Source organism: Hylobates moloch, unplaced genomic scaffold (genome assembly GCF_009828535.3).
Source record: "Hylobates moloch isolate HMO894 unplaced genomic scaffold, HMol_V3 SCAFFOLD_1, whole genome shotgun sequence".
In the NCBI taxonomy this organism is placed as follows: domain Eukaryota; kingdom Metazoa; phylum Chordata; class Mammalia; order Primates; family Hylobatidae; genus Hylobates; species Hylobates moloch.
The window spans coordinates 20,917,456-21,061,634 of NW_026652276.1; the positions used below are offsets into that span (position 1 = coordinate 20,917,456).

At 38.1% G+C, this 144,179-nt stretch overlaps 1 long non-coding RNA gene across 1 annotated transcript in view; it reads right to left on the reverse strand.

The window, feature by feature from the left end:
* Window positions 1-140,435: 140,435 nt before the first annotated feature.
* LOC116809456 (uncharacterized) overlaps window positions 140,436-144,179 on the reverse strand; it is a 5,416-nt gene continuing 1,672 nt past the window's right edge. The window contains exons 3-4 of the long non-coding RNA XR_004369851.2: window positions 144,148-144,179; window positions 140,436-140,531 (exon numbers count right to left, since the gene is read on the reverse strand). The exon at window positions 144,148-144,179 is cut by the window's right edge and continues 48 nt beyond it. This is a non-coding gene — a long non-coding RNA (uncharacterized LOC116809456). The remainder of the gene's footprint in view (window positions 140,532-144,147) is intronic.

Sequence of the window (144,179 nt, forward strand, 5' to 3'; positions counted from 1 at the left end):
TCAAAAATGTTATATGGTTTTGTAATTATTAGTAAGTTTCAATTTGATTTGGGGTCCTTTGGAACTGTTTTATTGTGTACTATTTGAGATCAGATGTCTTGCTGGGTTGTATTTCTAAATTATTAAAGTTGATTGTTATGCTTAGAGATAATTTGATTATGTGTGCAGTAAGAGAAACATCTAGTTATTGGTCCTGTGTCTACACAGGAGCCAGCAGTCTTCTGGGCAGAGAGTGACCTATGGAGAAATTTGCAAGTGAAACCATGAGGATGTGGGAATCATTTCTAGGCTTTTTGGTTCCTAGTCTTTATTTTCACCTTTGCATAACAAAACAAAACTTCTTCAACTGAAAATAAATCTCTGCAGGTGGTGTCTGGAAGCATAGTTTAAGGTCGGTATTTTCACCTTTCAGCCAAATTAATTTTTTTCTAAAATCATGCGTCAGAAATTTTCACATTTTTCTTAGTCTATAAAACTTAAAGATCTCTAAAACTATTGGTCTGCTCACTTACTGTTGCACTGCAATATTAACCAGGCCTTTGATAGGTAAAAAATAATAGAAATTTGACTACTTCAGGCCAGTTGGTACAAATGAAACTCAATTCCAGAACTTTATGTTTGAGCAAAATTTCTTTCACTGCTTTCTAGGGCCACTTCTTCTGCTGGGCTTGGTGTTGAAATGGTTTGCTCAGACCCTCCCTAAATGTCTGCAGAACCTGGGCTAGCAATGCAAATGGAGACATATACTTTAGACATATTTTAAAGTTACACCTGAACATAATAAGTGATTAAATAAAACATGTACTAGTTTTCTATCTTGACATAGCCATACCTTCATAATGCTAAAATTTTTAAAATAGGCTTAATTCTGCTATTTTTATAGGACTAGAAATGAAGAAAATATTACTTGTTATTCTTAATGATCTAAAAAGGTTGAGGATAATACATAACTATAACCAAAGTATATCATATCTGCGTGTATCTTAATAAAAAGTATAAATTAAAATTGAAATTTAACAAAGTTAATTTTATTGTGATTTTCACATTTTTTCTAAAATATTCAAAATATCTAAGAAAATTAAAATATAAATTGTAATTAACTTTTGTACAGTTTTAAATAAAAGTACTTAAAGTTAACTTTTATCTTATTTTTTGAAACCTATTTAAATCTTATCAAACCTTTCATAGAAATAAAACTATTACTATCCTAGCATTCAGTGTCCATCCAGCGATCCTTGTAAAGAATTTGTATCCTACTTCATTTATGTTCTATCTGAACCTAAATATGTACAAATTTAAGAAAAATTGAATTGTTTAATATTGCAAAATATTTCTCAGCCACTGTATCCAACTATTGTAAGAATTGTGTTAAGTCATGTGTTCTTCCAGAATTATGGATGCAAATAGAAACAGAAGCAATAACATGAGCAGGCAGCACCACCTGAGAAGGATATCTCATTATGGGAGAAGTCCTCTATTCCTGCTTTCTGAAAAGATTTGACAAGTTGATGAATTTGTCTTCCTTCCTACCTAAGTGCATCTGCTGCTCAAATAGCCCCTGACTACAAAGCAGTGCCCACGTCTTGGGTCAGCAGCCTAACAAGCCACATACCTAACAGCCTTTGGAAGCAACTGATCATTGTCTTGGGGTAATAGAGGGAAGCATTTCCCTGGGGCCTGAAGAGGCTTAGTCACAAGAGATGTTTAGGTCATAGATTGCATTGTGCCAGAGCTCAGCTCAGAACTATAAGTGAGGAAGTACCCCGGTGTCTTTAGCAAAGTTGAGCTTCTTGCGTTTGTAATATTTGGGCCCACAGAAGCACACAGGTGCAGGACTGAAGCCCAAATTTGCTTGGCTCTAAGGCATGTATTGAATGTGAGCCTGGAGTTATTGGGAATCACTATGTGGGGCTTGATGATGAAGACAACACAGTGCAAGGCAGAGAACGTTGATAGCAAGAAACTGATTCATGATGAAAATGTGTGAATTCCAAATCCCAAGACCAGCCATTCCCTTGAGATTTTAATTTGATGAGATAATATATTACTTTTCTTTTCTTAAGCCATTTTCAGATGAGATTCTTTCATTGCAACAGTAGCAGTCACCACCGATGTAGCAAGAAATCATTCTCTTTCCAAAGCATTAACCACCAGGAAGTGTCTTGCTAGCTTTGGCCTCAGTTAGTAGGATGTGGATAGGAATTAGAGAGAAACCACTGGGCTTGTCTTTTAGCCTCAAATTCGGGGTCACATATGGGGTGGCATCTCTTCTTGCCAATATTACCCAACCACCCCATCCCTACTTTTGCCTTCTGGTTTTGATTTTCCTTTCTCTAGATATCAATGCCACTCTCAATGACTAGAAGGGACTCTATTAAGAGGACTGTGAAGAAGTTTGACTATGCAAAGATGTCTTGAAAGAGTTCTTCGAAAAAGCATCATAACTGCCCCACTGACATATTTATTCATTACATGTGGAATTTGTTAAAAGGGATAAATACCTAATTTCATTTACCACTCTAGAAGACAGTATGGCATTTCTCAAGTCTAAACAAATACCCATTAATGCTTAATTCTCATGATTTGAAAATCTTTTCTAATCTCATTTTTCTTTCTGCCTCCAGCCCAGTGACTTTTTTCCCTATATATTTAATCATTAACATAGCATTGGTGTTGTAGGTAAGATAATCCTACCAAGAAGCCTGCCTGTACTCTAATAGCTTAGTTGGAGGCCATACATTCCTAATGATTATGCATTCATTTAAAGCTTTCATTGCACAGTAGCAAGGTCGACTTAAAGTAAATCATAAACTTCATTTTAGTCAGTATATCACATATCAAGTTTTGTATAAGTACATGTTGACTTTTTGGTAAAGACCCAAGTCCCTAATCAGTCTTCCAAGAAAGAAAAAAGAAAAGAAAAACTCACAAAAATACAGTGGGTGGAATCATGCCCTACACTAATAATCTATTTCAAAGAATACCTTCTTTCAGACTACACACAAATATAGTGCTTACATTTTTACAAACCCACAGTTTATGTAGAAATTATTTTATGTTTAGATATCACTCACCAGTAACTGGTATTGAGCCAGCCTGAGAGCTTACATAAACACCAGATTTTACATATTACAAAGCTCACACAACATTTTGCTCTAAGCTGGTTAGTTACTTATAAATCTACGTGAAGTTTAAGGTCTAACCCCACCCTGATAAATCCCTTGCTCCCACCATTTTTTTTTCCAAGAAAAGCAACAGGGAGATTGTTTTTTATACACCAAAAGGAATCATATTATACACGTGCACTTCTGTAAACTAGGAATTCCTGTTACTGTTACTGTAAATCACTACCAGATGTCAAATAGCAAAATGTTCATTACTCCCCCAAATCATTGAGTTGATTAATGAAGCACATTTACATTGTGGAATCTTGGTCTCTGTCATAACTAGACAGACTTTTAAGAAGTTTTTAAGAAAGACATGCAGATGGGGAAATAACTAACTATCATGCTTCAAAGGCAGAGTATGTATTAGGCATCTTGAGTCAGGATTTGGTCATCTAAGGGGTAATAACTTCCAAATGAAACTAGTCTTTATTCTTAAAGAAAAGAAATGGTAGCTGTGTCATAAGAGACAGTAAGGTAGATATGTTTCCAGTCAGTCGATGGCTCATAACCACTCAGTATAGAATACATACTGTGGGGGAATTTGGGTGCTATACACAAACTTTTAAAGGCAACTTTATTGCTCTGCTCTAGTTATTCAAATAATCAACTCATGATAATTCTATTTGTGCAAAAGTATTATTCTAAGGAAAATCAGTTTTTTTCTAACAGATAGTCTTCATTTGAAAAAGAACATCTACTTTAATGAAGTCACCAGATTGCAAACAAAGTCAGTTGCCACCTGCGAGCAACTTGTTCAAGGAGACATGCTTCACATTCTGCCCACCACTACAAGAGGAGGCTGGTTCTCAAGAATGGTGGATATTTGCAAAATGTATTAGACATCTTTCACACCTCTGTATTTGTGTTCCATTGCAGGTAGCAGGGAAAAAAATAAGGAAGAAAACTTGATATTGGGAGCTAATTTGACTCTGATATGGTTTGACTGTGTCCCCACCCAAATCCCATCTTGAATTGTAGCTCCCATAATCCCCATGCGTCCTGAGAGGGAACTGGTGGGAGGTAATTGAATCATGGGGGCAGGTTTTTCCCATGCTGTTTTCATGATAGTGAATAAGTCTTATGAGATCTGATGGCTTTAAAAAGGGCAGTTTGCCTGCACACTCCCTCTTGCCTGCCACCATGTAAGACATGCCTTTGCTCCTCCTTTGCCTTCTGCCATGATGTGAGGCTTCCCCAGCTGATATGGTTTGGCTGTGTCCCCAGGCAAATCTCATCTTGAATTCCCACCTGTTGTGGGAGGCACCCGGTGGGAGGGAACTGAATCATGGGGGCAGGTCTTTTCCATGCTGTTCTTGTGATAGTGAATAAGTCTCACAAGATCTGATGATTTAAAAAAATGGGAGTTTCCCTGCACAAGCTTGCTTCTCTTGTCTTCTGCCATGTGAGGTGTGCCTTTCACCTTCTGCCGTCATTCTGAGGCCTCGCCAGCCACATGGAACTGTAAGTCCAATAAACCTCTTTATTTTGTAAATTGTCCAGTCTCTGGTATTTCTTTATCAGCAGTGTGAAAATGGACTAATACAGTAAATTGGTACCAATAGAGTGCAGTGCTGCTGAAAAGACACCCAAAAATTTAGAAGTGACTTTGGAACTGGGTAAAAGGCAGAGATTGGAACAGTTTGGAGGGCTCAGAAAAAGAGAGAAAAATGTGGGAAAGTTTGGAACTCCCCAGAGACTTATTGAATGGCTTTGGCCAAAATGCTGATAATGATATGGACAATGAAATCCAGGCTGAGGTGGTCTCAGATGGAGATAAGGAACTTGTTGAGAACTGGAGCAAAGATGACTCTTGTTATGTTTAGCAAAGAGACTGGTAGCATTTTGCCCCTGCCCTAGAGATTTGTAGAACTTTGAACTTAAGAGAGATGATTTAAGGCATCTGAATAAATTTATAAGCAGCAAAGCATTCAAGAGGTTACTTGGGTAATGTTAAAGGCATTCAGTTGTATAAGGAAAGCAGAGCATAAAAGTTTGGAAAATTTACAGCCTGACAATGTGATAGAAATGAAAATCTCATTTTCTGAGGAGAAATTCAAGCTGGCTGCAGAAATTTACATAAGTAATGAGGAGCTGAATGTTAATCCTTAAGACAATGGGGTATTTCTCCAGGGTTTGTCAGAGGTATTCATGGAAGCCTCTCCCATCACGGACCTAAAGGCTTAGAAGGAAAAAGTGGTTTCATTGGCCAAGCAGGGTCCCCATGCTGTGATGCTGTGTGCAGCCTAAGTATTTGGTGCCCTGAATCCCAGCTGCTCCAGTTGTGGCTGAAAGGGGCCAACATAGAGCTCGGGCCATGGCTTCAGAGGGTGCAAGTCCCAAGTCTTGGCAGATTCCATGTGGTGTTGAGCCTGCGAGTGCACAGAAGTCAAGAATTAGGATTTGGGAACCTCTGCCTAGATTTCAGAAGATGTATGGAAATGCCTGGAGGCCTAGGCAGAAGTTTGCTGCAGGGGTGGGGCCTTCATGAAGAACATTCATGAAGAACCTCTGCTAGGGCAGTGCAGAAGGGAAATGTGGGGTTGGTGCCCCCACACAGAGTCCCTACTAGGGCACTGACTCGTGGAGCTGTGAGAAGAGGGCCACCATCCTCCGGACCCCAGAATAGTAAATCCACCTACAGCTTGCACTATGCACCTGGAAAAACTGCAGACACTGAACACCTGCCTGTGAAAGCAGCCAGGAAGGGGACTATACCCTGTGAAGCCACAGGGGTGGAGCTGCCTAAGGCCATGGGAGCTCACTTCTTGCATCAGCTTGACCTGGATGTGAGACAGAGTCAAAGGACATCATTTTGGAGCTTTAAGATTTGACTGCACTGCTGGATTTTTGGACTTGCATGGGGCCTATAGCCCTTTTGTTTTGGCCAATGTCTCCCATTTGGAATGGCTGTATTTACCCAACGCCTGTACCATCATTTTATCTAGAAAGTAACTAACTTGCTTTTGACCTTACAGGCTGATAGGTGAAAGGGACTTAACGTGTCTCAGATGAGACTTTGGACTGTGGCCTTTTGAGTTAATGCTGAAATGAGTTAAGACTTTGGGTACTGTCAGGAAAGCATAATTGGTTTTGAAATGTGAAGACATGAGATTTGGGAGGGGCCAAGGTTGGAATAATATGATTTGGCTGTGTCCCCACCAAAATCTCATCTTGAATTCCCATGTGTTGTGGGAGGAACCTGATGGGAGGTAATTGAATCATGGGGCCAGGCCTTTCCCATGCTGTCCTCATGATAGTGAAGAAGTCTCACAAGATCTGATGGTTTTAAAAATGGGAGTCTCCCTGCACAAGCTCTCTTCTCTTGTCAGCTGCCATGTGAGATGCGCCTTTTACCTTCTGCCATGATTGTGAGGCCTCCCCAGCCACATGGAACCATAAGTCCAATAAACCTCTTTCTTCTGTTACTTGCCCAGTCTCAGTTATGTGTTTATAAGCAGCATGAAAATGGACTAATACACCAGCCATGTGAAACTGTGAGTTTATTAAACCTCTTTTTCATTATAAATGACCCAGTCTTAGGTATGTCTTTATTAGAAGTGTGAGAATGAACTAAAACAGTAAATTGGTACCACAGAGAGTGGGGCACTGCTGTAAAGATACCCAAAAATGTGTAGGCGACTTTGGAACTGGGTGACAGGCAGAGATTAGAACAGTTTGGAGGGCTTAGAAGAAGACGGGAAAATGTGGAAAAGTTTGGAACTTCCTAGAGATTCGAAGAGCTCAGAAGACAGGAAGATGTGGGACAGTTTGGAAATTCCTAGAGACTTTTTGAATAGCTTTGACCAAAATGCTGATAATGATATGGACAATAAAGCCCAGGCTGAGGTGGTCTCAGATGTAGATGAGGAACTTGTTGGGAACTGCCACAAAGGTGACACTTGTTATGCAAAGAGACTGGCAGCATTTTGCCCCCACCCTAGAGATCTGTGGAACTTTGAACTTAAGAGAGATCATTTAGGGTATCTGGCAGAATAAATTTCTCAGTGGCAAAGCATTTGAGAGGAAGCAGAACATAAAAGTAGGGAAAACTTGCAGGCTGATGATGCAATAGAGTAGAAAAACCCATTTTCTGGGGAGAAATTCAAGCCTGCTGCAGAAAACTGTGTAAGTAACAAGGAGCTGAATGTTAGTCACCAAGACAATGGGGATGATGTCTCCAGGAGATGTCAGAGACCTTCATGGCAGCCCCTCTCATAACAGGCCCAGAGGACTAAGAGGACAAAATGGTTTTGTGGGCCAGGCCCAGGGCCCTCTTGCTGTGTGCAGCCTAAGTACCTGATGTGATATGTCCCAGCCACTCCAGCTGTGGCTAAAAGGGGCCAAAGTACAGCTCAGGTAGTGAGTTCAGAGGGTGCAAGCCCCAAGCCTTGGCAGTTTCCATGTGGTGTTGAGCCTGCAGTTGCACAGAAGTCAAAAATTGAGGTTTGCAAACCTCCACCTAGATTTCAGAGGATGTATGGAAATGCCTGGGTGTCTAGGTAAAATTTTGCTGCAGGGGTGGTGCCCTCATGGAGAATCTCTGCTAGGGCAGTGCAGAAGGGAAATGTGGGATTGGAGTCCCCACACAGAGTCCCCACTGGGGCACTGCCTAGTCGATCTGTGAGAAGAGGCCCATCGTCCTTTAGACCCCAGAATGGTAGATCCACTGACAGTTTGCACTGTGTGCCTGGAAAAGCTGAAGACACTCAATGCCAGGCCATGAAAGCAGCAAGGAAAAGGGCTGTACCCCAGAGAGCCACAAGGGTGGAACTGCCCAAGGCCGTGGGAGCCAACCTCTTGCATCAGCATGAACCAGATGTGAGACATGGAGTCAATGGAGATCTTCTTGGATCTTTAAGGTTTAATGACAGCCTTATTGGGTTTCAGACTTGCATTGAGCCTGTAACCCCTTTTTTTCCACCAATTTCTCCCATTTGGAATGAGTGTATTTACCCAATGCCTGTTCCCCCATTGTATCCGGGAAGTAACTAACTTGCTCTTGATATTACAGGCTCATCGGTGGAAGGGAGCCTGTCTCAGATGAGACTTTGGACTGTGGACTTTTAAGTTAATGCTGAAATGAGTTATGACTTTGGGGGACTGTTGGGAAGGCATGGTTGGTTTTGAAATTTGAAGACATGAGATTTGGGAGGGGCCAGGGGCAGCATAATATGGTCTGGCTGTATCCCCACTCAAATCTCATCTTGAATTGTAACTTACATAATCCCCACGTGTCATGGGAGGGACCCAATAGGAGGTAATTACATCATGGGAATGGGTTTTTCCCATGCTGTTCTCATGATAGTGAATAAGTCTTATGAGATCTGATGGTTTTATAAAGGGCAGTTCCTCTGCACATGCTCTCTTGCCTGCCACCATGCAAGACACGCCTTTCCTTTTTCTTTGCCTTCTGCCATGATTGTGAGGCCTCCCCAGCCATGTGGAACTCTGAGTCCATTAAACTTCTTTCTCTTTAAAAATTACCCAGTATCTGGTATGTCTTTATTACCAGCATGAGAACAGACTAATACAGACTCATTGGCACCTGGAGGGGAGGGTTAGGTTCATACAACTTTGTTTAGACCCTTTAAAACCAGTACAGACCAGGTCATCCACAGGAACATATGAATGTCACCTGCATTCATATATGCAACCCATTTCTCAAGTAAGCATTTATTTACTTCTATGCAGACACATTTTCTGGAGTACATATATGTGTATGTATGTGTGTGTATACATGTGCATTTGTGTGTGCCTTTCAATTTCTAAGTAGGCAGTGGTAGGTAATCATAAAGAATATTGACTTTAGAATCAGTCACACATAAGTTTGAACCCTAAATCCATCACTCATTGTCTGTGTGGTTTTTAACAAGTAATCTAAATTTTCTGAGCTTCTGTTTCCCCCATACAATGGGAATATTAACAGGCACATTGGAGAGTTATCTAAAGAGTTAAATGAGATAAAGTGTATGAAATCCTTAACATTGTGTTTCACACAGAGTTAAAAGGCAATGCCCTGTCCCCAGTTAATATTAATAATAGTCTTCCAACCAAAAGACCTTTCTGCATCCTGGTACATTCAGCTCAGATTCCCAGATTTTCTGTTTATTACCCCATCTGGAGTGACATGAATCAAACCAAGGACCAGGAGCACACCAAGGATTTAGCCGCAATGGAAGTAGTTAGTATTAATAATTTAAAAGTGAAATATGATCAGTATTTGAAATAATTTGAAACTTCAATACCTAAAATTTATTTATTTATTTTTTGAGAAAAGGTCTACTCTGTTTCCCAGGCTGGAGTGCAGTGGCAAAATCACTGCTCACTGCAGCCTCAACCTCTCAGGCTTCAGTGATCCTCCCACCTTAGCCTCCTGGCTAGCTGGGACTACAGTCATGCAACACTATGCCCAGTTAATTTTTTTGATTTTTGTTTTAAATGGAGACAGGATCTCACCATGACACCCAGGCCAGTCTTGAACTCCTGGACCCAAGTGATCCTCCTGCTAATACTCCCAAAGTGTTGGGATTACAGGCATGAACCACCACACCTGGCCAATACACACAATTTAAATTATGCTCTGCCATCAGTTCCAAAGAATCACAAAGCGCTAGAAGGGAGTTTTGGATCATTAGGACAAATGCCTTTATTTTCCAACTAATGAAGCTAACATCTGGAGAGAAAAAGTTACTTTCTCCTTTAAATTTCCCAAGAAGTCGTGCCAGGCTTACACCTAGGCTTATTCCCAGAACCTGCTCTGCTGCTCCTCTTTGAGTTCACAACTAGAGCCAAACACCAGCTTTTCTGAAAACACCAAACTAAGAAAAATGGATCAAGTAGAACCTGGGCCAGTCCTGTAATTGAAAGCCTGAAAACTCTGTAAGGGTGCAAATCATAGAGCATTACCTAATTAGTAGCTTATAAGGTATTGTAAGAATAAAAATGAGATAACGTACGTGAAAGTAAGTCATAAGAAAGAAAGTTTTATGTAATAATGAGGATTAATATTATGCATTTCTCTTATAACCAATTGCATTCTTGTTAAATTGAATCAGATAGTAATTTGCTGAGAATACCTGGTGTTACATGGCTTCCATTCTATAGTGGAAGAAAATTTCCATTATGAAGAGGAGAGAGTGTGAAGTAAAGAGCCATGTCTCAAGAGCTCTTAACACAAAATTAATTACTATGCCCCCACCTTATAAGTAATTTCTAGTCTAAAGTATCCTAGCATCTGGAGAAGGCTAGGTTAAACCTTTGTTATTAACGAAATAACTGAAGCCTCAGGTGACAAAGTGATTGATTTAGAACACACACTGAGTCCAGGTAAAAGTAAAACCCAAACTTAATGCTGCTGAGCGGAATTCAGTTAGGGGAGAAGAATATATTAACAGCAGAATGTTAAACAGTGAAGATAATTCATAAAAAGGAGATGTGGCATGGCTAAGCATTTGTGTTTTGCTCTCTAGATACAATTATGACATTTAATTGAATTAATGTTTTAAAAAGGAAATTCAAACCAAAAACTTTCCATATTTCTACCTATAGAGAGAACTTTCGATTCACATGTCTGACATCATTCACTCATTCTTCCATTCACCTAATTTTTAAAATGTTCTGATAGAAATTTAATCTTTCATTCAATAGACCCAAGAGCCCTTAGATAAGAGACAAAGAATCATTCCAGCAAAAACTCTTTGGTCTTCTCAAAGAAAGAATAAAAATGGGCTCAGATTTCAAGGCCAATTGCCAGGGTCCCCAGGAGATGCCCTTCTTCCCTTTTTGGTCCCCTCCTCTGCAAAAAAATAAAAAAATTGGAAACCTCTGAGTGGCCTGGCAATGGTCTCAGTTGGCCTCTACATTTTTGAGGCTGACACTTCATGCAAACTTTTGAAAGCCATCTCTAAGAAACTTGTTCAGTATGGACAAAGGAGACACAGAAAGAGGGTAGTTCTTCAGGAGTATAGTTGACCAAAGCCCAAGGATAAGAACAAGATGGCATCTCTCATTGTCCTATGGTATTTGGGAGTCCTTGGAGTCCTCACTGTAGCTCACTTTCTTAGTTATCTTATCATCCAACTTTTTGGGTAGATTCAAGGACTCAACTGACCTGCTGGGATGCAACTTTGAGTATCTAAACACTGCAGATGTTGGACCACTGGCATTTTGCCATCCTCTCTGTCCATCTATCTATCCTCCAAACTATTTTTTGAGTTAATTAAGGCACCCAGTTGTTAGAGTGTTTTGTTTTGCTTTGTTTATAATAGTCATTGATAGTCAATAGTGGCATTCTGCAAGGGGAGAATTAGAAGTTAGGTGCTGCCAGTTGAATGAATCATTCTATGTATATGTGCCAGGACAACATGTGTGAAATAAAAAGACAAAGGGGCATCCATGCTGTCCATTTTTGCCTCTTTACAATGAATATTGATCACTATACATCAGTACAGCTGGAGCAATTACTGGTAATCATGGAAATAGCCAAAATGAATTGATTGACTGTTATTTTGTCCGGTTTCCCAGCTGTGTAACCAGCTGCATAGCCACAGCCCAAGATAAATTCTGCTAATGGGGTCCTAAAGCTTTAGGATCCTGAGACCACTTGGGGAAGCTTGTTAAAAGGGTACTTGAGGATTCTGTAACAGAGCACCTTTGAGAATGGCTAACTCATGGAGGAAGTAACTGTTCATCCACCAAGATCCCATCCAATGGCATTCCCACTACTTGATACTCACCAAGTGACAGGGTTTGGATTTGTCTCCCCACCCAAATCTCATGTCAAATGGTAATCCTCGGTGTTGGTTGTGGGTCCTGATGGGAGGTGATTGGATCATGAAGTTGGTCCTTCCTGAATGGTTTAGCACCATCTCCTTGGTGCTGTTCTCATGATGGTGAACAAGTGAGTTATCATGAGATCTTGTTGTATAAAAGTGTGTAGCACCTTCCCCCACCCTCTTGCTCCTATTCCAAACATGTGATTTGTGTGTTTCTCCTTCACCTTCTGCCACAATTGTAAATGACATGAGGCCTTTCCAGAAGCCAAGCAGATGCCAGCATCATGCTTTCTGTACAGCCTGTGGAATCATGAGCCAATTAAACCTCTTTTCTTTATAAATGATCCAGTCTCAGGTATTTCTTTATAGCAATGTGAGAATGGACTAATATATCAAGGTGAAGACAAATTTAACACATCTGGAAAATACTCCAAATCAAGTAAGCATTTGAACTCTAGTATTGTTTATTTCCCCCTGTGTTGTCTGGTGAATTTTAAAAATGAATTCATTTAGGAGCCAGGCATGGTGATTCATACCTATAATTCTAACGACTTGGGAGGCTGAGGTGGGAGAATCATTTGAGGCCAGGAGTTTGAGGCTGTAGTGAATTATGATGATGATAGCCACTACACTCCAGCTTGGCCAACCTAGAATGAGACCTTGCTTCTAAAATTAATAATTTAAGTGCTTTACTTACAGTAACTTTATACTCAGTTTTTAAATGGATTAAAGATAGAGACATGCACATACACACTTACATAGACACACACATATATTAAGAAAAACAGATGCCACCATTTTTCTCATCTACTAATATTGCTTATGACATGTGGGTGGCTAAACAGTATTTAAAGTCATGTGAACTGCCAGATAAGACTTTTACCACTGACAAGTTCTGTTATTTATTAAGGAAGTTTCGTTAGTTTAGCATTAGTTCTGCATGAACAATAGTTTTATATTTTCCTAGTCATCTTTTTTGCTTACATGAAAATAGGACAACCTTAGCCCAATGGCAACTAACTCTGACCTCTCTTATGCTTTCCAGCTGCATGACAGTCATCAAACCATAGAGTTTGGAATCTGCAATCTTTGTATGCAATTTAACTACAAAAGTGGGGAATGGGGCATGGAAGCACTAATACGCCTCTCCTAGAGCACCCAAGTGGCTTCTAGCACCATCCCAGGGATTTGGGTCTATGAAAGACCAAAGTCAGCCTGACAACTTATCTTTAGACAAGGACAAGCTTTGGTTTGAAAATGGGTCTGCGTCTGCCGCTCTTACCCTGTGGAATCTTGAGTCGCTGAGGTTGTTATAGTGTGAAATAGAGGTCTCATATTTCTCCCACAATGGATTGGAATGTTCAGGTTGTCCTCCTCACTGTCTTTGGAGCAGTATTAGAGCTTTGGGATAAACTCTGGCTTGAGTGGACTTCCGAGATGGGAGAATGGGAATGATGATCTATTATCCAAACAAGTTAACTGGGAGCTTAGTGAATATTTTCCTTAAAAAAAATTGTAAACATTCGTGGAACACATGGCCTAATAACAGGACAGGATATTGGCAATCAGGACTGCCCTGGAAGTCAGAACTCTTCTTGAAAATCCAAAACACATGGCTTCAATAGTAATAATCCAAATTGATTTCCAAATGGTGCCATGGTAATTGCAAAATATTTACAATTCTAACACCTGAAAAGGTTAGATAAAATCAATTGTTTAGGCCAATAAATATTTATATTACTATGTTTAAAATTTTTTTGGTATATTTATGTATGACTGCTTTTTTAAAGCATTTGGATTTAGATGTGCAAAACGAGTATCTACATTCCTTTTCTGGTGAAATGTAATTGTGGTTTTCTATAATTTCTACTTTTCAACAAGTTAACATTTGAGTGTGGTCTTTATTACAAAAGACAGAAAGAATTTATTATGACATGTGATGTTCTCCCATAAGCTAATTTTATCATTAGTCCTTAATCATTAGTGTTAATGAGGAGAAACAGTCCAAAAATAATCCTAAAATAGTAGGTAATCCAAAAGGCATGTAAACTTGAGTTTAAAATGTTTTGTATTTATTTTTGGATATGAGTATGTCTGACATTATTGGCATTCTTATTACTTTAGATAGTATAATCAAGTTATATTACAAAGAAATACCTCAGAATGAGCAATATAATATTTTGGAAACTATTTTATTGGGAACATAGTGCATCATCATGAATCTAGGCAATGCTAGTACCGTTCTGAGAAATATTGGCACAAGACTTTTACAATCAGCCCCTCTCCTTGCTTTAGGGTCAATCCTCTAATTCCATTCACACCTTTGTTGTTTACTTAAATTTTAAATCCCCAACACTAATGATTCACTCAGCTCTGTCCGATTTGATAAACACACCCATCTAATTAATAAATAGCCTGTGTCATACTCACAATTTGATTTGAATGAGCAAGAAGACTAAAAATAAATGTTAAAAACCGTGGTTTCTACATCCAGGATCTTATAGTTGAAAAAGCCAAGATTTGACTTTAGAACCCCTGAGTGAAAGTCTTAGTTTTGGTGACCACTGTCTGTGAGATGTTAAAAGAATCAACTCTTTTGGATCATAGATTCCTCACTAGTAAAATGAATGGGTTGAAACAGATTTGTGCTTTCCTAAGGGGTCGTGAATAGCCTTAAACTGAAAGACAGTCCTTGAGAAAAGAGGATGAGAAAGTCAAAACCAAATAGGTAGGGTCCCAAGTCCTTTCTCCTTGCTTCAGAAAAAGTAATTATAGGCTTACTTGTTGATATATTGGTTACATTGATGTTCCATGTAACATTGTGTCTAGGGGGTAAAAGGCTTGACAGGTGGGATGTATACTTGAAGACTGGATAACTCCCTTCATTTCAAACATGCTTAAGGTATAATCTGGTTAATTGAACTATCCATTAAACCCTTGAGAGTGTTTACAAAGCTATATAGGGTAGGTTAGACACCTCATAACAATTATGATTGAAGATGTAAGGTTGAGTAATGTCAGACTTTTTGGACTCAGGGTTGGGAGAACTTGGTTAAACTGAAAACTTTGAAAGCTACAAATAGAGAAACACATAGATAGATACAAGAGAGAACTTTTATGAACACAATTTTAAAATAAAGAATATTAAGAAAAATCAATGACATTATTTACATCTTAAATGAGCATTAAATATAACAATTGATTTTCACAGATTTTTGCCTTGAGACAATGAGGGTCCCTTGCTGCTTTCAGTGGTGACATGTAGTGAAGACAAGGAGGAGAGATTGTTACAGATAACAAGAAGCTTCTGACCTCTCCCTCTTCTAGCCCATGGGTTTTCACACTTTCTGAGACACTCAAATTTGATAATAAAATCGCAGGGCTATTGACCATATTCGAATGATCCACTCTCTTCCAAAGAAGATTTTTCTGTCCTTTTAAAAAGAACATAATGTATAAACTGACTAGAGATGTTTGGAATGTCCATTCCAGCCTCTTTATATATTTTCCACAAATCATTTTTCCCCTTTCTAAAGGGATCCATTTCCATCTCTTTACCAGCATATTCAAAAAAATAGAGTAAGAAATGGTTCAAGGATTAAGAGACAGCTTAGTTTTTGGTCTTAAATTCTTCTGTTTCTCTTCATCATCACAGAATGATCACAAGGTCTTCTGATAGAATATGAGAGTGAAAATCAAGATATTAGGCAATCACTTTACTCAATGTGTTTGAATATCTCTGGAACCAAATGTTTTAGAAATGCTTCATGTAAAAAATATATTTGTGTGTTTGTATGCTGGGGAGAAAGGATAAGAGAGTGCAAAACAACTCAAAGCTGGAAAAGAAGCTTTCATTGGAGAATATGGGTGGAATGCTTTCTTTTCTTTCTCTACCAATACATTCTTTTCTTAAGGACTCAAGCTCTCTTTCTCTCAGTTCCTTTTGGCGATAGCTTCCTTGGAGATTCAAAAAGTCAAAGGATGCTCACTTTTTTGCAAAAATCACTGGTTGAACAGAGGTGGAAAAAACAAACAAGATTGTGTTGTTTTCATTAAAAGAAGAAAACAAGGGCCTGGGCGTGGTGGCTTACTCCTGTAATCCCAGCACTTTGGGAGGCCAAGGGAGGTGGGTCATGAGGTCAGGAGATCGAGACCATCCTGGCTAACACGGTGAAACCCCGTCTTTACTAAAAATACAAAAAATTAGCAGGGCGTGGTGGCAGGCCCCTGTCGTCCCAGCTACCCAGGAGGCTGAGGCAGGAGAATTGCGTGAACCTGGGAGGCGGAGCTTGCAGTAAGTCGAGATCATGCCACTGCACTCCAGCCTAGGTGACAGAGCAAGACTCTGTCAAAAAAAAAAAAAAAAAGAAAAGAAAAAAGAAAACAACCCCCAGAAATCTTTCTCTTTACCTACCACAGATACTCTTCCCTTCTTTCATTTTATGCCCCTTCCATACAATGCCCTGCTAATATATATATATATAATATATATAAATATATGTAATAAATACATTATATATAAATATATATATTATATAACCATATATATTTTATATATCTGTGTAGACAATGAGGAGAGTTGTCCATTGGGAAAAGAAAACAATTAAAAATAAAACTTTAATTGAAGTAACTTTATAAATCTTCTGCTTAAACCCCTGCATTAGTCTGTTCTCACATAGCTATAAGGAAAAGGAAATACCTGAGACTGGATAATTTATAAAAAAAGAAGTTTAATTGACTCACAGTTCCGCATGGCTGGGCGGCTTCAGGAAACTTACAATCATAGCAGAAAGCACCTCTTCGCACAGTGGCAGGAGAGAGAATGAGTGCCAGCAGGGGAAATGCCAGACGCTTATAAAACCATCAGATCTCATGAGACTCACTCACTATCATGAGAACAGCACAGGGGAAACCACCCCCATGATCCAATTACCTCCACCTGGTCCCACCCTTGACACGTGAGGATTACGAGGATTACAATTAGAAGTGAGATTTGGGCCAGGTGCTGAGGCTCACGCCTGTAATCCCAGCACTTTGGGAGGCTGAGGCTGGTGGATCATGAGGTCAAGAGATCGAGACCATCCTGGCCAATATGGTGAGACCCCATCTCTACTAAAAATACAAAAATTAGCTGGGTGTGGTGGCACACACCTATAATCCCAGCTACTCGGGAGGCTGAGGCAGGAGAATCCTTGAACCCGGGAGGTGGAGATTGCAGTGAGCTGAGATCGCACCACTGCACTCCAGCCTGGTGACAGAGCAAGACTCCATCTCAAAAAATAAAAATAAAAAACCAACCAAACAAAAACCAGTGAGATTTGGGTGGGGACACAGAGCCAAATCCTATCAACCCCTAATGACTCAAGATCATTGTTTCAGTCAAGTCCCAGCTTCTTAACACACCTTTATCAATCCCCTCATGATCTATCCTTTCTTTGTGTATCCAGTCTTAGCTCCTTAACAGGCTTCCTTCCAGGTACCACCTGCAGCCTTGCCGAATATGCCCATTTTGGGATTGCCAATCTCTTTGTCACTTCTTGAACTGAACAAAAGGGACACTCTCCACCTGGATCACCTGCCCCTTGTCTCCCCCTAGTCTTGTTTGGTTTCAGCAAAGTTATATCTCCCCTGAAGACTTCTTTTATTCTGCATTTGAACTTCCTACTCTATCCCCAGTTAAGGTCTTACTCCACCCTCTTGTGATTATATGGGTAGTAGCTGTAATCTTTTCACAATTTACAAACTCAGGTAACAACAGTAATTTAAAAATATATTTCTATTATGCACCTTAATTTCTACTTCAGATCCCCATTTCTACCCAAGAACAAAACAAACAAACAAAAAATGCCATTTCTTCCTTTCTAAGTAAAGTCAGTCAAAGTCACATTATTTTGTGATTCAGTGTTCTAATCTCAGTCAGTGATCTACTCTGCTCAGGTCTCTGTCCCTCCCCAGCCCTAGGGATTGTCTAAATGTATAGGGTAATTTGCAATAATAGGCCAATTAGAATAGCTAACTCTTAACAGACCCTATTAAAAGCTTTTACATATTTGTTCAGTCTTCACAATAGCAGAGGAGGAAGTACCATCATTTGCACAGCTAATAGGAGACTCAGCCTCGATTTGAACCTTGCCACTCTGGGTCAAGAGTCTTACTATTCTATAAGATCTCCATGAAGCTGGATTCCCAAATCAGCTGCACAAGAATCTCTCCTTCCCATTATGTATAGCAAATTATCAATCAATATCAAATAAGTAGAAAGAACAATAGACATAAAAAACATGAAAAAGGAGACAGTAAAAAAGCCAGCAAGGTGCTATGAGAAGGGAACAGAATTGCCTGTCCCCTTCCTAAATGCGTCTTCCATGGCTTTCTACTGGAGCAATCTGCACACTCAGCGCAGAACAACAGTCAATCATTAGCTACAGGTTCCTGCTTGCTGAGAAGATACAGGGGTATAAATCTGTGTATGTTCAATGTCTGCATTTTTGAAAGGAATTATGTTGTCACTGAGTTCATAAATTCTTAGGTCTGGGATGGTTGGCAGAGGTAAAAACAGAGGCAGAGAGTGGAGTGGGTGTGACCCAGAGGCCTACCTACCGGAGATTTTCTGACTCAGATCTGGGAAGTGGAGAGAGGATACTCGGAAAGCAGCCAAATAAAGAGACAGCTGGAGTGTTCAGGGTAGCTGGTGATTGCAATGCACCATGGGGGATACTGGAAAGTGAGGGAGTTTCTACTTGCTGCAACTTCAACACTAACTTAAGTGTGATCTTGAGCAACTCGTTGAGTCTGTTTTTTTCTTACCTAAGACGGAGGCCATGATGTGAGGCTTTGTGCTCCATGCAGCCTTGATTCTCTAGGCACCCACTCCCCTTGCATAGGGGTGACTCCTCTTGTCACCCACAGCTATTGCTGAATGTTTTTTCCATTCTCTTCCAGAAAAATGTACTGCTCAGGAAGTAGAGAGGATAAACCTTCCACAGCACTTGCATTTGCTCCTCCCAGATTACTTCTCGGATTTCCTAATCCTAGAAAGAATAATTTCCACACATTCCATTGGCTGTTCTACGTTGTTGGGCATTCTCTTTAAGAGCCATTTTCAGGCCTGAATGCTCAGTGGCTAATTCCAAGATATCGAGAAATGTGGCAACTATAAGAATATTCTAGTTGTTTCTATGGTATTGATATTTCAATTAATAAAAGCAAACTGAACAATCGAAGTAGGATGTTTTTCCCCCCTCTTTTGCATTAAGCTATACTCAAGAAATTGTTTAAAAAAAGCTGAAGTAAAAAAGAAAATAATGGCCGGGCGCGGTGGCTCACGCTTGTAATCCCAGCATGGATCACAGGTCCGGAGATCGAGACCACGGGAACCCCGCTCTATTAAAAAACAAAAATTACCGGGCTGGTGGCGGGCCTGTATCCCACTACTCGGAGAGGTGAGGCAAGAAGGCTGAACCCGGAGGACTTGCATGACCGAGATCCCACTGCACTCACCTGCAGAGACAAACCCACCTCAAAAAAAAAAAAAAAAAAAAATCTCTTTTTTTTTTTGATTTTTTAAAAAGACACATCAAAGATTCCATAATTAAAATGCAAAAATAAAACATATTTATTCTATTCAAATATTCATCTCACTGGGTATCACTGGGTATTTGGAATTTGTACTAAAGTATCTCATAAAATATGTTTTTAAAAATGGAAGTCACTGGTTAATACTGATGCTATTGGCCGGGCAAGGTGGCTCATGCCTGTAATCCTAGCACTGATTGTCTGAGCTCAGGAGTTCGACACCAGTTTGGGCAACAGGGTGAAACCCCATCTCTACTAAAAAAAAAAAAAAAATACAAAAAATTAGCCAGCCTTAGTGGCACATGCCTGTAGTCCCAGTTACCCAGGAGGCTGAGGCAGGAGAATTGCTAGAACCCAGGAGGTGGAGGTTGCTGTGAGCAGAGATTTCACCACTCCACTCCAGTCTGGGTGACAGAGCGAGACTCTGTCTCTAAAAAAAAACAAAAATAAATAAAAAACAAATAAAATTGATGCTATCAATGTGAGGCTTAAGTGGTAGATTATTGTCCTCAACAATAATCTTTAATAAGCCTGAACAAGAACACACTCTGAAGTCAAACAAGGTGGGAAACAAGTTGTTCTACGTGATAGCCTATATAGATACGAGGTGGTAAGCCACTTTCCCTTTATTTCTCTTGACCACCAAGCTACATGCAGCCATTTCTGGTATGTTTATTATATTCAGCATGATAGAGCAATATTTTGTCACATGTACTTTGTGGTAGGCAGCCTCTAGAAGACCCCCACAATATTCCTTATCTCCTAGTATTCATGCCCTGTGTAATCCCCTCCCCTTGCATGTCAGCTACACTACTGTCTCTTTCTGAGATATGAAATATGGGAGAAATGGTGAAAAGCCACTTCTGAGATTAGGTTACAAAAAAAAAAATAGACTGTGACTTCCATCTTGAGCATTTGAAGTTTCTCTCTCTCTCCCTCTCTCTGGATTACTCATGCTGGGTGAAGGAAAGCTGTCAGGTGGAGGAATCCTCACAGCATGATGAGGAACAAGGGCCCCAAATCCAACTATAACCTGCTAATATCACATGAGTGAGCTTGAAGGCAGATCCTTCAGGCCCATTTGAGCCTTGAGATGACTGTAGCCCCTGAAGACAGTGTAATTGCAACATCATCAGAGACCTTCCACCAGAGGTAGCTAGCTAAAAGTACACCCAGTCTCCTGACCCACTGAAAGTGTGAGTTACTATTTGCTGTTTTGAGCTGCTAAGTTTTGGGATAATTTGTTATGCAGCAATAGATCATGAATATACAGAGACTGTAATTTATATGATCACTCATTCAACAGATATTAAGTTGCTCATTCAACAGCATTTGCTATGTGCTACTGTAAGGAGGAATATGGATCCTGCCTCTTCTTAATAACCTGTCTTTATATCTTCTTCATAACCTGTCTTTATATCTAAGAATGAACATTTTTGGCATGCAGAACATTCTCACTATAATTATTTTGGAAAAAAGAAAAAATGGCTTTCCTCAGATATACAGCAGAAGGGACCCACGATTAGAACTCTCGCTAATCTCTGTGTTTGATAACTCTGTAATATGGCCAGTTTAACAAAGTATAACTAATGGTAGTCCCTATACCTTTGCACTGAATGAATTTTGGTGAAACTCTCAGAGCTCTGCAGGAATATGTTGGCACAGAAAGCCAGGCTAAAAGCGGCTAGAGAAACACAGTCCTCCATGCATGCTTCAACAGTTACAATCTACTAGAATAAATAAGACAGATGCATAAATAACCATGAAATAACATGCATTAGAGGAGGTTGTAGGAGAGAAGGATTCCTTTGCCAAAGAATACAAAGGCCTTGAAAATTTCAGAATCTGAAAAAGAAATATGGGAGACGTTAAGGGAATTTCAGAAAGCAGAAATACCTTAGTCTAAGGTACAGTTTTGTTTGTTTAATTTAATATTAGTGATATTGAGTTGCATATTACCATCAGTAAGCACTGATTTTTGTGAAGCACTGATCTTTGACTGCACATATGTGAGATCAGCTGTGTGTAGAGGTGACTTTCCTTCTCTTGTCACCTTAATTACATTTTTGGCAATGGTGGCTCCACATGCAGTTAAATTTTCACTAAAGATTAAAATTCAATTTTTCAAGTAAAATTTATTTTTAACATTATAATAGAATGTGGAGCCAAAATGAAAATGCATTGTCTATGGAGCAGGTTACCTGCAACTAAAAACAATAGAAATCGCCAAAACTCTTGGAAATAATCATCAAATGTTCAAAGGTAGGAGAACTTAATATTTATCTGTTCTTGAATTCTGAAAGCTTAAGGGAGATGAACATCTGTCAATATCTTCTGACTGACATTTAAGAGACCTTGTAGAACTTCTAAAAGTAGGTAATCGATGGAGAACAAAAAATGTAACACTGTAATATAGTTAACCAAATAGAAATGCAGATTATATATCTTAGTATTTTTTGTATATCCTGAAATACTATCAATCTTAAAAGTACTAAAGACATGAAGGTGGAGAACATGGGTTTAGGGGAAAAAAGTTATTTTGAAGCCCTACATAATGACAAACATTAAAATGATTCAACAAATATTAATCTTTTGGTTATAAAAATAATTAGACTCAAACTGCAATACAGAAGAAAATAGGTTGTATAATTATAGGGACATATATTTATTTTATTATTAGTAAATTCAAAAGTGGATACTTAAAAGTTTCTTTTTTTGAGAAAAATCCTGTTATTAAAGTAATGGTTCATTTTAGAGCTGAAAACAAATTCCAGCACAAGTGAAGAAATATTAAAAGGAAAAAGATAGAAAACATCCTAACCAAAATATAGGCAGCAAGAAATTATTTCAAGGATATTGCTCTTCTGTCATATTGTTTGCTTTGATACTCCAGAATTGTTTCACAATCAGTGTTAATGCATTGATTTTTTTACATAAATTATCTTTTATTATCTGTCATATATTAGTTAGATATACCTATTAGTAACCAAATCTAAGTGTTTTTGATTTCTTTTATGAAAGGCTATAATGAAAAATTGTTAAAATGAATGTAATTATCTTTGCTTGATTTATCTTATGTAGGGCAGAGTTTTATTAATCTTTTTTTTGCCATTTTTAATTTAGCTTTGTTTATTCACAAACATAAAACAGCAACAACTAAAGTTGTTGCTTTCTTAAGGATAATCTGTGTAAAACTGGAAACTAACAATTGTGTTTTATTGTTTTTATTTTCTTTTTTTAAAATTATTATTATACTTTCAGTTTTAGGATACATGTGCACAACATGCAGGTTTGTTACATATGTATACATGTGCCATGTTGGTGTGCTGCACCCATTAACTCGTCATTTAGCATTAGGTATATCTCCTAATGCTATCCCTCCCCCTGCCCCAACAGTCCCCGGTGTGTGATGTTCCCCTTCCTGTATCCATGTGTTCTCGTTGTTCAATTCCCACCTATGAGTGAGTTTTATTAATCTTTATTTTGTAAGGACATTAAGCAAATTCTTAAACTCAAATTTAAAAAATTTAGGCTTCCAGCAGATCTAAGACTACCCATTGCAGCACTAGAGAGCATTTATAATGCCAATGTGTAATAGTCAGGTAATGACCTCAGACCTAAGATTGAATTCAGCATCAATGAACTGAATGCAATTACAGTCATTCTTCATTACCCACACAAATGAAGGAGAACCAAAATATGGATAACGCAAAAGCTTATACAGGTATAGCATAGGGTAGTTATGGCCAATTTTTCTCTTACTGTCTCTGAGTTTCATCCCATATTATAGTTTGTGAAGTATAGTGTTAGCGTTAATGCATATCAACCAAACACTAAGATCTGATGGCAAGAAGATAGTTTTTTTCCATGCAGGCAGCGAGTAATTCCAGTTGCGGGGGGTAAAAACAGCAATAAAATTTGACTTACCAAGTAACATTTGAAGTCTACTTTACATAGTAAGATATTATACTGACAGGTGACATAAAAATTGTATTTCTAAGAAGAAAATTACATTTTAGATGTATTTAAGACCTATGTAAGTGAACTCTTTTGCAGAACACTACTTTTGTATTCCATTATGCACTGCTTTGCTTTTTCTCTCTCTCTCTTTTTATTCTTTGGTTTTTAACATGGCCATTCATAATGAAATAGAGAAATAAGTTATCAACTTTGGGCTGGGTGTGGTGGCTCACACCTGTAATTCCAGAACTTTGGGAGGCTGGAGCAGGAGAATTGCTTGAGCCCAGGAGTTTGAACCAGCCTTGGCAATATAGTGAGACTGCTGTCTCTGCAAAAAAATAGAAATAAAATTTAAAAATTGGGAACTTTGAAGTGTGTTCCCTTCACAAGTGTGTTCCCTTGTGTTGTATTTGGAAAATCTTTCAGGGCAAAAACAGCAATATGGGGCTCTGGGTTGTTATTCCAAATATTTAGAAAAGAGTTCTAGAAAATTATATTTTCATTTCTAAAGTAATGATTCCTCTTTTGTGAGACCTACTCTACCTTATTACCGAGTAATTAAATGGGATATTTTGTAAAGTCTCAACCATGTCCTCCCTACACACTCCCATAAGCAGCAAGGTCTATAAAAGATGCATTTATAGGCATTTTCATGAGCCAATGGATTGGACCAGTCTGTTTCTTAGTTATGTCCCAGGAAGTCATGGTCAGGGTGCTGGGACTTAATATGAAGAACCCTGCTCCAGCTGGTTAAAATGACCATTATATACACTACTTGAAAGTTACTATTTTTACATAAAAGACCCGAAAGTAGCAGGCATCTATAATGTGAAATTATTCTTAGCACATGGAGGTAGCTTTATGGCAAGGTTTTGAAAGAATTACATTCCCTTCATTTCTTCAGCATCTTTTTTATCCGCTTTTAAGATATTCTCTGCCTGATCTTCCTCACAAAGGAAAAGTCACCCAATGTCTCTGGAAAATTAGGGTAAGGTCATATAGGACCATCTAAAGATTTGCTTTAGACAAAGCTCTTTTCATAGCTGTCTAAAAGCCATAGACCATTGAAAATGGACAGAGAACAGGACCACTCAAATCCACGTTGCTTAAAGAGAAGTATTTTAGGTGACCTTTACCCCTTCCTTATCAATGAACCCTCTGAAGGTTTGGAGATCACTAGTGCAGACATGTCACCTACGAATACACCTTTTCATACAGAATTTTTGATCTTATATTTTCAGAACTTACCTAAATTCTCAAGAGTCATGTTAAATAGTTATTGAAAATCATATTGATTACCCCAGAGCCAGCACTGTGTCTGTAATTATCAAATAACTCCCAGTAACATCTCTGGCAGTTAGGCTGCAAGAAAAGTCTTTGATATTTCCCCCACTTTTTTTTTCTAAAATATAAAGACCTTAGGACTTCAGAATCTGCTAAATAAACTTCTCAGTGATGAGAGCTGTTGTCATTATGATTTCCACCCATCTAGATATGTCAGTGGAAAATAATGGTTTATAATAATAATAATACATTTCCATACAACAGTGGTTTTCTTTTTAAAATAATTAATTTAACTTTTTAAATTGACAATAGTTGTACATATTCATGGGACAGATTGTGATGTTTCCATTCATATAATGTATGGTGAGTGATCACAGCAGGGTAACTAGCACATTCATTACCTCAAACAATTGTCATTTTGTGTGTGTGTGTGTTGGAAACATTTAATATCCTCCTTCTAGCAAGTTTTTCTTAAAATGAAGTCTTAAAGGCAAAGTCGTTTGTTTGATCAGGTGGTTCATCAAACCATATTCTAGAGACTGCAGAATTCTAGAGGAATTCTGTCAAAGTAATTTACAAGTATTTGCTAGCACAGGTAATAAATTCTATTTAAGAATGCATCTTCTATTTTTCTATTTTTCCGTGTACATTAAAATAAAATTCAAATGTGGAGGGCTGCTTGCACCTAGAAGCTGCATAAGTTTGCACATATTATTATACCTGTGTGTGCCTTGGTTTTCCCATCTACACAATGGGGATAATAATAGTATGTATCTCATGGGGATTGGGGGAGGATTACATCAGTTCATTTATGCACCCTCAGTGAAGTCACCTCTTACTAATTGCTTTCTCCAAGTGTTTCTCATCAGTACATTCACACATCTGGCCTTCTTTCAGATTCCCCTTCCTTTGAAGTTCGTTTTTTGAACTAAAAGTGCACTTAGATCTTTCATTTAATTAAGATTTAAATTATTTATAACTTGCTTAAATTATTTCTCCTTTCAAATATATTCACATTTAAAGATACACTTAAAACCCTAGATTCATGTATATTAAAAACCTAGGTTCTGGAGTTAGGCAGGTCTCTCTTCTGTGACTGACTGATTGTCTTGGACTAGTGAGTTAACTCAGTTTTCTCCTCTGAGTCTCAGATATTTAATTTGTTAAATGAAGATAATCATATTTAACTTACAGATTATTCTGAGAAAATTAACTGGAACTTATGAAATAAAGATGTATTAGTCAATATACTTCTAGTTGCAAGAGACAGAAACTCTAACTTAACATGGCTTAGCCAACAAAGGGATTTACCAACTTACCCGAAAAGTCCATGGAAGAACTGGCCTTCGGCACACTTGGAGCCATCTCTCAACTTATAAACTCGGACTGGCTTCTCTCCATTCTTTAACTGGGCTTTCCAATGGGTAAGCTCCATTCTTGGGTGGCCTCCTCTGCAGTCCCAGATGCATGCAATAGACACGGATCTTCATAGCTTCAAGTCTAATGATGCAAGTGTCTTCTCTTCCCAAAGGTTCTAATGCAAGCCTGTACCACAGCTCATGGCCCTGGTGTGGTTCACATGTCCATCCAAGACCAAATAACTGCTGACAGTGGTGGCCAAGTGACCTGCTTATCCATGCCTGGCTTCTGTGCCCACTGCTGCCTTGGCTTACGAAGGAGGGGATGGGGTTAACTGGCTTAAGCTGCAAGTGTGTTCCCCAAGGAAAATTCCAATGGTTTTATCTCAAGGATGAGTAATGTGCACTGGCTGGGCAACCACCACCAATGTCCTTTATGAAATATTGTTCTCTTTCAAAAATAGTATATTGATACACATCAGGGAACAAATTTCAAGGACACAGGGCTTTTTAAATCTCTTTAATATATGGCATGAGCAAGTCAAATTGGAAATTTGAGCCTCATTCAATTTCCTCAATAATTAAAATTATTGTAACTATTTTATATATGTGTGTATATATACATACATACACACATCATAAATAGTGAAATATGTTGTGTATGTTATATATATATAAATATTTGTGGTATATAATGAATATATGTGTGCTGCATGTGGTATGTATTATACAACTTTTTCTTAAACGTCTTGTTTTAAAGAAAGATGCCACCTTTGTACATTGGTATTTGAGAGTAGTAATAGTGGATGGTAAAGTAGAGGGAAAGTTTTACAGGCTAATTTTACATCTGGCACTACTGGTTTATTGGAGTAAATACAAAACTCATATGAATGTGGTTAATACGGGGTATTGCATTTGGTAATGCATATTGTTCATTTTATGCCCCCTTTAAAGTGCATATCTGTGCATGTCACTTTCAAACTAGCACCGTGGGCTTTATAAACATTATAGTACCACTATACAAAGCTGCCAAATGAGTATTTTGAAATTTAACTACAATACAGCTGGCCACAGATCTAGAAGTGGAAAAAAAAAAAAAAAAGAAAGAAAAAAGAAAAAGAAACAACAGGTCTGGCATCTTTATTAGTGGGGCCAGGTAGAAACATTTGTTCAGAGGGCTTTATCTGATGATCAGCAATTGTTCCTTGAGTTTTTCCTTTGGTTCTGTACCACAGAGCATATTAAAACCCACAGCCTTTTTCTAGGGTGTCGTGTGGAAACTTGAGATCACAAAGTTTCTTGTCTAAAGAAGACCAGAAGGTTCTCATTAGAAAATCATTCCTCAACCACCCTAAAGGAGAAAACAAAAGACCCCTGGTCTTCCTATACAATAAGACTCTTGATGATGCTCAGATGCTCAGCACCTAGTAGGGATGCCTAAGTAATCAACAGCCCATCCACGCGGGAGGCCAGCTTTTCATGATGAAAACATGATTTAGACTTAAGTGTTTGCAAGGAATAGATCAGTAAGGCAAGTGCTCCAAAGCCACTTTTATTACTTTTAATAATATTATTTCTGTTCTAACTCCCCTTTTTTAAAAAATACTCTTTTGCCCTCTGCAATTTGACACTGAAATGTGGTTTTGTCATTATCAGATTGCAGATATATTGTTTCAGGTTTTTCTCTCTCTTTTTTAAATCTATATTTCCCAGAAAGAAGAAAACTGTTAGCTATTCCCTTACAACCCAGATTCAGAGAAATTGCCCTTGGCCCTCACAGACTGCCACCTGAAGCCTGGTAATGAGCTGGCTGAGCCGTATTTGTTCGACTATTCGCCTGGCAGCATTAGGCACCCCTTAGGTCCCTGGTGAAATCCCATCATACCCTCCTGATTGTTTTCCGTGGTAGCTCTTGCATGTGGACCTCTTTGATCCTCTGATGTGCTGATTCAAAGGGAAGGGGAGAGCAGAGAAGGCATAGAGTTCACCGGGAAAGCACCAGGCTTTGTGGAAGCCAGAAGAGTGGCTGGATCCAAACTTCAGTGAAACCAGCCTCTAGGCCTGGCCAGAGATGACCCTGATAGCTGGCAGGAACTTCTTTACAACCTAAATTTTCTCAGGATCTTGCTTTCAGGCAACATTGAGGCATTAACTTACCCCCAAACAGATAAGCCTTTCATTATAGGGCTTCCATGGAAAGCAAGTTTGACAAGTTTGATATTTATACCAGGACCCGTGAAGTTTACTGGCAAGTTCAAAGGCATAATCCATTACTTCGAGCAGCTGCAAGTGGAAAGATGTTTAGCTGTATTTTCACATGAGTGATGGAAACACTCAAGAAGGCATGATTTTTCCAAGGAAAAGGCCGAGGTTAGGTATGCAATATTTGGGTTATAACAACTGCTATAATATTGTGCACAATTGCAAATAGGGAAATGTGTATTCAGTGCTTTGGGCTTCCCCTTATTTTATGCTATATTTGTCTTACCTAATGCATTTCTACTGCAAAACTCAGAAATCTAGACTCACATTTACATTTACACACGTGCACAGCACACACACATACACACATTCTTAAGAAAGCTATGTTCACTCCCAGACCACTATTAAATTCTGTTTCTCCCTTTTCCTGTGAAAATACTCAAGAAAATAATTAGACATATTAATTATACATGACTTTTAAAAATATGTCAGTCTTATATCGTCTTATATCTTTATTGGAATTATTTGCATGTAAACCTTAACAGAATCTAAAAATAAAAAATGACCTTCCTGGGATTTACGATGTAACAAGGGAGACTGAGCAAAAATAATACAAGTGAAGGCTATGAAAAGGAAACATAGCTAGTTCCGATACCACTTTATTGTTGACTTCGAACAAATCATGGCTTCACTTTCTCTTTTCTATGAAATGAGGATATTGGCATGGTGGTTCCCAACTTTTCCAAACACATGCCTCAATGACAGAAGAGAATGAATATATTCCCTAAGATATCCCTAAGATACTGGTCCCTAAAAGACCAAGGCAAGCAAAAATTTTCTTTGGAATCTTATTTTTATGTTACAAAGTCCAGTCAAATTGTGTGCCCCGCTCCATAATATTTAAATATAAATATAAAAATGTACTTTTCTTTCATACTTTTTATTTATTTTATTTATTTATTTATTTTGAGATGGAATCTTGCTTTGTCCCCCAGGCTGGAGTGCAGTGGCATGATCTCGGCAGACTGTGACATCTGCCTCCCAGGTTCAAACAACTCTCCTGCCTCAGCCTCCAGAGTAGCTGGGATTAAAGGCACGTAACACTATGCCCGGCTAATTTTTTATATTTTTGGTAGAGACGGAGTTTCACTATGTTGGCCAGGCTGGTTTCGGACTCCTGACCTCAGGTGATCCACCCGCCTTGGCCTCCCAAAGTGCTGGGATTACAGGCGTGAGCCCCTACACCCGGCCTGTTTTGTACTTTCGTACTTTTTTTTTTTTTTGAGATAGAGTCTTGCTCTGTCACGGAGGCTGGAGTGCAGTGGTGTGATCACAGGGCTCACGGCAACCTCTGCCTTCTGGGTTCAAGCGATTCTCCTGCCTCAGCCTCCCAAGTAGCTGGGACTACAGGTGCCTGCCACCATGCCCGGCTAATTTTTTTTTTTTTTTTTTTTTTTGTATTTTTAGTAGAGACGGGGTTTCACCATATTAGCCAGGATGGTCTAGATCTCCTGACCCCATGATCTGCCAGCCTCAGCCTCCCAAAATGCTGAGATTACAGGTGTAAGCCACCATGCCCGGCCACTCTTTCGTGCTTTTAAAAGCAAATTTCATGTTGCAGAAAATTGTGCCTCACTTAAATCTTACGGGCTTAGGTACCTCCCTGGTATGATTACCAGGTAATCCTTGTGCTACCTATGAACCAATTTAAATAGCAATAGATTATTCTTGGGTTTCATGTCATCTGAGGCCTCATAGGTCTATGATTTGGAGTGATGGGTAGTTAAAATGTCATATGAACAGATATGAAACTGGCCTGTTTTGTTTAGGAGCACGTTCGTATGGCAGTGAAAATCTTGTGTATTTGCCATGCTAAGACACCACTTTGGGCTCAAGAAAATTCTGTAGTGGTTACTCAGAAGGCCTAGGAATTCAGGGATTTCAGAACAAAGGGTGATTCCAGGGGCTCTTTGAATTTGTGACTGGTTTCATAGATGTACAAATACAGTAGTAAAACAATTTGCTTGGAGTTATGAAACTCTGCCTTAGAGAGTTCCAAACCACTAACATTAAGCACTGAGACCCCCCAGAACTGAATGCTGTTTGGGTATAAGCAGAGCTATCAGTGACCCAGTTTCAGGGGTTAGATGGGCATCACAATGGGCCTGCATTTCAAATGCACGAGGTCAGGACTCCCTTTGCTCAGGAGATGGGCTTGGAGTTCATGCCAGTTTGTGAAGGTTGACCCGGGCTCTGCTTTGAGGACAGGCATTTTTGCTAGAATGAAAAAAGAGCAGCAGGTTAAAAAGCACTCCTTGGGGTAGCATTTATTCAATTCATCATATTGACTATTGTCAGGCTCTGAAAATGAATCGGTTTATTTTTCATATATCTCTGTTGCACGATCAAGAGGCAGAAGGCCTCAACCAAAAAATTTGTGCACTCTCTCTCTCTGTTTTTAAATGAAATCCTGCTGAAGAATAGAAGCTTTGCTAATGTTCTGTTTACATCAGTCTTCTGTTTTTGAAAAAAGGAAACCTCTGTTCCCTGTGGGACATACTCTCACATCCCTGTTAACTCTAACTGTTACGCAGCCACCTGTATAATATCCTTGAAACTCCTGACGGGTCTGTCTAACTCTATATAACACACAGAAATCAACTTTTGGAGAGAGCCAGAAATGGTTCACCCAGTAATCAATTCTGTAGGGACACAGAAAAGTAGTAAATAAAAACCTTAAGTCAAGAGACGCACATGATTAAGGAGATCAGGTTTCAAATATATACAGGCTCTGGACTTCGGTCTTGGTAGGGAGGAATAAACTTAAGGTGATGTAGTTTCAAGATGTTGTCCTGTTTAACTCTGTAAGATAAATCACAAAGCAGTAGGTAGAACTGAACAGCCTTTTTTGATCCTTGGGTTCTCTATTACATAAGACTATCAAATTTAAGTTAGTATTGTAATTGGGACAAGTAGGTGCACAGAGAGGTTGTGGAGGGTGTTTAATACATCATTTTATAAAGAATGAATATTTCCAAATATAGTCTGTGCAGCACATAGAAATCACTAGTGTCTTCTTACTAAAATGCAGATTCTTGGACCTCACCTTTTACCAACTGAATTTCTGGAAAGCCTGCTAATTAATATATTTTTCACATCTCCAGGTAGTATTTTAACCCTAAATTCTGAGAACCACTTCATGAGAAATTGAAGGTTTTCTGGATTAATTGAGAATGATTTTACTTGGCTGCTTTCTTCCAAAGAACATTAGTTTTAACTGTCTTCCCAGTTGGATGCTAAATCAAGAATTAACCAAGAGAAGGGTTTGGTAGGATAACAACAGGATAGAGGCAGACTACATTAAACTGATTTTTGAATCTTACACAACTATGTGGTTTCCAAAGCAACCTACAAAAGAAATTTTAACCCACAAACGAATGCTTGTTAAAATGAGTGTAAAGTAACTACAGTACTTGAAAGTCTAAGAAACAGGATTGTGCTTTGGGAATCTGTATCCTGGTTACATGTCAAATTAACCAGGTAATTGCTGTATCCTGAATTTCTAAGCAGCAAATTGCTCTTTGTACTTCAGACGGTTTAGTGCTATGTTTAATTGACCTTCTTTAATTAGGCTGGCTTGGTGATTCTCTCATTAAAAAATCCCAATATTGTGATTACTTCTTTTGCTCCTTTACAGGGAAATCTTAGCCTGTAGCTGGCTACAGATAGAGTTTATTAAGAATCAACAAATAATGAGAGAACCTAGTTTAGAATAAGAGGTTTTTAAATAGGTAAAGCAAAAAATCATTTTGGAAATGGAAAAAGAAAATGCAACATTGCATGATAGAGCATATTAGAGGCCTTACTCTTATTGCTAGCCCTGGAACTAATTTTTCTGTGACAAGCCACATATCATCTCTGTGTGTCAATTTCTTACATATGTCATGAAAACGACCATATCGATGACAAGGTTGACTTACTGGTATTCAGTGGCTAAGACCCTTTACGAAACTTCAGGGGTCAACTGAGAAGCTAGCCAATGAGAGAAATCATTTCACATAGGCAGGATGATTTAGAAATAACATACTGATGGCCATTCAAGGATTGTTTAAGGACATAAGATGAAATACTAGGTATTGAGATATGATCAGGTTTAGAGACCTAGGACTGAATGGGCTGGCTTTTCCTATACTTAAGCACTGAGACTACCTATTCTTATGCACTGAGACTACCTATACTTAAGCACTGCCTGCTCAGCTTAGCCTAGTCCTTGAACAAATCACAGGCTAACATGTGATATTATTAAGAGTCATATCCCAATAACTTGATGTCATTGAACAGTGGCATCACCTACTAACCTTCACCTTTGGGGCTGAGGCCACATGCTCAACTGTGCTTGTGCACTATTCTGAATGCCAAATAACCTTGGGTGGTGTTAGCTGTTACTAGAATCAGTGTATGGCACGGTAAGCCCCATACCCCCTACTCTAGACCCCAGACTAGGGCCCTATTTTAGCTCAAATGGACCCCTGGCAATCTCTGTAATTGCAACAGAATTGTCTTGGTGTCCAGAGACTCCTAAGGCTGGGGTCCTTGCCAATGTGGTCAGATGAAGCCTACTTAGACAGGTCAGATCTCAGATCATAGACAGAGTAATTAGGGTCATCACGTCTTCTTTTTGGGCATCATCACCCCTGCAAGGCTAGTGCTCGTAGCCCTGGGTTTGCCATACTCATGGACTTATTGCCAGTTTTCCATGATGCTCCAGGTGTTCTCATGGTAATTCGCATAAGCCACACCACTCAGATTCTGGGACTGGGGAAGAAGCAAGATTGGTTGTTTTTTCTCCACACAGGTGGCATGCCACACTTGGATAATCCAGTTTGTTATCCCTTTAAAAGGCCATACATTGAGCCCTAAAGTCTGCATTTATTCTAGTAAGAGAGAAAAAAAGATTAATTATTCATTTAATTTATTGCCAAAATATGAGAAATTTCTAGAAAATAAACATTTATTGAGTACTTACCACATGTAAAGCACTGACATATAAACATTATAGATATATTTAATTTCTATCTAGAGGAAGAATGATATCTGCCCTAATGAGATCCACATTCTAGCTAGGGAACATTTATTTTGATAATGGATAATGTTTATGGATTGTTGTGAGCATTTTGGGGCAAAAAAATCTTCTTGCTCATGAAAATAGTGTGTGTTGCATTTTATTTAAAAGCTGAGCAATCCAACAAAGTTTATATTACTGAAGCAAGCTATTCTACCTGTAAGTCTTCTACCTTCAATTATTAGTAATGATCATCCTTCACAATTCTTTTTTTTTTTTTTTTTTTTTTTTTTTTGAGACGGAGTCTTGCTCTGTCCCCCAGGCTGGAGTGCAGTGGCGCGATCTCGGCTCACTGCAAGCTCCGCCTCCCGGGTTCACGCCATTCTCCTGCCTCAGCCTCCCGAGTAGCTGGGACTACAGGCGCCCGCCAACACGTCCGGCTAATTTTTTGTATTTTTAGTAGAGACGGGGTTTCACCGTGTTAGCCAGGATGGTCTCGATCTCCTGACCTCGTGATCCACCCGCCTCGGCCTCCCAAAGTGCTGGGATTACAGGCTTGAGCCACCGCGCCCGGCCCACAATTCTTGAAATAGTAACAATATTGGGTAGGTTCATGGCTAATTTCGAATTTATCTATTTAATCCACATTTCATGGTCATGTACAGTAGTTTCCTCCTACTGCAGATGTTGTGGAAAAACAGAAATGATAAAATCCTAAAAGGATTTTTAATCCAATTCAGAAGATCAAGCATAAAAATAAACAGTACACGTATAAGAAAGAAACAAGAATGAACACCATAATAAGTGTTTGAGTTAATTGCAATGAGACTTCAAAAGTGGAGATAATTAGGGGGTGTTATTGAAGAACTTCTGACCTAATTGAAACTGTTTTCCCTCAATGTTTAGGATAATGACGGTGTCATATCTTAGCGGTTTCTCTTTGGCAATATTGGATATCATGTCAAATCTCAAAATATGCGACAGGTTGAACGATGCACAGAGGCTGCAGAAAGAATACTACATATTTCCTCATTCCACTGCAAACCATTGATAACTTACTCCAGGGATGAAATGAAAACCCGCAGGTAAAAGAATTGGGTTAAGCAATAAATAAAACATACATTTTTCTATTTCCCTCTTATAGGAAAGTTTAATTTTTGAAAGGATTTAGCTTCTCTGATGGGGTCCACGTGGCTGTAATCAATATGAATAGGAAACATTAGGACATGGTTTAGATTTCCAGGTTCAGAGTGACCAAAATCATTCATGGGAGCATTTACAGGTGTCTCTCAGAGTCTGCTGAAAAGTGCCTTGAACAGTTGCTGCCTAGGCTATCAGTGAGCAGTAAATATTCCATCCTAGGGATTGATTATAAATTCAGCTTAGGTTAAATATGCAAAGAGCAAAGGCAGGTCTGGCCCTTCTTCCCTGCTAGAGAAGATGTATTGTTATGTCCTTCAGGGCTAGAAAAGAAATTTGGTGAAGTGTAGTTCTGTTCAACCAGTTCTGCAAGAGTTAATAAAGCATTACCAAAGGACAGAAAATATCTTTGAGTGAGAAAATGGTCAGAGATAAGGTATGAGAGTCCTACTTCAACTCATGCCTTCATTCTGACCTTGCTGCCTTATTTACAACAACGTAGTCTTGATAAGGGAGCGATGATCCAGTCAACCAAGGCAGCTCTATTTACTGGAATCTGTTGCTAGAGTTAGGTTATAGCATGGCTTGCTAGCTAGTGGGCCTTGTGAGGCAATGTACCCTGAACCGTAGTTGGAGGCAAATTTTTTTTGATGCCTCTTCTGGGATCCTATTCAATAAAATAAAATAAAATGTGGAATAAAAATGTAATGCTTAATGTTCTTCTTCAAAGGTGGTAAAACAACAGAATTATTAATAGGCATGTGTGATTTCATTGTATGGAGAAAGAGTAGCTCAAACACACAGGAGCATTCTATTAAATGGATTTTAAAAGCCACGAGGAAATTTATTGTTTAAAAGAGTTAAATTTATCAAAGTATAGCCTAATATTTTGATCCTACTATTTTAGAAGCTTATACTAAAATGAAAAGGGAAAAAAATTATAGAGAGGATCTGAACTGTAGAACAACTGTGCCAGACAATTTCATTGTCAAAGAAATTATGGGCCGGGCGTGGTATCTCATGCCTGTAATCCCAGCACTTTGGGGGGCCGAGGTGGGTGGTTCACTTGAGGCCAGGAGTTCCAGTCTACTGGTCAATATGGTGAAACCCCTTCTCTACTAAAGAATATAAAAACTAGCCGGACGTGGAGGCACGTGCCTGTAATCCCAGCTACTCGGGAGGGCGAGGCAGGAGAATCACTTGAACCCAGGAGGCGGAGGTTACAGTGAGCTGAGATCGTGCCACTGCACTCCAGCCTGGGAAACAGAGCAAGAGCCTGTCAAAAAAATATATGAATATATATATATATATGGAAATGGAAATTGCAAAATGCTTCATTTCTTCACAAATATAGTCCATAAATTGATCAATTAGAGTCTAAGTTATCTATGAAAAGTGTTAGCTATTTTCCTCTAGTGTTCCCAGCAAAGTGGATGAAATTCTTGGGGAATATTGAACTTCCCCTATTTTATTTTATTTTATTTTCAAAATAACTCTCCAGATAACGAGCATTTTTTGCATGTGAGCAAAGTACAGACTTTTGGTCTCCCACTGTAGGAAATCCCAGTGATTTTCCTACTTTATGTAAATCAGTCACCACCAGCAAATTCACCCACAAGTCTGAAGGACAAGCATGTGTGCTCTCATCATGGAGTTCCCGAGCCCTGTGGTGCTCCAAGTGCTGGGATAAAATGCACATATCACCAAGGGGCAGACACACAGCGCAAGCTGCGTCTGAGCTGCTGAGCTGCAGTGCGGTTGGAGAAGTTATGAGGGGGTGGAGACCACAGCGGTCCTGCTTTAGGTTAACAAAAAGTGTGCATGGGGCTGTGTGGGAGTACTCCGGCCTCATGGCTTTTCACTTGTGCTTTCTGCTTCACATTTCTCAACAAGGATGTTACTGGCATTTTTTGTTGGACTCTTCTTGAGTTCTTCATTGTCTGTGGATGTCCTGTGCATCCCAGGATTTTGAGGTTCCTTGCTTCTGTCACCTATTTACCAACAAGAGTGCCTCCTTTATCCCTCACCCCTTACCAGTTATTGTGACAACCAAACACACACCTACACAGTTGAAAATGGCCCCTGGGAGGAGGAATCTCCCCTTAGGTTAAGAAGCCTATGGCTTGTAGAGCTTTATTTATTTATTTTTCAATTTTGTTTTTGGAGATGGAGTCTCGCAGTTACCTGGGCTGGACTGCAGTGGCGCAATCTCAGCTCACTCCAACCTCCGTCTCCTGGGTTCCAGTGATTCTTCTTGCCTCAGCTTCTCAAGTAGCTGGGATTACAGGCTCCTGCCACCACGCCCTGCTAATTTTTTTTTTTTTTTTTTTTTGTATTTTTAGTAGAGATGGGGTTTCACTATGTTGGCCAGGCTAGTCTCGAACTCCTGACCTCGTGATCGGCCTGCCTCGGCCTCCCAAAGTGGTAGGATTACAGGCATGATCCACCGTGCCTGGCCATGCTTGTAGGCTCTTAGTCTACCACTCTATGTGATTCCCCCTCACTTCCTTCAGCCTTTGCTGAAAAGACACCCCCTGGTGAGGTCTCCATGACCAGCATGTCTCAAATGGGAAGTCTGACTCTGCACTCACGGGTTTCTCCCTGCATTGCCCCCTTGTTGTGTCCCAAGGAGGAGTAGGAGCGTGGTTGGGACTCAGCAAAGTTTCCCAGCTGCATGCATAGCTAAGAATCAGCAGATGTGCCTGCAGCCAGCTCTGGACAGGGAAGACACCTGCAGCTCACAGCCATGACCCTGCTTTCTGGGCATCACATAACTTTCCAAGTATTTGGTCTAACTTGATCAGGAGTCAGGTCAGAGAATGGGAATAAGAGTAGCAATGTCTAAGATTGACTGTCTCATCTTTCGACAAGGATGGAGGCTTCATATTATTCAGTTTCATTTAAATAAAATAAATGGACATTTCTTGCATGCTTTTTTTTAATAGACTTTAGGCTCATGCCGGATAAATATGAATCTTTTCAAAATGACCACTGTGTTTGTAAACAACAGTAAGTAGATTGTATTACTTATGTTCCATTACATTTTCACTTTCCCTCATCATTTTAACTTAAGGATCTAATGGTAGTTAACATACAGACTCCTAAAAGAGGTAATGCTAATGTATCAGTCATTCATCCAACAACAGTATGAATGCAGAGTAGTCTGGAAGGAGAGGCCAGAAGGGCAGCGGGAACTGAAGTAGGAGGATGAATGCATCAGATGGACATTGATAGCACAAAGATACTTATAGGATTCTTGAGAATAGAGATTCTGGAGAACAACCAAACAAATTCTATGTATTACAAAGAATAGGAGATAAGACAGGAGTGGCAATTAGGTAAAACTTCTTTTAGGTTGCTTCCTAATTTTCGTCATCCTAATTGCATGAAGGCCCAGAGTGTGCCCCAAGGTAAGCACACTCCAAATGTGCCTTGCTAGAAAATCCCCATGTCTGTTCCATCCTTCTGTGTCTGCTGCATCCCCTGCCTTGTACTCTGGCACTGTCTTTCTCATTAGTGAGACCTGCATCTCGCCAGCCTCCCTTGCAAAGGAGGCATAAAGGGTGTGCTCTATGTCAGGCTCTATGTCAGGCTGCCACTTCCTCTGGCCCCAGAAGTCACCAACTCTAGATTCTGCCTTTTGCTCTTCTCTCCACCTCTTTGAGCCTGCCTTTCCATTCCTCCCACACCCCTGTTGAGACAAGTCCCAGGTGCATCTATGCACTTGCCCTACCTCCTGCGGCCCCTGCCCCGCCCCCACCACCGTCATTGATCCCTGACATTTAAAAATTGTGTGGATCATTCTGGCGAGGAGATTGACCTTTGGAGGAATGTCCCAGATGAAGTCATAGAAAAATAAAGAAAGGGACAGGAGAAAATGCTGTTGGAGGCCTAGATGAAGCAGTATCTCAAAGGGATTTCTAATTAAGAAAAAATGAAATGTGTTTATGCAAAATATGTTCTAGTCTACTTAATCCACTTGAAGATCTTAAATTGAAATGCATTTTTGTGTTTTGCTTTTTCATTTTCTTAATGTCATCTTTCTTGGGGTGACACCTTCCTCCTATCATCTTCTCTATATGAAGTTTCCATGTTACGTCAGCTGTATTTAAACATTTTAAGGCAAATGGAGTGAATTTGGCTGCCAGTATTCCAGGTTGCCTTCCTGATTGTAATCTATGTTTCTGGCCATGTACTGCCTGTGTTGTTAGCATCCTGAAGCAAGCATATATATGAGCCAATTTCCTTAATTGCATAGATTAAGAAGAGTTTCATTTATTCTGTCAGAGGCCAGCCATTAATTTATCAAGAGAATTAAATATCTCTTGGGAGAACAGTCCAAACATTATTTTTAATCCTGGCAGCAAAAATTGACAACATGTCTATCATCCATGATAGCAACATTCTTTTTGATTTATGTACTTTATGGGGTGAAAATAAAAATGGCAAATAGTAACATATTGCTGAAATAATCCACAAGAGAATGTAGTAACATTAAGAACACCACTCTAAAGGTGTGTGAAATGTCATCAGTCAATCATAAGCCTCTAGAGGTAGTTCAATGGGCTTAACAAACCAATCATTTCTAAATGAATTTGCTTGTTTAAAAGAGGTCTTTGATGACGGCTTATTAAGATGATGCAAATAGGCTGAATACTTGTCCTTTCGTATTTCTGTTTTGGACAGGCCAAGGAGCCCTTTCATCAGCCAGCACTTTGCCTATCAGAATCTACATGCTTTAGTCAAGGAGCACATTCAGTAAATATTTATTGAGGGTCTCCTGAGTGCCAGGCACAGTGCTGGTCTACAGATTCAGAATGACAAGGCAGATCCAATCATGATTCTCATGAAGCCTCTGGTCCAGGGAAATAAACCACAAACAAATCAACCAGCTGTAAGGTATTTCCTTGTGTTAAGTCATACAAAGAAAATAATGGAATAGAAAGTAACTGAAAATGATCACAACATATAGGATGGTCAGAGACCTTTCTGAGAAGAAAACATTGGAGGTAAGACCTGCCTGATCATAAGGAGGCATCCTTGCAAAAATTTGGGGGAAATGTATTCCATCCAAGTGAATAACAGTGGGAAATAAATTGAAAACAACTTTTGAGTATCTAAAGTAAAAGCAACAGGCCCATCTGGATAGATCATGGTGAAAAGGGAGGAGAGTGGTATGAAATAAAAGGCAGAAGTAGACCTGACCCAGAGAATGATACCGATTTTTATCCTAATGTAGTAGAATGTCACCTGAAGCTTTATCAGTGGAGCAATATGATCTGATGTACATTTTTAAAATATCCTTCTAGGCTATATAAAGAATAGACCATAACGGTAAGACAGAAAGCTGGGAGCCCATTTAGGAAGCAATTGCACCCTCCAGGCAGGAAAAAGATGATGAGTGCTGACACTGAGATTTTGATAAAGATAGACAGAAATGTATAGGTTTGAGATATAATTGGGCAGATAAACTAGCAGGATGGAGTGATGGATTGGATGTGGAGAGGATGAGGGAAAGAAACAGAAGGAAGAGCTAACTCTTGGCTTTTGACTTGGACAACTAAATAGATTGTACTGAAGTTACTTCCATGGCCATCTAAACAGGCTACTACAATGGAACCAGAGGTAGTCTTCTTAGTAGTCAAACAATATGTCAATGAAATTTTGCTTGATTTTTAAATCAGTAACTTTGTAGAGTCATTACTAAATTATAAATATTTATTCTAATATATTTTCTTGATATAGTGATAAACTATTTTGACTTAGAGCAGCACAACTCTGTTCAAACTATTCATTGCCCTTAGGTGTTAGGGATAAGCCGTGATTCTTTCAAGGAAAACATCTTGAGTGAGTAGAATAGTATGCTTGAATTTTTGCCAAGATGTGTTAGGATTTCTCTAGAATCATTTCCTCTTTTTAAAGGTCAAGAGAAAGCTATTTGGATGACATGGAACTTATGCCAAATGCTGATTCTTATCCAAGGCTAACATATCTTGAGTTCCATTCAGCAAATTGATTTCTTCTTGAGATTTCACTTAAAAAGAAAAGTTTTATTGCATAATGAGGTAAATTAATGCCCTACAAATGTAATATGCCTCTGTGATATACAGAGTATTTTAGTTTTTTTAGCAAAGCATTTATCCCATTATCACATAATCACTCCTAGCCTAAATAAAGAATCTAGAGCTTAATGCACAATGAATCCTATCTTTTAGCAGTTTTATTGCTATATCGGTTATTAATTTAAATTTGTGTCATTTTTAGTTAACAAGAAAGATAGCTTAAAGATTTGTTTGCCTAGATTATATTGAAAATCCTGCATGTTGGAGTATGTAACATTTCAAGAATAAGCTGTGATATTATTATTGCAAGCTAGACATTCTTATAGTGGGCTTAATCCTCCAGCATCCAAAAGTGCTTTAAAAACCATAAATACAAGGGACTTGTTAAACTCTCAAGTGGTAAAGAAGTCTAGCAGATAGGTATCTGAGTCACAGAGTGGGGAGGCTCCTGGTTGTTAATGGTCTAATAGCTCACACTATGCTTAGCACATGACACCTCCATAAGTATGAGCAAGATTAATTAGATTACACTCAGCAAGAACTTAGAGCTCCGTGATAAAGACCCAAAGACCTACCAAGTAGTTCTCATCTTTCTTGCTTTGAAAACCTATTTCCTGAAATGGATTTCAGAGCCCTTCACCCCTAACTTCATTTTTCCTTGAGCCTGTTTCTTTATGGTAATAGCTACAGCCTCAATTCCCAATCACCTATGAAAGGCATACACTTTATGGACATTTTCTTATGAAATCCTCTGTACTTATGAACTTTCATAGATGTGATGTTCAATCCCATTTTACAGATGACATTTCCCAGAATTTCAGTAAGTTGCCCAGTTTATAATTTTAAAATACTGTGTGTGTGTGTGTGTGTGTGTGTGTGTGTGTGTGTGTGTGTGTGGTTTGGGGTAGAATGCAGTGCTCAGAGAACCTTAACTTTAATGCTAAATATGTGGCAAAAGAATCTTGAGATATTATTTTCTCTTGATAATTTATGTGATTTCTTTTCAACTTTATCCCCAATCAGAAAAGGTCCTTCTGGGCCAAAAATGAAGAGGTAGATTTATGCCAGTTAAGGTGTGGATCATGGAAGAGGGCCCATGTGTATGACTAGTCCTCAGTAAAATGAGTGCAGATATTAGGAGGAAGCATTTAGAAACAAAATTGGACATGGTAATTTTATGTCTAATGACCCAGATATAAAAAATAAGCTTGTCCTTTTTATATTTTACTTTTATTTATTACTTTTTTATTTATAAAAGTATCAGTTCATCCATGGCAAAGTCGAGAATTGGGGGCTGGCTGGGCATGGTGGCTCACATCTGTAATCCTAACATTTTGGGAGGCGCAGGCAGGAGGATCACTTGGGACCAGGAGTTCAAGACCAGCCTAGGCAACATAGGATGACTCCATCTTGACAGAAAAATAAAAAAACTAGCTGGGCTTAGTGCTATATGCCTGTAGTCCCAGCCACTTGGGAGGCTGAGATAAGATAGCTTGAGCCCCAGAGGTTGAGGCTGCAGTGAGCCATGTTTGCAACACTGCACTCCAGCCTAGGCAATAGAATAAGACTCTGGAAAAAAAAAAGAACGAAAGAAGGAAGGAAGGAAGGAAGGAAAGAAAGAAAGACAGAAAGAAAGGAAGGAAGAAAGGAAGAGAAAGGAAGGAAAGAGAAAAAGAAAAACGAGTAGAGGACTGATTTTTCATCAGTTTGAGGCACCCAGGATTAGTTGGTGATCATATAAGGAATGTAGGAATATCAGTGAGCCCCAGCTAATGGGGCTTGGCTGCCTCCTTTTTAAGGGAGGCAAACAAACCCCAGAAAAGGGGCAGCTGCACAGTGGATTGGGGTGGTTGGAACCCTAGCCAACTGGCAGAGATTTCTATGACCCAGCAAGCCAGGCATGCTGCAGACACAAGCCCACAAGCAAGGCAGAGACATCGCTGAAGGAGAAAATGGCCATGCAACAGTTAGTTGGGACAGAATGAGGGTTATTTTAGCAGCCACCTTTGTGGGACCCCAGAACATGACTGATATCTCAGAGGCCACCTGGAAAGATGACTTGAAGCCCAGATTGTGGCTGCCTCTCCCCCATGCTTCTGGCCACACCTTAAACACTCAAAATTTAGGTATGATTTTAGTAAAACTATTGTGGCTCAAAAACCTGTGTAGAAAATGTTGCTACCCTGGCTCAAGTGAGCTCAAAATAGAAATTAAGTTGAAATAGATTTATATATATATATATTTTTAGTTTGTAGACCCATGATACAGACCCAAACAAACATGTACCCAAGACAAGCTAGCAGATGGTCTAAGGCGTTAGCAATAGGAGGCTAAATCTCTTTACATGCCTCAGGGATGATGTCATCCTAAGAACCAAAGGCATCAGCTTTTCCTGGTAGGCAATGAGCTCACAGGATGCCAGGATCATGATGATTCTGACTCCAGAAGGTCTGACGGCAGCATCGATTCCATATTCTTTATCCACTCCTATTCCAAATCAGTTATAGTTTTCTGCCAGCTTTTCCTTGACATGCTTCTCATATGTGTTCTGACTTTTATATTTCTAATGCAAACAATGAATTTATATTTTTTAATTTCCTCAAACGTTAATTAGGAAAATATCTGATCTCTCAGACTCTAGTCTGCTCTTTCTCCTATCCAACTTTTTTTATGACCTAAAATGAAAATATTCTTTAGATCATGACAGGACCCTGTTCAAAATCCATTGGTTCTTATTGTTAACAGAATAAAATTTAAATGCGTGGGTTTGATCCAACTAGCCTTTCCTTTCTTATCTCCCTGCTGTCTTTCAGATGCATTAGGCTTAATCTAGCCTCATTTACTTGTTCCTCCAGAGCTTTCTTCTTGGAATGCCTCCTTCCTCCTGCCTCGGCATTTCCTCCCTAATCGTAAATTCCTAGAGTTCCACCGAATCCAGAATGACTTCCCTCACAATTCTGCTTCATCTGTATGGCTTCTCTTTATTTTCCACCACTCTTGGCCTTCACCCTTGCTTGATACTCAACAGTGACAAACTCATCCTTGGTTACCTGAGGCTCTTCTAGTTTTAACACTGAAAGCTCTTTCTTGGGAATTTCTTCAGTCCTATCATTATGTTTTGTGGGTATCTGCCTTCTCTTCTCAACTGAATGGGAACCTTGGTGAAGGTAGGAAATGCACCACATTTTCATTTTCTAATGTCACTTAAAGTTTTCAACCATAAGAAATGTTCAGCTAGCCATATATTGAAGATTAAGTCTTACATTTACCCAATACACATTCTACCAATGTACCACTTAAATGAAATGCTCAATAAGAACCAAAGAATTGGCTGGGCACCATACCTCATGCCTATAATCCAAGCATTTTGGGTGGCCGAGGCGGGAGGAGCTCTTGAGCCCAGAAGTTTGAGACCAGCCTGGGCAACACAGGGAGACCCCTTCTCTACAAAAAAAAAAAAAAAAGTAAAAAAAAAAAAAAAAGCCATGGCTACTTGGGAAGTTGGGGTGGGAGGATCACTGGAGCCCAGGTTGAGGCTGCAGTGAGCTATGATTGCACCATTGCACTCCAGCGTGGGCAAGAGTGAGATGCTGTTCCCCTGTGCCCCCACCACAAAAAACCCCCAAAGAATTGAGAAAGAAAAAAAATTAATCGGAGGAATGCAAGCCCTTTGAAATTATCAGGCTCAGAAAGTCATTTAAAATGTACCAACAGTCACATCTCACTCTCCCTTGAGCTAAATAATTAAGTCTTGAAACCACTTGCTATGCAGGTTCTAGACTAACTGATTCCAAGTATCTATAAAACGCTCTACAGCCTATGGTTCAACAATGTATAGCCAATCATTAACCAATGTTATTTCTGTAAACCAATAAGAATTCCCAATGAACAACTTTCATAATTGCCCTTCTCCTGATTCATCCTTTTTTTTCCTTAAAAACTTGAGCCTGTCTTTTGGTCTCCAGGGCATTCCCCAAGGCAACTTGGAAGTGTATCCCGGGCTGGGATGCAATCCTCAACATTTGCAGTTGAATAAACTCTCTTTAAACTAGATTCTGACCTTTTGGGTTATTTTAGGTTGACAAAATTATTGAGCTCTTTAATGTGTGTTCCATTTGTCTGGTCCTTAGTTCTTCCCATCTCTTATTTTTACACTGTGATAGAAAGAGTTTGGGAGATTAGGAGGTAAGGTAGCAATAGGCAGTCCTGCCAGGACTCCCAGAAAGAAATTTGAAACCAATCATCTGACACCAGTCTTTGTTGGTGGGGGGGTGTCTAGAATATTTTGGAAGTTCTAAAATAAACTTTGCGCCTTCAGGTGAAAATTTTCTCTAACTCTGTGTCAGAAAGCCTCCCCTTCTCTGCCTGTTCTGTTCTTCCCAAGAGTCCAGTGATAGTGAAATGGTGATGGAAGACAGTGAGGAGGAGGGGCTGGAGGGGGAGGGCTGTGAGTGTGTCCTGGGAAGCTTATGCAAGCAGCATGGGCAGAGATGCCCTGGACAGAGATGCTCTTCTCAAAACGGAGGAGAAAGTTCTCGAAAGCTTCATAGTTGATTTGATATATGCTCCACACAGCTCCCCTATCCTTACAGAGAACCTCTGTAGCCAACTTTTAAAATGTTATCTCTAATATATAAGGTTTATGGCAAACCAGATTCCATCCAAATTGAAAATGTTCCTTAGACATTTTACAGCCAATAATTCCATTATGATAAATGTCTCTTCTGTGCTGTGGAGAAAGGCTTCTTGCCTTTCCAGCCAGACTACCTTATATTCCCTTGTGATACCTATGTACCTAAGGCCCTAAGACCTTTTGATTGACTAGAAATCAGTGTATCTATCCTTACAAGGTCAGAATTATTAATAGAAACTGAAGGATATGGGTTCTTGGATTAATACAGAGTTTTAGAAGAAAGTTTCTTCATAAATAGAATCTTTGGGAAAAAAAATCAGAAAAGACTGAGGGTGAATGGGGCAAAGTGGGTGTATTAGTCAGGGTTCTCCAGAGAAACAGAACCCAGAGGATACATATATATGCAAACACACACACACACACACACACACACACACACACACACACACCACACACACCCACAGCGGGAGAGAGAGAGAGAAGTTTCAAGTAATTGGCTCATGCGCTTGGGGGGACTCACAAGTTGAAAATCTACAGGGCAGGCTAGAAATTCTGGTAAGAATTGATGTCGCAGTCTTGAAGGTAAAGGCTAGAAATTCTACCATGCAGTCTGGAGGCAAAACTTCCTTTCTCTTTGTGGGTCCTTGTCTTTTAAGGCCTTTGTCTGATTTACTAAAGCCCACCCATATTATATAGGATAACCTGCTTTTCAAATTCCACTAATTTAAATGTTAGTCACATCTAAAAAATACCTTCACAGCAATATCTAGACTGGTGTTTGACCAAACAACTTGTCATCATAACCTAACTAAACCGACACATAAGATTAATCATCACAGTGGCATGCAATATTATTTGGTGTCAGATAATAAATTTTTACTTAGTATAAGCAAAATGTAAATTCAAGGTGAGAGTTATATTATAAAATCTAAAGTAGTCTAGAGATAGCAACAACTCTAAAATTTCCTGAGGGTATATCCTCAAAGGTGAATTAGATCTGAACATAAAGTAAGATTAATTAATTTTCTTTTTTTTTTTTTTAAATTCTTTCCCCTCAAATGTGAATGTAGAGCTCCTCACTTTGCCTGGTTTAACAAAGCAGGCCAAGAGAACTCATGATATGCAGCATTCGTAAAGCGAACAGAAAAACACTGCAGGGGGGAAAGTCTCAAAGCCACATAGTAAGGTAAATACTAGTTGTAATCTAATTAGAAAAGATAATAGAAGCCAATGGAAAACAGGCCACATGCCCAAGAACTACAATTCCCTGGGGAAATAAATGATTGATCGCTTGGAGACAGGAAACAGATAGGGGAAAGCATGTTCTTGCCTTTGACCTGAAACATAGATCATGACTTCCAACCCGAGTAAAGGCATTTGTAAAAAACCAAATGTTTTACATTCCAGCAGTTTGTCATTTACAGAGAAGACTGGTGAAGTCCTTCCGTAGAACATCAGTGACTTTTGCTATTAAATGTCTAACTTACCTAAGAAAAATTGTTAAATGCAGAACTGCATTAGCAAAATGATATTTTTTTTCAATCCAAACATAAAAGGACTGGTTATTTTTATCCCTCCACCCATTTCACTGCCCTCTGCTGCTCATACATGAAGACACACAAAACCAAAGTTAGAGAGAAGCCATAGCTACTCATCTCCCCACTCACTGTTTAAAATACTGTTTCTTAAGGAAAATCACCATTGGAATGTTAGTGCTTTCTGTGACTTCGACAGCTCTGAGTAGAGAAGGAATGATCTGCTTGCAAGATAGGACTCAGTGGAAGGATTCAGCTCTCTTTCATGAAGAGAGAAAAGAAAGACAGAATTATGTCAGAGTGAGAACAAAGTGAACAACATTTAACAGGAATGTTTGATGACATTTTACTGTAAGATTGTGGAATGTTGGCATTGGAAACCCTTCTGAGTACATAGCTCTCAGGCCACAGTTTGGATAAGGCTGATATGGTTTGGCTGTGTCCCCACCCAAATCTTATGTTGAATTGTAGTTCCCACAATTCCCAAGTGTTGTGGGAGGGATCTGGTGGGAGGTAATTGAATCACGGGGATAGGTCTTTCCCATGCTATTCTGTTGACAGTGAATAATTCTCACAAGATCTGATGGTTTTATAAAGGGGAGTTTCCCTGCACAAACTCTCTTCTCTTGTCTGCCGCCATGTGAGATATACCTTTCACCTTCCACCATGATTGTGAGGCCTCCCCAGCCAGGTGGAGCTGTGAGTCCATTAAACCTCTTTCTTTTGTAAATTGCCCAGTCTCGGGTATGTGTTTATCAACAGCATGAAAATGGACTAATACAGGAGTGATTAACCTGAAGCAAAAAGTATCATCCAGAAGTGGCTGTGAGTGAATGAGCTGGGAGAATTTAGGCAGCTAAACAAGAAACTGGACAGAATAAAACTGAGAGCACAAAAATGTTTAGAAAATAGAGGGATAACTTGGCTTTGTGTTACAGATTAAAGTGAACCCAATAGTAGGGAAGGAAAAAAGAAGAATGCATCTCCTTTGTCCAGACCACATAGATATTTGCATCAGAAAAATGAAGAGAGAGCCTAAATTTACTTAAGAATTGGAAGAAAAAGCAAACAAGAAAAATCCTGAAGACCACTTCTAAAGGAAAGCTAAAAGGTCTGCCATGTTCTCTCTAGTCAGAAAAGTCACACTAAAATTGACATATAACTTAAGGACAAAATAACTCTTCAAAATGGAAATTCCAAGAAAATTACCCCCTTCTCATTACATTTCCCTTCAATTACCTTCTCTTGTATTTAGTCAGCAATTCTCATAGATGAACATTAACTACATGTAGTCACAACTATCTGCAACTAGGTAAAACTTAAAATCAGGTTTGAAAACAGGCAGAAGTTATATGTATTGAGAGCCACAAAAATGCTCACTCTGATTCATTTAGTCTGCCTCTGTACTTCTAGGGAAACAAATTGGTTAGATGCGTAAATAAAATGCTCTTTCAAGGTCATTTCTCAAATGTGTGGTATTCATACCCTTGGAAATAGTCTGAATATCCCCAATTAGGAAACTGTTCAAATAAATTATATTATTGTCCTTCAGTAGGGAATCATGAAACCAATAATATTTATGAAGATTTGTATAAATGGGAAATGCTTATAATAAAATACTGAGAAAAGTGAAGAAAAAAATTAAAAATGCATGGTATGATTTTTACCTCTAAAAAGGCAGGAAAGGAAAAGAGTTGAGTGGAAGTACTAAAAATGTTAACAGTGGATACCTTTGGATAATGATATTGTGAGTGTTATTATATCATGAGTTTTGATGTCCAGTAGAATTTCCTATATTTCCCAAATGTTATAATTAGAAAGAGAAACATCAACAAACTAATTTTAAAAAGAAGATGGATAAAAGATATAAAGATAGTAACGAGGCATAGTTTTTCCCTGGCAGGAAGAGAGAAGTCAAATTGTACCTAGATAAGAAATGACTGCCAAATTTCAAGAGATAACTAGAGTGTAAACAGCTCACATGTAGCCACGATTGAACCACAAATGTGAACTCTCAGGGTTATAGCATAGCCAGACTTCACACTTATTTTCTGATGTGTCATGTCAGGTATCAGTGAGGTCCTTCTTGAACAACAGTGGCTTGAAAGGAGAAAAAAACAAAAAAGAAAATTGAGGAACTAAAAGTACCAGGAGTTATTGGTATCATTATTATTTGTAAAACTCTGTATGTTTCTCAATCTAATTTCAGAGCCTGATAAGAGCTGTAGGGTCTTGACCAAGTTGTAGTTCTGAAGGCATTTCTTTACTCACATTTTGTGGCAAGATTTTCTCTGCTCCTGCATAGGGGATATGCCACAATATGGACCCTAGGAGAACAGTCACGGCTAAATACCAAAGAGGAACACAGCCAGGAAGTGGGACAGGACAGGAACCAGTTGTTCTTTAGGGGTGTCACAGAGTAAAAAAAAAAAAAAGGGGGAACATATAGGAATGTAGACAGAGTGAAATGAATATGTGTGTCAATGAAACAAATATTAAATAGCCCATTTTTTTAAATTATTTTTTTGAGACCGAGTCTCGCTCTGTTGCCTAGGCTGGAGTGCAGTGGCGCAATCTTGGCTCACTGCAACCTCTGCCTCTCCTCTGGGGTTCAAGCGATTCTCCTGTCTCAGCCTCCCAACTAGCTGGGATTACAGACATGAGCCACCATGCTCTGCTAATTTTTGTACTTTTTTTAGTAGAGATGGGATTTCACCATATTGACCAGGCTGGTCTTGAACTCCCAACCTCAGGTGATCCACCCGCCTCGGCCTCCCAAAGTGCTGAGATTGCAGGTGTGAGCCACTGTGCCCAGCCAACCCATTGATTTTTAATCAGTCTTTCTCTTTCCCTTCTTTTTCTGTCTACTATGCACATGTAATTACAAAGAAATATCACTCATTTTGTGTGTGGCTGTAAACTAGTCCCATTATTATATGTAACTAAATCATGTTTTATGCCAAGTATTTGCAGTTATCCCTGCCCTTAAAATTTGAGGAGTAATTTTATATTTGTTGCTAATATGCGTAATACCATAAATGGAATATTTTGACTTCAAAAAGTAGAGTTATTGAAATTGATTTGTTTGAAATGTAAAAATTTAGTACAGGTAGTAAAGATTTAAAAAGGTGAAGATGAAAATAGAAGTAGAAATATGTAGGACTTGTAACGAAATAGAAGTAGTAGAGTCTCAGCAAATCATATAATTTGGTTGGATCTCTGCTTATTTGAGAAAACTCGTCTGAAAAGCCATAACGATTTACCAACTTCACAAATAATTATTTGCTAGAGTCATCTCCTATAGGATGAGGTACCTGTGCACAGTGAAGGTGAGGTAATAAATAGTCTTCAGCATACTGGAGACAGCTAAGTTCAGTACAGGACTCTTGTAAAATTGGGAGAGGAAGAGGCTGCAGTAGATTTTGTAGGTTATGATGAATGATGCAGGTGCCATAGCCTTTGAATGGATAATTTTTCATATCTATTTTCTTATTATTTATTTACCTCTATGCAGTGTTATATGGTTCAGTGGTCCCCAAACCTCTCTGCAAACTAGAAAAAACTGATTTTTGTTTTGTTTTTGAATGTAGATTTTGGAGGTCCCATCCTTGGAATTCTATTTTAGAAGGAGTAATAGACTAAAGTAGAGGCTGACATCAATATTTGTATCAATTCTGACATAGATTGTGCTGAGGCCACAATTTGAGAAACAGAGGAAGGAGGTAACAGGAGAAGCGAAAGTATTAGGCTTGTTTAGAAAGAGTTTCTCCAGCTACAAATCCTACTTAAACCTTTCCATTCTTCTTTCTTTTGTTGAGACGGAGTCTCGCTGTTACCCAGGCTGGAGTGCAGTGGTGCAATCTTGGCTCCCTGCAAGCTCTGCCTCCTGGGTTCATGCCATTCTCCTGCCTCAGCCTCCCAAGTAGCTGGGACTACAGGTGCCTGCCACCACGCCTGGCTATTTTTTTTTATTTTTTTTAGTAGAGACGGGGTGTCACCGTGTTAGCCAGGATGGTCTCGATCTCCTGACCTCGTGATCCACCCGCCTCAGCCTCCCAAAGTGCTAGGATTACAGGCGTCAGCCACCGTGCCCAGCCTCCATTCTTCTCTTTATCCTTTCCTTCCCACTCTTTTCCTCCCTCTAAGGAGAGAGAAGCCATTAGATCATCAAGAAGTGAGCTGAGACAAGTTCAAGTTCAGCACCTAGGGGAGCTGGAACCAAGGGAGAAGTGTCTCTCAGAAAAGTCAAAAACAGTGAGGGAGACTGAGATGCATAGAGCGAGAGGTGGGATGAAAACTAAGCTACAAAACTCTATTAGTGTGTGTGTGTGTGTGTGTGTGTGTGTGTGTGTATTTGGGGGCAGTGCTGGTAATGGGGAGCTCACAGTATTAAATATTAACTATATAGCAAAGATAGAAAAATGATGACTTGGAAAAAGCTATGGAAATAATAACTTGATGTCTAGCAGATCAGGGTGCTTTTGAAGAATCTGATGTGGGGAAATAAAACAGCCAGTAAATTGTGAGGGAGTTAAGGTAAAAGTTAAGCTAGTCTATATGCATTACTATTTATTCACTCATTTACTGTTTGCATTCATTTATTTGACACATGTTGAGCATCTACTGTGGCTGGGCATCTTTTAGAAAATGGGAATACCAATGAATCAGACACTGCCCTACCCTCATGGATCTTATAAAAGCTATTCTTTGACAAGATGAGACTTTTCTTCTTCAATTCTGGTAGATTCAGTGGGCCATATAATTCATTTCAAAATGTTTTCATGTAGGAGAGATTTGTGTATGATTGAGAGCAAGGAAAAAAGGCTTAGAAGCGGAATTCAAACATTGAAGACACAAGAGAAAAAATAAATGATAAAATACTGTGATCTCTTCGAAATCGAGAATGAAGTGAAAGGAAAGAAATATAAAAAGGTAGTTTGGCCCTGTAAGAAAGATGATCTGTTCTTCCTCTGACACAGGAAGGAAGGAAGAAAGAACATGCTGGAAGCAGAGCAAAGAAGAGGTAAGACACTGTAGTTATTTTAAATACCCACCTGTTGATATACACAGCTTAGAGACATTACTGAAAGTATAAGCCATTTTTAACATGCTGGAAGCAGAGCAAAGAAGAAGTAAGACACGGTAGTTATTTTAAATATCCACCTGTTGATATACACAGCTTAGAGACATTACTGAAAGTATAAGCCATTTTTAAAGATAAACAGTGCTCATATATGTATCTGTTACAAACAAAGCCCATAGTGTCTAAACATACCAATGCTCAATTATTATTTAAATAATAAATTAAAATTTGGTTGATATTTTACTTTTGTTTATTATTAACTAATCTTTGCTTAACTCATCACTACAATTCTTACTGGTGGCTTTGATTTTAACATGTGGTTTAACGAAACTCCCATAGTGATGAATCGTTCTTTGATTCCCCAGGTTAATTTGAAAATGATCCAAAGATACACACACAGGGTGTCTTATTCTGTTTGTGCTGCTATAACAAAATCCTATAAATGGGTAATTTATAAAGAACAGAAATTTATTTCTTAGAGTTATGAAGGCTGGGAAGTTCAGAATCAAGTTAATGGTAGTTTTAGTGTCTGATGAGGAGCCCAGCCTCACCTTCCTAGATGCATTCTCTGAAAGACAGGAATGCTGTGCCTTTACAAGGCCAAAGGAATAGAACAGGGAAAGAACTGAATGTTATGTGGAGCCTCTTTAATAAGGACCTGATCCCATTCATAAGAAAGGAGCTTTCATGATGTAATTACTTCTTAAAGTCTCCATGCCTTAATTCTATCACATTGGTTGTTAAATTTCAGCACATGAACTTTGGAGAAGACTCATTCAAACCAAAGCATAGGGAAAACTTCAGGCTAAGTGTATAGGTTGCTTTGTTTGGGACCTATATATGGATCTCGTCAGTCGTTTAGGACTGAGAACTGTTGAAATGTTCAAGCTAATATTTGAGGATGGCATTTTGTGGCTCTTGAGAAGGGAAGTTCATTTGATTTAGGTGGTTGCTATGACCCAATCTAACTCTAGAGGTCTACAAGTCAATGGATCTCTCCCTGTTCTTGCTTCATCCAACAAAGCATGCTTTGGTCTACCCAGGCTGGTTGTCGAGGTTTCTGAAATAATTGATTTGTCCAAGAGACAATCAGTTCAATGCTCCATTTCATAATTTAATAGGAGACATTGTAACCCTCTTAAACCTCATTCTATCCCCTCAGAAAAATGGCATTCATTTCAGTAGCTACAGCTGGCCTCTGTCTTTATAACTCTTTGGTGTTCAGCAAGACAGCCATACTGTAGCTGCAAGCTATTACGACAACACACTGACTTTCAGATTTACAACTGTGTGCTTGTCATTTCCAGATGTAGTTTTACTAAGACAGTTGTGCAGGAAACATTGTGAGAAGCAGCAGATTTCCAGTAAAACATGCCTATAAACACTATGGTTTCTGGCAAAGAGGGGAAAAAAAGGTTTACACCCAGATGCCTTAAAAATATATAGTCTACCCTTTGTTCATATTTACCCTGAGGGTTTAAATGTGATCTACAGCTTTTGTTTTTGTTTTGTTTGTCCCACCCTGACACTGGAGCAACCCATCTAGACCCTTGTGTCCTGTAAATGGTTTAAACACTGTTTTCTGCCTATTGTTCTACTAACAACTTAGAAATTTTCTAATAGAAAATAAGAATCTTAACTACACAAGCAATTGCTGTAGGTTTTTTGAATTGATCTCCATAATCTATAAGCCTCTGAGCAGCACTTGGACAGGATAATTTGAAAGCAGAAACCAAAACTTCCTGTGGGAAGTCACAGACCCACGATTTCATGAATATTTTTCTACATTCCATTGAATATGCTGCCTTTTTCCGTTAGCACAAGCCTACATGATTCAAAAGACATGTTTTGGCAGGAAGTAAATTAACACATATGGGTGTGGGTGGCAGTGTCTTAATGCCCCACATGGGTTCACCCTTATTATCAGCCATGGCTGTATCTATATAATACTAAGTCAAGGAAGAAATTGGTTGTGACAGACTCATCTTTCAGCAAAGTTAGGAAGTAAATGAAATATACTGACTCCATGTCTGTTATCCTTAATTTTCTCTTAAACCAACCTCTTTTCTTTAGGGATCCACTATAAGGTTGCTGGCATGTCAGTGTTCCCCTCAATTGGGGCATTACCATCTCCTCTACCCCTTGCTCCAGACTTATCTTTTCCCATTCAGTCCTTCATCAATACATACCTGCTTTCAGTCATCCATCCGTCTATCCACTCACTCTCCCATTTCTATGTATTCTTACTAATTAAAATGAGTAACCTCTAGAGTATTAGTGACATAGGAATATACCACAAGAAATGACTGAACCTGAAGAGATGATTCTTATACATTTAATAATTCAATGTCTTAATTTTTTTCAAACATTTAGTTTTGCAGAGACTTATGTTTCCATGGAATAATCTTGGGATCCATGTGGAGTGCAAGAGATTGGAAAAGAAGGAGTTCTCAAAAAATAAAAAGTTTGGCCAGGTGCGGTGGCTCACGCCTATACTCCCAGCACTTCGGGAGGCCGAGGTGGGCAGATCACGAGGTCAGGAGATCGAGACCATCCTGGCTAACACGGTGAAACCCCGTCTCTACTAAAAATACAAGAAAAAAAAAAAAGCCAGGCGTGGTGGCGGGTGCCTGTAGTCCCAGCTACTTGGGAGGCTGAGGCAGGAGAATGGCGTGAACCTGGGAGGCGGAGCTTGCAGTGAGCCTAGATTGCACCACTGCACTCCAGCCTGGGCGACACAGTGAGAGTCCATCTCAAAAAATAAATAAATAAATAAAAAGTAAAAAGTTCTTGTTTGCTCTACATGAGTAGATTAACTTCTTTTCAAAGTATATTTCTGGATTCATGTGAGATTTGTAGTTTAAAATGGGGTTATAAAAGAAAAAGAAAAAAGAAAGAATGCCACCACCTTAATCCAAAGAAATAAATCATCTTAAGATTGTGTCACATCAGTGATATAGATAGGCTGGAATATCTTCTAAAAGGCTCTTAATATAAACGTGTAAATCACATTGGTCCCAATTGTCTGTGAATGCATCATCCTTATAGTTTAAACCTAAGTTTCTGAAGTGCAGTCAAACTGTCTTGCTTCCTTGGCAATATTGAGTTGAGGTCATGTTCCACGTAGTCAAAAATTGTGAAAAGAGGATAGAAAGCTGATGAGTACCTGTTTCACTTCATCCAACAAAGCACCTTGGTCAATCCAAGCTGGTTGTCAAGGTTTCTGAAATAGGGTATCCCTTCCAGACGGCAGAATAGATCTTAGATAATGGTCCTAGGCTCCACAAACAACTATCTGGGCAGCTTCTATTCTTAATTGTTTAGGGTCATGGGTTATTCTGATTTGCCAGGCCTGTGTCACTTGTCTACTCTCTATATAAACAGAATTACTATGGGGTGAAGGAGAAATGCAAATAAAAATTATGCTAATAAAGCATTTGAAGTAGGCAATATTTTCTCAAAATGAATGATGCTGGGTAAACATGTGCATACATGCAGTAGAATAACACAGCAAAATATTTGTAGTGGATGACTGACTTCAGATGGAAACACAGTATCCATTTCCCAAAGATGTTTTTTAAAACTAGTTTAAAAAACAATGTGGGTATGATTCTGTTCTCTGAGTTTTTAAATAATACGCTGAATGACAGATTTCTGCATTGTGTACCTTCTTTCAAAAAAGGGTCTTATCTCTCATGTCGTAATTCCTGTCTCCTTGGTCAACAACCTCAAAACAATGGGTCAACAATACAAAGAATTGTTAAATGGCCAAATCAGGCTTGGAATTGAAATTCTTACTTTTAAGGCCTTGCTGAAGAAAAAGAATATCTGCCAGGCAGAACTAATTAAATAAGAAGCACTATTAGTAGAATGTTTATTTGCATTTCATAAGCCTCTAAAGTAAAATGATGCAAATATATTGACTTAGGTTGGCAGTTATTATGGAGAAGTATTGCCCTGTGGATTGCCAAGTGATTGACAGTGACATAATATTCAACATAATAGGCTCAGAGTGGTATCATTTGTTAATAGTGACATTCCTTTTCCTAAAACGAAGGGAAAGAATCATTTATTTAGTAGCCTTTGTGTAAAAAGTTTCTTTCTTTCTCTATTTCTGTTTTTCTAGAACAACTTTTCATTCTTGGTTCTATATTCATTAATTACAATAATTTTTTCTTTACTAATTAGTTATAAAACAATGCATTCTTCCAAATAGCAAAGATCTTTAGGTCAACATAAACCAGTTGAAATGAGTAATATGTAACCCACGATATCAAAGCAACAACAAGAAAATAAACCTAACCCACTCAAGAAATCTCACAAGGGCTTTAACCAACAAGATTGCCTTCAGAATATACAAATGAATGGTTTGTTAGGGGAGTCTTGGTGGGTAGATTATGGAGGAGAAAGAGAAGGAAACAAAGAGAAGATGAGTAAGAGGAGGAAATGAAAAAGGAGGAAAAGAAAAGGGAGAGACTAAGGGTACCTGTGTTTTAAATACATGAAGAGAGAAAGCTATATGATCTGCATCCTTTATTTTCATGTGTTCAAGCTATTACATCACACAGGAGAGGTATAATAAAGTGTACTAGTGAGTAGTTAGGTCACCCTAATGAATACAAATAAAATAGCTCTTTCTCCTAAAGAGGCGGAGCATTTTATTAACTAGCATTTCGAGAGTGTTGTTATTTTTTATGTCTAAGATTTTATGGATCCTATTTTCCTGGGAGGCTGTGGAAGCAGTGACAAATGTTGCAGAGACTAGAAACTCCTTTTTTGTGTTTCTAAAACAAATCAAGGAAATCACAGAAGAGAAAAACAAATCAGTTAACCTGCAGCTTTATTTATGAAGTTTAGATGTCAGCATACTTTGTAAAACCTGCCACCCCTATCATGGTTAAAATAGCACCAATGAATCCAGGGAAACGTTTTATTATAAGACAGTATCATGGATCTTTGAAGTCATATGTGTATTCATGAATCCTCGGGATGTTGTGAGTATAAAATGAAGTCGTATGCATAAAAAATGAGCTCTATAGATGAGGTCATCTAGAGATGGAGGTAGTACAACAGGAAAAGTTAAAGCTGAAAGATCTCTGAAGGATTGGATTTTTAGAAAAAAATAGAAATTGATATGCTATGAACAATATTGAAAACATTGTACTTTGTATATAATAGAGGGAGGTAAAACAATAGTATTTTATACTTTAATTAGAATATACAAAATTTCAATAGAATCATTTAAAGTTTATACATGATTTATCTAATAAATAACATATGTTATATAATTTTTACATACACATATATGCATATATAATCACATACATTTATATGTATATGAATATTACATATTTTTATTTATTCTTTGATCACTTTCCATTATGTGAAAACACTACTGATTTAAGAAATGAGAGTGCATGAAATTATCCCTTGTAGTATAAACATCTGGTATATTTGGTATAAGTCTTCTAAAAAGCCTATATAATACCAAACCTCTAAATATTGTTCTAATAAGAGTAAGCTATGCCACTATATATAGAATCACAACATTCTAGATCTCTATATATTTGTCAAATCTTCAAGTAAAGAGAAACCAAGTCCATTTTTCCACTTACGTAAAAAAACTTTACTAGGAAAACATGGTGATGGCCTTGTTAGCCTTCATCAGATAGAGTCAGACGATAGAGGGTGTTCATATTAAATCGAGCTGCCTAGTGTTCCACCTTGTAAATATAATATTACATTTCATTGGTGATGGAATTATTTCAATTTGCCATGGCGCTGCTTTTCTGAAACTATCTGTGGACCCATGTAGGTCAAGGGGAAGAAAAATTAAGGGTCATCCTAAGTTTATACCATATAGTGTTTTCATTTTCTATCCAGCTAAGTACATCCAGGCTCCCTGTTGGGCAAGCCTTTTTTTTCCCTTGTCTGTTATTTTCAGAAAAAGGGCTACATATGACAGTCTCAGAATCTTACCAGCCTGAACACAGATGGTAAAGATTACAGCACGCTGAGTATTGACCTTTAGAAGCTGCCTTTCTTCTCAAGGTTCTTCTAGTTTGACAGTTAGACTGGCTTTTTCTCAATTAACTTCATTACCAACACTAGTTTTGCCTTTTGTTTTTCCTCTGATAAGTGTTAGCTACACTTATCAACAAAGGTAAGTCTTACTCTGAGCAGTTGGCAGACCCAATCATTACAAATCATTATATTTCACTCCTTTGACGTACTGGCTTCAAGAGCTTGGAGATAATGTAGACATTGTTTAAACGCTGGCTTTCCCTTTCCAACAAGTACCTAAGCTAATGAATTTCAACTGGTTGCCTGAGATGAGCAATGAGTGGGGACCTGGGAGAAAGAGGTCATGGACAGCAAGTAGGAGGCCCACCATAAATCACAAGATGGGGCATTTATGAACTGGTTGTAAATTGTCAATATAAGGCTACAAAGTGAACCTATACTTTGATCATAAATAAAGAAGAAGGCTAAAACAATATAAACTGGATGCCCAAATTAAATGGAGGATACCATTGCACTGCATGGAGCCAAACATGCTATTTCAGGTCTTCAATGTAAGAAATAGTTGGAAAATTCAGAAGAGAGATTAGAGTACAAATATTTTCTTTAGCACTAAGCTAAAGTTATAATACTATTATTCCAGCAAACTCTCACATGTGCTAGATTTTTACAATCACTCACATGTAACAGTGGGTACTATTTTACATCATAAAACTTGGGAGAGAGATGAGAGCAAATCCCTTTTTCATTATGAAGATGTTATTTGGTAGATTATTTTCTGATGGAAAATTTAGACCCATTAAGTTTTCAAGTTAAGAATCTGCTTCCTACTTTACTTCAAACAGTGATAAAAATCACTACAATAATATTTTAGTACTATAAAACATGTTGAAATACAGCAATAAACCATTATCTGTATTGTTTTATTTTGCTCAAATAAATTAAAGCTCAACCATTGATCTGAGATAAAAATTACCATTTTAATATGCACTTAAAATTTGGTAGAATTTTAGAAGGCAATACAGTTAGACTTTTGATCTCAAATGAGCAGGTGATAAAAGTGTCATGTAAGATTTGCTTATATTTTACAATTTCATTAAAAGGGGATTAACTTTTCAGAGAAAATACGAGAAAAAACTAATTAAAATTGAGAGCCTCAATAAATTTACCTTAGCAGTGTCACATAACATTTCGCAAGTGCAACAGAATGGTGGTAGCAAAGTGAATCATTCTAGGAAGTCTTCAAACAAATATAAGAAAATCCTTTCTTATACAAGTCAGAGAAATTGCTCTCATTTATCAGTCACTCAGACAAACAGTAAAAAAGAAGCCAGTAGTTGATTCCATCAGTAGATGCTAAAAAGACCAAAGGTGCCCATGTTACCAAAGGAAAGTGGAAACATTCTTCTAATTTCCTTTTACAATTTTGCCCCAGACCATAAATCAAATCTATTTCTTTAAATGTGTCCCCCAAAATAGAACTGAAAGCCAGTATCTCAGGCACAAGATATTTTAGAGATATAAAGTTAAGATTTTAGGTTTTAACAAGACCTTAGAAATCCGATCACCTTGTCAAATACACTCATTTGAACAACAAAAATGACTTGTTTACCAAGGACACAAAACTAGTAGAATTTAAATTGGAACCCAGCTACCCCGGTTCCCTGTTAGAAGTTATTTTATACATATGCTTGCTATCTCTCCAGCCCCATTTCTTCTCATTTCCTTTTTTAAAAAAAATTTACATCTGGGGTCTCATATAATTCTACAAAGCCTGATGTCACCCCCAGATTCAGGAGTAGGCTCTGTCTTGCTCAAGCCATTCCATTCTACTAGCTATGGTAATGGATTCAGGGATGGATATGTGATCCAATCTGGGACAATAAGATTTTAGAAGCTGTTTTCTGGGGACTGAAATGAAAATGTAATAACTTTTCTGATGCCTTCAAGAGCACAGCCAAAAGATACAATTTCTTGCAAATGAAAAACACCAACCAGTGAGATCCCCTGTAGCTTCTGTCTGCCATTTTGCCCCCATAAGGATAGCTAGCCTGAGGACAAATCCAATACGAAAGAGATGACAGAACTGAAAACAATAGAGAAATCGAGTTGAAATCCTGACCAAACTGCAGCTGAAACTTCTTATGCCTCTAGATTTCCCATTACATATAAGCCAATACATCTCAAATATGGTTTGGCTCTGTGTCCCCACCCAAATCTCATATCAAATTATAATCCATCCCCATAATCCCTATCTGTTCAAGAAGGAACCTGGTGGGAGGTGATTGGATCATGGGGGCAGTTTCCCCCATGCTGGTCGTGTGATAGTAAGTTCTCATGAGATCTGATGGTTTTATAAGTGTTGTTTGACAGTTCCGCCTTCACACACTCTCTTTCTCTCCTGCCACCATAAGAGAAGGTGGCTGCCTTTCCTTCTGCCATGATTGTAAGTTTCCTGAGGCCTCCCCAACCATGCAGCACTGTGAGTTAATTAAAAACCCTTTCCTTTATAAATTACCAAGTCTCGGGTATTTCTTTATAGCAATGTAAAAATGAACCAATATGATCTCCTTTATTGTTTAGACCAGTTTGAGTTTTATTTCCTGCCACTCAAAGCATATTATATAAAGAGTTTCTTCTTCTCATCATGTTTCCTGAGTACCTAGCTATTTTTTATCATAAAGGCCAGCTCCTATTTGATAACACTAGAAAAAAGTTTATTTAAAAAATTGTCCTGATGAATTCTGGCTGCCTACAGTACTTGCTAAAGATTACTCTTTCAAGGGATAGGTTTTTCTCCTCTCATTTATTTTAACCAGGTCCCAATTTTCTTATGGAGTATGATGATAGTATATTAAGTTAAGAGGCTGTATTTTTGAATAAAAGTGAAAAGGCCAATAACCAAACATTCATACATCTAAAGAGGTCTGATTGCGGTGGAAGTATCTATTCACCATGGCAAGTCTGGGTTAAAAAAATAGATTAGGCAGTCAGAATTAGTATTGAGTGGTCCTCCACGGTGCAGCAAAGAAATAAAAAAGCTTCTTTACATGGTTTGCTGTCATTTGCCCCATTATTATTCGTATCTTTCTCTTGACTGTCTTTCCACATTGCAGGTTCTCTTACTGGTCCCTCCATTGCTTGCAACTGTTGTATTGCCTCTGGCCTAGGCCAATTATCCTCACCCTTGGCTACGTATTAGAATCACCTGGAGACCCTTTAACTGTTGCCCAGGCAATTACTCAGACCAATTAAATCAGAATATCTGGAAGTGGGGCCCAGGTATCAGTACTTTTAAAATCTACCCAGGTGATGCAATGTACAGCCAAATTTGAGAACCTGTGGCCTAGATTATCCAGCATCACCAATTCTAGGAAGGCCATGTAGGAATCACAGGCAGGTCCACGGGAAAAGGTGTGTGGAGAGGGCCACATCTGTTTCAAGTCTGAATTGCAGTGCTCTGCTTTTTCCTTCTGCATGCATCTTCTCACTGTGCAGAAATGCAGAGGGCCGGCCGGGTGCAGTGGCTCACGCCTGTAATCCCAGCACTTCAGGAGGCCAAGGAGGGCGGATCACCTGAGGTCAGGAGTTCGAAAACAGCCTGGCCAACATGGCAAAAACCCGTCTCTACTAAAAATACAAAAATTAGCTGTGCGTGGTGGTGGGTGCCTGTAGTCACAGCTACTCAGGAGGCTGAGGCAGGAGAATGGCATGAACCCAGGAGCCGGAACTTGCAGTGAGCTGAGATGGCTCCATTGCACTCCAGCCTGGGTGACAAAGCGAGACTGTCTCAAAAAAAAAAAAACAAAAACAAAAAACAAAACCGAAGGAAGAAAGAAAGAAATGCAGAGGGCCAATTTCCAGGGCTTGCCTGGGTGAAAGGAACAATGACAGAGGCCAGTTAAACCTGTTTCTGAACTTGCAGTTAAAAGGTAAAGAGAGCCTTGGGGCTTATTAAGCTCATTTCACCTTCTCAAGTGTAGAATATCCTATGGTGATTTGAACACAAAATTATATCTAGTAATAGATTGTGTCCCATGTCCTTGGAGATTCCTCTGTGTATCCACCCTCCTGGCATCTAGTATGGGGAAGAGAAACAGCATATGAATATCTGGTTCTGACCATCTCCATCAAAACTAACCAGGATACCCTTCCCATCTCCAGTCTCCATGGCATGTGTCCTTTGTGGGTAACCCAGCCATTCTCTTTCTGAAGACACAAGTTTGCCATTGTTACCAGTCTTACGCTTCTCTCCCAATGTACACCTCACCTGCACACACCAGGTTTGGCTTTCAAACATCTTTGTAAACATATGCAAACTGACTTTCATATGTGAGAATATTAGCATGCTTTGTTTTATGCCTTCCCATCAGGTGCTTTTTTTTTCCCCTTTTAATAATAAATACTATAAGGAATCCAGGTTATTTTATCTTTGCATTTTCTCTCTTAAAACTTTTACTTATGACCTAGGTCATTTAGACCCTTGCTGATCTGCCTCTTGGTTTCCATAATCACTAATAAGTTCTGCATATTAAAATTCTAGACCATTCAACATTGCCATCATGGTGAAGTACATCTCTATATGTCAATAGAGCCAGCTGAGTAAACATTAAAGCATAATTGAATTTTTCAAGCCATGACATTTTAATTAAGAAATGTTCTTGGGCTTTTAAGAGTTCAATATATTTCCTTGTAAGAATTTGCCCTTACAGAATTTTCTTGCAAAAAATACCATCGGGCCTAATACTGAAAAAACTTGCCATTGTCTTGCCTTAGTTGTGTGAGCAAAACTTATCATTTGGGGTTGATGTAATATGTATAATTTTGCTGGCCAATACTAATTAGTACAAAATTGCAAGCACAAAATGGAGGCCATGAAGTATACCAATACAAGTACTTTATGAGAGTCCTTTAGTTACTTTAGATGTCTAGATCTACAAGTTAAACTGATATATATATATATTTAACAGCAGGTGGGTCTGGTTTCAGCTTTGAATAAAATAGCATCTCTTTCCTTATGTTCCTGGGGGAAAACAGGGCATGTTATTAAGATAGTCAAGTATGGTATTATTTTAAGTAGATATTATAGTTGCATTGAGTATACTTTTAAAGAAATGAAACAGCCAGGTTCGATTTTCAGTCCTTAATGGTTATGATTTTCATTTATTTTTACCTTAGATTTCAAAGACAGAAATCTATGAGTCTTTTTCATACCTACTAGTTTCAATGCCACACTCTCTGAACTTGCCCATCCCTTGATATCCATAGTTTTCTTCACAGTTGTGGGTTACTTCTAACATCTCGGCCTTTCTTTTTACTCATGAATCAATTGGTGCTCAAGGAGCTATTGACATAAAGGATCAATAAATCAATAGTTACTTATCAGGGACATATTCTGTACAGCATCGTCTGTTTGGAGTTAAAGAGGATGCTAGATTTATAAGATATATTCTCATCTCTTATGAAGCTTGTCATATTGTCAGAACTGTATGTTGTAGTAAACATATAAAAGAGATGAGAGGCATAAATGAATTTAAACCAGATGAATAAAATAATACATCTCTTCTATGGCTCTTCTCCCAAAGCCTGAAAGATCTTTCTCCTTTATGTATGTGTGTATATATTCATGCATAATTCTATGTATCTATGTATCTAATTTTCTATCTAGCATAAAATCTTGTTGCAGGTTTTATAGGGGAAATTTGTCATTTTTTTCATGCTAATGTCTAAAACTTCCTCTAATGTTTGTAAAATATTATTTTGTGCCTTCAACTCTCCCAAATTGCTGGCATGTAGAGCTCAAATGCAAAATCAAAGTTTAGACACTCCAATGCTCTCACCTTGAACTTTGAGTTTAAATGGAGTGATGCACAGATGCAGGGACAGAAGACCACTCATATTCACCCAGTGGTTCTGTGGCAGTGGTGCTGGCATTGGTGGGCATTATCCAGCAATGGTGGCAGCAGCAGTAGTGATAGTATTAGTTGCAGTGTGGTTGCCATCATGGGACCATGGCCAGGGCATTTTTAATCAGGTTATTTTTGTTATGGGATCTCGTCAGTCTTCCTGGCTGCCCTTGGTTTCTGCTAATTAAAAGCGTGTTCTCCTGGTTTCCTGTTGATTCTCTGAACTACCCTATATTTTCCTATATAGTCCTTTTCTGATTAAATTAATCAGAGTTAGTTGTTTGCAATCAAAGCCATTATTGGTGGAGAAGTTGGGACTGGCAGTGAACAGCAGGCACCAAAGCAAGACATGGAGGAAATGGAAGAAATCTGGAACGGGTTCTCTGGTCTAGAAAACTGAAGGCACTAAAAATCCATTTATTCAAGGATTGGGATATACCTGACATGTGGTGGTGAAACAGCTATTTAAATTATTGCCTTGGTTGTCCGAAAAGAAGTTCATACTGAAGGCAATCTTTGGAAAAATGACTTTTGGCTCCCATATGAAAATGAGAAAAGGGAATTTAACCTTTCTCCTGTTTGGAAAAAAAAAAAAAGGGTGCTCAGGATTTCGAGACCAGCCCGGGCAACACGGTGAAACCCCGTGTCTACTAAAATACAAAAAAATTAGCCAGGCGTGGCGGTGTGCGCCTGTAGTCCCAGCTACTTGGGAGGCTGAGGCAGGAGAATTGCTTGAACCCCGGAGGTGGAGGTTGCAGTGAGCCTAGATCATGCCACTGCACTCCAGCCTGGGCAACAGAGCAAGACTCTGTCTCAAAAAAAAAAAAAAAAAAAAAAAAAGAAAGAAAAGTGCATCTTGCTGCCAGGACTCATTTAATTTTACATAAACATGCTCTTTGAGGTTTGATATGGTTTGGCTGTTTCCCCACGTAAATCTCATCTTGAATTGTAGTTCCCATAATCCCCATGTGTTGTGGGAAGGACCTGGTAGATGGTAATTTAATCATGGGGGTGGTTATCTCCATGCTGTTCTCATGACAGTGAGTTCTCATGAGATTTGATGGTTTTATAAGGGGCTTTTCCCCCCATTTGCTCAGCCCTTCTCTCGCCTGCTGCCTTTTGAAGAAGGACATGTTCTCTTCCCCTTCTGCCATGATTGTTAAGTTTCCTGAGATCTCCCCAGCTGTGCTGAACTGTGTGTCAACTAAACCTGTTTTCTTTATAAATTACCCAGTCTTGGGTACTTCTTCACAGCAGTGTGAGAATGGAAAAATACAAGGCTGAAGCAAATCTGACTGATGTTCAATGTGAAAATAAAATATAAAAACTGTTCTTGGAGTTATTTCTAAACAGAACTGACATCAGAATTGTCTGAAGCATCAGAATCATCTGTTTCAGAAAACTCGAACTTATCAAATGAATCTTTGACCAGCAACTTTTTGAGAATGATGCTAATATCAGGTAATAGTATAGAAATGCTACATTTTTCTTTTTGCAAATTTAATTAATTAATTTACTTTAGGAGATGGGGTCTTGTTATGTTGTCCAGGCTGGTCTCAAACTCCTGGGCTCAAGCAATCCACTTACCTCAGCCTCCCAAAGTGCTGGGACTACAGGCGTGAGCCACCATGCCCCAAAGGAATGCTACATTTTCTAGGATTTGACATTTTCAGTGATTGAGATTTACTATATTTTGTAAATGGAAATACCACTACTAAGCACAGAATAAATAGAATGATGTCTATTGTTTCCAAAGTCGATATATTAGAGCAATGCAAAAATAATAATAAAAACGAGATCCATCATAGCAAAGTTATCTCATAGTAAATGCTGCAGCCATAAGCACCACTGGCAAGTATTCTCGAGTCATTAAGGACTATGTTTAGTAAACTGGCTTTTTCTATCAGCAGTGGCAACTTAAGAACTTGTCAGAATCTACTGCATTTTATTCTGATTTTGTTAGGTATTATGAAAAATGAATGTTACGTACATTGCCTCATGCCCAAGAGGGATAAGCTGCCCTTCCAAAAGTGATACAACCAGACACATCCCCGTCTGATACACAACCTGGAGAGACTGGCTATATTGAAAAGACACAAGTTGAAGTCAGCCTTGGCATCACATTAGAAAGAAACATTTCAATTACATTAACCAATTCTTCAACTCTACAACATATCTCCCATGGGTCCAGCATTCCCAATATAAATATGCTGCAGATCTTATAATCTGGACACTCATTTCACCTGGAGATCTAGCTCTGAGGCTCATTAAAATGCCTCAGAAGAGTTTCGGCCCAGTAATAGACAGTTATATCAAGTATCTGAGGGTCAAAACTGTATCAGTGGTAGACATCTTTCTAAGACCATTGAATCAAAATCTATGATCATAATAATAATGTCTTATGTTTACTTATTTCCTGTCTTATGTTTTATTATTTTTTCCCTCTGACTGTGTATGAGATAGAAAAAAACAAACTATTTTTCCTTCTCTCACACTTAACAGAGCACAGGACACTTCTGTGACCAGATGTTTGGGGTTTCTCCCTACCACGCAGCAGTTCTCCAGCAGACACAAACTAGATGTCCTATAATTCAATTAAAATTCTGACACTCTCTATCTGAAGACAGCATTGGATCCTACAGGTTAAAGGCTCCATCCTTCAAGACTACCCACCACTTCAGATGACACAAGTGGCAGTTGTGACCTGTGCTTCTGACTGACTGGCTATAAATGGCACCCATGGCTGTCCCTCCTTGGGTTTGATAACTTGCTAGGACAGCTCACAGAATTCAGGGAAACATTTTTCCAATTTATTATAAAGAATACAGATGAATGGCCAGATGAAGAAGTACATACAGAATGAAGTCAGGAAGGATCCCGAGCACAGGAGCTTCTGTCCCTGTGCAGTTGGAGCCTACCATCTTCCCAGCACAGGGATGTGTTCATCAGCCCAGAACAGGTTGCTTGAATTTCATTCAGATAAAGCAACATTCATTTCATTTCATTTCTTTCTTTCTTTCTTTTTCTTTCTTTCTTTCTTTCTTTCTTTCTTTCTTTCTTTCTTTTTCTTCTGCTGCTTCTTCTTTTTCTTCGTCTTCTTTTTTTTTTTTGAGATGGAATCTTGCTCTGTCACCTAGGCTGGAGTGGAGTGGTTCCATCTTGGCTCACTACAACCTCCGTCTCTTGGGTTCAAGTGATTTTCCTGCCTCAGCCTCCTGAGTAGCTGGGATTACAGGCACCCACCACCATGCCCAGCTAATTTTTGTATTTGTAGTAGAGACAGGATTTCACCAGTTCGAGGCTGGTCTCGAACTCCTGACCTCAAGTGATCTGCCTACCTTGGCCTCCCAAAGTGCTGGGATTACAGGCATGAGCCACCGTGCCTGGCCTACATTCATTTTTTAGAAGTCTAAGATACCAGAATTCACTGGCTTGTAAGAAATTCTACCTTGCCTAGCATCTCCCCAAGTAAAAAATGTGTTCTGTAATTTATCCCTGACTCTGGTCCAGATAGAAAATGAAACAGGACAACTTTTAGAGGCCTAATACAGCAGTATGTATTAACCAATTAAAGTAGTTCGAGGCAATAAAAGTTGCCCACAACCATAGAGACTGGCCATCAAAGGTGGAGCCTATGTAATTACTAAAATATCTTGTTTCATCTGGGAAAGCAATTTAGGAAGTAAAACAATTAAGATGAACAGTCATCTGATTATCTAAAGTCAGCCAAAATGATTCTTAGAGACAGAGTTTTGCTGTGTCTCCCAGGCCGAAGTGCAGTGGTGTGATCATAGCTCACTGTAACTTCAAACTCCTAGGCTCAAGCAATACTCCTGCCTTGGCCTCCTAAAGCACTGGGAGCCACCATGCCTGGCCAGAACTGTTCTTTTGGTTATGCCTAGGTGAATCAAAAAACTGAAACCAAATAAGTCCTAAATGTTTCTTATAATGTCATTCATATTTCTTGCCTTTCTCCACTATTTGATTTGCAGGTACTTTAAGATGCTATACAGTCATTATCCTCAGCTGACATGCAGCTGATTACACCATTTCTAAGACAGAAGTCCTCATGGTCGCCTTAGTTCCTTTGGAAGCTGAGGTTGACCAGAGGGGGAAAATGAGAATCACAATGACAGAGAAGCTGTAGCCTTAGCTTAAGGAGGAAGCACTCATTTAAGTACCCATCACTCTTCTACCTAGAGAGCAGAAGGTTCTGGAAAACCTTCAAAGACCTCCTCTTCTCTCCTCAGTAACTCTTCCAGTCTGCTCAAGGGAAAATTGCCCTCCTTGGTATCTTTAGTCAATCAGTTTACCCTAGGAGAAAATAAAATAAGATTTTCTATTTCATAGTCCATCTGCAGATTTTGCCTTTTAAAATTCTACCTTTTGGAGAGACAATCTATATATGATTGAACTCCCTCTTAGGTGAGTAAACTTCAGCTGAGTTCTAGCTAAATTGCCTATGAGCCATTCTTTGACAACCAATATTTGAGTGGTCACTTTCTTTTGAGAAGTGTTTTGTGTGTTTTAAATGCATCATTAGGTGATCCTCACAGCTTGGAAACTAAGTACTCTTCCATGGTTATCTTCCATATAAGGAGTGAGGCACAGTACAGGTAAATAACCTGCCCAAGATTACTTAGATAGTAAGTGTGGGACGTAGACCCAAGTACTCTGACCTCCAGAGACAAGGTTTATTGGTTTTGTTTTTGTTTTTGCGTTTTTTCTGATTTTTAAGCTTACTGCTTTTTTATTATTATTATTTTACCCTAAGTTCTGGGATACATGTGTAGAACGTGCAGGTTTGTTACATAGGTATACATGTGCCATGGTGGTTTGCTGCACCTATCAACCCATCATCTAGGTTTTAAGCCCTGCATGCCTTAGGTATTTGTCCTAATGCTTAAAAAGAATAATACACATACACAAAAATAAATACATTACAAATGTACAGCTTGGTAAATTTTACACACGGAACCCATATTAGTAGCCAGCACTCAGTTCAAGAAACATAACATTATCAACACCCCAGAAGTATTCCTGCTGCTTTCCTTTTAGTGCCTCCCCTTCCCCCTGAAACACGATCCTAAACCAGCTAAACCACTATCATGACTTCTACCAGCATAGATTATCTTTGCCTGTTTTGTACTTTGTAAATAATTGAAAGCATTATAGCACATGCTTTTTTGTATTTGACTTTTTCAAATTCAGTATTTTATTGGTGAGATTCATTGATATTTTTTATGTGGGGGCATATTGTTCTTTTTTTTTTTTTTTGAAATAGGGTCTCACCCTGTTGTCCAGGCTGGAGTGCAGTGGCATGATCATGGCTCACTGCAGCCTCAACCTCCTGGGCTAAAGCAATCCTCCTACCTCAGCCTCCCGAGTAGCTGGGACTACAGGAACGTGCCACCAGGCCCAGCTAATTTTTTTTTTTTTTTTTTTTTGGAGAGACAGTGTTTTGCCATGTTGCCTAAGGCTGGTCTTAAACTCCTGGGCTCAAGCAATCCTCCAGCCTTGGCTTCCTAAAGTGCTAGATTACAGGCTTCTGCCACCACACTTGGCCTATTCATTCTTATTGTATAATTCCACTGTATGAATATATGGCGATTTCCTCATCCATATTACAATTGATGGGCATTTGAGCCATTTCTAGTTTGGGACTGGACTCCTTGCTTCTGCATATGCACTTAGGAGTGGAGCTGCTGCATACATAATAGGATCTTAATAGGATCTATGTGTGTTTATCTATAGAAGCTACAAAGAGGATAAACCACTTACACCCCCATGAATAGTATATGAGAGTTCCAGTTGTTCCACATCCTTGTCAACACTTGGCATTAAATGTCTTTTTCATTTTGGTTATTATGATTGATATTCAGTTTTATCACATTATGGTTTTCATAGGTATTTCCCTAATGACTAATAAATATGAGCACCTTATCATACACTTGTCATTTAATATCTTCTGTTTTTAAGGGTCTATTCAAGTGTCTTTTGACTTTTTTTATTCTATAGTCTGTCTTTTTTATTATTATTAATTCGTTGGGATTGTTTATATATTCTGGATGTGACTTATTGCCAGATACACATATTGAGAATAATTTCAACTACTTTTGGGGCTGTATTTTTTACTCAGTGATGTCTTTTGATGAACACAAGTTCTTGATGTTAAAATAAATTTGTCTTTCATCTGTCTTTTTTTGTTTGTTTATAGTTAGGTCCTTTTGTGTCCTGTTTATGAAATCATTTTCAATGCCAAGGTCACGAGAATGTCCTCCTGTGTTTTCCTCTAAAAGTTTTATTGTTTCTCCTTCCACATTTAGATCTGCAATCCATCTGGAGTTGCATTTTGTATATGATACAAAATAGAAGCCAAGACACACGTTATTAATCCATATGGATAACAAGTTGACCCAGCATTGCTCATTGACAAGGCCGTCTTTTGTATTCCACTCTAGTGTTGTTTGGTATAAATCATGTGTTTGCACGTGTGTATTGATTTGTGGACTCCATTCAGTACTATTAGTTTGTTTGTCTTTCCTTGCACCAGCATAAAACTGCTATAATTACAGCCTGATTCAGTCTTACTATCTCTTAATGTTAGTCTCCCAACTTTGACATTTAAGATTGCCTTGGTTATTTTCAGCACTTTTCATCACCATATGCATTTTAGGAAGACTTTTCCATTTTCTATTAGTATGATATCAAATCCATAGGTTAAATTTGTAGAGAATAAAAAGATTTACGATATTGAGTTTTCTAATCCATGAACATGTTATATTCTCTATTTATTTATGTCTTTAAAAATTTCTCCCAACAATGTTTTGAGTTTTCGGTGTGAATGTCTTAAACACATGTTCATTTCTTGAATGAATGTGCACAAGATCAGTGTTATTGCCACCACTGTGTTCGGAAGAATCAGTGAAGCTAAATAATCCCAGAATTATTTATGTGAGGACGTTTTTAATAAGTTTCAACTTCTTACAAGAACTTCTTTGTGAGTTTTGGTAAGTCTTTTTTTTTAAAGAATTTTAAAAACTTAATCCAAATTGTCATATTACTGCTACTCTTATTCTTAATAACATTTTGATGTCTACAGTATCGGTAATGAGAGTCTCTTTTATTCCTGATATTGAAAATCTCTCTATATTTTAATCTATCTTCCTCAAGAGCTACCATTTTGTTATCTTTTAAACAGACGTTTGCTTTGTTGACTCTTTTATGGTATATTTTTTCTATATTTTTAAATTCATTTCTTTTTTTAATCTTTGTAATTTACTTTCTTCCCTTAATTTGCTATTTTTGTTGTCGTGGCTTGACGTGGAGGCTTAAGTATTTTAGTCGTTTTATGTAATATGTATATTTCAAGTGTACTTTTTTCTAGGTACTCCTTTGGCTGCATTTTTTTTTTTTTTTTTTTTTTTTTTTTTTTAGACATAGTTGTGCTCTGCCGCCAGGCTGAAGTGCAGTGGCATGATCTTGGCTCACTGCAACCTCCGCCTCCCGGGTTCAAGCGATTCTCCTGCCTCAGCCTCCCAAGTAGCTGGGACTACAGGTGCAGTGACCACTCCCAGCTAATTTTTGTATTTTTAGTAGAGACGGGGTTTCACCATGTTGGCCAGGATGGTCTCTATCTCTTGACTTCATGATCCACCCGCCTTGGCCTCCCAAACTACTGGGATTACAGGTGTGAGCCACTGCACCTGGCCCTTTGGCTGCATTTTTGAAATGATGTACCACTCGCTTTAAAATTATTCCTATTTTTATTTTGTTTTCTTCTTTAACTCATGTGTTAAGAGGAAATGTATTGTTTAATGTTTTATTTACTGTTTAGGTGATTTGGGATTTCCAATTGTTTAGTTCCAGCTTACTGCCAATATAATCAGAGAATATACCCTGAACTATCCCAAATTTTGAAAAACGATTGGGGCTTAATTTATGACTAACTATATGATTGATTTTTTAAATGTTCTATGTGCTCATAAAAAGAATATGAATGCAACCATATTTACAAGAATCAGGCTAATTTTATTAATTTTCAGATCTTTGTAAATTATGTAGATCTTCCAAATCCTGGCTCATTTCATGTATGCCTGCCCTGTCAACTGGTGCGACAGGTGTGTTAAAGTCTTTTGCTGTGTTTGTAGGTTTATCTATTGATCTTTTTTTATTCTATCAGTTTCACTTACATATTTTGAAGCTTTGATATCGGGATTATGCAAATTACATTTGTGATATATTCCAAATGTCTGTTTTTAACTCGTCATTATGAAATATCCCCCTTTACCTCTAGTATTTCTCCTTGCCTTAGTCTATTTTTAGCTACATTAGTGTAGATTCTGTAGCTCTGTATCAGCATTTATAATGTCTGATCTTGCTCAGCATCATAAGTCAGCCATTACTGCAGTAACTTCTACATAATAACATCTACCAAATATTTGTGGAAGGAAAGAGAGTGTGAAGGAAGGTAGTATATAGATTCCCTGTAGTCTAGATCTGTGGTCTTTGGTTTGATATTAGGGTTATTCAGAGAAACAGAAGCAATAAGGTGTGTGTGTGTGTGTGTGTGTGTGTGTACACAGATGTTCCTTGACTTACAGAATTACACCCCAATAAACCCATCGTAAGTTGAAAATATTGTGAGTCAAAAATGCATTTAACACACCTAACCTAACAAACATCCTAGCTTAGCCTAACTTACCTTAAATGTGCTCAGAACACTTACATTAGCCTACAGTTGGGCAAAATTGTCCAATACTAAGCCTATTTTATAATAAAGTATTGAATATCTTCTGTAATTTATTGAATATTATACTAAAAGCAAAAGCCAGAATGGTTGTGTGGGTACCACCATAAAGCCAAAAAAATTGTTAAGTTGAACCATTGTAAGTAGGGCACCAGTGAAAGGGAGAGAGAGAGAGAGAGAGTGGGAGAGAAAGAGATTTTAAAGAGTTGTCTCACAGGATTGTGGAGGCAAACAAGTCCAAAATCTGTAAGGTAGGCTGGAAGGCTGGAGGCCCAGGAAGAGTTGCTCCTTGAGTATAGAGGCAGTCTGGTGCAAAAGTCTCTTTTCCTCCAGGAACATCAGTCCTTGCCTTACTAAGGACTTCAACTCATTAGATAAGATCAACCCACATTATGGAGGGTAATATGCTTTGCTCAATGTCTACTCATTTAATTTATTCTCATCTAAAAAATACTTTCACAGAAACATCTAAAATAATGCTTGGCCAAATATCTGGGTACTCCAGCCTAGTCAAGTTGACATGTAAAATTAACCATCAAAGGTCTGTTGAAATCTTGTTTTGGTAATGATATTGTCTGTATTAGTCAGGGTTCTCTAAAGGGACGGAACTCATAGAATAGATATATATATATGAAAGGGAGTTTACTAAGAAGAATTGACGCACATGATTACAAGGTGAAGTCCTACACCAGGCCATCTGCAAGCTGAGGGGCAAGGAAGCCAGTCCTGAGTCCCAGAACCTCAAAAGCAGGGAAGCTGAAAGTGCAGCTTTTAATCTGTGACCAAAGGACTGAAAGCCCCTGGTAGACCACTGACATAAGTTCAAGAGTCCAAAATCTGAAGAACTTGGAGTCCGAGGGCAGGAAGCATCCAGCATGGGGGAAAGATGAAGACCAGAAGACTCAGCATGTCTGCTCTTTCCACCTTCTTTTGCCACTTTATTCTAGCCATTCTGGGAGCTGATTAGATGGTGCCCACTCTGATTGAGGGTGGGTCTCTCCCAGTCCACTGACTCAAATATTAATCTCCTTTGGCAACACCTTCATAGACACACCCAGGAACAATACCACACATGATTCAATCCAATCAAGTTGACATTCTACTAACCATCACATTGTCTTTGGAGTTCCAGCCACCATGGAGGCCAAAGGTTAGCCGGGTTTGGGCAGAGGACATAATATTCCAAAATTCTTAAGTTTCTCTAAAAACCACTTTGTTACAAAATTGTTTGCACCCCTCAAGACCTCCCAAAAGATAATGCGAAATTTGTCAGAATCAAAATGAAGTCACTAATGTTAGAAGAAATCCTGAGAGCTAGAGCTGAGGAAGGCTATGGAGAGTTCTCATGCATGTATACCTGACAACAAAAACTATCACAAAAGACTGCAAGAAACACAACCTTGTGCAAAGGCCATCACAACCTTACACAGAAAAGACTTCTGCAAGACATCTGCCTAACAGTTGCCTGTCCAACCTCAGACTGGTATAACCCTTGCTGAGGTCTTTGTAGTCAAGGATAATTATTTCAAAACAAGTACGCAATCCTCCTTATTTGCTTTAAAAACCCTTTGTCTGTCTGTCTGTCTTTCTTTCTTTCTTTCTTTCTTTCTTTCTTTCTTTCTTTCTTTCTTTCTTTTCTTTCTTTCTTCTGAGACAGAGTCTTGCTCTGTTGCCCAGGCTGGAGTGCAGTGGTGCAATCTCGGCTCACTGTGACCTCTGCCTCCTAGGTTCAAGCAATTCTCCTGTCTCAGCCTCCCAAGTAGCTGGGACTACAGGTGCACGTCATCATGCCCTGCTATTTTTTGTATTTTTAATAGAGATGGAGTTTCACCATATTGGTCAGGCTGGTCTCAAACTCCTGACCTCAGGTGATCCACCCGCTTGGCTTCCCAAAGTGCTGAGATTACAGGTGTGAGCCATTGCGCCCAGCCCCTTTGTCTTTCTTCACCAATCTGAATACACACATAGTTTACTATGGCATGCATATTCACTTCAATGCACTATTCCCCAGTAAACATAATTTTCTTTTAGAGAGCCTCTCTTTGTTATTTAGATTGACAATGAAATATTATATCTACCAAAGTTAATGTATAAAGCATATTTAGAAAATAAAATATCTGTTCTTAACTATATTATTTTACTATTTCTCCTGGGCTATTTCAAACTTGACAAGGTCTTCCTCCCATCTCTGTTTGCATGTGCAGAAAGTACCCTGCTAGAGGGTCAGGGAACAAACAGGCTCTAACAGCGAGAGCTATAATTTCATCTTTTCTCCAGAAGTAGCTCTCAAAAGTAAAAATAAAAATTATTCCCACTGTATTTTAAACCCATGGTTAAAGACCACCCTTTTAAACTTGTCAATTCTTTTTAATAAAGAATATCAACATAGATTTAAGTCAACTTCTCCCGCCATGCAATTAGTGAGCTAAATTTGTGACGTTGTAAAATGTTATTTTATATATATACATATAAATACACATACATATACCTCAAAGTCATCAATCATACTCTAGGTATCCAGAACATTTTATTAATGTTATCACAAAAATCTATGTAAAATTTATCAAAAGATGTATTAATTTTAAATAGTTTTTGCTCAGTAGATACTAATCTCTCTTCAACTCCTATTTATTGAAAGCCCTTAGGAAATTGAATTAGCATTTAACCACTTTCTGTTTTACATTAACAAAGGCTACTGAATTGCTAGAATGTCCTCCTAACTAATCTATAATTTTCTTTTTCTTGAAAACCCAGATCAAAACTCACCTCCAGCCATTCCTAACTAATGACCCCCTTCCCTTTAACACACAAACACACACCTAACTAAGATTGTGTCCTCTGAACATTTGAGCTTGTTTATGTCTTCCTTTTTAAGTGCATTTATGTCCCTTTCACATGTGTTGGTTTTCTTAATGCTCACTTGTAAATTAGGTACCTTTGAAAATCCCAATAACTTTCTAAATACCCTAAGGCTGCATTTAATACACCCCAGTGTAACATGCTGAATAGCTCCCTAGTGGTTTTAAACAGTTAATGCAGCATCATAAGAGGCCTAATTTACTATTAGGGAGTAGTTTAGACACAGAGGAAATGTACTATGTAAGAAGTTTTCATGACTATAAATCAAAATCTCCAAGTATCTTTAATCTGGTGCTCCCTCAAATTGCATGATAATTTATCTTTGTACTTCTATAGCACAGTTTCTTAATAGTAGCACTATAGACATTTTGGACTGATCATTCGCTGTTGTGGGATAATGGGCTGCTGTAAGCATTATAGGATGTTTAACAGCATCCCTGGCCTCTACTTATTAGATGCCCAACTCACCCTTCCTGCCCAGGTGTAACACCAAAAATGTCTCCAGACACTGGCACATGTCCCCTGGGGTCACGGGAAAAAAACTGACTTTCAGTAAGTCCCACTGAAAGTCATCTCTATTTTACATCTCTATTTTAAAGAAATTAACAATTACTTTTGTTACAGGAAAATTTTTATTAAAGATCAATGCCATTAGCATTAATTAACTCAAATTTCTTGGCACTTAGAAGTTACCTGCTAAAAAGGTTTTGAGATCATTCAAGGATACCAATTTGAATAATCCATGGTCTTATTGGTTTAATATCACTAATACGGTCAAAGCAGCAACTTCAGACTAATCCAAAATCTCTCAGGCACTGATCTGATGCAGCTTAAATAGGGACAGCTGCCAAAAACTTGGCAGTGTGTGTGAGAGACTCAAGATAAAAGAGTTATCTGCTCTTCCTGTCTTCTGGGAATGCTCCCTGACCTCGGCGAGTAAAACCTCTCAGCCTATTGCCAAATGATGTTTCACAGGAGAATTTAAATTTTAATTCTACTGGAAATATTTTATAATGCTAATTTCATCAGGAATTCCCGGAATGACTACTGTCCTTAATGACTCGTTCCTAGCCTATACTCCGATCTCCTTCTTAAACACCTTGCAGTGGGGACATTTCTCCCCTCTTAGAACTATTTTTAAAATTTGCTTTTATTTGAAAGTCGTTTGTGATATTTAAATAACAACAACTCTTTATTTTTGCAACTCCTTTTATTTTTTTACTTAGTTCATTTCACAAACATTTATGAATCATTTTCTATGTAATGTGGTAGCTCCCATTGTCTCACCAATAAAAGATAATAAAATAAAGTCATATTCTTCCTGGCATAGATTTCTCTCTGTGCTTTGACAACTAAAACAGCTCAATGAGTAAATATGAAAAACATGTTCTAATTTTTCAGAGTTCTCATACAGAATGGGACAACTATAATGGGCAGATTAAAACTAATATTCTAAAGAAGGGTTTTCCTGTGATCTTTTTTATCATAATACATTATTGGATTATTTGGGCTGTACTGTAAAAATGTCCTTATTTTATCAATTCAATTTTCCTGATGTTTATTAACTTATATTTCTTTTTTCCTCAAAAGCAACTTAGGCAGGATTGTCATAATACACAAAATATAATTGGGGAAGTTAGTTGTGTAACCCTCTTAATTACGGAAGACTCTGGTACTCTGGTAGTCTGATCAAGAAGAAAGTGAACAGCATTCTGGAATATTGTTTCCATAGCTGTTCTGGAAAACAATCGTTCCTTTTTTTACTTCTTTTGAGACTAAAGGATAGTTGGGACTAGAGTTAGTTTTGTCATTCCTCTTCTCCTTGATGTGTTTGGACAAGTTTTTTACATGTCACCGTTGCTTGAAAAGGCTTAGAAAAAAATGCTTTACTATGGAATTGTGCCTTAGTATGTGTTACCATTTTGACTGCCTCCATCATTTCCACTAAGGGCTCACCACTGGCTTATTCTCCAGCTCCACTTTCAATCTCCCCTTTCACTTTCTCCTACTACTCCCGGAACCATATCTCAGTCTACTCTGCTGTTAGCACCTCCTTTCCTGGCAGTTATTTTCTCATTGTTCCAATTCCTCTCTTGATTCTTTTTTTTTAATTATTATTATAATACTTTAAGTTTTAGGGTACATGTGCACAACGTGCAGGTTTGTTACATATGTATACATGTGCCATGTTGGTGTGCTGCACCCATTAACTCGTCATTTAGCATTAGGTATCCTCTCTTGATTCTTAGGTTTCTTATGTAACAAGTTTCTGTGGGCATGCTCATTGACTGATCTTCTCCAGTTCAACTCTATTTTTCACAAATTACAGACAACTCTACCTGCTTGAAACGAAAGGACAGCACGAATGGGAAAGGGAGCTGGGCTTATTGACATGGGGTCACTTACCCCATCCCCAGATGACTCTAACCTAGATTCTGAGCTGCGGTCTGCCTTCTAGACTCAGCAGACACAGGCTTGAAGAGAGTGGTCATTCAAGGCTTACAACCCTTTCATAAAAGGGGAGGATTCAATGATGATAAGGAAAAGGAAGGGAATTTAGCTCATTATAAACCTATCATGGCAACTTGTTAAAGATTTTAACTGCTTCGTATGTTGTGTTTTTATACTCTTGACACATCCTAGTATCATCTTATTCTACATATTTCTACCTTCTAAGAGAGAAATAAGAGAGACAATTCATGCAAGCAAATTCTCCTTTTTATATAATAACTTACCTAGGATGTCCCCTTAAAACTCCTGTTTTCCATGAAAGGCTAAAGAATCCTCTTTTAAACATTCCTGGGGAGTATTATATGGCTTCCCCTTCCTGTTAGATCCATTTCTGCACCCATTAGAGTAGGTAACCAGATGCTCCTGTCACATATGAATGAGGACAATTTGTAACCAAGAGAGAAGAAGGAGAATAAAGCACAGAAAACAGTTCCCCTATTAATTTGCACACATGCAGGTCTTGTCCAGATACCTAAAAAGCAATAGTTTCCCTTCCTGAAATCTCCAAGGCTATTGTGGTTGACCATGAGGTCAGGGGAAGGGCTAATTGCAAGAGCAGCTGTCATCGACCCAGAGAGTTAGCTGAAGAGTCAAGTACAAAGGCCTACTGATTCTCAAAGCATTCCTCAAAGCACTCACTGGAGTCTCAGGACTCAGTGTTAAGGAGATTATTGATGGGTGAACCACAAACATGTTTAGGCATGTTTTCCCTTCTTATATTTAACAATACGGATAGTTACTTCTTATATTCTAGATATATCTAACATGATTACTATCCACCAGAAAGTTATGTCTAAATTTAATACTTAGCCCAACAGAAACAAAAGCCATTTTAAAGTACTTGAGCTGCCAAATTCAGGACTTAGCCTTGGTTATAGTAATATAATCAAGAATCTCCATTATTTCAATATGGTCTTAGCAATGAATATCCATAGCTATATTATAGTTGTATTTATTCTCTAACTGTACATAAATAGCCAAGACTCTTTGTCTTAAATTAGGTAGAAGACATTGTCAGCCTTAAAATAAGAATTATTAGTTATTAAAATTATAAATCTGAAAGCTATTTAGAAAAAGTAAGAAAAAATTATGATCCACTGTGGAGAAGAAGCAGAATATATGAAATGTAACTAGGAAAATATGCATTTTCTTGGATAATAATGAGGAAATATGAAAAAATGAATACTTAGTGTTTCAGGAATTAAGGAATACTGAGAATTTATTATCACGATTTTCTTTACTATGACTGGTATATAATAATTTAAAAAAAATTAAATGATGATTTCCAGAAATGTTGGAGTTTGAGTCCCAGCTTCTTCATGTAAAGGGGATCAGGAGAAATTCAGGGGTAATAGATTAAAAACTCTCTTTTCTTATTCAGCTCAATTCCAAAGATGAACAACATAATTACCTCAAATGAAACAGCACTCACAAAGGTTACATCTTGCTGTAAGTACACTTGTACTTACCCTACTCACAATGGTATGTGTCTGCAGGATAAATGGATGGTGATGCATATTTGTATGTGGCATTTCGATTGTTTTCATGTGTTTGCAATGCGAATGAAACAGTGTATCTCTTAAGGCGTGTAAACTCTCTCCAGCAATGAGAAATAAGGCCCTTGAGAAGAGTCCAAGGTGGGGGTTCACATGACAGATAGTTAACCAGTTAGCATGCCTGGTCTGAATGCTTGGCAATCAAAAAACACCTATACTTTCACCTAGAGCTCTGTGACACAAGTGTCTCCAGAGAGTAGAAAGTGATTTGTTCCACAACAGTTTCTTTCTCCTAGCTCTCCCAGCCCATGTGTAGTATCTTGACCCAGCGACATTAACAAATGTTAACTAGTGAATTAAAACCAGGCATCCATTCCCAGAACATCTGGCTTAAAGAGAATGTTATCATTAAGGCAAGGTAGGAAAAGAAGTCACAGATAGTCAATCAGTCTATTATAATTACTAACTGCAGTATTGATACTAATACTTGCTATTAACATATATATTAATGAGTGCTTGCTGTGGTATCCCAAATTTAATTTTTGCTCTGATCTCTTCAGATTTGTCTTTGGGTATACAGCACTTCTTCATGTCTCCACTGTTGGCCAAGACCGTTGGTCTTCATACTGTGTTCCCTGAGTCCCTACTCACTCCAGCCTTTACTTCGCAATTACAGCCTGGCCTCCATGCAAAATGAGGAAAGTTTTCCAGCACCACCATGGGGGATAATACTGGGAAAGCCACTGGCTTTTGCATGGCGCCACTAGAGTGTGAACCCAGAACTCCAGCACTCTCTAACTTCATCTCTAGCCCTGGCCTCATCCGCCCTTACTCTGAATTTGCTTCCCCTCCATTCCCTGCCCTGAATTGTTTCTTCCTCTGTATTATCTTCTCCTAGTCCCATTCTGCTAATGTTCCATTACAGATTGATAAAGGAGTCTCTCCATATCCTCTCTGTCCATGTACGTTGTGGACGGGGTCACCAGGAAGATAGTTCCTGGGTGATCAGAGTGTCCAGGACATTGTCTTCAGTGGACTAATGGCACAGAGACCTGAATAAGACACTGGGATTTACAAAGTGGATAAGAAATCACTGAGGGGTCCCTCAAGCCACTGAAAATATGTACCATTTGCCATAAAACAGCATTAAACATTAAGTCAACAGATTGCACGTGAATATCAGCAATCCTGCAAAAAAAGCTAGTCCCTTAAGAAACATCAAGATTGACAGTTGTCATCAGAGAAATGATGGGGACCAGGCTCTCCAGGGTACCATCTGGTGCTGTGAGTACCACCTTTTCCTCTCCTCTATGTTGGAAGTCTGTATTTTTTACCCAGTATCACTTCTCTATTTTTTTTTCTCTAACTTGGTGCTTTTCATCATTTTCTTCATTTAAAAAAATAGCAAACTATATTTTATTGATTATAAAGGAAGTAAACAATCTATATAGAACATCATCCGTCACTACTGTGGAGCTGAGCTGGCTTCTGCATCCTCACTAGCTACACAGACAGAGTTGGACATTGATCCATGCCAAAAATACATAGCAGATTCTCAGACCACCACAAACCGATGGTGGTCTTCTTAGCCACACATGATTTCTGTGTAATTCTATCAATAATCTTTACATTAGATGGACAGCGATCTCATCATTTTTACCCTTTTCTGCTACTGCCTCCTCCACTAAATTCACACTTCCTTGGATAGCAGTCCTCCTCACAGACATTACATTTGAGGTAGTAATTAATGCTATTTTTAAATACACCCTTGTTGACCACTGAATTCCATTATGCTTCTCTTTTTCAGTTGGAAAATACTAGAATTTTTATTATTTTCTTATCTGCCAAACTCAGCAGACCTTAAAACAAAGCATTTCATGAGGAATTCAACTAATGGGAAAGCATAAGTTATAATAATTACGCTATTTATAGCAAATGAACATTGCTCTTAAACATATAGACTTCATAAGCTATTATACCTCATGTTGTTTAGTGTAACTTGAGGTATAGTTATTTACATAGTGGGTTATTTGGTTAGCATCAAACATTTGTTTTACATCAGATGACCTCAAAATGCCCAGAATAAAGCCAACTCTTCCCAACTTCTTGATATGTTATATTTACAAAAGGAGATCACTCATGTTTAAATATTTACAGAAAACTTAAAATTCATGTTTATAACCTCTGAACATTGAAATAGAGAAATTTTTGATAAGCATATTCATGTACACCATTAAAGAATCCTTAAAGTCTAAAACAGGGCATATATTTCTTTGTCTTCAAAACACGTAATTGTTAGCCCTACTCCCGCTATGGTTGTGGCTTCTCCTGGGAGAAGAGTTCCATTTGCCTTTCCAGAACCGTTCTTTCCCACGGTTTGGGAATTAAGGATCCTAGTTTGGCCTCAGCCACGTAAAAACTCATGACATGACAAGCCACAGTATATTGGGGCCTCAACTGCTTTCCTGTAGACTATTAAGAAGGCTCTACATGATTTCTACAGAAGTCTGGAGATTCTGCTAATGCCTTCCTGGATTCTGTGTGTCCTAGCCTGATATTAGTAAACAACTCTGCTTTACTGGCAGCATTTTTTTTTTTTTTTCTGAGATGGAGTCTTGCTGTGTCGCCCAGGCTGGAGTGCAGTGGCATGATCTCAGCTCACTGCAAACTCCGCCTCCCAGGTTCAAGCGATTCTCCTGCCTCAGCCTCCTGAGTAGCTGGAATTACAGGCATGCACCACCACACCAGCTAATTTTTGTATTTTTAGTAGAGATGGGGTTTCACCATATTGGTCAGGCTGGTCTTGAACTCCTGACCTCATGATCCATCCGCCTCGGCCTCCCAAAGTGCTAGGATTACAGGCGTGAGCCACTGTGCCCGGCCAATGGCATATTTTTGAAAGTGTTTTTTCACAGATAGCCAAGATGGCTTCCTGTAGGTGTTACAACAGGCTTCTCTTACCTCAAATGGCTTTTTCAAAAAATGATATAAGTACATTTGCTACATGACTCAATTCCATTTCTGGGTATTTACTCTAGAGAAATGAAAACTTATGTTTACAGAATGTGTGATGAGAATGTTTATAGCAGTTCTATTAATAATTGCTAAAAACTGAAGAAAAAAAAAAACAAAAAACAAATGTTCACCCACTGGTGAATGGATAAGCCAAAGGGATTATATCAATAAAATGGAAAACTACTCAAAAAACTAACAATATATGCAAAAACTTGGATGAATCTCAAAGACATTGTACTGAGATAAAGAAGCCTGTCTCAAAAGATTACATATGGCATGATTCCATTTAGATTAGACACTCTTGAAAAGAGAAAGACACAGTGATGGAGAATAGATCAGCAGGTTCCAGGGACTATGGGAACGGGAGGGTTTGACTACAAAGGGATAGCACCAGAGAGCTTTGAGGTGATGGATGTGTTGTGTATTCTGATTGTGGTGAATGTTACAGAAGTTTATACCTGTGTTAAAAATCATAGAACTGTATACCAAAAACAGACCATTTTACTGCATATAAATTCAAAAATTAAATTAAATCAAGCAAAGTATAAATGGATAAATAAATAATAACAGCATAGGTTAGCAGACTGATTTACCATTGATTCAGAAATAACCTCAAAGCAGAAAAATACAGTGATTAATATCTCAGTTTTAGAGTCAGTAACTGGCATCTTTTTCAGCTGCTGAATAGTTTTGTGATGCTGAGAGAGATGTTGAACTATACTGAGACTCACTTCCTTGTGTATCAAGCGTGGATGATAATAGTGCCCACCTCAAATAATTGTTGCAAGGGTAAATGGCATGTATAGTATGTAACTATTAATAGCTTTAGTAATACTGCTAATATTATGGTGGAAAAATTGTATACATTTCCCTATTTAGCTCTTTTATGGTAAAGAAAATCTGGCTATACCTGCCCCCCAACACACACAGATGGACAACTACTATCATTATTCTTCTCACCATTGTTACACACAACACACGTGAGGTGCATTAGAAACTCACCTTTCTAGAGAAATTTGTTAACTACTGCTAAGTAACATATTGGCAACTTCTGTGTACAATATTTTGGAAGAAAAGAAATGCACTTGGTGAAGCAGTGACTATTTAGAAGTCCAAGATTTTCACTCCCAAAAGAAAGACATTAGGGTCTTTGTCCTTGACTTTTCTCTTTCCCTTTGCAATCATTCCCTTGACACTCTCATCTAATCTGCCAGCTTCAGTGATTGCATCTAGGCAGTGGATGACTCTCGAATCTATATTTACCATCTTGGTCTCTCTCCTGGGTTTCAAGATTGGATTTCTAACTCCTGTTGGAGTTAGATTATCTGAATTGTGATCTCTAAGGCATTATCTGGAGCTGAGCTCATTCATTTTCCATTGTAAAGCTTCCCCTTTTTCTGATTTCCCAATTCTGTTAATGTTCTAATCTCTCTGGGAACTCACCCCAAATTCCTGGTATCATTGTCTCTCTGCTGTGCCTGGGACTAGCAAGCCTTTGCCCTGTTACTTCTTCTTTAAACTACAGCAATGTTCTCTCTACAGGTCTCCTTATCAATCTACCGTACATATATACAACTGTCATATTAATCCTAAATACAGCCCCTGTATAACTTGTTTGATCAGTAGACACATAAAACCTTCAAAAGTTATGTAAAGAAAGAACCCCAAACAATTTATTCTTACATAATTTTCACCCTGAATCGTCACTCTATCCTTTTAGCCAGCTAAGTCATTTCATATGCCAATTTTATACTTCTTCAATTTTGCGCTTTTGTTAATATTGTTTGTGTTATTATACATTTATTACAATAGTATTCCCCTTGTCCGAAATGGCCGACACCTCCCCATGCCCCACATTTCTTTAATTCTGGCCTAAAAGCCTCACCATGCTCATCATCTCGAGTGATTTTAGACTCCTTTCAGCTGACACAGCTCATTTGTTATCACTCCTTTATGAAATGTATTACTTTCTGCCATTCATTAAGAGTATTTACAGGTGCGTATTATATCCAGTGAAGGTAATATACACGTCTAAGTCAAAGTGCTGAAGTGCCTGGGCTTACACCTTGTATTAATAGGTGCTCAATATGTATTTACTCCTAAGAAAAATGAATCAGTATTATTTTCTCTAGTCTGGCCAGGTTATTTTCCCCTGGCTCCCCTCCACCCTCTAGCCCTGTAGCTGCATTGTGATTTTTTCCTTTGTTACCAGTTGCCAGAATGATCTAGGCTAATTCGATGGTCAGATAAACAGCACCCTCTGGACACTTATTCTTTGAAAAGATATTCAAACTGGCCTAATGTGGGTGTTCACTTTAAGCCCCGGTCATTGACCTTAACTACCTTTTAGTATCCTATGCTGTTTTACTTGCTTACTGATAAGGTTTGGCTGTGCCCTCACCAGAATCTCATATTGAATTACCACGTGTTGTGGGAGGGGCCTGGTGGGAGGTAATTGAATCATGGGGGCAGGTCTTTCCCCGGCTGTTCTCGTGATAGTAAGTCTCACGAGATCTGGTGGTTATTATAAGTGGGAGTTTAGTGCACAAACTCTCTTTGTGAGCTGCCATCCACCTGAGATGTGATTTGCTCCTCCTTGCCTTCCACCATGATTGTGAGGCCTCCCCAGCCACATGGAACTGTGAGTCCAGTTAAACCTCTTTCTTTTGTAAATTGCCTAGTCTCAGGTATGTCTTTATCAGCAGCATGAAAATGGACTAATAGACTTACTCAGAGCCCAGATATGTGGAGATTATGATTATAATACTTTCAGTACATAGTTATTTCACCTACAAAAATATGTTTTTCCCTTAAAAAGAGTGTTGTTGCCATTACACAGAGGGGAGCCAAAATAAGTTAATGACTAAAGTGTTCCTAGACTCAACGTGGCTATTTAGCACTGATATCTTTCTTTAAGTTCTGGAGGTTAAGGCCCAGTTCCTAGAATTTGGGTCTTCTCCAGTGGCAGTGAGGAAACTTGTCTTAGATGTTCTGTTATCAATAAAGTCTTATGAAGACACAGATCTAATAATTAATATGTGCTCCATCAACCTGGAGTCTTTCAGAATTCTCTAAATCAATAAATTATTTTTGCCGCATTTATTTGGATATCCAAAACAGGTTTGAGAGTTTCAGAAGATGCTTAACTTCATTTTCAATGTTCCTTATTTTCACATGCAGCCAAATTCCCACACTTTAATACCTCCCCTCCTCATCTCCTCAATGGAAGCTAAACAAATTTTGGAAAATAAAGAATTCAGGTTTGTGTATATTTTGGGTCAGAGCCTGAGATTATTCCGTTGCTGAACCACAAACAACTTAGGCATTTATTCACACACTGCAGAGCACCTGCATGGCTCAGAACAATGTTAAATTCAGTGTTTCTAACAGCAGTTCAGCCACCACACAGCAATAAAAGTATCAGCTATGATACTCAAAGTTATGTTTAATTTGCACTGTAAGAATTATGCAAGATGGATTCCATGCTAACAAAAATGTATCTAACCTTCAGGGACACTCATCCCCACCCCGCCAGAGCTTATGAACATCAGCAGCACAATAAGACAGCTTGCCCAAGGGAAATATTAGAGAAGGAGGAGTAATTGCTGCGCACTGGTGAGTCATAAAGTTGATGGAGTGAGGCGAGGAGCTCATGTAAATATCCGCCCCACCCACTGAGACCGGCCTTCCGGCCTCCTCTTCCCTTCTTATTCCTATCATCTGCACCCTAAGGCTGCACCACTGTCTGTGGGAGTCATTTCACTCTTCCTGGGGGAAGCAGATACATAGCTGAGCTATTTTATGTTATTTTTCTCTTAATGAATACCATACACATGACTGTTGAATGTGCGTGGTACTAGCAATGAGTAATTAAGTCTTGTGGGAAGGAAAGTTCGGGTGGAAGTAGAGTAAATAGATCTGGCACAGAAACAATGCTGTCTGGTTTCAGGAGAGCTTTCTTTTGAGTGGCAGTGTGGCGTGGTCACCTGGAGTTAAATCTCCTCCACTCTGGTCTCAGTGTTATCATGCACCAACTAATCTTGCAGATGCAACTCCTGCTGCTCCTAGTCTCAATTGTCTAACCTGCCAAATTGAGACAATATTTTCTGCCTGCCTCATAGGATGATAAAAAACTGGCAACTGTGATAAAAAGGTAAGGTATCACCATGTTTGATTTACCTTTAAAATGCTTCCACCTTTCCTTATTTTAACATTTCAGTTTAAAGTCTCTTTACTGAACACCTGGCCTAAATAAGCCACACAAGGAGCATCCAAATTTGAACTTGCATCATCCTAACAGATGCTTTTCTTGGAATTAAGCCATTGATAAAACTTAATTCCTTTCAACAAGCCTTTATTGAGCGACTACAATGTGCTGAGTGCCTATTCAATCATTAAAACATGGGCCATCTAAAGGGAGCATTTCATCTCTCTCAGTGGGAATTCCATAAAATCTGCAAAATGTTTTCAGCATTAAGAGTGAACATAAAGGGAGCAATGCTGAGAGCTTCTTTGCACATCAAAAATATCAAAGAAGCGTTTGGATCTGCATGTCGTTTTACACTGAGCTCAGTAACTTGGAAGCCAACGTAATTTCACTTAGACCATAGGCAGTACGAAGGCTTCTAAAACACAGCTCTTCAGGGTCCTCTGTGTTTTGTCTTCCTGGAGTAAATGATTAAATATTTGAAACTTAAATGAATACATTGGTAAGGATGTACCTGAACTTCAGAAATGTAGCTGGTTAGGGTAGGAGAGTGGAGAAGTAACAGCAGGAGTATTTTATCTTCCCGAGCTCAAAGCTTTTGTCCAAAATGATACCTTAATAACTATTGGCCAGGCCATACGCTGACATGGAGTTTATTGAGATGACTTTTTAAACAATTTTAGAGAAAGTGGTGGAAAAATGAGACCATATGTATTTGGGAAGATGGCTATGTCTATTCCAAGCATCCCTTGACTCCCTGCGGCAGGACAGGCATATAACTTTGGTCTTCTAAGAATAAAAAAAGTTAATGATCATTTCTGAATAAAATGTTCACTTTCATGTGGACTAAAATAATGGTTAATGATGTGAGTTTGGGAATTAGACCTCCGGTTACCATTTCCTAACTGTACAAAATGTGTGCAAAGTACTTAATTTTCCTCAGTTTTCTTATCTGTGAAATGGAGGTAATATCAACTATCTCATAGGGTGCTTAAGTGATTGAAAGAAGATGATACATATAGAGAACTTAAAACCATGCTTTCCATATGACAAATGCTTAATAAATATTAGCTACTGTTGTTATTTTATGCAAATATTTTAAGAAAATAATTTTAGTATTAGATGCCTAGATATTTGGGAATCAGGTACCATTTAGCAGACTTTGTATCACTCAGTTCAAATACTCTGTAATTTACAGTTCAAACCTTAGATCTATATTCAGGAAAACATATTGCCCAAGGAGCTATTACAAAGTTTTTACTTTGGATTCCTCTTATTACTCCTAAGTTCTTAAATAGCAGCCTTCTTTCCCTCTCCCTTCCTTCCTTCCCTCCCTTCCCTCCCTTCCTTCCTTCCTTCCTTCCCTTCCTTCCTCCCTCCCTTCCTTCCTTCCCTTCCTTCCTTCCTTCCCTTCCTTCCTTTCCTTCCTTCCTTCCTTCCTTCCTTCCTTCCTCCTTCCTTCCTTCTCCCTTCTTCCTTCCTCTTTTTCCTATGCTGGTCTTTTGATTTTAGGTTATCTGAACAGTATTTTTTCACAAAAATAATTAAATTTGTTTAAAGATAATTCCAATGTGTTCATCTTAATAAACTTGAAGTAATTAATCGTAGATGTTCATAACCACATGCAATTGACAAAAATTAATCTGTTTCTCCCTTACTGCCAAATAAAAATTTTTCCTAAAAAAAGTAAAAAGTCACATTCATTGCGTCAGATTTGAAAACTGGTAATCTTGTTCCAAGGTTATAACTCCCCCCTCCACAAAATACTTTTAATGAATGCATTTGTTATGCGGCTATACAATTGTTTCCTTCCTCTGTAGATAGAGTCATAATTATTTCCCTGATGTTAATTAAAAATAAACCCTTTCATTTGTAAAAGAATAGTAACTATTTAAAAATCACACAAATCAATTAGTAGATTCACATAGAACAAAATATCCAGTTATTTAAATAATTTTAACTGCCACTAAAAAGAAACAAGCACCTGGATTGGAAAAAGAAAGGCTATCATTATTTTTGAAAGCATTTTCTCATTGTCTCCTTATAAAGTTACAAGGTCATATATTGTAGTATATGGAATTACATATTTGATGGATTCAGAAACAGAATAGGGATTTAATATAGAGTATTTTTAAAATTTCTATACAGGAAGCTTATTTAAAAAAAACGTAGGGACTTTTTACATATGCAAATGTTCACTAACAGAAAAATAATCTTCTAACATTTTGCATGGAAATGGTGAGTGTGATATGCAATATGAAACTAAAAGAAATCTCGAAAAACTTCTTGACCTGGTAGAGCGCAGACATGATTTACAGGCTGTGAAACACAAATTGCCACTAAACCTCCTTTCTCTTTGGGGTCTGCTGACTTAGAACAAGGATTCTAAGCTCTCTGCTTGGACTCTACCTCCTCTATGCCCTCACTCCCTGACTTCACTAGCACCACTCTCCCATTCCCTTTGCTCATGTTACTTAAAAAGATCTAGCAGTGTTTAAGACAAGACTATTGGCCATCCAGATTTCAAAGGTGAGAGCTAACTTCAGCTAGGACTGGGGATTTGGAGCTATCACCCTCCCTGGAGAGCCCAAGATAATTTCACTATTTCCAAAGAAGCTTAATCCTTATATACCCAAGGTGAATATTGGCTGGAGTACTTTGAAAATTCCAGGTCTGATAAGAAATAATTCTATGGAGATGCCTGAACTTAGGCTTTCTTTCAGTCAATATTTTCTCATAAATATGGCAGAAACAGACTTAAAAAGAGAAAAGGAAACCTAGTTTATACCTCAGATGTTCAGAGAGAATTTGATTACAAATAAGCGAGCTAATATTCTGAAGACAGTATCATTGACCTAACACTTTATTTCTAGAGATGGACTCTGCAGAGGGTGTTGTAAATGCTGACCTGATTCAGTCAATGAGCATCTGATAACCATCTATTTTATGCAAACAATGAGCTGAACTGTAGAAAGAAGGACAGATGAAAGGACTCAGAAATATCTTGCAGGAACTTAAATAGTATAAGAAAGAAAACTACACAGGTTGCAACTCTTGGGGCCACTGGGGTAATTCACAGGACCCGACATAGTAGATCCACTCTGAAAGTCTTTGCTGAATGAATGAATAAGTGAATGGATACAAGAAGGCATGATATAATGGTAGCATAGAAATAAAAGTCAATGGTTGTAGAAGAGAAAATTAGGATGTAATGAATTCTTTATGGGATGGCAGGTCACCAGAAAATCTCTAATGGTGGCAGAAGCTTTTGAGATGAACTTTAAAGAAGTGTTTCAATATATAAAGAAGGAAGAAGCAAGAGGTGTTTAGACAAAGGGACAGATATGAGTAAAGGTACAAAAGAGGCTGGGCATGGTGGCTCATGCCTGTAATCCTAGCACTTTGAAAGGCCAAGACAGACGGATTACTTGAGGTCAGGAGTTTGAGACCAGCCTGGTCAATGTGGCAAAACCCTATCTCTATTAAAAATATAGGAAAAAAAATAGCTGAGTGGACCACAGGTGCACACCTGTAATTCCAGCTACTCAGGAGGCTGAGGCATGAAAATCACTTGAACCTGGGAGGCAAAGGTTTCAGTGAGCGGAGATCATGACACTGAACTCCAGCCTGGGTGATAGAGCAACCAAGCAAGCAAGCAAGCTAGCAAGAAAGTGAGACAGAAATATATTGTTTGAATTGATTAGAGCATAGAGCTGGTGGTAAGGAATAAGGCTGGAAGGAGAGATGGGATCCTGATTGTAGAAGTCCTGGGCTTAAGTGTTAATGAATTCACAAATTTGGAAATTATTAGGATGGCAATGGGAGCAAATAAATGCTATTGAGATAGAGGGCAAGGAGACTAGTGAGGGCTATTGTCATAACCCAATTTAGAAAAGATGAGGTTCCTGAAAGAAGGGAGTGAAATAAGAGATGATTCAGCAAAATAATTGGTAGGTTCTGATACTCTTTTATTAATAAAGGCATGTTGTGGGGGAAAGCAATTATGAGAATAGAAAGAAATAAACTTACACAAAGGTTTCTAGTCTCATTGTCTAGTAAGATTATTTTAAATCTTTTCACATCTTACTGAGTTATTTACATATATATAAATCTCATCAACCATTAGGGAACATTATAATTACTAACATTTACCTCTTTGATGATGAATCTAATATTCTGGTAGTTTTAACAATTTTCCCAAACAGATAGCTCTTAAATTTGGGGAATTACCTTTTCACCCTATATGCACAGATGAGATGAGTTCATTCTCTGGCAGGTGATGTAAGTGAGATATGAAACCCAGGACGGGGAGAAAGTTGTAGAGATAGCAATTACGTAATCAGTATTTTACATACAGAGTATAAGTTACCCATGAAACGTTGATGGGTAGCTCTCTGGCTTATAAACTAGAAATTGAGTGTAGAAAATTATGAGAGAGACTAGGATGAATATTTGTGAATCTTCTGCTTAGAAATGTGAAAGTTGTATGGCTGAGTATTGTTAAAGCCACTCAGGAAAATAGTGTGCTTAAGACAGCTCAAGAGAAAATTTGTATAGATGCCTTCAGTTAAGGAACTAATAAGGAACAGAATAAAATTAAATAAAGGGCTGAATAATTACAGAAGTAGGAGAGGAAGCAACAGAGTGTAATGTCATAGAAGGTGAGAATTTCAAAGAAGAGCCATAAGCATAACAGTGGCAAATGCTACAGGAAGTCAAGTACAATCAAAACTCAAGTGGGGTTGCTGAGTTTAACAATTAGTAAGTCACCGATGAGATTTGCGAGTGCTGTTTTTATGAAGTGGTAGGGACAGAAATTGGGTTGCAGTAATTAGTAAGTCAGAAGATGAAGAATTATTAAAGGTAAATGAATACTGCTCTTTAAAACAAAAATGAAAAAATAATAGATGAAATATGATTTTGTAATAATTATAACACAGACTTAGAATTAAAAAATCTTAAAAATTCCCATTCACTACCCATTGAATCCCACTCACTTCCTCATGGTTACTGGTTAATAATAGATTGTGAAACTTTCAGAATATTTCAATGCATTTTATGCCTATATATAAATACACACCCACATATATGTGTATACATATTTAAATGTATGCATACATACTCTGGCAAAGAGTTAACAGCGACGAAATATTTAGTGGTTGATTTATTTATTTATTTTGAGATAGAGTCTCGCTCTGTCACTGAGGCTGGAGTGCAGTGGCGCGATCTCAGCTCACTGCAACCTCCACCTCCCTGGTTCAAGGGATTCTGCTGCCTCAGCCTCCCAAGTAGCTGGGACTACAGGCATGTGCCACTACGCCCGGCTAATGTTTTGTATTTTTAGTAGAGATGGTGTTTCATCATGTTAGCCAGGCTGATCTTGATCTCCTGACCTCATGATCCACCCACCTCAGCCTCCCAAAGTTCTGGGATTACAGGTGTGAGCCACCACACGCAGCCTATGGATATTTTGAAATCAAAAATCCAAAACCAAAAAAATGTAAGAGAGTTACAGTTCTTTGCTCTTTCTTTTCCATTGTGATTGTTACATTTTTTTCCCATAAAACATTTTGATACCTAGTAGCCAGCATTTTTGAACTAGAAGGGACCAGATTATTCAGACCCAGGGAGGAGATAGATTCTCAGGTTATAGACTTAAACCAATTAAATTAGGTCATCTTGAAAGGTAACCCAGGCTATTCTTGGGCTTAGGGCTACCTGAGCCATGAGTGTGTAGGTGTACAGGAAGCTGGACTATTTTCTGAACCATTTAGTAGGATTAATAATAGCAATTGCTGCCACTTATTGAATTCTATGAAACATGCAATCAAAATTATATTGTTTCATATTCAAAATAGTGTGCTAAATCAAGAACTTTTATTGACATTTTGTAGTTAAGGAAACTGTAGCTTAAAGAATTCAAACAACTCATCCAATGCCATGGAGACAAAATGCAGCAGAACTAAGATTTGAATTGCAGTTCAGGACTATCTGGCTCCAAGCCTGGTATTTTCTTTTCTAAATACTGCACCATCAAAGCAGACCTATCAAGCTTGTCCTTCTGAGAAGAAGATAATGGAATCCACATGGAGAAAAACAGGATTTCCCCCCTTTTTCCCAAGTATAGCTGAAGCCCACATACCCATGGGACCTGTGCATATTTGGTTTTCCTTTTCATTCAGCCACCTCCCCTCTTCTTTAGCATCTCATACCCTCTGTGAGAGCAGCTTAATGAGCTACGATGCAACCATCAAGAAATGAGATCTTGTAAAGAATTGTGGGAGGTACACAAGCTGTTCTGTTTTCTCTGTAGGAAGGAATGCACTGAGCCCTGTGAAGATTAAAAGGATAAATGAAAGATTGATAAAGGAATCCCAGGAGGTGGGGAGAGAAGACTTGTAAATAAGCAGGAACACACATGTGGTCCCAGAATGCAATTAAACATGAACAGCTCCATTGGAACTGACACGTGGACCAAGATTCTAAATAGTAGAATACCTGGTTCATATTATCTTTCTGGATATAAATTATAGCACCTAATCAGTATCTTTATTAAGTGACTCCAAATTAACATTCTGACTATTTAAACTATTTGAAGTACTGATTCCAGGTAACCATTAATAGTTTATTGTACTATCCTCTTTCCCTCAGCCAACCAAATTCTCAAAGTAAAAAAAAAAAAATTAAAAACCACACAATGTGTTAATGAATTACTATATTACCTAATACATTATGTCTGTAAAGTTTTCAAGTTGTCTAATAAAATTATATTACACTAGGAAGTTTCACATATGTTCATACACAACTAACACAATGTAAGTTGCTAGGTAGGAAACATTGACTCTTTGTAAATCCTTTAAAATGAGCTAAAACTTCAGAAGCAATTAGGTGTGGTTGACATTTGCATTTTAAGGACTTTTTGAGGGCTAGAGACATTAAGCCTTACAGGTATATCAAAATGATAGCCTTATCCCAACTTAAACCATCTTGGCCATCTGCAATAAAATCTCCATCATCCTAGGTCTAGAAAATGTGCTGAGCTCATAGACTAAACATTCAACAGTTGTATGCACTCAGCAGCTTTATGACTTCTTTTGGTGCCTTTGTGGAATCATCCTGGAATCAATTTATCTTCATGCTTCAAAGAATCCTAATTCAAAAGTGCTCCAAATGTTTGGGACTATTTTAAGATTATTTTTCTTCTGGAAGTTTAAACGTAAACTCGAGCAAACGCTTTCTTTATAATTTTATACTGTTTTGCACTAACCGTTAAAGTTCACCTTATGTTCAAACGATTGCTTTCATGCCTAAATGCATTTTTACTTCTTTGATTATTCTATTATTGAAAAACTAGTCTCAATAACACTTACTTTCCAGCTCTTCCTTCACATCTTACCATAGGAATGGCCAAGCCAAGTCAGCTGTAGAATGAATTACATTTTTCACTGGTTCCTAAAATTGAGACCTGTTTTTTACTTGTTCTAAAGAGAAAAGAAATAAAAATTACAGTAAGTGGAGAATTTAGGTGTAGTAGAAATATGTTCAGTCATGGTGGTGATTTTTTAGCACTAGAACTGTTATTCTGGCTTACATTTTCAGACGTATTCAGCAAGTTAGTCTTTCTTTGTCCTTTGCGGCATTTTGCCTCTCCAGAATCTTTCTTTCTACTGATATTGACAGACTCACTGCTGTCTCTGGACTATAAGAATGTCTCCCGTGATTTTTTTTCACCGTAACTAGGAGCATTTTGTCTTCCTTTCTTATTTTTCAGAAGGCATTCTCTATTACGGTGTCTGAGAGAGCTTAGCTTCCCTATGATCGGTAGAATCATTCATCTAATTGATCCACCTTGGAAATCTTATTTAAGATTTTAAATTATTTAGGGTGAATCGGTTTGCCTCGATCACATCAGTATTTTGAAATTCCCCAAAGCCACATTTATATAGACTAAGGGATAACTGTATCCTTCTTCTTTCTCTTCTCCCTTCCTCATTTCCCCTCCTTCTCATGAAATGTTTATTTTCAAGGAGTGAATACTAACCATGAAGCACCTCGTCTTGCGGGATGACTTGAAGTTGCTTTTTTCCTGACTAAAGTATTTTCTAAAAGCTGTTATGAGAATTATAGTTAGACAAAAAGACCAGTGTTCATTTTAGATAAAAACTGAGGATTGTGAAGGAATGGTTTTTTTTCTTGGACATAGCTATCGGAAGCATGTGCAGGGGATGTCAGAGCACAGAAGGTGCTAGCAAAATACCAGTAGCGGGTTTAGAAGAGGATGTGCTTATTCATTCCTTAGAGACCTAAAGAGAGTGGCAAGCTGTCTCCAAAGCAAGGTAAACTAAATATTCACTTTATTCTACTCCTTTTTCCCAGCACCACTACAGCCTTCTGTTGGTATCTGGAGCATTGAATAGGGTCAGAGAAGTCAGTATAGGTAAGTGACAGAGATGAGGGGCAGGGAGGAGAAAGATTTATTTATGCAACTTTTTTGTTTAAATATTAAAGCACACAATATTTTATGCATTTATGACACCTAGAACTAATTATCATTAACACTGAAAGGTGCATATATATGCATAGCGATAGATACTATATATATGCATATATATACATACATATATGCACAGTTTTTTTGTGTTTTTTTTTTTAAAGTTTATTTTTTTTAATTTTTTTTGGGCGTTACATTCTTTTTTCTTTTTTCTTTTTTTTTTATTATAGTTTAGGTTTTAGGGTACATGTGCACAATGTGCAGGTTTGTTACATATGTATCCATGTGCCATGTTGATTTTCTGCACCCATTAACTCGTCATTTAGCATTAGGTATATCTCCTAATGCTGTCCCTCCCCCCTCCCCCAACCCCACAACAGTCCCCGGAGTGTGATGTTCCCCTTCCTGTGTCCATGAGTTCTCATTGTTCAATTTCCACCTATGAGTGAGAACATGCGGTGTTTGGTTTTTTGTCCTTGCGATAGTTTACTGAGAATGATGTTTTCCAGTTTCATCCATGTCTCTACAAAGGACATGAACTCATCATTTTTTATGGCTGCATAGTATTCCATGGTGTATATGTGCCACATTTTCTTAATCCAGTCTATCGTTGTTGGATATTTGGGTTGGTTCCAACTCTTTGCTATTGTGAATAGTGCTGCAATAAACATACGTGTGCATGTGTCTTTATAGCAGCATGATTTATAGTCCTTTGGGTATATACCCAGTAATGGGATGGCTGGGTCAAATGGTATTTCTAGTTCTAGATCCCTGAGGAATCGCCACACTGACTTCCACAATGGTTGAACTAGTTTACAGTCCCACCAACAGTGTAAAAGTGTTCCTATTTCTCCACATCCTCTCCAGCACCTGTTGTTTCCTGATTTTTTAATGATGGCCATTCTAACTGGTGTGAGATGGTATCTCATTGTGGTTTTGATTTGCATTTCTCTGATGGCCAGTGATGATGAGCATTGCTTCATGTGTTTTTTGGCTGCATAAATGTCTTCTTTTGAGAAGTCTCTGTTCATGTCCTTTGCCCACTTTTTGATGGGGTTGTTTGTTTCTTTCTTGTAAATTTGTTTGAGTTCATTGTAGATTCTGGATATTAGCCCTTTGTCAGATGAGTAGGTTGCAAAAATTTTCTCCCATTCTGTAGGTTGCCTGTTCACTCTGATGGTAGTTTCTTTTGCTGTATGCACAGAGTTTAAAAAGAATCATATAAATGTATATTTCCACTATTAACAGACAAAATTATTTGCATACATTGCAAACTTGAAGTTCTTTTAAACTTACATGTAGTAATGCATTAATATTTGTTAATTTACATATTAATTATAATTTATTAATATTTATGAGAGCATGATTCCTAATATATCCATCATATAAATACCCTAGAATGTCTCTAATACTCTTCTTAAAAGTAGGTTTTGATAATTTCCAATATTATAAAATCTGCAATGAGCATTACTTTTTACAACAGTACTGTGAACTTAACACCAAATTTCATGGGATAAATTGCTAGAAGCGGAATCACTAAATAATGTCAGCATTGTAATTCCCAAAAGTTTGTAAAATAATTTATTTCCCACAGGAATTTTAGAGTTTTCTTATCCTTCATTTCTGACAATATCTCTGTAAATATAAACTGGTCTCATTTGAGATTTATAAGTCTATACATATTTCAATTAGCAATCATTTGATTCCTAGTAAGATTAAGCATTCATATTTGTACCATTTGTATTTATTTTCAATTATCTATAGCACTATTTTCTTGTGATATATAAGAACATTTTGTACAGTAAGGTTATTAATTTTTTCCAACCATGTGTGTTGCAAGTTCTTTCCAGTTTTTATTTATCTTTTTAAATTTTTTTCATGGTGTATATCTCTACAAAGTGTTTTACATCCCTATTATTAAATATATCAGTATCTTATTTTAATGATTTAATCTTTAATGTTTTAAAATGCTTCCTACATAGATTGTTTAGAACCTAATTTTTATCATATTTTAAACAGTTACATATAGGAATGACATAAACTATTGTTGAGAAATCACCACTATATTTCCCAAGAAAAACAGAATGCATTCTGTCTTCTATGCTCATTTTAGTTCAGTAATAATAATACTTGTGAAAACGCAGTAGTACTTTTGCCACCAAAAGACAACACTCTGGTTCAGGAAGAAACATCATCATTCATGTATTTATATATGAGTTTAGATTTGTGAACATGACATGTTATACCACTTCAGTGAATCTTTTAGGGAAATATTTATTCTAAGAAGCCTGGTTACTTAGAGCAGGAAGATTTGAAGGGGGGCCTGCTGCATGGCTGTCCTAGAGACAGCCCAGTATCTCTCCAGAGCTCCCCTGAGCACTTTTCACCTTTGACTTGATGCTATGTGTGTGGTGACTGAGCCACCAGTATCCTACAGAAGGGCTGGAGAAGTCAATAACATGGTTAGGGATCCAGAGGTCTTTTGCAAGTAGCTGATGCTAAAAATTCCCAGGGCAGAGAGGAGGCAGGGGGCACCCTGGAGAGCTCAGTCCCACTTAGGAAAAGTGCTGCCACCATGACAGAGGCATTGCTCTATGCTGCAGCTCTAGACACTGTCCCTTCTTCGTCCCCTTGCTTCCCCTCCCTGCTTGCTTCTCTCCTTCACCTGTCCTCTACTTCCCCCTCTCCCCTTTAATATCAAAACCAGACAGACTGTTTAGAGATTTATGAGGAATTTGGTTTCCAATTCATAGTATGAGGTGAGACATTACTTCAGGACCTGTTGTCTTCCAATACAGTTGGTTAACAAGAAATTAATAGAGTGACCATATTTTCAGAGGAGAAAAAGAGGAGAATATGAGTACAAAAAAAAAAAAAAACCGGCTCTCACTTTGTCATTTTTTCTTAATTCTGCCACCCACTTACAACTCCTCAACATCCTCAACCTTGACAAGTCCACCAGCCATTCGGCACCAAGAGACTTAAATGGCGTCAGAAGCTCTCTCGCTCTGTGTGCCATTCAACCGGGCATTCCTATCTGAAACACAAACATCAATAAAGCAGTCACCTTAAGTTTCTTTCAGCTTGTGAAACATATAATCCCACACCATCAACATTAAAATGCTAAGGAAAAGTTACAATCCTTTACAAAATAATCGTCTCCTTTACCTTACAACAATGCTGCCTTCATATGAGTCATATGGATAAACTATATATTCCACATTTGAGCAGAGGAATGCCTGATGAATTTGGATCTAAGTCTCTTCAGAGTCAAACTAGCAGTGACAATAGCATGATTCTCCGTCTGACTCCCTGCATGTCGGGTAGCATTGATTTGACTGCAACCTATTAGAATCCACTGGGCATTTTTTACTTGCCTCTCAGGGCCAAGCCAGTGCCCCAGAAAATATCGCCACAGGGGGTGTGTGGCATTTGGACACCACATATTTTAATGGAAGGAACATTTGATTCTCACATCCAGTTTATGTTAAGGCTTACAACAACAACCATTGCCATTTTTTTTTCTTTTTTGAGATGGAGTCTCTGTTGCCCAGGTCTCTGTTGCCCACTCTGTTGCCCAGGCTGGAGTGCAGTGGTGCAATCTCGGCTCACTGCAACCTCCACCTCCCAGGTTCAAGCAATTTTCCTCCCTCAGCCTCCCAAGTAACTGGGACTACAGGTGCACATCACCATGCCTGGCTAATTTTTGTATTTTTAGTAGTGATGGGGTTTCACCATGTTGGCCAGGATGGTCTTGATCTCCTGACCTTGTGATCCACCCGCCTCGGCCTCCCAAAGTGCTGGGATTACAGGTGTGAGCCACCACGCCTGGCCCAATAATTGCCAGTTTGATGTTATTATTATTTTTTCTTTATCAAATAAGATGTATCATTCACCCTGTCTCTGAACCTGACCTATCTATCACTGATAGCTGCTTCTCTCAACTGCAGGATGCAGCTCAGGAAAGGAGCTGATTTCTGGGGGAGTAAGAACAAAGGAGAAGGTGACAATAAAAGAGCAATGAAAAGGTAGGAGTCTGGGCTACAGTGAGTATGAGGGGTGAGAGTCAGGGATGAGGTCAATTGCAGGGATGTGGCTGAAGTCATGGGTACAGTGGGGGTCTGGGAGAAAGGATCCCAGAATACTTACAGTACCGGATGAGCCAAGTCACAATGTCCTGCTCCGTCATGAGTCATCGTGACTTTCATGATTTTGAATTTTTGATACAGGTAATGGCATCACTAATCTCGAGTGTCAGTTCTGTAGACCTGTACAGTTCCTTTTACTCTTGGTAGTAAATTGGATACCTCCACATGTCCTCTGAAATCTTATAAAGGACAGAGAATATAAAAATGTCCACCATGTCTTAGTTTCCTTTCGAGTTTTAAATTTTGCGTCTGAGTTGAGCACAAATGAAGTGCTAAGTCCCACAGTCCCTGCATTCCTTTGTTGATCCCTTTCCCCAGAATTCAATTACATTTTTCCCAAATTTGATTATTACAAAAACCTAATTTATGTAATTGTTTGCACTGTGTAGTGCCGTCTTTCTAAGGACCTGTAATTCCTTTGTAAATGCCCTTCCCCCACTAGGAATTGATGAAATATTATGTAAATTTACTCAGATTTATCACAGAATGTGGCTGTCAGAGCATATAATCTTCAACTTCTATACTGCTGAAGGGAAATACATCATTCTAAAATTACCAATGGCATTTGACTAAAGAATAAAACTCCTATTGCCTAACAGACTATTTAAACTGTTGTCTTAAAAATTATTACAGCCTGGTAAACTGAATGTCAACTTTCAGGCTACAGTATAATTTATTTTTTAACACAAAATGGAAAACCTGAGAAAAAGTAGAGATGGGAGAGACTGGAATACAACGTTGAAAACAAGTTCTTGCCTTACTGGTTTTGACATTCTCTTTCCATTCATAACTTGCAACAATTTTCTTAAAAGTTCTCCTGTTGAGTCAACGTAAACTTGTTGAATATGATGAATTGACCAAAAGCGCCACATTAAGGAACACGGCTAGACTGTTTGCCAACCAAAATAAATGAAAGCATAAGAAACAAAAAAATAGTAGCTTTCATGTTTGTATTTTGAATTGTCTTCAGTGTAATATTAAACATGCTATTTAGGTAAAAGCACATACTTTACATAAACTCTTAACTGATCTTACACAAAAGGAAACAAAGTTATGGCACTTGAATTTTTGGCAAAGTGATAATATTTGCTTAGTAAACAGCAAACACATTTGTGTAGACACAACTGCGTTTATGTTTACAAAGTGCTAAGGGGCCAAACACTTTGACTCCCACTTTCATGCTTCCCACATATTTTTAGTTCAATTAGTGACTTCTTCTTTTTTTTTTTTTGAAATGGAGTCTCACCCTGTCACCCTGTCACCCAGGCTGGAGTGCAATGGTGCAATCTCGGTTCACTGCAACCTCTGCCTTCCGGGCTCAAGCGATTATCCTGCCTCAGCCTCCCAACTAGCTGGGATTACAGGCATGTGCCACCACGCCCAGCTACTTTTTGTATTTTTAGTAGAGACAGGGTTTCACCGTGTTGGCCAGGCTGGTCTTGAACTCCTGACCTCAGGTGATCCACCCGCCTTCAGCTTCCCAAAGTGCTGGGATTACAGGCATGAGCCACTGTGCCCAGCCATCAATTAGTGACTTCTTTATTCCCACAAACCTAGGGGGATCATGTGATATAAGATAATCTCAATGGACTAACCCATAAAGTAAACCTTTTGATATTTCTCAATTTTCACCAATTATAAAAGACTAAAGTGATCTCAAATATAAATCTGAATCATTTTTAATGTTTATTAGTATGAGTCAACCCACCGAGGACAATGGATTAATAGTATGTAATTAATACTTTTTATAACAATAATGGCTACTGCTGTAAATATATATAAGGATTCATGCCACGTCACAATAATTAACGCTAGATGTCATTCTGTAATATTTCACCTTGTACCCTGATTCACAGCCTATAGAAGTGATGGAATATTTGTGATGTAGTGATTTCGACTATCCAGCTAGAGAGAGAAGGTGAATTTAAACGTTGATGTTTTTAGTTCTTCTAGTCACAGGGCACTCAATACAGAATTATTCTCACAATGATAAGAAGCATATCTTGTCTTGGGAAATAACTATTGGAGAAATAATAATAAAGCTGCTGTCTCTTTTTAACACCAATTAGTTGCAAAACAGATGCCATGTGGTATATTTGCATTTCCTACAGTACTGGCAATGAAAAGTGTTTATGAAAGAGATCCCTTTTATAGATACAAAGGCCAATAGAATGTGCGCACTTGAGCCAAGTTAAAAAAAAAAAAAATAGTTCACATAAGGACCTACGATATTATCCAGGGGACTGGAAAACAGGGCTGATTGTAAGGGAAACTGAAACTTAACAGTTTCAAATTTTGTTCAAACATGAAAATTTGTGTGTGTGTGTGTGTGTGTGTTTAAATTATCTATGTGATGAAGACTGGTCAAGTTGTAAAAGCAAAATTAAAAGTGAGTCTTTCTGTAATCCCAGCACTTTGGGAGGCCGAGGCAGGTGGATCACGAGGTCAGGAGATCGAGACCATCCTGGCTAACATGGTGAAACCCCGTCTCTACTAAAAATACAAAAAATTAGCCGGGAGTGGCGGCGGGCACCTATAGTCCCAGCTACTCAGGAGGCTGAGGCAGGAGAATGGCGTGAACCTGGGAGGTGGAGCTTGCAGTGAGCCGAGACCACGCCACTGCACTCCAGCCTGGGCAACAGAGCGAGACTCTCTCAAAAAAAGAAAAAAAAAAGTGAGTCTTCTTTTATTCTAAGGTGCCTAATTTTTTCTCTACTTCCATGTCATCTAAACATTATTTCTTCAGTTTATCAAATGTAAGCCATCTGAGCTTTATTGATTCGTCTTATCTCGCTTTATATAGGGTTAAATGAAATATGTATTTCAAGAACCATGGGTGTGTTCTTGGATATAGGGTATCCCAGTTTCCAGTCACCCACTGTAATAATCTAATACCCATCTAAATTTTTCTTACCACATATTTTATTCTGGATTATCCCAAGTGGTCCTCAGCTAATGTGCATTCAAAACATATAGATTTATCTTAATCTTGACCTAAGACAATGATAATTAAAAGATAAACCTGAAATTAAATTTACAATATACAATGTATTCTAAACCTCAAAGCTAGACTAACTAGATGCTTAGATGGGCAGGAGATGTGTGGCAACAACACATGGATTAGAGCCAGCGAGATGTATCCTTAAAGCCTAGGTGCACAACTTATCCACTGTGCAAACTTAATATGTGGTCATAGCATTGTCATGATAACTAAAAGAAAGGAGGAATGAAAAGTATTTAGTTTAATCCTTGACAGACAGCAAACACTCCGTAAATAGAAACCCTATAAATCATCATGATTTAAAATTTTCTATTCTCTTACTATTGCAGATTTTGTTTCTCTGAATTGTTTTGGTTGAGAAATGGTTAAGTATTGTTCATTATCATTGTGGTTTCAGTTATTTTACCATCGAACTGCAAAGGGAGTTGAGTCTATATGTCTTTCAAGTACTGTCAATACACTGAATAAAACCATATATTTCATAAATAATTTTTTCAAGTACATGTGGATGCAATTGTAATTAACAGAATAACAAATTTATTTATTTATTTATTTATTTTATTTATTTTGAGACAGAGTCTTGCTTTGTGGACCAGGATGGAGTGCAGTGGTGCAATCTTGGCTCACTGCAACCTCCGCCTCCCAGGATCAAGCAATTCTCCTGTCTCAGCCTCCCAATTAGCTGGTATTGCAGGCACACGCCACCACCCCTGGCCAATGTTTTTGTACTTTTAGCAGACATAAGGTTTCACCATATTGGCCAGGCTGGTCTGGAACTCCTGACTTCGTGATCTGCCCACCTTGGCCTCCCAGAGTGCTGGGATTACAGGCCACAGTGCCTGGCCACAAATTAAACATGTTAATTGGGCATATAATAGTTGGATTTTAAATATCCATTGCTTGAGAAAATATGTAATCTTAACAATACTACAGTGAAGTCCATGATAGTTCTATCATAAAAAAAGAGATCTTCAAAAGTAAGAAGTCTGGAAATCACTGCTCTAAAAAAAACCATAGAGTGTACAACACCAAAAAGTGAGCCCTAAAATAAACTGTGGACTCTGGGTAACAATGATGTATCAAAGTAGCTTCATCAATTGTAGCAAACCTATTCTTCTGCAGGAGGATGTTGATAATGGAGGCTAGGCATGGAAGCAGGGGGGAAATAGGAACTTTCTGTACTTTCCTCTCAGTTTTTCTGTGAACCTGAAACTACTCTGAATAATGGTCTTTTTTTTTGTAATGGGAAGCAGAGTTTTTAACTTTACACCTTGTGTACCTTTCAGACTTTGAAATGTGTGACTAGCTATTCATAAACTAAAATTTGATAATGTTAATTTTTATTAGCATGAAATTGTACTTAACACACAAAAAAAACCTCAAAAAATTAAATGTTAGTTTTGTTTAAATATGATTTAAGACTTTTGCTTCATCTAGTGAGGATTTGGCCCACAGATGTCAATTTTATACTGCAGATGTCATTATTTCTTTCTTCTGCATCCATGTCAGGTATTAGTAATCAAGTGCACCATTCCTTTTCATTGAGTTTAGTCTTAGACTTATTATCCTTTTCAAGAGAATGCTTCCAGCAGCCACTAACAGCCACATGCAGGTGATGCAAAAGATAAAACCTATTTTCTCATTACAGAGTGTCTTTCTAATACCCTATTAATGTATACCTCAGCAATAATTCAATAAAAAGTTTAAATCTATTTTTAACTTTTATTTATTTATTGGGTTTTATTTTACTTTAAGTTCTGGGATACAAGTGCAGAACGTGCAGGTTTGTTACATAGGTATACATGTGCCATGGTGGTTTGCTGCACCTGTCAACCCGTCACCTACATTAGGTATTTCTCCTAGTGCTATCCCTCCCCTGACAGGACCTGGTGTGTGATGGTCCCCCTCTGTGTCCGTGTGTTCCCATTGTTCAACTCCCACTTATGAGTGAGAACATGCAGTGTTTGGTTTTCTGTTCCGGTGTTAGTTTGCTGAGAATGATGGTTTCCAGCTTCATCCATGTCCCTGCAAAGGATATGAACTCATCCTTTTTTATGGCTGCATAGTATTCCATGGTGTATATGTGCCACATTTTCTTTATCCAGTCTATCATTGATGGGCATTTGGGTTGGTTCCAAGTCTTTGCTATTGTGAATAGTGCTGCAATAAACATACGTGTGTATGTGTCTTTATAGTAGAATGATTTATAATCCTTTGGGTGTACACCCAGTTATGGAATTGCTGGGTCACAGCAAATCTATCTCCTATATAGCATTATATCTATCTAGAATCATTTCTGCTTCTAGATCCTTGAGGAATTGCCACACTGTCTTCCACAACAGTTGAACTAATTTACACTCCCACCAACAGTGTAAAAGCATTCCTATTTCTCCACATCCTTTCCAGCATCTGTTGTTTCCTGACTTTTTAATGATCACCATTCTAACTGGCATGAGATGGTATTTCATTATGGTTTTGATTTGCATTTCTCTAATGACGAGTGATGATGAGCTTTTTTCATATGTTTGTTGGCTGCATAAATGTCTTCTTTTGAAAAGTGTCTGTTCATATCCTTCACCCACTTTTTGATGGGTTGTTTTTTTCTTGTAAATTTGTTAAAGTTACTTGTAGATTCTGGATATTAGCCCTTTTTCAGGTGGATAGATCACACAAATTTTCTCCCATTCTGTATATTGCCTGTTCACTCTGATGATAGTTTCTTTTTCTGTGCAGTAGCTTTTTAGTATAATTACATCCCATTTGTCAATTTTGGTTTTTGTTGCCATTGCTTTTGGTGTTTTACTCATGAAATCTTTGCCCATGCCTGTGTCCTGAATGGTATTGCTTAGGTTTTCTTCTAGGATTTTTATGGTTTTAGGTCTTACCATTTGAGTCTTTAATTGATCTTGAGTTAATTTTTGTATAAGGTGTAAAGAAGGGGCCCAGTTTCAGTTTTCTGCATATGGCTAGCCAGTTTTTCCAACACCATTTATTAAATGGGGAATCCTTTCCCCATTGCTTGTTTTCGTCAGGTTTGTCAAAGATCAGACATTTGTAGATGTGAGGCGTTATTTCTAAGCCTTCTGTTCTGTTTCATTGGTCTATATATCTGTTTCAGTACCAGTACCATGCTGTTTTGGTTACTGTAGCCTTGCAGTATAGCTTGAAGTCAGGTAGTGTGATGCCTCCAGCTTTGTTCTTTTTGCTTAGGATTGTCTTGGCTATATGGGCTCTTTTTTGGTTCCATATGAAATTTAAAGTAGTTTTTTCTGGTACTTGAGGGGATACATTGAACTATAAATTACTTTGGCATATGGCCATTTTCACGATATTGCTTCTTTTCTCATGAAATGGAATGTTTGGTTTGCAGTTCTCCTTGAAGAGGTCCTTCACATCCCTTGTTAGTTGTATTCTTAGGTATTTTATTCTCTTTGTAGCAATTGTGAATAGGAGTTCACTCATGATTTGGCTCTCTGTTTGTCTATTATTGGTGTATAGGAATGCCTGTGATTTTTGCACATTGATTTTGTATCCTTAGACTTTGCTGAAGTTGCTTATCAGCTTAAGGAGATTTTGGGCTGAGATGATGGGGTTTTCTAAATATACAATAATGTCATCTGCAAACAGGGAAAATTTAACTTCCTCTCTTCCTAATTGAATACCCTTTATTTCTTTCTCTTGCCTGATTGCCCCGGCCAGAACTTCCGATACTATGTTGAATAGGAGTGGTGAGAGTGGGCATCCTTGTCTTGTGCCGGTTTTCTAAGGGAATGCTTCCAGCTTTTGCCCATTCAATATGATATTGGCTGTGGGTTTTGTCATAAATAGTTCTTATTATTTTGAGATGTGTTTTATCAATGCCAAGTTTATTGAGAGTTTTTAGCATGAAGGGGTGCTGAAATTTGTTGAAGGCCTTTTCTGCATCTGTTGAGATAGTCATGTGGTTTTTGTCATCAGTTCTGTTTATGTGATGGATCACATTTATTGATTTGCATATGTTGAACCAGGCTTGCATTCCAGGGATGAAGCTGACTTGATCTTGTTGGATAAGCTTTTTAATGGGCTGCTAGATTTACTTTGCCAGTATTTTATTGAGGATTTTCGCATTGATGTTCATCAGGGATATTGGCCTGAAATTTTCTTTTTTTGTTGTGTTTTTGCCAGGTTTTGGTATCAGGATGATGCTGGCCTCATCAGATGAGTTAGGAAGGGGTCCATCTTTTTCTATTGTTTGGAAAAGAAGGAATGGTACCAGCTCCTCTTGGTACCTCTGGTAAAATTTGGTTGTGAATCCGTCTGGTCCTGGGTTTTTTTGGTTGGTAGGCTATTAATTACTGCCTCAATTTCAGAGCTTGTTATCATATTTTTAACTCTTTAATAACACATGCCAAAGATTATTTTAGCTATTTTCAAAATATTGCTGCTTCTGAAATATTAAGGTGTTAAACATAATCTGAAAGCCATAAAAATATATGCATAACACTTTAAAAACGGATGATTAATGAATTAATGAAATGAAAATATAAATTCATGTATAAATATAGATATAAAATCCCTTACAGAGGATATTTATTATATTATCATATAAAACTTCCTGTACATCTGTAATTTTTTATAATGAAAAAATAACTGCAAAAACTTTGAGTTAAAAAATATAGAAATCAGATTGTTATAAGATAAATATACAAATCATTTTCTGTAGATCATAAATAACCAATTAGAAAATGGATAAAAATCCAATAACAGCCCCAAATTGGACTAGACCTATATGAACAAAACTATAAAACTTAAACACAATGTCAAAGAAGATTTGAAGATTTGGAGAGACAGGTCATATTCCCAAAGACAAAACATGGATATTATAAAACTTCTAATTGTTTCCAAGATAATACATAGAATCCATAGAATTTCAAGTGAATTGTAAGGATTTTGATGGTGGACAGTAAGGAAGAAGCACTGATGGCATAGTGAACTATCAATCCATTCAATCTGCTCTAGCAAAATACTGTAAACTGGGTGGTTTGTAAACCAGAGACATTTTATTTCTCACATTTCTAGAGTCTGGAAAGTCCAAGATCAAGATGCTGGCAGATTTGATGTCTGTCTAGGGCCTACTTCCTAGTTCATAGATGGCACCTTCTCATCATGTCCTAGCATGACAGAAGGGCAACTGAGCTCCATTGGGCCTCTTTTATGAGGCCATTAATCCCATTCATGAGGCCCTCAGACCTAATCACCTCCCAAAGGCCACATGTAATAATCCCATCATCTTTGGGACCAGGGTTTCAATATATGAATTTTGGGAAGGCAGAAACATTCATATGATAGCAACAGCTATTCTCAAGTTTTATTTATATAATAATTATATTACATAAAATGTTAGGCTATTATTATAAATTGAAAAAGAAGAATAAAGGGTGGGGCCTTCTTACCAGGTATTTTTAAACTGCAATAATTAAAATAGTCTTACTATTGCATAAATAGATCAGTAGATCCATGAAATTGATTAGATAGCCCAGGAAACACATACACACCTATTCACACACAATAGTCATATAAAAATGTATAGTCAGAACATATTAGTATATACTAGGTATCTATTTTATATACCTTTCAAGTATACAGCAATATTTATAGGCATAATGTATATAAGTGTGTATACAGGTATAAATAAGTTTTATATATGGATATTATAAATATACATAATAAACATAATATATAAATAAATACATAAGGTGTTTTACATAAACAGTTAATAAACTTGGTAAATATGTAATAGAAGAATACTAAACATTGGTGAAAAATGGGCTAAACATGCTATAGAAAATTAGATTATAAGGAAATAAAAACTTTATTTAGAATTCTATCCAACACTATAAAGAACATTCTAGTACCATGCAAATAAGCCATAAAAATATCACATATAACTATATATTTATGTAGATGAAGAAGTATTTGATAAATATAAAAGAATGAATTATTAGAAACCAAAAGTATAAATTTGAACTTTTGAACTTTTAAAAATTACATTTAAAATTTCATAAATTTTATACAAATAATACATGTTTATGTCTTTAATACCTAAAGAGTTCATTGCCAAGACACCAGCAGAAAAAAATAACCTCCCCCCAAAATACTAATGTAGACAGTTCACCAAAGGCAGATACACAAATAACTGATACCTGTAAATGATAAATTTTCAGCTTATTAAGGAAATGTCAAATTTTCAACTTATTATCAAGGAAATGCCAGTTTAAAAGTCATATACTAACTTTTTCCAGTCAAGCTAGCAGATTTCAAAAATAGTCATTAATACTAATGAGTGGACACTGACATTGGCATTTTCATATGATACACATGAAAATACAAGTTCGTGCTAACTTCTAGGAAACAATTTGCCAAGTATAGTTAAGAATCTTAAACATTTTAAATAATATTTATGAGATATGTACCTTTGAGCCAATAATGCTGATTTAAGGGAAAAATCTTAATAGATGTGGACAATATTTATGTATAAAACATTTTTTTACCGTAACTTTATATATATGTAGAAATTGGCAACAGCAACAAAAAACATTTCTGGAAAAGTTAAATAAGTTATAGAAATAAATATTATATATTTGAAGGCCTTTTAGTGCTGTGAACTACTGCTTATAATATAATGTTGAGCCAGGAAAGAAAGATATAAATTATAAATATTTTATAAATGTAAAATGGAATGTTATTTCTATATATTTGGCAAAGAAAATGACTAGAGGGAAATTTATGCAACTGAGGAGTAACCGTTTCTGAAGTGGGATATCAGTAATTATTTATATGTTCTTATAGGTTTCTGTTTTCTGAACTTTCCTCAATAAAGATTTATTACACTTTTAATAAGTATTAAAACAAATGTGGAAAATTTCAGACAAATATCCATCCATCAAACAAGATAAGCTTCCTCATTTGAGGGCCTAATAGTTCTGATGAGGACACCAACCTAACGTGGTAGGGGAGATGAAATAGCTGCCATGGGTTTGCATTCCTTTGAGGTTCCTGAGTGTGTAATGGTGCCCAGAAAAAGAGAAGACACCCTACTTAGAGGAGGCAAGACTGGAGTTGAGTTCCATTACAAGGGCAGTGAGAAAAGGGAGTTCTAGGGAGAGAGAATACTCATCACAGAAGCCCAGGGATGCAGGCAGAGAATTTAATCTTGGATTGAAGGCAGAAATGTTTTCCACGGAGAGAATGTACCGAGAAAAGAAATGTTGAGTAGAATTGCAGAAGCCTTTACAGACCAGAGTAGAAAGATGAGAGAGTTGCAACAGGCAGCTCTAGTTTCTCTCTTCTCAGAAGAGTTAGCTGGTGGGTTCCACAAAAGGTTACTAGTAAGACTTGGAAAAAAATAGAAAAAGGTTGGCATGCTCATTCTGAGTAAAGGGAAAAGAGCCTTACTGGTAAAAGTCAATGGGATGCAGAGAGCAGCTCTGGATACTGGGTATTCAGGGATACACTCATCTGAGAAGCTGGCACAGCATGCTCTGATGAATCCCGACTACTTCTTTACTTCTGTGATTCTAAGGGAACCACATGATCTTTCATCACACCTGGAAGGAAAGCAATTGATATATATTTATTGAGCTGCTACCAAATGGCCACAAGGTATCAAATGCCATAATCTTTCTCCTTAGTTGTCACTTTTATTACAAATATTCAGGAGCATCACCTGGCCTAAAGCCCCTGTTTAGAAAACATGTCAAGAAGTACCCCATACAGTGTACAGTTCATATTTACAATGGCAGCACTAAAGGGAAAATATAAATAATGATTCGGAAGCCAGCCACTTATTCTCAGGCAAAGAAAGTACTTTTGTGTTATTTTTAACTTGTTATAACTTTGTTATTCTGAATCAAAAACATATTTGAAAGGATATCCAGAATTAATTAGGTATGATGGTAGGCAGGGAGGCAGTCCCACACAACTTAGCCATTAATTACACAACGTTGTGTTGTAAACTGATTATTTCAAGTATACTAATACTGCCCTTCCAATGGCAGACTGTTAATTTCATACCTGCAATGTATTTTATATTCCTTTCCTATCTCTCAAAGCACTTCAAACAGAGCTAATTCTTTGGAAATTCTTGCATTTTTTTTCACTTCTTTAAACCCAGACTAATTGGAGAAAGAAAAGGAATTAGTCACTGTATTAAATAATCCTTGTTGTTCCTCTTTTGCATTCAGTTGAAAAATTATGCATTTCAATCTGCTTGGAGAAGACTAGAGGCTCTTTTCACAGTGTAATATACTAAGGATCATGAAGATGAATTTCTCTTTTTAAGCTATTGGTGCTGATCAAATAGAGTAGAATAAAGGCTTCAAGGAATTGTGAGGGTAATTAATTTCAGATCCTGGAGAAAAACAAAGAAAAGGGAGGGAGGGAGGAAAGAAGGAAGGGGAGGGAGGGAGGGAAGAAGGAAGAGAAGGGAGGGAGGGAGGAAGGGAGGGAGGAAGGGGAGGAAAGAAGGGGAGGGAGGAAGGAAGGGGAGGAAGGGAGGAAGGGGAGGAAGGAAGGGGAGGCAGGAGAGGGAGGGAAGGAAAGGAGGGAGGAAGGAAGGAAGGAAATGAAGGAAGGGAGGGGAGGAAGAGGAGGAAGGAAGGAAGAAGAGGGATGGAGGGAGGTACGGAGGGAGAGAGGAAGGAAGGAAGGGAAGGAAGGCAATAAGAAGGAAAGAAAGGAAAGAGAAAGAAAGAGAGAAAAGAGAGAGAAAGGAAAGGAAAGGGAGGAAGGAAAAGGAAGGCAGGCAGGCAGGCTAAACACCATGCATAAAGCAGTAGAGTGGAGAGGCTTTTTTTTTTTTTTTTTTTTTTTTTTTTTTTTTTTTTGAGAAGAATTCTCTTGCCAGGTGAGTGCAGTGGATATGCCTCCCGGGTTCACGCCATTCTCCTGCCTCAGCCTCCCAAGTAGCTGAGACTACAGGTGCCCACCACCACGCCAGGCTAATTTTTTGTATTTTTAGTAGAGACGGGGTTTCACCATGTTAGCCAGGATGGTCTTGATCTCCTGACCTCGTGACCTGCCCTCCTCGGCCTCCCAAAGTGCTGGGATTACAGGCGTGAGCCACCACGCCCGGCCCGAGGTGATTCTTGATGGTCAGAGACTTGGAGCTATTCCTGGCTCTGTCACTTACTCTGTGTGCAACTTGTTTTCTCAATTTGCAGCTAGGCAGGGGGTTCTGTGGCATAATCTCTTAATACTTGGCAAAACCATAAGTTGCCAGAATCATGAAATTTTAGATATACATGATATTTGGGACATCATCTAGTCCAAACATTGTATTTTCAAATGAAATAATTCAAGCCCAGGAGGAAAAGGATCTTATACAAGGTCTAGTTTGTATCACGAAATTGTTGTCTGAGGATAACCAAGTAGCAGAGACTTGCCCGGAGGGACAGATGAGGAAGGGGATCAGGGAGAAGAAGGCAGTACTCAAAACAAGATTAAGAGGAAAAAAAAAAAAAAAACGGAAAGGAATCACGAAGGATGATACAAGCAGGAGATAAAAGCAACTCAAAGGCTCAGGCACTGGCATTAGTGGTATCGCCTCCAAAAGAAAAAAAAAAAATTGAAGTACATTTCATTTATTTCTTTCACCTAGGCAGTAAATTGTGCTTTTACTCTATTGTTTTAAGCATTTCACAGCAAAATTAAAATCAAAACCAATTTTTAAAAAACCTGCACTTTCTAGAAATTTCATATACATTTTCGGTGCTGTTGGAACGATTGCAGGGACAACCTAGTGTTGGGTCCATGATGAAATTTCCAGCTCCAAACAACAAATTTTACTCATCTGTATATTTTCCCAACATATATATGCATTATAAATTTTGTCCTATCATATTTTTTCTTTATTGCATTTCAACAAAAAGATGATAAACAACAAGAACACATTGTTTACGTCAAGGGCACACAGGAGCCAATTGAAAGATCTCTCAATGGCCAAAAATGGACCAAGTTGAGCAACAAATTAAATGAAGTAGTATTGGATTATAAGCTGAGTATAAATAAATATTCATGAGTCCACAAGGATATAAATAAACCATTGAATAAACAAATGAGGATGAATAGACAAATTCCCATGCAGAAGAATTTCAAATTATTTATATAGATACTCTTGCCCTCAAGGAGGTGGAGAATAACATCTCACTCCTACAGTGTGGGCTATAATAATATCCTTCCAAAGAGGATAGGATGGAAAAGGAAGGAGAAAAAAGTAATGTTAAGGGAGAGAAACCTGACGAACACAACCTCAGCCAAGTGATCGAGATTAACATCAACAGAGATCACTCATTTTGTTCATATATACCCTTGGTGAAACATAATGAGAATTGTTATTTATTTATTTTATTTTTATTTTTTGAGACAGGGTTTCACTCCCATCAGCCAGAGTGGAGTGCAATGGTGCAATCTTGGCTCACTGCAACCTTCACCTCCCGGGCTCAAGTGATTCTCCTGCCTTAGCCTCCCAGGTAGCTGGGACTACAGGTGTGTGCCACCATGCCCGGCTAATTTTTGCATTTTTTGTAGAGACGGGGTCTCACTATGTTGGCTAGACTGGTCTCAAACTGCTGGCCTCAAGTGATCCACCCACCTCGGCCTCCTCTCAAAATGCTGGGATTACAGGGATGAGCCACCATGCCCAGCTGAAAATGGCCTTTTAATTCTGTGTTTTTTTCCCAAAATATATAATCACAGCCTAATTATGAGAAAAACCATCAGACAAATTCACCTGAGAGAAAAACCTACAAGATTCCTATCAAAGTCATCTAAAAGAAGGAAAGTCTGTGACACTGTCCATTGCAAGAGGAACCTAAGAAGCGATGATGACTAAATGTGGTGTGTTATCCTCTGCAGGGCTGGAGAAAAGACATTAGTAAAATCTTAAAACGGCTGAATAAAATATGGTCTGTAGTGAATAATAATATATAAATATTAGTTTGTTTATTGTGACAAATATACCATGCTAATAAAACTGCCGATAATAAGGGAGACTGGGTGTGAGGTACACAGGAAGTCTCTGTACTGCCTTTGCAACTTTTCTGTAAATCTAAATAGATTCTAAAATATTAGGTTTATTTTAAAAAGTTAAAAGGTCCTTATTTAGTTGTAAAATAACATTAACATTGTCTAAATAATTAAACTTGCTTCTTGTCAAATCTCACCTCCCTCACCCCTACTGGGAGTTTCATTAGTATTTTGCATGAATGCCTACCCGGGTACACATAAAGAGAGAATCAATCTCATTTTTTATCTTTTGACTTGAGAATGTGTTTTCTGACATTTCAACAGAAGAACAGATGTTCAAAAACAAACCAAAATGGCCAAATGTTATTGTACTTTCTGAACCTCAGACAACATGGGCTGGAATATGACCTGAGTCTATAAGTTTAATGCCTCGAAGAGGAGTTATCCTCCAGAGGACTATAAATATATATGACTGCAGAGTGAACAGAATTTTTTTGAAAGCTGGTCTAGCTACAAATCTAAAATAGACCATAAGATTGCAAATATGAATGTAGCTTGACTACAGTCTCCAAGGTACAGAAGAAGAGAAAGACACTAAAAACTGTGGGATAACAAGACACGTTGAGATTACATTCTTGGCTAATAATTTTCCTTTGGCCTGATACTTTCCCTCCTGATATTTGAAAGACATAGGGAATAAAATTTAATAGAAAATGGGAATTCCTAATGTAATTTAAATTCTCAATACATAAATGAGTATATCAGAAAAATTTTACTAATCTTTAATGTTGCTAAAGTTAGAAAAATGTAAACCCCAGTTATATTATCTACAAGTCTTTTGTAACCATAGAGAGTTACAACAATACCAAAATCAAAACCAAGATGGCAGAGAAGGGCTTTTCCTTGGCTCCTTTTGGAGCAGGTTCCAGGTGACAGTCCAAGACAGAGATCGTAAGTCAGTTCATTTATCATTTAGATAACAGAATATTGTATTTTTTTGAAGTAGGTAATTAGTGCAGTTTAATTTATGGATATATTTTGAGGTTTTCTCTTTTTTAGTACAAATGAGATTCCTGTGTTCCTCAAATTGAATATGGAAATTTTCATAATACAATTTGAACATAAAAGACTATTTTGCTAATCCTAGTCTAAAATCGTTTTATATTCCTTTATCTAGAAAAATGATATTATACAAAGGAATTCTGAATTATCTAGATAATTTGGCATGTAATCTTTTGGAGACAGAAGGTACCCATCATAGAAATGCTATTTAAACTTCAGTTACTGGGAGTCCTAGCAGTGTGAGGCATGCCCTTCCTCTGGAAGCAAGTGGCAATATAACAGGTCCCTAGAGAGAAGGACATTTGAAGAATATAATGATGTTTTCACACATGCTTGAGACTTAGCCACTGATTCCTTGCAATAGCATCTGATCATAGTCTTCATGCTTTGTAATTTAAAAACAGAGCACTTTAACTCTCTCCCTCTCTCTTCATCTGCCTGGTTCTACTTAAACTTTCAGGTGTATACTTAACATCAATTGCTCCAAGAGGCCCTTTTTGAACCTCTAAACTATGGCAGCTTCTCTCTTACACACACACACACACACGCATACACACACACACTCATAAACAGTACAGTATTTGTTTTAAAATTTAGAAATCACATGTTAAATGTTTGTCCAACTCTTTAAAACCATAAATTGCAATAATTCTGCTTGCCATGATGATGTAACTGATCAAGACTACCCTCTCCCATTAAAAAAAAAAAAATTTGAGAAATTATGAGGCAACTATTTCCGTACATTAAAAAAAAGTCTACATAAGATTGTGATCTTTGAGAAAAGGTAATAAACACAAGTTTAGCGTCATGTTTGCTTACTCTGGCTTTCTTCCTGGGAATACATTCTAAACCAGTGCACACAGAAGTAGATCTCAGGCAGAGCGAGGTGGTGTTGCTGAGCCAAGAAGGCTGAGATTTAAATATGGTGTTGCTGGAAGGGATGGAAATAGTAGAGCCAAGGAGAAAGGAGCTCAGGAAAAGTCTGCATAAGAGTTTCCAGTAGGTTCTGGACTGAAGGTTGAGCTGTGTCTTCATAGGGAGAGAACTCACAAAGCCAAGGAGAAGGTGGCAGCACTTGCTACAGGACTGAGAGCTTCACAGTGGTAGATGATTTTTGCATAGAACTAGAAGATGACAGAGGTCTGGTCCAACCAGTGTGTTTGTGGATTGGAAGACTCAATATTATTAACAGTTAAGATAACAATTCTCACCAAATTGATGTACAGATTTAATGAAATCCCAATTGCAACTAAAGCAGCTGTTTTTACCAAAATGGGCGAGTCAATTTTAAAACTTAATATGGAAATAAAAAAGACCTAGAAAAAGTCGAAACAGTCTTGAAAAATAAGGGGGGAAATGGAGGCTGTATACCACTTGATTTCACAGCTTACCTTAAGTTGCAACAGTGGTATTGGCACGTGGATGGACAAATAGATCAATTAAAGAAAATAGAGTCCAGAAATAAATTCTCAAATATCAAGTCAATTGATTTTAAGTAAGGATTCAAGGCAATTTAATGGAGAAAGTTGTTTTTTTTTTTCACCTACAAATGGCACTGGATCAACTAGATAAATGAATGGAAAAGTATAAACATTGATCCCTACCTCACATCACACAAAATGTATTTGAAGTATATCATAGAGCTACATATAAAAGCTAATACTATAAAGTTTTTTGAAAATATATTTACTATCTTATAGTAAGAAACAAATTTATTGGAAAATGCAAAAATCACTAACTATAAAACACAGAAGTTATAAAGTGACTTCACCAAAATTAAATGATTTTCCTCATCAAAAACATAGTATTAAGAAAATATAAAAGACAAGCCCCAAACTGGGAGAAATATTTGAAATATGTATACCTAACAGATTATTTATATTCAGAATATATTTTTAGAAACTCTTAAAACTTAGTGATAACACAACTCAAGTTTAAAAATTATAGTACTTGAACAGAAGCTTTACAAAAGAAGATGTAGAAATGTCTAATAAGCACATGAAAAGGGAAACTTCACTGACAACAGCAAATGTTGATGACATGGAACAATTGGAAGGATCAAACATTTCTGGTTACATCTGTAATCCCAGCACTTTAGGAGGTCTAGGTGAGCAGACCGCTTGAGCCCAAAAGTTTGAGACCAGCCTGGAAAACATGATGAGACACCGTCTCTACAAAAAATACAAAAATCAGCTGGGTGTGGTGGTGAATGCCTGTAGTCTCAGCTACTCAGGAGGCTGAGGTGGGAGGACTGCTTCAGCCAGGAAAGTTGAGGCTGTGGTGAGCTGAGATCACACCACTGTACTCCAGCCTGGGTGACATGGTGAGACCCTGTCTCAGACCAAACAAACAAAAAATATGTTTCTGGTTAAAGTATAAAATGTTACAATCATGTTGGAAAACTGGCAATTTCCTTTAAAGTTAAACATGCTCTTACTATACATTTCAGCTATTCCCTTCTAGGTATATACCCAAGGGAAATAAAAACATATTCATAAAAAGTCCATTATTGAATATTTGTAGCAGCTTTATAAATTATAGCCAAAACAGGAAATAACACAAATTTTCAAAAACAAATACTATAGTGACATATTTATACAATGGAATACCACCCAAGTAATTAAAAAAATGAACATAAGAAGGAAAAAATGAATCTTGAGAATGTTACATTAGATGAAAGCAAAAGATGCTAGACACAAAAGAATACGAATTGTAGGAATCCCCCTTCATGAATTTCTAAGACAGGCCAAAAGAATCTGTGTTAATAGAAATCAGGATGGAGTTTGCCCATGAGGGCTGGAAATCCACTGGAAGGAGCATGGGGAAACTTAGGCAATGGATAGAATCTGCATCTTAAGTGGGTTGCTGGTTCCTAAAGAAAAACTGCTCCTCTGTTCACACTTCTGACACCAAATATGAAAGTGTGGAAGTTGGTTTTGTTTTGTTTGTTTTCCAAACCAACCAACCAACTGGGTGTCTAACAATTCAGTTTAATTCTGACACTAATCTACATAGAGTTAGAGCAAAGGCACAGATTAAGAACTCAGTCCTGGCTGGGTGTGGTGGCTCATGCCTGTAATCCCAGCACTTTGGGAGGCCGAGATGGGCAGATCACGAGTTCAAGAGATCGAGAGCATCCTGGCAAAGATAGTGAAACCCCATCTCTACTAAAAATACAAAAATTAGCTGGGCATGGTGGTGGGTGCCAGCTACTCGGGAAACAGAGGCAGAAGAATTGCTTGAACTGGGAAGGCATAGGTTGCTGTGAGCCGAGATTGTGCAACTCCACTCCAGCCTGGCGACAGAGCGAGACTCTGTCTCAAACAAACAAACAGAACTCACCTCGGTCCTACAAGATTGCCTCCCATTTCTGGTGCTGATTGCAAGTAGTAGACTCCAGGGTGCCCACATTTCTGTCCAACTTGTCTACACATCAGTGGTTCCCACAACCTCCTCAGTTTCAATAATTTACTGTAATTACTCACAAAACTCAAACATTTTACTTACATTTGCTGGTTTATTATAAAGGATATTATAAAGGATACATATAAATAGGAAGAGGAAGAGGTACATAGGGTGTGTTCTGGAAAGGTCTGGAGCACAGGAATGTCTATCCCCATGGAGCTGGAATGTACCACTCTGCTGTCATGTGGACACATTCACCAACCCAGAAATTCTCTGAACTCTAAACTTTATGGATTTTTTATGGAAGCTTCATCATGTAGGCATGTTCCATTATTAACTCAAATCAATCTCCAGCCCCTCTTCCTTTCTGGAGGATGAGGATGAGGCTAAAAACTCCAAACCTTCAATCATGGCTTGGTCTTTCTGGCAACCAGACTATCCAGGAGTCCAACTAGAGTCATAAAAGTAGAACAAAGGCCGCTTCTTCCACCCAAAAGTTCCAAAGGATTTAGGAGCTCTTCATAAGTCACTCCTATTTCTCCATCATTCAGGAAATTACAAGGGTTTTAGAAACTCTGTATCAGGAACCGAGATAAAAGACCGAAGATACATGTTTTATTGTGTCACAGTGACACATGTGAATACACTTGTCAATATTCACGCAATTGTCCATTTAATTTCTGAGCATTGTACTATGTATATTTTGCCTTAATTTAAAACAAAAACAAAAAGCTATGGTTTCTTTGTAGTCAGAGATATTTTCTACCTTACCTTTTCTCTGAAATTTCAAGGATGACTACAGTGCTTGGTATATATTAAATACTCATTAAATACATATTGAATAAAGTGTTTTGTTAAAATAGGAAGGCAAGGCCTGATTCTTATCAGTGCATTGAATTCTGCAGAGAAATCTGATGATTCCACCTTTTTAGGGTCTGTTTAGATGACTCCCTGCTTCCTGGTACTTTGGGTCCCCTATGTCCTCTTAGCTCTTGTCATGCCACTGAGCATCATGAGAATCAAATTTAAAGGAAACATGGGAAAGGCAGTTTAACTTTCAAATGAATGTAGTTTTCACTAAATGGCACGTAAAAAGTTTATGACTAATGGCATTTATTTTGATTATTGACAAAGTAATTGGGATTCTTGAGGAATAATTAAACTGATTGAAAATGTTCTGATTGGTCAAGAGGTCAACATTTATAATTAATGGAAAATTACAATGGTTTACAAAATGACACCGTCCAGAATTAAAAGTGATCATCCTAATTGTTGTGATGAGTTCTTAAATGAATGCCCAAGCAGCCAGTCATGATGAGGCCCTTATTATAATTCATACATATGTATGTTTAAAAGAGATGTTTAAAATTTGGTCTAGTTTACATCAGTCTAATTTTTTGAGAGGCTTGATCTTCAAATATTACATTTTTATTTATTCAGGAAGTAGTTCTATTCTTGATGGGATTTATTGCAAAAAAAAATCTAATAGAATATTTCATCAGCACTGAAGGCCTAGACTAAATGACAGATTTTTATTACTTTGAATATTGATGGCATTTCCTATGAATTGTTTATCATGGGGATCAAGAATATCTTGATTATTTATGGTAATTTTAATTTTATTTTTCAAGAGACCTTTACACACCCATTATGCTATAACCTTATGCTTTAAATACAAAAACTGTAAAAATATCAATCTTATTTATGAACAAGTTGAGACACAAAGGTTACCTGAGTTATCTAAAGTCATAAAACTGCTTAACCACAAAAAGGAGGAATAGGGCATGAATCTTCATGTGCCCCATTGAGAATTTTTTCCATCAGATCATAGTGTTTCTGTGGTAACATAACTCCATGCCAAAACTAATTTCTGCAGTATCAGTGACTCTGTAACAGATTAAAGTCATTTTGATTGAACATGTTTGTTTCAATATGAGATGACTTTAATGATCACATCATTCTCAAACATTTTCATTGAGAGTTATTGTACTTAATTTTTCTTCAGCATAATCATCCCAGGAATAAGAAAGATAAAAACGGTACATCATCACCCAGACCCTGTCTAACTCTCCAGTTCCCATTTCTCACAATTCCTTGCCCAATACTGTTGCTCCAAAAGGAAGCAACTACTTCTTGTAATTCTTACTGCAAGCTCCCTGTTCTCTTAACGTGCTTGAATGCAGGTTTTCTACTATCTAGAATGTACCTCTTTATTCTATACTGTATCTGTACCTCTTCATAGGTGCTGGAATGTTATTACTCTATACACGTTTCTTCACATGACTAACTCCGGCTCTATAATGAGGGCACAATTCATAAACCAAGCTGTAATAACTATGAACCATTACAGGACAAACAACTCAGTATTTTAATTTACCTATACACACACACACACACACACACACACACACACACATATATGTTTATCAAGAGAAAATGAAAGCAAAAAATGTAGCAAAATCACAATAGTAGTAGGAGGAGGTATTGACACACATCACCTTAAATAAGGTGAACCAAATAGGAAAAGAACTATAGGATGTCTGAATATATATTAAGTGAACTTGAGTAGATGCTATTTACCATCTAAGGAAAATTAAAAATAGGAAAAAAGTTCAATTGAAAATGTTTCAAGTTGGGACTACAATTTCTTGGTAAATGTGGACGTTAGGTTTGATTGAGACTTGTGGTGGTTGTTAGTGTTGGTTGCCAAATATTTCTCCTTTCTTCTTTTTGGAACATAGCTGGCTTGTGCTTCCCACTTGTTGAAGCTAGATGTGGCCGTATGACTTACTTTGGCCTACAAAATACATTTCATTCTTGGGTGGACACTTGATGAGGCAGTGTATGTTTCCTCGTGTTTCCTTTGTACTCCTTCGAAAATCATGGAAACCTGGAAATAGAGACATGCTACACACCCGTATCCCTGTATGGACCCTGATATGAGAAAATCAAACCGTTCTTAAGTCACCGAGATTGGGGGGTGAATGTGTTTCATGAGTTAGCCTTTATTTATCCTGATTTAAAGTAGAACTCTTCAGTAGTCACTGAAGTGAAATTAAGAGGAAGATGATAGAAATGTTAACATTAATTAAGCAAAAAACATTTAAAGTTTGTTTTCCCTCAATGTTGCTTCTAATGCCTTTATAACCTGTGTGAACATATATTAATTGTCCAATGAAATTAAACAAGATGGTACTGTGACCAACCAGAAGCATTGTTTCCATTTTCAGGGGAAAACATGCTCAATATTCTTTTCTGATTGTGCACCTCTTCTTATGAGGAATATCTTATGGGTGGGAGAGTGGATGACCACGGTCCCTTTAGTTCTCCTCTACCATGTCTCAGAATACTAGGTTGGTACAAAAGCAATCACGGTGTTTGCAATTACTTTCAATGGCAAAAACCACAATTAGTTTTGCACCAACCTAATAGAATAAAACATGTGAGGTATGGAAAAGAGACCTGGATGAATTTGGTCGGCTTCACTATTGTTTGTATAGGGAGTACGTGCAAATTGCTTCATGGCACTACTCTCTGTGTCTTTTGCTTCCTTTCATTTTTTTGGCTTTTAATATTTTCTCTACCTCCTCCCCTCTAGGTGTCTGAAGAAAATGAGAATGAGAGATATTTCCTCAATAGAGGAAACTATTGGCCCCAGCTCCAAACTCACACTTGTTGCAACAGTTAATTTTGCAAAATCACAGAAGGAAAAAAGTCAGGCCAAGGTAAGTGGACCACGAGGTCAAGAGATCAAGACCATCCTGGCCAACATGGTGAAATCCCATCTCTACTAAAAATACAAAAATTAGCTGGGCATGGTGGCGCATGCCTGTAGTCTCAGCTACTCGGAAGGCTGAGGCAGGAGAATCACTTGAACACAGAAGGTGAAGGTTGCAGTGAGCTGAGACTGCACCACTGCACTCCAGCCTGGTGACAGAATGAGACTCTGTCTCAAAAAAAAAAAACAAAACAAAACAAAAAAATCAGTAAAACTCGTCTTTTTTTTTTTTTTGTCCCAGGCTAAGCAGAAATGTACTGACTCATTTTGTGGCTATATGCATTATTATTCTCGTCTCAGGTCAGGACTGCTAGACTTAGAAAGAATTCTGATATGAATTATGATATCAGTGTCTAACAGGAAGTGTATTGGAAGTTGTTCACAATCTCCAGACACTTGGCAGGTCACAGAGAGAGGTGCAGAGAGCTGCCTTTTTCCTTTCTTTTGGGTTCAGGATTACATTTCTGAAGTTTGTCCTTTACCATTTATTGTACACTGACTTTTGCTGTTAGATAACTGGTTTCCAAAATTAGTGTGTATACAAATTACCTGAGTCATTTATTAAAAATTTCCTGGCCTCCCCGTAGGGCAATTTATTTGTAGATTTCAGGTGAATCCTAGTAATCAACAATTTAGCTAATACCACCCTCTTTCCCAGAGAGATCCTGAGATGGGTGATCTGAAAACACCTCATTTGAAACATTCTAGGTTAGTGAATTGAGTTTATTGTTTTACATATAAATTATTTTCACTATGCCTTGTCATAGAGCTTGACTTGTTCCCAGAGGAAATCTATAGGCATAAAATGAACACATGTGTTCTCAACGGCTTTAATTAAAAGAGTGGCATGCATATTTCATTGCTATTAACAAAAACAAAATTGATTTGCTTTTCTAGATAATTGAATGTATGAAAACCTCAGTGCCTTCCTTCTGTAACTTAACTCTATAAATTCTGCATCATTTTCATTTTATAAGTGCTGGCATGTATTGTGAATTTCTTAATGTTTTAGAGTTAGTTTTGTTTTTTTGTTTTTTTGTTTTGTCCCATTTTTTACCAAACATAAAATGGCCTAAAATGAGTGCAAAATAAAAGTGTAACACCTTAAACTAAAGTAACATCCATCTTTTCCATAAAGTATTTTGTTCTGTGATGGCAGATACCACCATATGATTGAAACATTTCTAAGTGTGCCGTATATTAAAGACTGAGCCCCTTCTCCTACATACGCATATTTTTGAATGATGTATATAAAATATATTAATGCAAAAGCAAATGGCAAACGTAGGTCCCTTTTTTTTTTTTTTTTTTTTTTTTTTTGCAGTTACAGTAGTTTCCAGACAGCCACTTCTGTTCCTATTCCAAGAACTATGACTAACATTTGTCTGTCTGGATGGTATCATTAAATGAAAGGACTAATAGTCTCTATGATGCCGCCTGAATTTCTTATCGTTGTTTATTTGTTCTCTCATGAAACATGCATCATCTATTTACCATATGCTGATTATGTAGAAGATAAAATGATGAAAAAGAGAACCCCAAAATGAATTTTCCCTCTCAGGATGGTATGACATTAAACAAAACTAATCATAATGCAAAAGAGTAAGTGCAGTACTCAGCTTTCAAGATGACCCTCAACGATTGCCCCCTTGGTTTTATACCTTTGTGTATTCCCCTCCTGTGCTGAATTGTGGCTACCTGTGTTACCAATAAAATACCAATGAAATGACAGGGAGTGACTTCTGAGATTTAGTCATAAAAAATATTCTAGGTTCTGCCTTGCTCTTTCTTGAATCACCTGCTCTGGAGGAAGCCAGTTGCATGGGAAGACATCCAGGCAGCCATGGGTTGTATAGAGAGAAACTGAGGCCTGCCATCAGTAGCCAGCATCAGCCTGCCAGCCATGCAAGGAGCCAGTGTGGAAGCCAATATTCCAGATCCAGTCAAGCCGACTTCTTGACTGAAACTCCAGGAGAGACCCTGAAACAGAAGGATGAAACCACTCCTCAGTTCCTGACTGATAGAAACTGTGAGATGATAAATGTTTTTGTCATTTAAACTAGTAAGGTTTGGAGTAATGTTTTGCAGCAATAATTAAATAGTAAAGAAAAAAACACACACTAAGAAAAATCCAAAGTGTTATAGGGGTTATGAGGAAAGGTTTCATGGAAGACATAGCATTTGAGTGAAGCCTTGAAAAATAACAGGATTTAGAAATGCAGGGATGAGAAAGAAGTCCATTCTAGGTAGATGGAACAATGTGTGCAAAACTACAGAGGTGATGATTTGCCAGGGATTAGGCAAATATCAAATAATCTTGTTTGATTGCAACATTAGTCCCTCTCATTTGCTCCAAGGTTGTCACTTTTGTGGTGCTGAGATGTAGGACTATCTCTTATTTGAAGCCAAAAAAGAGATAAACACATAAAGCTGAGCATAAAATTTAGCAAAGTAAGCTCAGTAAGTTGGAAAGAGTCCAAATAGATCTCCTTCTATCTCTCTTATCCAAGAAATAAGCCAAGCCAAGCCTTGTATGCCACTCTTTTAAGAGATCTATTTGTACTCCTTAAGAAGGGTCCATGGGGCAGCCCACGAAAAAGGGAGCAAGGAATTCAGAAATGGCATCTATTCAGAATGAAAATCTTATGGATGAGTTTCTCTCTAAATCTATATGTGACTTGACATATATGGCAGACTAACTCCATTGAAAGATAACTCATTTTATAAGATAATATGGCATTTACACAAACATCAGAAAGGAATAGTAAAAGAAAGTAAAATTATAGTATAGGACAGTATTAATTATGAATATAAATACAAAAATCACAAATAAAAACCAAATTCAGCATTATAGGTAAAACAAATAGGGTTTATTTGAGAAATATTGGGGTAGTTTAACCATGGAAAATCTGTATATGCCATTACATTAACTGCTACAGAAAGAAAAACCTTTTGAAATAGTTCAACATGCATTTATATTAAGAATTCTTAGAAAATCAGGAATAGAAAGAAACTTCTTTAACCTAAAGAACAATAGCTACACAAACTTTAGAAAACATACTTTTTGTAAAATAATAGAATTATTTATGGAATAAGACAGTGTATTAGCTAGGGGCAATGCTTGCTGTTAGCAGATAAATCTCGCCTTATCAGAATTTTAACACAATCAGCAAAGTTGTTTCTGGTCAACAGGTAACACTGCCACACCTAACTAAAAGAGGTTGAGAAATTTAGACTATTTGGAAATGTAGACTGAAATTTAGACCAGAAAGAAGAGAAAATGAGTTTGCTATTCATCTAGCAGTTACTGATTGAGTCTTTGTTTTGTAGTTACCAAATACCTATTTCATTAAAACATATTAAATTAAACTCTTAAATTAAATTGTTCATTAAAACATCATGCATAAAGCATATCCACTTTTGCTCCGAGAAACATCCAAAGTCCTATCTGTGGGAAATTCAGTTCAAAGTTAGGGTTCCAGGTGACATGCATTCCTCTGCATTAGGTCTGAATGGGGCTTTTTGTCATCCAGTGATTTATGAATCAAAAGGAAAATCATATACTCCCTCCCGTCCCCACCTCCACTGTCATCATGGATAGTATAACTCCAATAAACATATCCATTCACAAAAGTGACAGTGGGAGCACATACCAGGAAGACAGCGATCTAATTCTGTTGGGTGGATATTATGAGTTCCCTCTGCCTGACATTGGAATCATTTTTTGGTTAGGTCTCAGTTCTGCTCTTTGGAAGGAACTATCTCGTCCTCAGCACCCCTAGAGATTCCTTTTGCCCATCATTCTTCTACAATATCTAAAATGGGTTAGGAAGTGTATAATCTTTGGGGGCTATGTAGAAACTGGATCTTGCTTCCTGCTTATATAACTTTGGGGACTCAAGAATTGTATTAGAGCTCAAATGGTCAGAGATATTTTTTTTATGCCAGTCTTGCAATATCTTTCAATTTAGTTATCTCAAAAAAATAGCTGGGGGAAAATATGGCAGTCCCTTAGAAATTTGAACATGTGTTTACCATATGACTTAGCCATTATACTCTATAGCACTAATGCCAAGGAAGTGAAAATATATGTTCATTCAAAAACCTGTATGAAAATGTACGTAGTGGGTTTATTTGTAACAGCCCAAAACTAGAAATGACCCAAATATCCTTCAACAGAAGAATAATTAAATTCTGTGGTACCTGCACACCATGGAATACTACTCAGCAATTAAAAGAGACAAACTATGGACACATGCACAGAACAGATTGATTTCGTATTAGCTTCCTGTTGCTTCTGTAATAAATGACCACAAATACAGTGGCTTAAACCAGCACAAATTTCTTCTCTGACAGTTCTGGAGGTTGAAATTATAAAATCAAGATGTTAGCTAGGCTAACTCCCTTCCAGAGGCTTCAGGGAAGAAGCTGTTTCCTTCCCCCTTTTCAGCTTCTAGAAGCTGCCTGCAATCATTGGCTCATGACCCTTTCCTTATATCACTATAATCTCTTGCTTCCATTGTCACATCTCCTACTTTTGTTTAATCTTTTTTTTTTTTTTTTTTGAGATGGAGTCATGCTCTGTCACCAGGCTGGAGTGCAGTGGCATAATCTCGGCTCACTGCGACCTCTGCCTTCCAGGTTCAAGCGATTCCCCTGCCTCAGCCTCCCAAGTAGCTGGGAGTACAGGCACTCGCCATCACACTCAGCTAATTTTTTGTATTTCAGTAGAGACGGGGTTTCACCATGTTGGTCAGGATGGCCTTGATCTCCTGACCTCCTTGTGATCTGCCCACCTCGGCCTCCCAAAGTGCTGGGATTACAGGTGGAAGCCACTGCGCCCGGCCTATCTCCCTCTTAAAAGGGCCATTGGGATTATATGAAGTCCACCTGGATAGCCCAGGATGCTCTTCTCATCTCAAAGTCCTTAATCACAGCAATGATGTCTCTTTTGCTGTATTTTCTATATTCATAGTTTCAGAGAATAAAAACGTGGACATCTTTTGAGGTGGGGAAGCATTATGCTGTCTACCATAGATCAAAGCAATTAGGCTGAATGAAAAAAAGCCATACTCAAATGTTATCTAGTCATGACTCCATTTATACAGCAAAATACCTGTTTGTTAACAAAAAAGACAAAACTCAAAAATGTAGGTCAGATCTGCTCAATGGATTTTAAGTTTAGGCAAATTCAACCACCTTCTCACAGGTAATCCTAGCAAGAAGTTGCAGATACAAACTTGAGCTTTCTGCAGTCAGATTCATTCCCCAGAGAAAGGCAGGACAAACTGAGCTCCACATTCCAAGGTTTTCCAATCTGCTAATTACTCCACCTCCCAAGATACATTAGTGCGTTATGCCAACTGGGTGCCCCTTCGTGAAAAGAAATAAAAGATATAGGGAAGAATTATTCCTTTTAACAATTGTATTGTTTAATTTTGTTTAGGCTTAGCAGTGCATGAGCCTCCTATACTTTTTGAAGGTTGTACATATTTCACAATAAAATTAAAATTCAAAATAAGAGAAGGCCTTAAGACCGTAAGAAGTACATTGTGGAGGGCTTTTGTGACAATTCTAAATTTGGGACTTTTGAGGGTATAAAATGGAAAGCAATTGAGACTTTGTAATCAGGGAAGTAACAAGTTCAGAGCTGTATTGGGAGATGACTGCAATGACTGTATAAGATAAGGATGAATACCGAGGGTGTATAACAAGATCAGCGAGAAGAGGATTGCCGTTGTTCCACCTGGACTAGGTTAGTGACCACAGGGAGGGGAAGCAGGGAGACTTAGGAGTGTATTGTGATATACTAGGGAATAGTATATCAGTGTTAAGAAATGTCAGCTTTGTAAATTTTTATCAAGCAGCTCCTGGTATAGTGTATGGGTTCAATAAGACATGGAAACAGATTAGTTGTATGAAGAAGGGGGCATTGAAGGTGAGGTTAAGATTGAATGATATAGGGAATGTTGGGATCATTAATATGAAGAAATTAGGAGAAGGGGTGTTAGTGAATAGGAGAACCAACTGTGAGTTTTCAACAGTCTTTACCAGCTTAAGTTTGTATCTAGCCACATAGATAGATAAGTCATTAATTTATAATATATTATTTTAAGATAAATCAAAAGCTCCCCATGTTCCATGAATATCTATTCTCATATCCCAGCTGTTTAAGACTTTCACCAAAATTTCTTGTTTATCCTTCTAGATCTCACATGTTTTTCAGGATTAATTTTACTCTTACATATGGTAATAGTTTCTATTGAGATGATAATGAAATCTTCGTATCCATTATAAAATGATAAGTAGTTATTACCAGTCTTTAGGAAAGCTCTCATTCTTTGTGTGTTTCACGTGAAACAGTGTTCTGCTCTATTGCTCTGAGTATGGCTGGCACAGAAAGAGTTAAGTGGGGGAGGAAAGCTCTTGGTTTCTATGTTTTTTTGTAAAATGGCATTCTGTTCTGTTGCTATAAGAGCCTAGCTGGAGAAAAACAAGCCGGGCCAGGGTGCAACAGCAGCTGGACAGGGAGACAGCAGCAGTCAAGGAGCAATCTGGTCACAAGGTAAGAGGTTCACATTGCTTTTTGGTTTGTTGTCTTAACGTTCACCATTCTTTTCTTATACTATATTAGTAATGAAAAAACACTAATATATAAGTGCATCTGAAGCTTTCAGATATGGAAATGGATTTTCTATGACTATCAGTCTCTGAAAACAAGCATGGATAGGCTGGTATATGGCCCTTGAGACCTGTGATGATGGGAGTGATCCCCTTTTTGACAGGTCCTCAGTAAACCCAACACTCTACAAACACACTATGCTATTGTTACAGGAAAGGGGTCCCAATCCAGACCCCAAAAGAGTGTTCGTGGATCTCGTGCAAGAAAGAATTCGAGGCTAACCCATAAATAAAGTGAAAGCAAGTTTATTAAGAAAGTAAAGAAATAATTCATAGACAGAGCAGAAGCATGGGCCTCTGATTGCCCCTTTTTATGGTTACTTCTTGATTATATGCTAAACAAGGGGTGGATTATTCATGAATTTCCTGGAAAAAACACGGGTAATTCCAGAGCTGAGGGTTCCTCCACTTTTTAGCCCATATGGGGTAATTTCTGGATGTTGCCATGACATTTGTAAACTGTCCTGGCGCTGATGGGAGTGTAGCAGTGAGGATGACCAGAGGTCACTCCCATCACCATTTTGGTTTTGATGGGTTTTAGCTGATTTCTTTACTCCAATCTGTTTTATCAGCAAAGTCTTTATGACCTGTATCTTGTACCGACCTCCTATCTCATCCCGTGACTTAGAATGCCTAAATCTCTGGGACTGCAGCCCAGTAGGTCTCAGCCTTATTTTACCCAGTGTCTGTTCAAGATGGAGTTGCTCTGGTTCAAACGCCTCTGACACTATGAGGGTGCTTTGGCAGGAATTATCTTTGGACCACTTTGGCTTTGATCTCCAGGGGAGTGATCATGTCATAGAAATGGAAGTAAGCATGTATTTTGTCTCTCCATCTGAACTGTTTAGAAACAGTTAAAAATTTCATAATAATATTACCAGTAATTGTAGCAGCAGTATTTGGTTAACCGAGGTTCTATGTGCATTTCTTTCATAGTGTCTTCATTTTCACGTGAAGTGTATGTTTCAGGGGTTGTTATGCCTGCTTTACAGATGAACAAACTGAAATGTTAAATAACCTAAATAACCTTGCCTAAGAGCTTATCAGAGGGTTGGGGCTGGGATTAGAACCTGATCTGTCTGAATTCAGCGCTCAGGTGCCGAAACACTGTGAGAAATAGAGGTAGTTTATTTCTTAAATCATAAAACCATTTAAATGTTCCCAGTGCCATACCTAGCATTTAGTAGAGAGTACATTTTAATTCTCTCTTTCTGTCTTTGAAACAATTAATTAACAAAACAAACAAAAACTTGCCACAGTTCCAAATTAGAGTGATATGTGAAACTCAAAGGCATAGTAAAATAATGGACTTTAGGAATTTAGGAGCTCCAGATGGCAACCGAGAAGTCTAGGGATGAGGACTCCTCCGGAGTAGCCCAGAAGAGCTATGCTAGACACGTCCGAGGCAAGGAAGGAGAGGGCAGGAAGAGGCTGTGAGGGAGGCAGTGACCACCAAGAGGGGAAATGGGCAGAGAGAGAATCCAGATAACCAGAATAACCAAACAACACGTTAGAAGAGCTAATGTCTATTATTCAAGACTAAGTTATATCTAATTCTGAAGTATCAGAATGTCTCCTCACTGTACCCTGACACCATTATGAACACTCAAATTTTGAGTAAAAAAATTTGCCAACTACAAAGACCCTGGCCAGCTAGAGTTTTTTCCTAAAGCCTGAAGGAGGATGGGTGGCCCACCCATGCAGTTAAAGGTATTGAAGACAAACAGTGTCCAGTAACAGCAGGAAGCAGGCTGCTCTCTTGGCCATTCTGCAGTAGACACAGATGAGCCTTCCTTTCCCATCGAACTAGAAGGTGACCCTTTATGTCAGAGTGAAATAAACCCAACCCTGCTGGTTCTGTGAAAGGAGACTTCTAGGGGGCAGGTCTATACAATTGTTCCCATGCTGTCTTGTCCTCATGCCTAACCAGGGACCACTACTTGGGGCAGGCACCATACATGCTTGGACAACTAACAGGGATTGGTTTCCAGCAGCCTTGAGGGAGATTGGGTAAAATGTTTTGTCAAGATGAATCCCCCTGGAATCATGAACCCAATGACACACCACCTCTAAATGGCTGTTTCCCGCATGTAGTATCAGGTTTTTCTTTTCTCTTTTCCCCTAATCCTTTAGGACTGTCCGTAAGTGGAAGCATCTACTGAGGCTTAGACGAATATAACCATGAATATCAATAAGATCCTTGATCCTTCTCAGCATAGGTGAGTGTGCTGGGGCCATTTCCCAGCTCTTTGAGAGATGAGGGGCTATTATGCCCTTGTACTTTTTAACCTCCTATTCTGTAGAGACAGCAATCACACACTGCCATAATTCCATTAGTTAATGAATACTCTGAGAACTTGTCCATCATAAAGATACACTTAAAAGTTAATCAATTATCTCTTCTCTTAATGTTTTCTCCTGTTTCTTATACCTTCTTATTTAACTGAAACCATACTGGAAATATTTGATTAATTCTTGAATTTAAGATTTTCATGTGATTGTACAGCTAGGTTGAGAAAGGAAAAAAGTATTTCTGATTTTTCCCCTGTTTTTGCTCCATATTCCCATATCAAGTTCTTGAGCAGGGTGGTCTAGTGGTGAAACTGCAAATTTGGGATGAGCAGTACACCTCTGCCCCATGGCAAGATGATGATTTTTTTTTTTTTTTCTTTTTTTTTGAGATGGAGTCTCACTCTGTCACCCAGGCTGGAGTGCAGTGGTGCATGATCTCTGCTCACTGCAGTCTTCACCTACTGGGTTCAAGCAACTCACCTGCCTCAGCCTCCCTAATAGCTAGGATAACAGGGGTGCACCACCATGCCCAGCTAATTTTTTTGTATTTTTAGTAAAGACGAGGTTTCACCATATTGGTCTGTTCTAGAACTCCTGAACCTCAAGTGATCCACCCGCCTGGGCCTCCCAAAGTGCTGGGATTACAGGCATGAGCCACCACACCTGGCCAGGCTAATGAATTCTGTGCTCTTCTTTGCTGAGCCTAGACTCGGCTTCAGAACCCTAATCAATTCAGGAAATCAGGCAAACATTAGCAATCAATCAGTTCCCAGAGGTAGATGTAATTAGCCAATTTCCATCTAATAGGAGGAAACCCTAAGTTAGGACTGGGATATAAAACTCATTTATTTCAGTAGCTAGCTGTGACTTTAGGCAAATTACTTAACTTCACTTTGCCTGTATCCCTCCTGATCTTTACCTGGAGAGACTTCAGTAGCATTATGTCATATGAGCGTTTGACTTTGCAAATTCAACTATGCATATTCAGCAAATAACAACAGCAGTGATAGTTTTCCTACTACAAAGCCCCAAATGCATATAAACTACTTCTTCTGGTACTCAACCAAAAAAAAAAGTAATCTTTTTCAATGCAGTAGGAAAACTGGTTAGATTACCCTCATAAGGAAGAAGAAGTAAACACAAAATCATTTGTGCTACATTTTATGAGCTTTTAAAGAGATTTTTGAAGGGCAATTTTAATTCTACACAATTTTTGCCTGATGTGCTGATTTTAGATTTAATCTCATTTAAGTAATGAATGCACTCTAGTAAATGTCAGAGCTAATGGGTGGCTGTGAGGTTAAGTGAACAAGAGGGGTGATAGCACTTTTGAAAGTTAAAAAAAAAGTACTACCCAAATATATGGTGATAGTGTGATGATGGAGGTGGTGATAATAAGAAAGACACCCTGGGCACCCTGAGTGTCAAGAGAACATTAACATTTTGCTAATGAGACATTATCATCTATGGTCACCAGCTTATATAGTTTGGATATTTGTCCCACTCAAATCTCACATTGACTTGTAATCCCTAATATTGGAGGTTGGGCCTGGTGGGTGGTGACCGGATCATGGTCGTGGATATCTCATAAGTAAATTTCACTATCCACATGGTGCTCTCCTCACGATAGTGAGTTCTCACTAGATCTGGCTGTTTAAAAGTGTGTGGCACCAGCCAGGCACGGTGGCTCATGCCTGTAATTCCAACACTTTGGGAGGCACAGGTCGGGGGATCACAAGGTCAGGAGATCGAGACCATCCTGGCTAACACGGTGAAACCCTGTCTCTACTAAAAAATACAAAAAATTAGCCAGGTGTGGTGTCATGCACCTGTACTCCCAGCTACTTGGGAGGCTGAGGCAGGCAAATCACTTGAACCCGGGAGGCCAAGGCTGCAGTGAGCCGAGATCACGCCACTGCACTCCAGCCTGGGTGACAAAGTGAGACTGTCTCAAAAAAAAAAAAAAAAAAAAAAGGTGTGGTACCTGGCTCACTCACTCTTGCTCATGATATGCCTGTTCCCACTTCACCTTCTGCCATTATTTTATACCTCTTGAGGCCTCCCCAGAAGCAGATGCCATTATGCTTCCGGTAGCCTGCAGAACTGTGAGCCAATTAAACCTCTTTTCTCTACAAATTACCTAGTTTCAGGTATTTCTTTATAGCAATGCAAGAACAGCCTAATACACCACCTAAAAACCATTGTGTTTGGTTTTCCTTAAAGTGATCCCCCCCACGGATTCTCTCACATTCTCTTCATAAATCCATGAACTCCTAGAGAATCCTTGAGGTAGAGTCTCGCCTGCCTACAATCAGTTCAGTGATTTAAAGGTGATACTGAGGGAAGGTAGGAAGAGGTTGGATGTGCGCATGAACTTCCAAAAACTTTGCTGTCGTGCTGGAAGATAACCTGAAGATCTTGGAGATGTTGTACAAAGAGAGAACTCAGACATGCTGCCCCTTCAACACATGCAGCAATAGATAAGTTGGTTGGTTTATTGATTCCAAGTCTGGGGGTTGTTTGGGGCATTAGCAACATGAATGGGGTTGTGTAGAAATCAGCCAAGGGCAGAGCCCAGGAGAAATGGAGGTATTCTTTCAAACACTGAGGATGAAATATCAACCAGACCATCTTATCTCCAAGATGATGGAAAAGATCTTAGGACTGATTGCAAGAAATAGTAAAATCTAGAAAGGAAAGCCAGTATTGACCTAAAGATGGGATTCTCTAAGAAAGCAGGGACTTATGAAGGATCAGAAGGCTCAGAACGCATCCTGGCATAAAATTAGGGGATGCACTGGATGGATGAAAGGCCCCATCTCAGAAACTTTACGGGAGTTACCAGAAAGCCATGATGGATTAAGAAAGAAGTTAATTCTCATGGGTTTCACAAATGAACCCAATCCAAAATAGACATCAATCTAACATGCCAAAAGGTTGGGGATGGAAATCAGAAAATGGTCATCATTGGCCACGAATTTCTTTTTTTTTTTTTTGAGACGGAGTCTGGCTCTGTCACCCAGGCTGGAGTGCAGTGGCGCGATCTCGGCTCACTGCAACCTCCGCCTCCCGGGTTCACGCCATTCTCCTGCCTCAGCCTCTCCGAGTAGCTGGGACTACAGGTGCCCGCCACCACGCCCGGCTAATTTTTTGTATTTTTAGTAGAGACGGGGTTTCACCGTGGTCTCGATCTCCTGACCTCGTGATCCGCCTGCCTTGGCCTCCCAAAGTGCTGGGATTACAAGCGTTAGCCACTGCGCCTGGCCCATTGGCCACGAATTTCTAAGTTGCTGGAAATAAAACAAAGATCTTAATAATCACCATGTTGGTCACATGGCTTTGGATTCATTAAGAAAACCATAAATCCGGTTATGGGGCCTAGAAAACAAATTCCTCAAGAATCAAGGGTGGGATGGACGATGAATGCCATTGCACGCATAATATAAGCATTTTCACCATGCAGCAACAAGGAGTAACTGTGGTTTCCAGTAATTTTCAAACTCCCCCGATTGATAACTTGCTGATTGGCTGCCACCCAAATGCCTGTCCATACCAGAAAGCGATATTAGAGAAGAGAAAAAATAAAGGAATATTAGGCAAAGAAACTTTTAGCATTTAGAGGAACACGAAATGTGAATAAGCTGTCTCCAATCTCCTGAAATTCATTTTTTTTTTCTGAAGATATTCCTTAGTAGTAAGGAATGTGTGTGTGTGTGTGTGTGTGTGTGTGTGTGTGTGTGTGTGTGTGTTTGTGTAGGGTTTTTGGTTAGTTTTATTTTACTGTGCTATAGATATTTAAAACATTATTCAGAGAATTCTGAGTACTTTTTTAACGGTAGGACTCAAAAATACTGTCAGGCACAAACTTACCTCATTTTCTAGGAAATCTTTTAGTGTTCAAGCCTTCTTTCATGTTTTTAAAATCATACTAAAGAATTTCAAGCAGGCCGGGCGCAGTGGCTCACGCCTGTAATCCCAGCACTTTGGGAGCCCTGGGCGAGTGGATCTCCTGAGGTCAGGAGCTCCAGACCAGCCTGGCCAACATGGTGAAACCCGTCTCTACTAAAAATACAAAAATTAGCTGGGTGTGGTGGCACACGCATGTAGTCCCAGCTACTCGGGAGGCTGAGATAGGAGAAACACTTGAACCTGGGAGGCGGAGGTTGCAGTGAGCCAAGATTGTGCCACTGCACTCCAGCCTGGGTGAAAGAGCAAGACTCCATCTCAAACAGAAAAAAAAAAAAAAAAAAAATTTCAAGGAGACTTAAGTTACAGTAAAAGACATTTTATAGCATTTGACTGTTTTACACACACACACCCTTCTCTGCTTTTATAATTTCCATTGCAAAGAAATTAAAGAGATTTGGCAGAAACCCCAAAAACATCTAGGTGGTGATTTATTAAATTTATGCCCAGATGAAAATGTATAAAATCATATTTTGCAAATTTAAATTTTATTAGGCCATTTTAATGTTTTTTCTTTCATCTTTATGAAATCTAGTATCTCAATGATTCTTCTAACACTACACGTGGAAATGCTACTCACAGATCTGACAGAATATGGCTCCCAATTTACACGAATAGGTCTATTGCAAAAAAGATACAGCCTATGGGGATCATGTAAAAAAATGCTGTCCTTTGAAGACTGGTTTTAATGTTTCATTTAATAATCCATTAAAAAATTTTTGCATAGAGACAGCTAATGTTCTCCCTCACGTTCTGCCTGTTATCTGAGATCCCATATATATGTATATAAGGCTGCTTTTATGTATTATATGGACTGGGTTAAATAGACCTGTTTCAATTAAGAAATGTCTTGGAGGTGTAAATGAACACACGATTGAACAGGAAAGCAACCTCATAGGCACTGCACAGGAAATGCCCCTACCTCACACCTTTCGTTCAGTGCACTCCTTCATTAACGCTGTGATGACCCATTTCTAATGCTTGGCTGTTGCCAGAAATGAGAAGCATATTCGCCAGCCTTGTAAAGCCAAAAATGAATAACAATAATTTTAAAAACCTGGCCATGATGATCTTTCACTTAAATACTAGCAAAGGAAGTGCTTTCCTTTAAAATATCCAAAGAAGGTATTTATTCACCCAGCATTTATCAAAATGACTTCTAAACAGTGTAAAGAGACTCTTTTTAAGATGTGTATTATTGGGACAATACTCTGATTTAGTGTGGCCTCTGGGGTTTAGGAATCTGCCTTGTTAACAAATGCCCCCAGGTGACTCTGATCCAGGTAATCTTTGATTACCAGTTTGAGAAATCTCATCTTCTTAAATGCTTCAAGAGGGAAAGTTATGTTAGCTTTCAGGCTTAATTTTCTAGAATATTTTCTTGCTTTTTAGACATCAGCCCAGTTCAATTAGTCCACAAGGATAGAACTCCATGGAAACTTACCCCAAAATAAATGAAAATGAAGGACAGAGTATAAAATATTTTTTTGGAAAATTATGCCCAGTTTTCTTTTGGTCTGCCATCTGATATCTTTTAGCTCTCATTCTTTTTTAAGATCTCCAAATTAGCATTTCTTTAAAATATTTCAAAGCATTTGACTTAAGGGAGTTCTCTGAGATAAAATTTTTTTTAATGCTTTTATTGTTTTCAAGTGTTAGAGAACCTGAAAATAACTTCGATTCTACATAAATGTTCTAAATTTATTTCTATTTTTCCACATTCATTAGCAGGTGATCTCTGCACAAAGCTCATGAGAAAGGAAATACTTAGCTAATGTTTGTATATTATACTGAACACAATAACATTTGCATGCTTACATTTCCACTGTATTTTTGAGCAAATATATGAAAAAATAACAAGTGTAATAATAGTAGAATGGTAGTGGCAATAATTAATATTTTTGGAGCAATTACTGCATTCAAGGCATGGTGTTAATTACTTTATGTGCATTATCTAAGGTATTTGTCTTACCAAACTCATAAGGAAGGTAAAGCTTTATTTTAACTTATGGGGAGAAAACTAAATCTTACAGAAGTTAAGTAACTTGCCCATGGTCATGGAGATTGTAAATGACGCAGCAGGGACAAGAACCTTCAGGCCGCCTGCCTCAAACGCCCTTGCTTTTAACCACTCTGTGGTCCATGGGTCAGCAGTAAAATAATTGTCAATGCAGTTAAACTCTGGTACACTGTATTTACAGTATTAAACAAAATGCCTTCAGCTGCTAAAGCCTGCTAGATACAGTTCAGGATTTTCATGCCACCCTAACATTGATCACTCATGCAACATCCCAAATGACATTTTAGAAACTGTTGCACAGTTATCCTTAATAAATATATTTCTGAAATTTTTTTATGAGCAAAATATTTAATCAGTGGGGATGAGGCGAATCTCTCTCTTGCTTGGCTTCTCCTTACTAGCTCAGGTGCCTCCTAGTTGACAACACTGAGGTCATTGCCTTGGAACAGAAAGACAATTCGTGGAAGAGGCAGTCACTGGGAAGGCTTCGCGTTCTCTACCCCAAATAAATCTCCTCTTCCTCTTTCTTCAAGCTGAGTAGCGAAGGCAAAGTCCTCTCATTTCATACTGGAGGCAAATCTTAAAATTCAAACACTGAAGATTCCTAAAATAAAAAGACTTAATTAAGGAACTATCAGATCCTCCCTAGGAAAAGGCTTCAATGTGTAGGAGTGAGCAGAATGTGACTGGATGGCAGCGGGGGAAAATTAGATGAAAGAGTATGGAAACAGAACAACCTCACCTAGTTCACTAGGTACCTAGGTAACCTTTGGTTGACCTCTCAGAGAATATTTAGGCATGTTACCTCCATAACGGTATTCAAGACTTGTATAGTGTCAACTCCGTCCCTTGGGCTTTGTCAACTGTAAATGAAATTGACATGTGTTTCTATACAGCTTGTGTTTAGATGTTTCCTCAGTTTGGTAGGAGTGTTTTTAATCACAATATGAATGTCTTTTATGTAAGCTACAACTCAATTAATTCCTATTTCAATTAAGGATGAAGATGAATTTGTCTTCTATTTCTTTTTTGTCAAATGACAACTATATAAGGAAGAAATACATTTTTCTTTCTACCCAGACTACTGGACTAGGAGAACATTTAAATTATCTTATCTCGTTTTCCTAGTACCACTATCTTTCTGCTTCTAACAATCTCAGTAAAATGTCTCTAACTGCTCAGTGCTAACTGTATCCGTTTTTCCTGGGTTCTTTGAAATTATTTTTAGAAATTTGGGTGGGTATATGTATATACACATGTGTTTGTATGTGTGTATATAATTTTCACATAAATGGAGTCAGGTGACAAGGCAAGTCCATGTGTAAAGTAAAATATGTGGGACAAATGGAAAATACTCAGTTATTTGGATAGATATGTGTCTAGAAGTTACCATGGAGATTTTCTGAATTCATTACAACATAATACGCAAGCAGAGATTTAGACTGGCATATGGATAGAGGCACTTACTAGCTAATAGAATTCTTTCATGTTTCTTCATTGTATCTAAGAACATGTACTATTTGGTATAATTTAGAATTTATAAATGATTGCCAAGTAATTGTTATTTCATATTTGTATATCAAAATGCAGTGGTGGTGGTAATAATTTGAGGCAAATCTTTTAACTTTGTCCTTAACCATTACTTTCTCATCACTGGTTGTAATATGATCAGAGTTTGTGAAGATGGTAATTTTTCTTGAAAGATTATAGTTTTATCAAGGTAACAATAAAGAAAAGGCTCTCTCTGTATGTCTGAAGATTTTCTTCTTTTCTCCCTTGTAGCTAGTTTGTAACTTTCCTATTAAGCTGTGGCATTTTGTGCCTCAGAGAAGAATGAGAGTACTGATATGTGGATGGTTTCATTTTCTATCATTTCATACAAATTGGACTCATTTTCACCATCCCTGAAGAATATTCTTTTCTTTTAATGTGTGTGTTATAGTTTCACTTGTATCACAGTTCAAAAGAGATGCCTTTGGACCTACAGAGTAAATCTAAAACAAAGCCTTGTGTTCATTCTTATTATCACTGTGTGTTTGTAGGTGATTGGGTAGCTGGAGGCATACACAATTTGAGTAAGTTTTATTCACTACACTCTAACTAATTAAGGTTTAATCTTTTCAGTAATGTGATATGTGTGGCTCAGAATGATGTCAGTCTTGTCCTTGAAGACTGCTGTGCTGTAATCTCTGGAACCCTGGATCTACTCTGAGATCCATTCCAGTCCATAGCCGAGTCCTAGCCAAGAAGAGGTATTTCTAAAGCTGCTGATACAGGGGTTCCCACGAGATTGCAGCAGCCCATCTCTTGCTCATGACTTGGCTGAATTTCCTGTTGTTGAACTGAGTATTGCTTATTCTTTCACAGGGTCATCTCTCTCCTCCAACCAGTACCATGGTCACTTATGCATCTGCCAATAGCTGAGGTCCTATTATTTCGCCATTGTTAATTCCCGCTGCTTGTTCAAACCTATCGAACATGCAGAGGCAGATGTTTTAGTCCGTTTGTGCTGCTATAACAAAATACCTAAGACTGGGTGATTTAGGAAGAACAGAAAATTATTTTCTCACAGTTGTAGAGACTGGGAAGTTCAAGATCAAGGTACTAGTAGGTTATCTGGTGAGAACTGCTCTCTGCTTTCAAGATGGCACCTTGTTCTTGCATCCTTCAGAGGGGAGGAATGCTGTGTCCTCACAAAGTGAAAGGCAGAAGGGTAAGCCAGCCCAGTTCTGTCCAAAGCCTCTTTCATAAAGGCCTTAATTCCATTAATAAGAGGAGGAGCCCTCATGACCTAATCACCTCTTAAAGGTCCCACTTCTTAATACCATTATATTGGCCATTAAGTTTTAACACATGTATTTTGGAAGGGACATATTCAAACCATAGCAGAAAGTTTGGTGGTAGAGATGGGGAATGAGTTAAAAGAGCACAAAACTCTTGATCCAGAATTCAAACTATTTAATTTAGATCTCCAATGGCCACAAAAATTCTTTTTTCTCTAGCCCTTTTGCTTTGGGAAATGCATTTCGTTTCTCTCTGCCATTATCACAACACTGATCGCACACTCAAGTATGGATATGTTACCATAGTCAGTAGCAGAGTTCCTTGCTGATAGAAGGCAAGTTGAGATGCAACAAAAGAATTGGTGCCATTCTTAAAGGTTTGTGAAGTAAGAGCCAAAGGGATTAATGTATATTGGCTAATGACATAAAATTCCAAGCGTGTCTATTCAATAAGTACTAAATAAATATTGTTCAAGATCAAATCATTTGTTGAAAATGAAAGATTAAATTCATTTAAAAATCTATTCTTTGAGAAGTCATCATTTGAGAAAATCCTGCTAGACTAGAATAGGAATGTCACAGAGCTTCATAAAGTGTTCTTTAAAAATGTACTAAAATATGTAACAACATGAATCTAGCAAAAGACATGAAGGCTCCGTTTGGTTACAACTGTGTATACAACAAATGTGTGTGTGTGTCTCTGTGTCAAATGTGATATGGGTAAGGGACAGTGGTGAGAAAAACTACAGTTTTCTCCCCTAATCTTTGATATAAACTTTTGTATTCTATAATGGAGGGCTTCTTATCTATATAATTATTTGAAAATATGAGCAGCATACTATAAGAGAAAGAACCTAGGATTTAGAATTATAAGAGTTGGGTTCAAATTCTACCTCTACCATTTCATAGGGATCTCATACCTTAAACTTTAGTCTTTTTGAAGGTGACAATAAAAACTGTGTCACAGGATTGTAGTGAGGATCAGAAGAGATGATCTATGCATAAATCCCTAATAAATGTTCTTGTGCTTTTATTGTTACTATCATAAATATTGGTTGTTTTTATCATGAATATCACTTTGATTTTCTCAGTCAGATTCTGATGGGTTGTAATGTTTTATGAAATTATGAATACATCTTTCTATGAAGAACTGCCCGAGACTGGGTAATTTATACAGGGAAGAGGTTTAATTAACTCACAGTTCTGCGTTGCCGGGGAGGCCTTAGGAAAAGTACAATCATGGCAGAAGGCAAAGGAGAAGCAGGCACCTTCCTCACAGGGCGGCAGGACACAGTGAGTACCTGCAGGGGAAATGCCAGATGCTTATAAAACCATCAGATCTCGTGAGACTCACGCACTGTCACCAGAACAGCATGGGGGAACAGCCCCCATGATCCAATTACCTCCACCTGGTTCCACCGTTGACATGTGGGGATTATAATTCAAGATGATATTTTGGGTGGGGACACAGCCAAATCATAGCAACCCACTCCCCAACTCTACCTCTATGTCTTCTGCTGTGGTTTCAATGTGTCCCCTCCAAAATACGTGTATACTTTTTCTCACCACTTTCCCTTACTGACCTCACATCTGACATGAGATACACACATATTTGCATAACAACGGCAGCCAAATGGAGCCTGTACTAGTCCATTTTCATGCTGCTGATAAAGATATACCCAAGACTGGGTAATTTATAAAGAAAAAAGAGGTTTAAGGGACTCACAGTTCTACATGGCTGGGGTGGCCTCACAATCATGGTGGAAGGCAAAAGGCATGTCTTATATGGCATCAGGCAAGAGAGAGTGAGAGCCAAGTGAAAGGGGAAACCCCTTATAAAACCATCAGATCTTGTGAGACTTATTCACTACCATGAGAACAGTATGAGGGGAACTGCCCCCATGATTCAATTATCTCCCACCAGGTCCCTCCCACAATGTGTGGGAATTATGGGAACTACAATTCAAGATGAGATTTGGGTGGGGACACAGCCAAACCATATCAGAGCCTTTATGTCTTTTGTTACAGTTATATGTTGTTACATATTTTAGTACATGTATTTTTTATAACCCTTTATGAAGTTCTGTGGCATTCCTATTCTAATCTAACAAGTATACATGTATATGTGTATATATATATATATATATATATAATTTGATGTTGAGATGTACATGTTTATCATTAAAATTAGTTTGACCTTAGAAAGGAGCTTATCATCTTTTTAATAATGAAAGGCAGAAATAAAGGCTTGTAGGGAAAGAAGGGAGGAAATAGGGAAAATTAAGAAAAGAAACAGGAAGGAAGGAAGCGACTGGTTAACCATATGCCAATACAAGGTGCAGGAGACTTTTAAATATGTTCTCAACAATCTGAACGGTCATAATTTTATCATCTCTTGTGACTTGAAGAATCTAAAATTAAGAAAGGTCATCTGCCCATGTCAAAGCCTAAATTAGCTCCATCTGGCTCATCCCAGATGTCCTATTCGTCTTCGTGTCCCTGCAGTAGCTAGCACACTGGGGATAGTGAGTAAAAACACAAGGGAATTAAGAGCTCTTTGAAGAAGAGGAGGAAGTCAAGCTTTCCTCTTTATCCCCAGGATATTATATAAAGTGTTGAAGGAACTTCACGAAGTCCTCTCCCATATTACACTTCAGACATTTTAAGATAATAAAATAGAAGGCTTTCATCCCTGGGGGTTTTCAATGGTTGATTTTCCACTTCACCTTCCTTTCTAACCCCCATCATCTCCTCGTTCTGCAATCAACATCTAACTTAGGTGGCTTCAAGTAACAGGTGGTGGTTGCTAGGATACTGTCACCAGCCTCAGAAATCCTGAATATGAACAGCAAATTTATTTCTATAGCTCATTTTTAGCCATTTTAGCATGTTGTGTTATATCAACATGAAACACATGAGTCTACATTACTTAATTCAAAGCGAGGCACCTTACATACATTGTTAGGTATAAAAATTTATATATAGGTTATATATAGGTGGCTGGGCACAATGACTCATGATTGTAATCCCAGCACTTTGGGAGGCTGAGGCAGGTGGATCACAAGGTCAGGAGATCAAGACCATCCTGGCTAACATGGTGAAACTCCATCTCTACTCAAAATACAAAAAATTAGCTGGGTGTGGTGGCATGCACCTGTAGTCCCAGCTACTAGGGAGGCTGAGGCAGGAGAATCACTTGAACCTGGGAGGCAGAGGTTGCAGTGAGCCAAGATGACGCCACTGCACTCCAGCCTGGGCGACAGAGCGAGACTCTGTCTCAAAAAAGAAAACAAACAACAACAAAAAATATATATATATGTAGGCCGGGTGCAGTGGCTCACATCTGTAATCCCAGCACTTTGGGAAGCTGAGGCGGGTGGATCACGAGGTCAGGAGATTGAGACCATCCTGGCTAGCACGGTGAAACCCCGTCTCTATTAAAGGTGCAAAAAATTAGCCAGGTGGAGTGGCAGGTGCCTGTAGTCCCAGCTACTCAGGAGGCTGAGTAGGTATGCATATGTATGCATATATACACACACATACATACACGTATGCATACACATACACATGTATGCATATATACACACACATACATACACTTATGTATGCATATATACACATACATACACGTATGTATGCATATATACACACACGTATGTATGCATATATACACACATACACGTATGTATGCATATATACACACACACGTATGTATGCATATACACACACATACACGTATGTATGCATATACACGTATGTATGCATATACACACACGTATGTATGCATATACACACGTATGTATGCAGGTATACACACGTATGTATGCATGTATACACACATACACGTATGTGCATGTATACACACAGATACATACACGTATGTATGCATATATACACACATACATACACGTATGTATGCATATATACACACATACACGTATGTATGTACACACATACATACACGTATGTATGCATATATACATACATACACGTATGTATGCATATATACATACATACACGTATGTATGTATATATACACACACATATATACACGTATGTACGTATATATGTATGTATATATACATATATACTTGTACATATATGTACAAGTATATATGTATATATACGCATATACGTATGTAATGAAGTTCCAAATGGTCTTATTCTGTGTATCTCCAAAGGCACTCATTGTTGGAGTCTGGGAGTGAAGCAGCAGATGGATGAGATGCATTTATACTTATAAAAATGAGGCTGAGAGGAAGTGCAGGGGACAAACTTAACCTCTCAATGAATAAGTTAGAGGAGGAAAAATTTTGCTTGTTAGGGGAGACAATATATTATAATGCCCTGGGGATATTGATTGGATATCAGTGGTGAGAGTATATCTACATTCACTATGTTCACGGAGGTTGGTGGTAGTGAGGGAATACTACATTTAAAAAATAAGTAAAAATATTAACAACACTAACGTGGAGTAATGGAAGACAACTGCAAGACTGTAATCTTCATAGGGAGAGACTGTATCTGCATGTCTTCCACTATATCCCCAGTGTCATGCATTGGACCAAAGCCTTAGAAAGTGCTCATTGCTATCTGATGAATGAATGAGTGCATGGATAAAAGCCGAGAAGCAACAGCATGATTTTATCCATGATGGAAAGAGATTCCTTCCCCTAATCAGGACAGCAACTTCCTGAGGGTTATGTAACTAGAACCACCCCGAGGAAGGAAATACCAACATTCAGAAAGGCAGTCAAGGGGTGATAGAAAGACACTAAGCATGCTCAATATGTAGCAGCTGGAGAGCCATATGGGGGCAAAGAGGAAAATGATAATGGCTCTCCAAGAACATGTGCAAAGCCTCAAAAGAATTCTATCATCACAAGAAAGGGACCTGGGGCTAGGGTCCAGAATTACCTTGGTGAGGCCCAAGGCCTATGGCTCTTCCT